The sequence below is a fragment of the Temnothorax nylanderi genome, unplaced genomic scaffold, assembly GCF_030848795.1.
Source record: "Temnothorax nylanderi isolate EJ_2023f unplaced genomic scaffold, tnyl_v1.0 TNYL_tig0277_pilon, whole genome shotgun sequence".
Classification (NCBI taxonomy): domain Eukaryota; kingdom Metazoa; phylum Arthropoda; class Insecta; order Hymenoptera; family Formicidae; genus Temnothorax; species Temnothorax nylanderi.
Genome location: NW_027249339.1, coordinates 26,367 through 170,545, shown reverse-complemented (window position 1 = coordinate 170,545; position 144,179 = coordinate 26,367). Strand labels below are relative to the sequence as shown.

The 144,179-nt window shown below is 42.8% G+C and overlaps 7 protein-coding genes, 4 long non-coding RNA genes and 2 pseudogenes across 15 annotated transcripts; 8 read left to right on the top strand and 5 right to left on the bottom strand.

Moving 5' to 3' along the window:
* Positions 1-1,792: 1,792 nt before the first annotated feature.
* Positions 1,793-3,989, bottom strand: LOC139780418 (uncharacterized; annotated as a pseudogene).
* A 202-nt stretch (positions 3,990-4,191) lies between these two features.
* LOC139780419 (uncharacterized) lies at positions 4,192-7,200 on the top strand. 3 transcript variants are annotated; one of them, XR_011720230.1, is made up of 5 exons: positions 4,192-4,419; positions 4,535-5,566; positions 5,853-6,189; positions 6,279-6,453; positions 6,592-7,200. It is a non-coding gene; the product is annotated as an uncharacterized lncRNA (long non-coding RNA). The 3 variants fall into 3 exon arrangements; XR_011720231.1 differs by having other exon boundaries at positions 4,192-5,303; XR_011720229.1 differs by having other exon boundaries at positions 4,192-5,566.
* Positions 7,201-15,791: 8,591 nt separating this feature from the next.
* LOC139780413 (uncharacterized) lies at positions 15,792-20,277 on the bottom strand. The gene is made up of 2 exons (XM_071719049.1): positions 19,945-20,277; positions 15,792-19,454 (listed from the first exon to the last, which is right to left on the bottom strand). The coding sequence occupies exons 1-2, from the start codon at positions 20,275-20,277 to the stop codon at positions 15,792-15,794; spliced, it is 3,996 nt and encodes a 1,331-aa protein (XP_071575150.1).
* Positions 20,278-60,727: 40,450 nt separating this feature from the next.
* On the bottom strand, positions 60,728-62,032 carry LOC139780423 (ring canal kelch homolog). The gene is given in 6 exon segments (XM_071719052.1): positions 60,728-60,907; positions 61,000-61,230; positions 61,306-61,375; positions 61,377-61,569; positions 61,660-61,997; positions 62,000-62,032. Coding segments are annotated over 6 exon segments (909 nt in total). The 3' UTR covers positions 60,728-60,863.
* Positions 62,033-77,570: 15,538 nt separating this feature from the next.
* LOC139780424 (putative nuclease HARBI1) lies at positions 77,571-79,888 on the top strand. Its single transcript, XM_071719053.1, has 7 exons — positions 77,571-77,834; positions 77,912-78,005; positions 78,101-78,291; positions 78,460-78,595; positions 78,664-78,808; positions 78,975-79,169; positions 79,500-79,888. Exons 1-7 carry the CDS (start codon positions 77,680-77,682, stop codon positions 79,673-79,675), a joined length of 1,092 nt encoding a protein of 363 aa, XP_071575154.1. The 5' UTR covers positions 77,571-77,679; the 3' UTR covers positions 79,676-79,888.
* Positions 79,889-80,189: 301 nt separating this feature from the next.
* LOC139780416 (uncharacterized) lies at positions 80,190-82,854 on the bottom strand. The gene is made up of 9 exons (XM_071719051.1): positions 82,554-82,854; positions 82,277-82,357; positions 81,801-82,163; positions 81,656-81,715; positions 81,460-81,568; positions 81,198-81,328; positions 81,068-81,124; positions 80,867-80,975; positions 80,190-80,741 (listed from the first exon to the last, which is right to left on the bottom strand). The coding sequence occupies exons 1-9, from the start codon at positions 82,659-82,661 to the stop codon at positions 80,497-80,499; spliced, it is 1,263 nt and encodes a 420-aa protein (XP_071575152.1). The 5' UTR covers positions 82,662-82,854; the 3' UTR covers positions 80,190-80,496.
* A 15,351-nt stretch (positions 82,855-98,205) lies between these two features.
* On the top strand, positions 98,206-101,674 carry LOC139780411 (uncharacterized). The gene is made up of 2 exons (XM_071719047.1): positions 98,206-99,567; positions 99,725-101,674. Exons 1-2 carry the CDS (start codon positions 98,206-98,208, stop codon positions 101,672-101,674), a joined length of 3,312 nt encoding a protein of 1,103 aa, XP_071575148.1.
* Positions 101,675-108,137: 6,463 nt separating this feature from the next.
* Positions 108,138-111,798, bottom strand: LOC139780417 (uncharacterized). Of its 3 annotated transcripts, XR_011720226.1 has the most exons (5): positions 111,572-111,798; positions 111,165-111,330; positions 110,513-110,636; positions 110,144-110,419; positions 108,138-110,028 (listed from the first exon to the last, which is right to left on the bottom strand). It is a non-coding gene; the product is annotated as an uncharacterized lncRNA (long non-coding RNA). The 3 variants fall into 3 exon arrangements; XR_011720228.1 differs by lacking the exon at positions 111,165-111,330; XR_011720227.1 differs by lacking the exons at positions 111,165-111,330; positions 111,572-111,798 and adding an exon at positions 110,864-111,148.
* Positions 111,799-115,737: 3,939 nt separating this feature from the next.
* On the top strand, positions 115,738-116,378 carry LOC139780426 (uncharacterized). The gene is made up of 3 exons (XR_011720234.1): positions 115,738-115,911; positions 115,999-116,140; positions 116,212-116,378. It is a non-coding gene; the product is annotated as an uncharacterized lncRNA (long non-coding RNA).
* A 2,321-nt stretch (positions 116,379-118,699) lies between these two features.
* LOC139780410 (uncharacterized) lies at positions 118,700-124,980 on the top strand (annotated as a pseudogene).
* An 11,080-nt stretch (positions 124,981-136,060) lies between these two features.
* Positions 136,061-138,511, top strand: LOC139780409 (uncharacterized). The gene is made up of 5 exons (XM_071719045.1): positions 136,061-136,373; positions 136,502-137,020; positions 137,093-137,330; positions 137,406-137,658; positions 137,732-138,511. Exons 1-2 carry the CDS (start codon positions 136,061-136,063, stop codon positions 136,855-136,857), a joined length of 669 nt encoding a protein of 222 aa, XP_071575146.1. The 3' UTR covers positions 136,858-137,020; positions 137,093-137,330; positions 137,406-137,658; positions 137,732-138,511.
* Positions 138,002-138,526, top strand: LOC139780408 (low-density lipoprotein receptor-related protein 2-like). The gene has a single exon (XM_071719044.1). It carries the CDS (start codon positions 138,002-138,004, stop codon positions 138,524-138,526), a length of 525 nt encoding a protein of 174 aa, XP_071575145.1.
* A 3,983-nt stretch (positions 138,527-142,509) lies between these two features.
* LOC139780420 (uncharacterized) lies at positions 142,510-143,117 on the top strand. The gene is made up of 3 exons (XR_011720232.1): positions 142,510-142,577; positions 142,751-142,927; positions 143,060-143,117. It is a non-coding gene; the product is annotated as an uncharacterized lncRNA (long non-coding RNA).
* Positions 143,118-144,179: the final 1,062 nt, after the last annotated feature.

The window sequence follows — 144,179 nt, the reverse complement described above, 5'->3', positions numbered from 1 at the left end:
TTACGCGAGTATGCTTCAACATGGCGTCCCATGTAAAACCTGGCAAAGTATAGTAGTATGCGGGATCAAGTCCGTAACTCGCGATACAACTGTCGCGGAAATTTTCAAAAACGTCGGCCAATAACAAGACATCGGTCTTTAGATACAGATCGCTGTATTCGCCTAAGTTTCGAACGGAGAACCGTCGCCAGACGTTCGCGGCGTGCTCATAATCGCTCTAGGATACGGTGTCACCGGTCAAGGCCTTCACACACGAATCGACGGAAGACGTAAGACGTAAATCGTAAGGAAATCCACCAATCAGAGTCGACTATTCCCCTCTACATATTTCGACGAAAGACGTAAGCCGTAACGGTGAAAAATTTCGGAAGGATGAAATTCTTACGATTTATGTCTTACATACAACCAATTATATGCCTTCCCGCATTTAAACTCGATACTTGAAATTTTATTAATGCAACGCGGTAGCAGTATACAGATTTTGAGGTTATGTACTCATATATTGCGATTGAAATTATCAAGAGCATTGTGTTTTGTGTTTTAATAAATGAGTGATCATAACAGATACTGCTTATTAAGTAACATGTTTTATTCATTTGAAGAAAGTGCAAGTAAAGGACAATGTGTGATGGACAATGAAGTGATGGACAATGATACGGATAAATCAACCAACGAATTGCTTATTGACTGTGTTAAAGGTTATCCTCACCTGTATAATCATCAAGATAAAAATTTCAAGAATAATTTAATGAAAGAGAATTCGTGGAAAGAAATTGCGTCAGTCATGAAAATGTCAGGTAAGATTAATTGGAATAATCTATGACACGTACATCATTTGATAGTTTTGAAAACATGTAGTTTCAGAGTGTCAAGTACAATGGACTAGACTACGTGACAAATTTGCCAAAGAAAAACGACAAATGGAATTAGAAACAAGGAGTGGTAGTGGAGCTAGTCGTCGGACTACATTTGCCTTGTATGAAACTATGTTGTTTTCAGAAAAACACATTAAAAGGAGGCAGTATGTTTGTCTATGTTATAATATATTATATTAATATATCTAGTTTTATTCTATTTAACGTCAAATGGTTCTTTTCAGGTCGTATACTAATGTGTCGAAGCCATCGAAGTGTCCCAAGTTGGCATTTGATATCGAGAGGAATTCAATCGTTGAATCGGAGTCGCCCATATATGTTTTAAATGAAAATAGCGAGCTACCATCAATACCGACCACTTCATCTAATGCAGGCAACGTTTCTTTTACAACTCCAAATGTAATGACATATGGACCGATTCCTTCACTTTCGCAGCTCCTCGATCGTCTTTACCTGTGCAAATCATGCAAAAGTCTTTTTCTGAATGGGAAGATTCCTGTTCCAATCATTCGATGGCACGATCAACACCTTCTCCAGCACCTCTACAAAGTGGATCACAATCAACACCCTCTCCAGCACCTCTACAAAGTGGATCACGATCAACACCTTCTCCAGCACTTCTACAAAGTGGATCACGATCAACACCCTCTCCAGCATCTCTGCAAAGTGGATCAACACCTACACCACCTTCGCAAGAATGTACGCCAAACAAGAAGAAAACCAAGGATTTGAGCAAGATGGAAGAATCTTTTTTTAATTTGACTCAGGTTATGCAGCAACGTTACATGGTTCCACGTAATTCAGGACCTGCAAGCACTGCTGATAATTCATTTGCTTCATTAATAGTTGCAGAGTTGGAAGCCTTACCAGAATCTGAAAAAAGAAGTAGAAAGCAAAAAGAATCTTACAAATTTTATATGAGCCTTACAATGCCTGTTTATAAGAAAAAAATATATTTTAAAACAACAAATACAGTATTTTACACGAATTACTTATAATTCCTAGCCTATTGTTATAAAATTTATAATTTTATGAGAAAAGTCACGTTAATCTTTTGAATTCAGGTTAATATCTTAAATTAATTTTCAGAAGGATCTTCTCCATTAAAACCTCTGCGCACGTATGCGTACTGCCATGTCACTTCACCTTCGGAGTCAAACAATAGTCTTTTAATATATCTCTTTGACTGTATGCTTCGGTTCTTGCTCGATGCGCGCTTGATGGTCTAAGATTTTGAATTCCTGTAGCATTCTCCTTTCGCCATTCTCCAAGAATAACATCACCATTGTCCAATTCCGTATCTATGTAATGACTCGGACAGTATGTCCTCTCTCTTGCTTGCAATCGGTTGTTTTCTGTCATAAGGAAGTTATGGAGACACAAACAAGCCATAATAATTTTGTCCGCACTATCAGGGTGCAAAGAGATTGGGTGAGTAAAAATTCTCCAGGGCCCGTATTCTGTTCCGCTAAAATCCGTTTACCGACAGTCGTCGGCGTCGTTAACGGTGTCGGCGCAGCTTTTACACGATATGAAAAACCTGCGCAACGACACTCATCGAACCGACAGTTGTCGGTAGGCAGGAACGGAATACGAGCCCAGCGTGCTGCAAGAATTCCAAAAGTATTCTCAATTGTCCTTCTGGGCCGCGAGAATCGGTAGTTGAAAATTGCTTTGTCCTCGGGTAAATTTCGACCAGAATATGGTCTCATCATGTTCTTTGTCAACTGGAATGCTTCATCACAGACAAAAAAACAATGTGTCTCTGAATTACTTCCAGGTAATCTTGTTGTACCTTCTGGCAAGTCGAGTTCTCCATCAAGCAGAGCTTGTCCAAAATTGGATCGGGAAAAAACACCAGCGTCGTTGTTGCTTCCGTAAGCTCTAACGTCTACAAGTGCAAACTTGTATTTATAGTCGCAGACTGCCATCAGCACAATGCTGAAAGTTTTCTTGTAATTATAATACAAGCTTCCAGAATTGGGCGGTGCGTCAATTTGCACATGCTTGCCATCTACGGCCCCTACACAATTTGGGAAGTTCCAGTTACTCTAAAAGCCACTGCAAATTTTTGTCCACTCTTCTCTGGTTAGGGTCCGCAAATATAAAGGTGCCAATACGTTTATTAACATATCGCAAGTTTCTTTCACCACCTTATAAACCGTTGATTCACCAACACGGTAGGCTAACGCAATAGACAGTGGCAAATCTCCAGTTGCAAGACATCTGTACGGTAGTAATATTGAAAAGTTGGATTATTCAATGAACACAACAATCAAACGGGCACAGTAGAAACTGTGCCACAATCAACAACATAGAAGTACGTCAACTATTTCGTGTTAAAGTATTCAGTGAAAAACAGTTGACGTAGCCCTACGTACATAGTATTTCATTTACTTATAAATAAAATGTTGCGTACCTGAGAGTAATAGCGAGTCTCTGCTCCGGTTCCAAAGCTCTCCAATTTCTTTTCATCAAATGTGCTCTCATCTTTTCGAGCAAATTGTTAAAGAGTGGTAATGTCATTCGGGTGTAACGAAAAAACATCACCAAATCTAATTTCATTTCTTGCAACAAATTCATATAATCTCCTTGATTATTACGTTGACAGTTGATGGGACGGACCCACCACCTTCTGTTAGCCAACTTTTTTTATTTCTCTTGGCGACGCAGCAATATGAGACCAGCACCCAGAACCAAAAGTTCCAGCAACATTTCCTCTCCATCATCCATAATTCAGGAAAGGTGTTCTACAAAAATATTTTCTTTGTTGATTATCCTGCATAAAATTTGCATTAAATTTTCTCATTCAAAGCAGCTTTTACATTCAAAAAAATTGAATTAAAAAATAAATAAACTAGTATATAAACTCAAAAATAATAAATTTAGGTTTTGAGGTTATAAATGACATTCATTGCTTTAACGATTTTGTAGTAATAAGATATAAATATATACTAGTTTACTTTGCGAATTATGAAATATCAAAACATATGATATTATAAATATATTATTATCAACATATACTTACTTTTCACAATAAAACGTAAATACAATACAAAAGCGAAGATGCAGCAAACAGCACTTGACACTTTGGAATATATTTTCGCGCAATTGCTTTGATGATGATTGGTCGAAGCTTACAGCTTACGGCAGTCGTGTGTGATGGCGCTCACGTACTACGGTTACGATTTACGTCTTACGTCTTCCGTCGATTCGTGTGTGAAGGCCTTCAAGGAACTGTAAAACGATTCGCGCGGTGGTAAACACGTGTCCTGCAGCTTGTCCACGCAATCCACGTATTCGTACGGAAAGACACCTTTTCGCGTCAAAAGATCAAAATCCTCGATCGATAATTGTGAAAATTGAGAACGTACAATTTTTAACTTATCTCTGCATAGAAAAGATGCTAATTTATCGAGGCTGCTACTCAGAAATTTATACGAATCGATAAACCGTAATTTTATGTCGCTTCGCAAATCTGATTTTTCAGCGGTATCTTTAAGGTGTTTTGTGAACGATATATATTTTTCTTTCGTGATTGGAAGTAAGTCTACATGTCCTTCGAACGCGGTGGCTATTTCTTTTATGATAAAATGCGCGTCATAGCCGGATAAATTGTGAAAAATTGTGGGAATGCAATGCGAATCTTTATAATTTAGATTACAGTTGGAATGTGCGGGACCTCTATAACGACCGATCAGATGACAATAATCGCGTATTCGCACGTCGTCTGGCTCGAACGGTTTTTCGCAAACGTGACAGTGCGTCGCGCTGCGAAATATCTCCCACTCGTCTCGCGTAAAATCTGCCATGGGTACATTAGCGGACAAGATAGTCTTTACGTCGTGTGCTAAACGGCTTAGTTCCTCGGCGAACCACGCGACGCAATCCTTATCGCGACGAAATCGATACGCGGTGTGACGTTGCGGCCCGCCGCATCGTGGCAGCGCCCCGCCGCCGTCACAAGGCGCGGAATTTCGCGCCCAGGGACGAACCAGAGAGGCAACGGCGAGATCTCCAGGGGCCGAATTTAATCGCGTTTCCGCAATCTGATCCTTTTTATTTTTATTTTATGTATTTGTAATACGCGCGGCGCCTCACCCAAACCACGGCGAACCTCTCCGCGGGAGTACCAGTAAAGGAAGGGTCCGGGAGGACCAAGCACCGAGGAGAAGTGGCGAGAGCAGAAACGGCAGGGATCACAGGTCGGCGGGAGCAACGAGGCAGGAAGGCGTGCGGCGCGTAAAGCAGCGACGGACTAGGCCGCCGATATAGCGGGGCCCCAGGCGTCCGGGTAAACCCGGCCTCAGCAATCCGCCTCCACGGAATACCGGCCCACGGGGTCGTCAATATACATGGATGTATTTGGCATTCGACGCTCTTAAATTTTTGCGTTGGAAAAATTGTTATATTTGGCAAAAATAATAGGTAGGGGTGGGGTTAAATTAAAAAATTTGACAAATTTGAAAAATCTGATTACGCCATTGTAAAAAGCACAAAAAGCCATAAACATTTTATATAAATTTTTTATCGTTACGCCTTATATTTTCGAAGATATTCGCTAAAAACTATAAAATCCGTTATTTTCGAGGGGTTGTTTCAACCCCTAAACGTCGAGATAAGCCGCTAAAAAAAATACGTGTTTAATATTTTTTGATGCTCTACAACATATCCAAAGCCCATCCAAATCGGTGAGGGACATTTCCGACCGTTCCTTGTTAGTAAAATGTTTATTAAGAGAAATTTTTTTAAATATATATTGTTTTTACATTGTAATATATCTGAATAAAATAATAATCAACGAATATTGTTTTAATTTTGGAAAAATATATATGCTATGTTATATACATAATTATATCATTGTAGATTAAACAAGAATTGATTATTATACGTAAATAAGAAAGAAATCTCTATAAAACATTAATACATTACAAAAAAGTGTAATATTTGTAGACATTTGTATTTTATATTTTGTAGACATGGAAAGACTGGAAGATGTATGTATTAAAAAAGGAGACAAAGCGAAGAAGTTATCAATCAGGAACGGGGGGAGGATCTCCGATGAAAATAGATATGTCCCCGCTGGAAGAAGAGTTATTAGATTTTTTAACGCCAGAAGCGGCAGGTCTCGAAAATATTCCACAAGGGGGATTAAATTTAGATCAAGACGCAAGTTGTAGTCAGGAAGACATGCTTCCTTATCCAGATAATCTGAATAATCTCGACAATATACTGACACAAGAACTACGATGTTATAAAGATTATTTGCCACCTCATAAAAAGCTACGTACAAGCAATGCAGCTTTAAATAAAGGTTTGTAACAGAAAGTAGTTATACCTAAATATATAAAATAACATATACAAATATTAATACAACTCAATTTTTTTTATTTTACATTTCAGAATCAGAAGTTAAATCAATGTCAGTTGAAATGGTTAATCTTCAAAAAAAAAAAATACAATTAAAAAAAGAAGAACTATATATTCAAAGGCGATGTTTGGAAGTGCAACAATCTGCACTGATTGAGTTACGACAAATGAGACGTGCAATGGATATATTTATATCTTCGCCAACAAAGTAATGAAAACTTCTATATTTTTATTATAATGATATGCATATATTTAAAAGATCAGAAAAAAGTCTACAGTGTATAATTTTATGTTCTTGTTCTTGTTTTTATTTATTACTTAATATAATACTATTTTTATTCTGTAGGGGAGACCGGGGCTAGACCGCTAACGGGGTAAATCCGCCAAATCAAATATCTCGGAACCTGTATATTGTGCGAACTCGCTATTAACATTGTAAACGCTGCTTATGGTACCCATGTGACCAACGGAGTTTCGGCAGGTTACCTGCCGTGTTATGATTTTTACGGAGGCAAACGTGTTTTCGTGGTGAAAAGTGAAATTTTCTGCGCGTGGAAATTTTGTAATATCTGCAATAATATTTGCTCTCCAAATCTCGAGGTACGTGATTATAAATGCATGCTGATTATAAAGAGTAATGCATGCTGAACACGAATCCAGTGTAGATATCTAATATTTCATGGGCGATCAAACCTGAAACTGATTTATCCCGGGGGGGTGGCGGTTCAACCCCGGCATTTTTGAGATTTCAATTTTTGCACCGTTGTCGTTTTTGCTCTATACCGGTTAAACAAAGCGACGTAGATAAAAATTTCCTGTATAAATTTTGTAGCTAAAGGTTCACTCTTTACAGTGGTATACCACATTTAACTACAATTATTTATTTTGTTGTTAAAAATCGGCACCGAAAAAAAACTAACGGCCTAGCCCCGGTCTCCCCTACTTAACAATTATATTTTTTTTGAAAATGATTTGTCCTAATCTAGGACAAAGAGGAAATTCTCCGGATCAACGGTGTCTGACTTTCGCTGGCAAGCAACTGGAATATGAAACTCATTCCGATTACAACATTCAAAAGAAATTCACGCTTTATATGGTTCTGCGTCTTCGAGGAAGAATTCAATTTTTCGTGAAAACAACTTTTGACACCACAGAAAACGTGAAAGCTATAATTCAGGATAGATAAGGAATTCCCCTGGTTCAGCAGCGTTTAATCTTTGTTGGCAAGCAGCTGGAAGACGGCAGAACTCTTTCCGATTACAACATCCAAAAGGAATCCATACTCCACTTAGTTTTGTTTTTACGGAAGCACGTTGGCCGCAGGGGGAAGTGATCCGCGCGGTTCCTTGGGCTTAACGAACCTACGGCATCAACCCGAGTTCCCGACACCGCGGACATACACACACATTTATACGCACGCACAAACATATAATTAGAAGAGAACGAAGAAGACGAAAGCACGTTCTTGTGAGCTGGAAGTCTACAGACAGGCTAGTTGCAAATTGAGTAGCATCGGTAGTATCGAGGTGGCATTGATTACTTTTTTTTAAGGCTCCTGGTCCCTATTGGTATATTACATTAGTATTTACAAGATGCAATTGGTATATGAATCTTACCTGAAAATTCTGGTGAATAATGCAATGCTCTCTCCTTTCTTAGACACCTCCATCGTCCCTTTAACATCCCAATAGCTCGTTCTATACATGACCGAGCTCTTACATGAGCATTAGTGTAACGAGCCGAAGGTGATCCTTCTGGTTGTCTTAGTTTTGGTGTCAATAAGTACGGTAACAAAGGATATCCGGAATCACTTATAATATTAAGATCATGCTATGCATATATCAACGATATAACACTTCTATCTGTTATCAAATTTGAGGAGAATAATCGACTGTGATTGGTCAATTCTTGCGACTCACGACTTTGCGACTCCCATTGTAGACCCCGCATTAGGGCTTAAAACACCTATTGTAGATGGGCACTTACGATTATGACTAAAACTTTGTTAAGCCCCTTATTACACAATGCCAGGCAACAGGCAATAGGAACAGGAAATAACCAAAAAATCGTTAATTACAACCTAAGAAATTCGAATACTATGATTGGTTGGCAACAGGCAATAGGCGCAGAATTTCCAACGTGACGGAAACTCTGTGTCTATTTCCTGTGTCACTGTTTATTCTGCATTTATACATTATTTCTGATTTCTATTCCCCTGGGTAGCGTAACTTTTTCCCTAGAGCGGAAACGTGAAAAGTGAAAAGTTTCATGTAACTATCTCTTTCTATTAGTGTTGAATAGAAAAAGATAAACTTTTCACTTTTCACGTTCCGTCCTAGGGGAAAAGATACATGATCGATCCCCTGTTCCTATTGCCTGTTGCCTGGCATTGTGCAAGGGGCTTTACGTGCAATGGCCTTTATTTTGCCGAAACTCAAAGATGTTGCGACTCTTATTAGATAGAGTCCTATATTAGTAGAGAAACGCAAACTTTACCCCCACTTTGCTGCCGTCGCCATCTTGTGCTCGTATACCCGTACGATATTAATCTACTACGACTAGCCCATACAGCACAAAATGTTTTTTAAATATTTTTAAAATATTTTTTAGGAAGATTAAAATAATTTACAAAAATATTTTTAGAATGTCTGTCCGTCAGATCATGTCAGAAAAATATTTTCAAAAATATTTTTAAAAGATTGCAAATAAATATATTTAATAATATTTGTGAAATCTTTTAGAAATATTGTTTTAAAAAATAAAATATGTTTATAATAATTTTAAAAATGCTTTAAAAATGACATAAATATGAGTCATTTAAAGGTATGTATATGCCGTTATGCTTTTGTGAATTAAGAATTTTAGAAAAACAAAAAAATAAAAAAACACTTATTATGTATATGTCGTGTGTGCATACAGCCGCGCGGTCACCCATCCGAGTCAGTACCGCACCTAACGTCGCTTGACATCAGCCTAGTTTCCACCGAAACCTTCAATCCGATCCTGTTTCAGTGTTCATGAACTTTCAGTTTAATGTACTGTTTCTACTAGTTTCCAAAGCTTATAGATTCGTATGTATTTGACCGGAAATGAATGTCCGGTAAAGAATCTACATATGAAATCGTTTGTATTTCGTATGAAGACTTTTGAAGTGCAATTGAAAAGGTTTGTGAGTCATTCAGTTAATTGTAATTAATTAATCATTTTTTCACCATGCACTTAGCCGGAATAGATAAATTAAACAAAGTTTTTGTATCAAATCGTTTGTATTTCGTATGAAGAGTTATGAAGTGTGATTAAAAAGATTTGTGAGTCATCCAGATAATTTTAATTAATTATTTATAAACTATGTACCTAGCCGAAATATAGATTTTTAGTTATTCATGTTAAAAGAAGAAGGCGCTAGTGTTCCCGAAGGTCCGTCTGCAGTCAGAATTAATATAAACGTTTAACAAATTATTTTATACTAAAACAAATAACATTGTAACATGACATTGATAACGTTAAAATATATCTATGCCTGTTCAAAATTTGCAAATCAAAGCAAGGAGGAACGCATGGTAATAACAATCGGAGAGGTTATACAGATATCCACACATTAATATGACAGGAAATATCTGTGTTTATTGCACTGGGGGGCCCAGATTCTGATTTTGACCGACGTATAGTTGGCAAACAAATTAAAAATTATTGAAAATTATCTTATCCAATCGTTTGGAAATCATTTGGAGATATTTGGAAAAAACTTTTCAGAGTTTGGAAAACCATACAATAATCACAATTAATTAAAATCAATTAAGCGTATAATTAGCAGAAAGTGTCTAAAAAATATTTTTTTTTAATCCAATCGCTCCAGAATCATTTGGATAAAGTGTCGATATAATTTTTATTATTTCGAAAACAACTCTATTCTAATAAAAATTAATTAAAGGCGTCCAACGGCGGGTATGCTTCACGGGCTTGGAAAAATTAGCGGGGAAAGAAGACCCTGTTGAGCTTGACTCTAGTCTGGCACTGTAAGGAGACATGAGAGGTGTAGCATAAGTGGGAGATGGCAACATCGCCGGTGAAATACCACTACTTTCATCGTTTCCTTACTTACTCGGTTAGGAGGAGCGCGTGCCTCGAGGGCTTCGTGCCCCGGCGGTCACGGTGTTCTAGAGCCAAGCGTGTCAGAGTGGCGTGAGGCCTCCCTGTTGCAAAAGACCGATAGAAACTTCTAGACAACGATAAAAAGTCTATCAGATTCCATCTGGTTTATCGGTACAACAAAATTGAGACTTTGACAATTGATGTGGATTTATCGGAACCTATGAGCACGCGGTCACTATGTGGATAATCTGTTACGGAATATATCCGATTCTATTGTTTTCATGTGCATGATGGATTATATTAAGATTTACGAATATGCGATTTATTGGATTCAAACAGCATCGACACACTGATCGACAGCTGTGTATACTTATATGCAATTATCGATGTTATTTGAATATATTTCTATACGTATTTACATATGTTGTAAATTGATAGGTTTTGAACATACTTGACTGTTTGAAAGCAAATGCGCATTAATACGAAAAGTCCACAATGTGTTTCTATCAGATCTTAGTGGCAAAAGCTTATCCATAATGAAAGTACATTTATATCGTCTTATGAGTAAATACAGATCTGTAAGGACTAATTTTTTATAAAAGTGAATCTGGCAATCCAAGGACAAAAACACACAGTTTTCTGATAGAAATTTACTCTTTTAATATGAATCAAGCAGATTTTCCAGATAGGTCTGCAGCAATTGGCATTTACTAGTTAATATTTAATGTGGCATTGCAGACACAATATAAAATATTTATAAAATTCTATCGGGATTTTAAAATTTTTAGATTTTTAAGTATGACGTTGGATATATCGGTCATTTCTGATACGTTTATGATATACCTTTAGGTGTTATTAAAAGCATTTGCTGATACGAATTTTGACTTTAACATATCATTTTGTAACAAATTGTTCTTATTAGATTTTATATGCATTCTCTAAGTATACTATTCATTGTATTCAATAGGATGATCCAATGATTTCTTTTTATTGGAATCTATGAGATAATTCCGATTAAGTGAAAAGATATCTTGTCTTGTGTTTATTGGTTTTTCTCATGATTATCTACTTGATAAGATGCTAAAGAGCAATGTATTTCGAACGGATTCAGCGCTTGTGCTCATAGGCCGGTATTCATAGTCGGATCTTATTTCAAGATCGTCTTAAGTAATGTCTTAAGACGCTAATACGGCTCTGTGATTGGTTCATGACATCTTAAGATTGCACCTAAAACGATCTTAAATATAAGATCCGACTATGAATCCTGCCATAATCTTAATCGATTGCTATTGGTTGCTATATGGCAGTATTCGTATTTGCAAAAGTACTTTCTATCTGCATGTATCGGTGAGTATCCGTCGTTAAACATTCGCTAGTCTGTTTTTATATGCTGTTGCTAAGCAATATTTTATTTATTAGACTGTCGGGTTTTTCGCGTATGCCGTCCGGTGACAAAAAAAAATGTATTCATCAGTTGAAGCGCAGTTTCTCAATTCACTGGTCCTGTGACTCCTGGGCTGCGTTCAGAAAAAATAAAATAAGTGTGTGTGTGAGGTGCGTATTGTGTGTGACTCCACGGTGGGATACCACGGCCGGCGACGTTTGCGGCACTCTGGCGCCGACGGAATCGCGATTCGTCGTCGTCGCTGCGAAACAGTAAGCCGCCCGCCGCGCGCGTCATATCCGGACGACGGCGGGACGAAGGAAAGAATTTAGAAAAAGGTAAGCACATCTTCTTATTGCATCTCATTATTTGCTTTCTCTACTTTCTCTCTCGCGCGCGCGCACGATCTCGCGCTCTGTAGTTTTTCTTGCTATCTCGCTTTCTTGGTCTATCGTCGTCTCACTCTCACGTGTACGTAAACATTATCTTCAATTGCGAATAGATACCGTCAGCCTCCGATACGGACAGATAGAAACAGATAGGTACCGATTGAGAGGTGAAAGAAAATATGTTATGTAAGATAGGATCCTATCTGTATAAAAATCGCATAGATACAGATAGGATCTTATCATATATACCATATTTTCTTTCACTTCTCAATCGGTACCTATCTGTTTCTATCTGTCCGCATCGGATGCTGACGGTATTTATTCGCAATTGCGGATAATGTTTTCGTACACGCAAAGCATTTTCTATGAGAAAACATAAGTTAAGAGAGCAATCTTATATTAGATTTTCCTAATTTTAATGACTCGTAATATGGAAAGATGATATCAGTTTTTCAAATTCTTTAAGTACAAATTTGAACAGAAAATTTATTACTTTCTCATAATGTTTGCGCGCTGAGATCACGCGTACGCGGCGTGAAAGTTTTCCGCGACGCGCGATTCGCGAGTGTTCGGTCGCGCTCGGTGTCATCCGCCGATCTGTGTGCGCGACGTGCCGGTCCGATCCTGCAAAAAGAATAATATGTCAAATTAACATGCCCCCGCGGCGAGGTGCGTGTTCAGCGTGTTTGTTGCTCGGGTCCTTTTGTTATTTAAATATTCTATGGACCGTGCCCTATCAGAATATGCAACATATGATTTTGTTGCTCGCCCCTAACTGCAAATGAACAAATTATTTATCTCCGCGTCGACCGTTATCTGCGACTTCGATGTCTAAAAACTAATAAAGGAATTTGTTGCTCGGGTCTTTTTGTTATTTAAATATTCTATGGACCGTGCCCTACCAGAATATGCAACATATCATTTTGTTCCTCGCCCCTAACTGCAAATAAACAAATTATTTATCTCCGCATCGACCGTTATCTGCGACTTCGATGTTTAAAAACTAATAAAGGAATTTGTTGCTTGGGTCTTTTTGTTATTTAAATATTCTATGGACCGTGCCCTACCAGAATATGCAACATATCATTTTGTTGCTCGCCCCTAACTGCAAATAAACAAATTATTTATCTCCGCATCGACCGTTATCTGCGACTTCGATGTCTAAAAACTAATAAAGGAATTTATTGCTCGGGTCTTTTTGTTATTTAAATATTCTATGGACCGTGCCCTACCAGAATATGCAACACATCTGCGGCACGTCAGCCAAACCCGCTTCCCGACCAAGCCCGACACGCCCCGCTCCTCAGAGCCAATCCTTATTCCGAAGTTACGGATCCAATTTGCCGACTTCCTTTACCTACATTAGTCTATCGACTAGAGGCTCTTTACCTTGGAGACCTGCTGCGGATATGGGTACGAACCGGCGCGACACCTCCACGTGGCCCTCTCCTGGATTTTCAAGGTCCGAGGGGAAGATCCGGACACCGCCGCAACTGCGGTGCTCTTCGCGTTCCAAAACCTATCTCCCTGCTAGAGGTTTCCAGGGAACTCGAACGCTTATACATTTTGTTCCTCGCCTCTAACTGCAAATAAACAAATTATTTATCTCCGCATCGACCGTTATCTGCGACTTCGATGTTTAAAAACTAATAAAGGAATTTGTTGCTCGGGTCTTTTTGTTATTTAAATATTCTATGGACCGTGCCCTATCAGAATAAGCGCAACATATAATTATGTTGCTTGTTCCTGACTACAATAAAACAATTATAGGTAGTTATGTTGTAATTATAATTATATTATGCAAAGACTAACAAGGGAACGGTCGGAAGTGTCCCTACCCGATTTGGATGCGCTTTGGATATGTTGTTGAGCATAAAAAAAAACAGACTCGTATTTTTTTTTGCGGCGTATCTCGACATTTAGGGGTTGAAAAAACCTCTAAAAAATAACGACCGATTTGGATGCGCTTTGGATATGTTGTCGAGCATCAAAAAACATTAGACACGGGTTTTTTTTTGCTGCTTATCTCGACGTTTAGGGGTTGAAACAACCCCTAAAAAATAACGACCGATTTGGATGCGCTTTGGATATGTTGTCGAGCATCAAAAAACATTAGACACGGGTTTTTTTTGCTGGTTATCTCGACGTTTAGGGGTTGAAACAACCCCTAAAAAATAACGACCGATTTGGATGCGCTTTGGATATGTTGTCGAGCATCAAAAAACATTAGACACGGGTTTTTTTTGCTGGTTATCTCGACGTTTAGGGGTTGAAACAACCCCTAAAAAATAACGGATTTTATAGTTTTTAGCGAATATCTTCGAAAATATAAGGTGTATGAAAAAAAGTTTGGTACAAAAGGTTTATGGCTTTTTGTGATCTTTACAATGGCGTAATCAGATTTTTCAAATTTGTCACATTTTTTAATTTAACCCCACTCCCACCTATTATTTTTGCCAAATATAACAATTTTTTCAACGCAAATTTAAGAGCGTCAAATGCCAAATACATCCATGTGTATTTTTATTATGATACCATTATTAGATTTTTGGCAAGACGAGATGATATGTGGTATAGGCGTCGCCCTGTAGGTAGGAGTTGCGTTATTTCTGTTCAATTGCGCCGTACGCTTAAAAATTTCCATTACTATATACTACGACATAATATGCGATGAAAGTCCAAGCAGAGGAAAAGATATCACGTCATCCGAAGTTCAAATGGCGCGTGCGCAAAACAGTGTTATAAATACGCGTCGAAGTAAATTGTTGTGAGCGCACAACGGTATAATTATTCATTAATGTGATCTTACAATTCGGCGGTATTTATAATGTCGGAGTCGACATTCCGTTGCTAGTCTAGGACTCTCGAAATAGCGTTAACCTCTCGCTGTCAGTGCCTTGCTCTGGCCTTTGCATCAGCGCTTTCGGTCATCCCGGAGTTGAAATGGAAATTTTTAAGCGTACGGCGCAATTGAACAGAAATAACGCAACTCCTACCTACAGGGCGACGCCTATACCACATATCATCTCGTCTTGCCAAAAATCTAATAATAGTATTGTTCGCGAAATCGCTGATTAATCCCGGCGATGGTAGCGGGGTGAGAAGGACGCGCGTGGAGGGTGTTAACAAATTATGCCTTTATTTTTTGTGTAACTCAGACCACAGTCTGAGCCGTCTTTAATGAAATATGTACAGTCTGACCTGAGAAACGATGAGCGGTGTATAATGAGAAGTCTTTTGATGCGCGAGGCAATTGTATAAATTGCCTCGCTCGTGGTGACTTGCCCGTGAGCCGTTGAGACACGTGGCGGTCGGCACTCGCGCACGTGTGAGCCTGAGTCGTCGTGTTGATGTACCAGAGCTGGCTGGGGTGAGCGGTCTCTTTACACTTTACAGTCTCTTGGCAGCTTCAATCACTGCGAGCGGCACGGTATGCAGTTCTACGAACAGAACTCACAGAGCACACGTCGTACGTACGATCACAACGCGGACATGTTTCTCTCTGAGGCGAGGGAGAAGCTCGCGATGAGCGCGCCCGTGCTTGCGCAAGCTGCCGCGTCGATCCGGCCTGTCGATACCCGATCGATGCTGCCATCTGACGAGATGGCGCAACGCGAGCGTAATCTCGAACATTCCGCCCGCCATCAGCAACCTTGTTGATGATTCCTTACTCGTGATCCTTTATCCTGATGAAATGGGTAATACGGCAAGCTTGGCAATTGGCCGGGTGAGCATCGTGGTGGCCGTCTTGAGGGTAACCACCCTAGTAAGTCCATCCTTTCCGGGGTGCAAAGCCGTTACTCTTGCGAGTGGCCATTTGCACGGTGGAGAGCGTTCGTCGGTGAGCAGCACGATAGAACCCACCTTGATGTTGTTGTTAGGATGATGCCACTTGGATATCGCCTGCTGGCGTTGCAGAAAATGCGCCGACCATTGCGCCCAAAATTGTTGAACATGCTGCTGGATGAGCTGCCACCGAGATAGTCGCGAGGTTGCCAGGTCGATCAGAGATGGCTCGGGTATGGTAGTGAGTGGACCTCCAATGAGAAAATGACCTGGGGTGAGCGCTGAGACGTCTTCAGGGTCGTCGCTCAACGGTTCCAACGGCCTTGAGTTGAGAATGGCCTCTATTTGCGTAAGCAACGTTGTTAGTTCTTCCGTCGTGAGTAGAGTCTCCCCGATGGTCCGTCTCAAATGAAACTTCACGGACTTTACAACCGCCTCCCACTTGCCCCCCATGTGTGGAGCACCTGGTGGGTTGAACTCCCATCTTATGCCGTCAAGTTGCAACACTTGAGCAATCCGTTGATGTTCTTGAGCGTCTTGGACGAACATTTTCTTGAGCGCGGCGTCTGCTCCAATGAAAGTTGTCCCGCAGTCCGAGTACATGGTCTGAGCAATTCCCCTTCTCGCTGCAAATCTTCGGAAGGCTGCTATGAATCCTTCTGATGAGTAGTCACTGACTACTTCGAGGTGAATTGCGGAGGTGGAAAAGCAGACGAACACACAGATCCATCCCTTGTATGTTTTCGCACCTCGTCCCTTCCATGTCTTGATGGTGAGCGGTCCGGCATAGTCGACTCCTGTATGAGCAAACGGACGTGACGGCGTAACCCGAGAGAGAGGTAGTTGGCCCATCAGTTGATGAGCACGGATCCCCCTCTGCCGAGCACACACGACACACCGTAAGATATGAGACTTCACCGGAGCCCGTCCGCCGATGATCCAATATTGTTGCCTGACATGAGCCAATGTCAGCTGTGTTCCTCCATGTAAAGTACGCAAATGGGCGTGGGCGATGATTAAAGTTGAGAACCGTGAGTGGCGAGGTAAAATCGCCTGATGTTTGTTGTCTTGAGCTAGTGCTGATTGGTTGAGGCGGCCGCCAACTCGGATAACCCCTTGAGCGTCTATGTACGCAGTCAATCGACTGAATGCGTGAGTAGGTGGTAGTCTCGAATTGGCCGTGAGCATCTTGATCTCATGCGTGAAGTATGCCGCTTGAGTAGCCTTGATCCAGAATAGTCTGGCCTTCTCCAAAGCTAAGTGCAAGTTCAGTGACTTGGCTCGGCGCTTTCTCAAGAGAGAGATAAACCTGAAACAGAGAGCTGTTACTTTCAATAATTTATTGAGGGTTGAGTACCTATATATGAGGTCCCAGTGGTATTCCGACTGAGATGCCGCTGCATGTAGCGCAATGCCAGGACGGGCCTCACTGCAGCTCAACTCGTCCGACAGCGCGGGTTGTGATGGCCATGCTTCAGGTGTGAGTATCCACGGTGGTCCCGTCCACCATAATGAGTGGCTTTGAAGTTGAGAAGTAGTCAATCCTCGTGATGCGCAATCGGCTGGATTGGATGTACCAGGTACGTATCTCCAGTGTGCCTTTGCAGTGAGATCTTGAATCTGAGAAACTCGGTTTCTCACAAAATCCTTCCAGCGCGATGCATGAGATTTGATCCACGTGAGTGTCACAACAGAGTCCGTCCACAGGTGAATTGCTGTAACGTTCAACTTCAAGGTGGCTTGAACGTATTGCATGAGCCTTGAGAGCAGCAGTGCTGCGGAGAGTTCAAGTCTCGGGATGGTGAGCCGTTTGAGCGGTGCTACCTTAGTTTTGGAGCACACCAATGAAATCGTGGCGCCGTTTGAGCTGCGGACGGTGATATATACGACTGCAGCCATTGCTAGTTGAGAAGCATCAGAAAAGCCGTGAAATTCCACTGACGAGGTACTCCATGTGTTATACCATCGAGGTATTGAGATTCTGCTTAAGCTGGTGAGTTCTTTTCTGATAGTGAGCCACCGTGATGAGAGCTGGGATGGCAGTGGTTCATCCCATCGGAGCTTATGAAGCCATAGCTCCTGCAAGAGCATCTTCGCCTTGATCACTACTGGTGATGCAAAGCCTAGTGGATCGAATATCTGAGCCACTTCAGACAAAACGAGGCGTTTGGTGAACTGAGTGGTGTGCGATGAGATCCTTGTTGAGAATGTGAATGAATCTTCGTGAGGAAGCCAGTTTAATCCGAGGATTTTGGTTGTGCAATCGTCAAATGCAATTTGCGAGCCCTGTTCCTTTTCTGCTTGAACCGCAGTGAGCACATCTTGATGAGTCGCGTGCCACTTTGATAATGGAAAACCGCCCGCCATGCACAAATTCTTCAGTTGCACTGCAATTTCCTTTACCTGCTGAACTGTGTCGGCGCCTCCAAAGGTGTCGTCAACATATCGACCCTCAGTGAGTGGCGGCACTGCAAGGGGAAACTTATGGCCTTCATCCTTCACCAGTTGCAGCAGTGTTCGCACTGCTAAGAACGGGGCACCTTTGGTACCATACGTGACCGTTGTTAGATAATTTTCCACTTCCTTGAGTTGTTTGTCGATCCAGAGAACCCGTTGTAAATTCCAGTCATCCTTATGTACGTTGATTTGCCTGTACATTTTGGTGATGTCAGTTGCCACTAAATGCCGAAACTGTCGAATCCAGAGCAAAACGTCTGTGACGTCTAAATGCAACTTGGCTCCCGTATACATGATATCATTGAGTGAGCGGCCGGATGTAGATGCACTCGAGCCATTAAACACCACACGTAATTTTGTGGTTGCACTGTCTGGTTTGAGCACGCCGTGATGTGGCAAGTAATATTGCGCGTGCTGGCTGGAAACGGGTGAAGCCTCCGTCATGTGATTGAGCTCTCGATATTCTGTCATGAACTGATGATACAGGCGTCGATAGTTGTCATCTCGTGCGAACCTTCTTAGTAAGCCCTGCAGGCATCGATGCGCAGTGTGATACGAATCCCCAAGAGTATCAGGTGATGATTTTAACGGAAGTCGAACCGTGTAGCGACCTGTTGAGTCCCGCGAAACAGTGCTCTTGTAATATTCTTCACATCTTTGCTCGTCAGGCGTAAGATCATGAGTATTACTTGCAGGCACTTCTTCTTGTGTCCAGAATTTCGCCAGCAACTCGTCGAGAGCATCTTCTCTCTCCTGAATCGAGGCATGGTGCACTGCAGCAGATGCCGATGATGATGTGTCGACAGGTCCGAGAACGAGCCATCCAAAAATTGAGAGCTGCGCAATTGGCATCAATGGATCTTGTTTGATGATGTTGGGCTTGATGATCTGCCCATATGAGTCAGCTCCAATGATGATATCCACTGGCCGTGGTGTGAGAAAGTCTGGATCGGCCAAGATTAACTTGGTGAGATGCGGCCATTCCTGTGGTGCAGCGTTGAATGATGGCAAGATGTTGGTTAACGTCTGCAGAATGTGAGCTTGAACGAGGAATGTTGAGCTGACGAATGAGTGATTCAGAGACGAAGGTGAGTTCTGAACCTGAATCGATGAGAAGCCGTACGCGCTGAGTAGTCACAAATGAATTTATCTGAGCCAGGGCCGTAGCTAATAAGGTTGAGTGTGATGAGCGGGCCAAAGAGGAGTGAGCGACGATTGCACCATCTTCCTATTGAGCTGCCGCAGCTGAGCTGGTGCTCGGCTTCGCTGATAAGTTCGCCTGATGAGCTTCATGCAGCATCGTGTGGTGTCGGTTGGTGCACTTCTTGCACCCCCGTGAGCTCTTACATGAGCGGACGTTGTGGCGGCCGAGGCAATTGAAGCAGAGCCTCCGTGAGATGACAAGTTTCTGTCCTTCGACCGGTGAGAGATCCCTAAATTTTGTGCACGTCACAACGAAATGCGTGCCGTTGCAGCAGTCACACGGGTACACCGTGGAGCCGTCTGATGATTCCGTGCGGGCCGGTTGAACTGCCGCATGGTGAGCTGTCGAACGCCTGGATGTTGAGGCGACCGTGCTCCCTGAGCTGACCGTGGACTCTATCCTCTCGAGTGCTCGAGCTCGAGAGGTGAGAAACTGCTCGAGCTGCTCGAATCGCGGATACTCGCGTTTTGCTCCTAGGGACGTCTCCCACTGCTCCTTCGTCTGGCGATCCAGCTGCCTGGACAGCTGGTACACCAGGATGCTGTCTCCCAGATCCTGTGAGACGCCCAAGGCTTGCAGGCCCTTTATTCCTTCCTTGAAGCTGTTGAGCAACTTGTCCAGTGATGCGGCGTTTCTCTGCACTGGTGTTGAGCTGGCAAAGAGTTGGTCCAGATACGACTGAATGAGCAGGCGTTTGTTTTCGTATCGCTCGACGAGCATCTCCCATGACGGGTTGAGAGAATCTCCGGTGAGAGGCAGTCCGGAGATGAGCTGAGAAGGTGTGCCTTCAAGCGAGAGTCGCAGATAGTGAAGTTTTTTCCACGTCAGTGATTTGTCGGCTATCAAGGATGACGGCCCTGAATAGGTCGCGGTACGTGGGCTAAGTAGCGTAATCGCCCTTGAAGGACGGGATGTTTATGTCCGGCAGTCTCTGTTGAGACTGTGAGGGCTGCACCGTTTCAAGCGCCGCCTTCGGAGCAAGCCTCTCCGCTAATGCGCCCTTGAGCTTCGCCAGAGAGCGACGAGCCGCCATGCACTCCTGCGCCTCCACCGCGAAGGCGTTCTTCGAGAAGTACTCATGAGTGATGAGCGCCGCCGGCCATGAGGCTTCGAAATAGGTGTGTTCCTTAAGAAACGCCTTGTGCACTTCCTCGAGCTGGATCGAGATCTGGAGAATTTCATCCACCGACGTGTCATCTGCGGTAGATGGCAACGTCTGGTTGATGGCCCGCACCGTTGCGATGCGATTCATCTGCGTCTGCACCTTCAGCGTGAGCTCCGCGGACAGCCGCACCGGTGAGGCCTGACGCTCTGAAGTGCGCTTGTCGGTCGGCAGCTCGAGTAATGGAGAGGTCTTCCCTCCCGTCCCGGTTTTGGCGGGATCCGTCATGATGAGCCGCCCCTGAGCTGTTCACGATGAGAAACCTGAGAAACGTCGAGACACGTGTAAGAAAATGCTGCACGAATCGAGAACGTTCGAGGAACGCGAGAGAAAGCGCTATGCGAAGCGAGAGTCATGTATTGAGCACGTGATACTGTTTATGTGACACTCGCGAGGGCGCGTGAACACTCGTGTAACACTCGCGAGCGCGCGTGAGAATGTCTGTCTTTCACTCGCGACAGCGCTATAATGTCTACGTGGCACATCGCGGAGGGCATGCCCCTTTCACGTGATCTGTGTCTGAGTTACACCATAAGTTCCACGCATCCGGCTCGAAGGACCAAATGTTCGCGAAATCGCTGATTAATCCCGGCGATGGTAGCGGGGTGAGAAGGACGCGCGTGGAGGGTGTTAACAAATTATGCCTTTATTTTTTGTGTAACTCAGACCACAGTCTGAGCCGTCTTTAATGAAATATGTACAGTCTGACCTGAGAAACGATGAGCGGTGTATAATGAGAAGTCTTTTGATGCGCGAGGCAATTGTATAAATTGCCTCGCTCGTGGTGATTCGCCCGTGAGCCGTTGAGACACGTGGCGGTCGGCACTCGCGCACGTGTGAGCCTGAGTCGTCGTGTTGATGTACCAGAGCTGGCTGGGGTGAGCGGTCTCTTTACACTTTACAGTCTCTTGGCAGCTTCAATCACTGCGAGCGGCACGGTATGCAGTTCTACGAACAGAACTCACAGAGCACACGTCGTACGTACGATCACAACGCGGACATGTTTCTCTCTGAGGCGAGGGAGAAGCTCGCGATGAGCGCGCCCGTGCTTGCGCAAGCTGCCGCGTCGATCCGGCCTGTCGATACCCGATCGATGCTGCCATCTGATGAGATGGCGCAACGCGAGCGTAATCTCGAACAGGTATCATAATAAAAATACACATGGATGTATTTGGCATTTGACGCTCTTAAATTTGCGTTGAAAAAATTGTTATATTTGGCAAAAATAATAGGTGGGAGTGGGGTTAAATTAAAAAATGTGACAAATTTGAAAAATCTGATTACGCCATTGTAAAGAGCACAAAAAGCCATAAACCTTTTGTACCAAACTTTTTTTCATACACCTTATATTTTCGAAGATATTCGCTAAAAACTATAAAATCCGTTATTTTTTAGGGGTTGTTTCAACCCCTAAACGTCGAGATAACCAGCAAAAAAAACCCGTGTCTAATGTTTTTTGATGCTCGACAACATATCCAAAGCGCATCCAAATCGGTCGTTATTTTTTAGGGGTTGTTTCAACCCCTAAACGTCGAGATAAGCAGCAAAAAAAACCCGTGTCTAATGTTTTTTGATGCTCGACAACATATCCAAAGCGCATCCAAATCGGTCGTTATTTTTTAGGGGTTTTTTCAACCCCTAAACGTCGAGATACGCCGCAAAAAAAAATACGAGTCTGTTTTTTTTTTATGCTCAACAACATATCCAAAGCGCATCCAAATCGGGTAGGGACACTTCCGACCGTTCCCTTGTAAGTACGTGTTTACTAGAATAAAAATTACAGATAATATACGATATTTATAAATACAACATAATTACCTATAATTATTTTATTGTAGTCAGGAACAAGCAACAAAATCATAAGTTGCATATTCTGATACGGCACGGTCCATAGAATATTTTAAGATCAAATAGAGAAGAGCAACAAATTCTTTTACTTAGTTTTTAGTCATCAAAGTCGTAGATAACGGTCGACGCGGAGAAATATAATTTGTTTATTTGCAGTTAGGGGCGAGCAACAAAATCGCAAGTTGCATATTCTGGTAGGGCACGGTCCACAGAATATTTAAATAACAAAAAGACCCGAGCAACAAATTCTTTTACTTAGTTTTTAGTTATCAAAGTCGTAGATAACGGTCGACGCGGAGAAATATAATTTGTTTATTTGCAGTTAGGGGCGAGCAACAAAATCATATGTTGCATATTCTGGTAGGGCACGGTCCATAGAATATTTAAATAACAAAAGGACCCGAGCAACAAATTCCTTTACTTAGTTTTTAGACATCGAAGTCGCAGATAACGGTCGAAGATGCAGTATTTATTAGTGGCATTGTTTACAGAACCTTATATTTTGAAAATTTATTTACGCTATCTTAAAGCAACAAAAAAGCAACAAATTCTGGTGTATTTATTTTTTGGATTTGAGCACTCTATATGTGTTTTTTAGTATATGGTGGGACTAGAACTTGTGTCAAGCTGGCCCCCCCCATGCGAAAAAAATATATATAGAGTGCTCAAATCGAAAAAACGTTTATACCAGAATTTGTTGCTATTTTGTTGCTTTAAGATAGCATAAAAACATTTTGAAAATATAACGTTGTTTAAGATGTAGTCAATATAGTGCTGTCTGTTAAGTATTCGGATATACGTATTTTCTAAAAAAAAAACGTTATATTTCGAAAATGTTTTCACGCTATCTTGGAGCAACAAAAAAGCAACAAATTCTGGTGTATTTGTTTTTTGGATTTGAGCACTCTATATAGGTTTTTTATTATGGGAGGGGCTAGCTTGATGACAAGCTGGCCTCACCCATTTCGATCGCGATTTCCTGCTAAACGGTTTGAGCAACAAATTAGCACATAAATAGCACTAAATTTTTTAATAGGTGCGGATTTTTTTTGTGATGGTGGGGGGGGCTAACTTGATAGAGGTGGTCGACGGCGGGACTGAAGGGGTTAAGAGGAATCCTGTCATACCGACGAAATGTAGCGATATGAGCGGGCATGCTCAACTTTAACAATTAATATGGCCATACGCGCATACTCTGGTGACGTAAAGTGCGCGAAATAAAAGTGTAATAAATATTTTTATATTTATAATTAAAAACATTTTAATAGTATTTTTTTATAATCTTTAATTTTTTAAGATGTGGCAAGTCATTGTAGAGTAGCCAACAACTGTACCTCTATTGTACGTGAGCGAATAATCCGTGCGTCTCGCCCTCGAGTCCTCCGGTACTCCGAAATGTCGTCCTCTTCCTCGACCGCCGCTCTCCCGCAAAATCTTCGGACAAGGGGGGGGAAACTTCCCGTGGACCCTGCACCCCGTAGGGTTCCCCAGGTCCCCGCCCGGCATTCGCCCTATGGCCCACGGGAAAACCACGGGTCAAAAACCGTGGGCAGGCGGTCCACTTCGGATTGGGAGTTTCGGCTGTTGAACTGTCTCACATAGAGATTCCTACACGTGCCGTCGATTTCCTCTAAAACAAAAAGTCATACAACGCACAGAAACACAGAACAACATAACACTTTAAAGATTAAAAAGAATCAATCACAAAACTTTTTTTAAAATAAACACTTTTATTTATAATCTGTCCAAACAAAATTTACTGCAAAACCGGGCTCCGTTCTAGTCTAACCTTCCCCCTACTAACTTCCTTTCAGAATATAAAGCTAGCCTGTCCGAATGGACAACCTTTCTTTTATGTTTGGGAGACTTTTGGATGCAATATACCACGTCACTCAATTTCTTCACTATGCAAAAGGGCCCCTCCCAGTTGCTTTGCAATTTTGGGGCTTTTCCCTTAGTTCTGCGAGGATTGTTGTTCAGACACGGCGAGGTAATCCTCCGGATGAATAAATGGAGCACACTTTGACTGATGGAGAACACGTTGACTTTATTTCAGCTGATGATTGCGTACACTTTTGGACTTCGAGTCAAATGCTGGAGTCTTCGGATCGCTAATGAGAACAGTCGGGATTATAATCTATCCGCGACGAGGCACGAGGCAGTTCTGCCGAATTTCGTATGAACAGATAGTATCTTACATGGAGGGGGAATCAAGTTCACGAGTGCCCGGCAGGTGCTGTCACCGCGGACTTACTCAGAATTATCGTACCGTGTCGACGCGCGGTGGATCAGAATTAATGCAACTGTATCTCTAACAATTGTAGAACCAAACTTTCTGCCCTTCTTCAAAAAGAATTCGCCTAGCTCCACGATCAAACCAGGCCTTCACCCGGAAAGATTTAACATCCATACGCTCTCTCACTATAGAATGGATTTCTTCAAATTTTGACTTCAAATTTCTAACGAAGCTTCCCATTGACTGCGCCTCCTCCTCATAAAGCCTTGGAGGACCTCCCTGTAACAAATCTAAGGGTAACTTCAAATCTCGAGCAAAACATAATTCCGCAGGAGTAAAGCCAGTTGTCTCATGTTTTGAAGACCTATAGGCTAACAAAAACATGGGAACCCACCGATCCCAATCCTTTTGACTATCAGAAACAAACTTTGCCAGATAGTTAGTAATAGTCTGGTGTTGTCGCTCTACTTGTCCATCCGATTGAGGATGTAAGGCAGTAGTTCTCGTTTTTTTAATCCCAAGAAGATCCATTAACTCTGCGAACAACTTCGACTCAAAGTTCTTTCCTTGATCGGTATGCACTTCCAAGGGAACTCCATATCTAGAGACAAATTGATTTACGAAGATCTCCGCCACAGTTTTAGCTCTTATATTTTTCAGAGGAAATGCTTCCACCCATTTGGTGAAACAATCTACAATGACAAGGAGATATCTGTTTCCGAAATTGGTTGTAGGGAGGGGGCCAAGAACATCCATTTGAATTCTCGCAAATGGTGCCCCAACATTGTAGATTTGTAAAGGGGATTTCCCTTTCCCAGAGGGACCTCTTTTAGAGACGCAGACTTCACATGACCTGCACCAATCTTCAACATCCTGCTTACAAGTTGCCCAATAAAAGCGCTTCCGAACTTTTTCCAAGGTTTTATTAATTCCAAAATGCCCACCTGAAGAAGAATCGTGGGCTTCTTCGAGAATTTCTTTGACCCGACTTCGAGGAGCAACAAGCTGAAGAAAGCTTGTTTTCAGACTTGGAGCCTCCCACCTTTTATAAAGAATTCCTTCTGTTAGAATTAGCGCATCCCAATGCGACCAATAAATTTGAGCAGAAACATTCCTATCAGGGATCTCATAACGCGGAGGACGGATTCCAGCTTGCTTACCCCGAAGGATAAAAGCTATTCCCTCGTCCTCCCCTTGTTCCTTACGCCAAGTTTCCAAATTCTCTCCCTGTAAAATTAATCGGGCAATCGTTTTATCCAATTCTTCCGTTGACTTCTTCTCAATTTTGGCACAATAATTACAATCGGACTTCTCACATTGTCGTCTGGACAATCCATCAGCATTTTTATGTGATAGCCCCTTCCGATGCACAATCTCAAATTCATACTCTTGGAGTCTTTCCAGCCAGCGTGCCAGCTGTCCCTCTAAATCTCTGAAGGACATAAGCCACTTCAAAGAAACGTGATCTGTACGAATTAAAAATTTCCGTCCTAAAAGATAGTGGCGGAAAAATTTTATTGAGTCTACTACTGCTAAGAGTTCTCGCCGAGTAACGCAATAGTTTCTCTCAGCTTTATTGAGGACCCGACTAAAAAAAGCTATGACTCTCTCTTCTCCCTCCTGTTTCTGCGATAACACCGCGCCAATACCGATATTCGAAGCATCGGTATCCAAAACAAATCCTCCCTCCCCTTTAGGAAAAGAAAGTACCGGAGGGGAAGATAAAACCCGTTTTAATTCTTCAAACGTTTTTTGACATTCCTCCCCCCAAATGAATTTAGACTGATTCCCCGTAAGAGAGTACAGGGGTTTTGCTAAAGAAGAAAATCCCTTAACAAATTTGCGATAGTATGAGCAAAATCCTAAGAAACTTCGTAGTTGTGTCTTGGTATGCGGAACCGACCAATCAGTTACCGCGGATATTTTTCCGGGATCCGTGGCTATGCCCTCCGCCGAAACTACATGCCCCAAATATTTAACACTCTTTCTAAAAAAAGTACATTTCTTTGGATTAACTTTCAAATTCACTTTTCTTAATCGTAATAGTACCGTCTTTAAATTTTCCATCATTTCAGAAAAACTTTTTCCAAAAATTATTACATCGTCGAGATAAACCAAGCAAATTTTTGACAATAAATCTCTTAAAACTTTCTCCATCAAACGTTGAAATGTAGCAGGGGCATTGCAGAGGCCAAAGGGCATGACGACAAATTGCCACAAGCCATTTCCAATAGAAAACGCAGTTTTCTCTTTATCCTCGGAACGAATCTTTATTTGCCAATATCCGCTCTTAAGATCTAAAGTACAGAACCAAACGTTACCTGATAACTGGTCGAATATGTCATCGATTCTGGGTATAGGATGAGAATCTTTCTTAGTTAAATAATTCAGCTTCCGATAATCCACACAGAATCTAATTGTACCGTCTTTTTTTCTAACCAAAACTACAGGCGAAATCCAGGGGCTTTGTGACTCCTCAATTACCCCTTCTTTCCACATATCCTCAATTATTTTATTTACTTCCTTCCTCATGTGGACAGGAATACGACGAGGAACCTGTTTAATAGGGGAAGAATCTCTCACATTTATCACATGTTCAATAATATCGCAATTTCCTGCAACAATAGTTTCGGAAAACACATCCCGGAAATCTTTCAGGAAATCGGCAAACATTTCCTTCTGAGCCTCATTTAGACTCTCAGAATTATTTTCGAAAAGTTCTTTTAAGATAGAAGAGTCTCCCTCGACAGAAGTTTCAACACGAGAACAATCAAAAAATTTTTTTCTCATTCAATTCGGGATTAAAGAAAGGTTCAAAAATATTTTCCAAATTCACTTTCTCAAGAAAATCCTTTCCTAATAAACATTGATCACTGATTTCTGCAACAAACATAAAGACCTCTACGGAAAATCTACCAATTTGAACTTTCATTAAGACTTTAGATTCTACAGAAACTCTTTCTCCAGTCGGGTATCTTAAATTACAATTTCCTATTTTAATTCTCTCTACTTCTTTTCCAATAAAAATTTCATTAACAATCGAGACATCGGAGCCCGTATCTATCTTGAAAGAACAACATTTTTCGTTTAATAAACCTTTATAATAAAAATCTTTCTTATTCTTAATTTCTAAATGTTTAAAACGAACAATACCGACTTTCGGGGAATTTTTCACAAAAGTTGAGCCCACCCCGCCAAGCTCAACTAAATCGCGTTTCCCTCATTAGGGCATTCTGACCGGAAATGCCCAGTTTTACCGCACGTCCAACACTCCCCCCGGCCGGCGCCAAATTTGCTGCCTCGCCAATTCCCTTTCGGGCCCTTTCCCTCCTTATCCTTTCCCTCAGCCTTCCCTCCGTCGTCACGTTCCTCATTCTTTACCAAATTTCTATCTCCCTTTTTCACGAAATTTTTATTTAAATTCTCCCTATATCTCTCCGAATTATCCCCCTGGATAATTTTGAGCGCTTTAGCCCTTTCAACGGCCAGATTCAGGGAGGTTATTCCCTCCATCTGAAGCGCTCGCCGAATGAAATTATCGGAAACGGCCGTGATGAATTGCGCGCAAGCGATTTTGTCACGAAGCTCATATGGGCACTCGGGGTACGCCAGGCGCGAAAGTTTATCGATTTCGGAGCCGAGTGCGGCCAATTCCTCTCCGAATTTTTGTTTACGATTTGTAAACGCGACGTAACAATTTTGGGATTGGCGTCCCTCTCCGAAACGCAACTCAAGCTTTGCTTTAAGTTCCGCGAAATCTAACCGCTCGACGTCTTGTACCGTCTCTAAAACCGAGCGCGCTTTCCCTCTCAGACTCGACGCCAACGCGATTGTTTTCGTAGCATCATCCCAGTGATTCGCACGCGCGATCAAATTCAATTGCGAGAAATATTCGTGTAACGAAACCGTCCCGTCGTACGTATCAGGCTTGAGCTTGTAACCAAGCCTGTCACTCGCGTCCGCGGCACTTTCACTCGCGTACACGACACTCCCCCCTGCGCCGCACGCGACTTGCGTCCCCGCGCCGCGGCCGCCCGCGACTCGCGCTACCGCGCCATCCGCGACCGCGGCTCCCTCGCAGACGTCCCGCGCCCTCGCGCCGTTCGCGATTCGCATCTCCGCGCCGCGGCCGCCCGTGACTCGCGCCTCCGCGCCGTTCGCGACCGCACCCCCCTCGCGAGCGTCCCGCGCCCTCGCATCGCTCACGGCCCGCGTTTCCGCGTCCCCGGACGCTCTAATATAGAGAGGACTTAGCTGCGGGATGTCGCTGGAGTTCGTCCCACGAAGACGACGTAGCTCCTCCTCCTGGCGGCGGAACGTCTCCGCGTATTCGCGCTCCCTTCGCGCCTGTTCCTCTCGTAAGAGACGGACGTCCTGGATGACGGCCTGGAGCGTCTCAGTGAGCGTCGTGATCGCTGGCGCTTCGGCGGCATCCCGGTGAGGCGTCTCCAGCCGGAGCCTCTTCCTCGTGGCCATGATGATATTCCTGGCCGTCGCTCGTCGTAACGTCGCTCGTCGTTCGTCCTTCGATCCCGGACGAGCCCCCAAAATGTTGCGCTCGTCCGCGCGTTCGCTGCACTCACACACTCTCACTCGCGAACGCGGCGCGCGATCCCGTTGCCGGGAATAAAGACTCTCTCAAATAGAAAGGAACTCGTTTAATGGGTATTAGCGAATACAACGAAGGGCTCGTGAACACGTCTGTTCGACACGAAGGCCCAGCGAAGAATCTGACAGACGGCATATATAAACAAACAACGCAACAGCTCGTCGTCAAGGCTCGACGTCACGCAGCGCTTCGCGACTGCTTTTCGGGCCTCTACCGGGCGTCTCGGCACGGGCGCAACAATATTTACAGAAACGTTAGAGGATTTGCAACGTAGAATAGAAAAAGAGAGGCCAAAAGTTCTGCCATCGTCACTTCTATTCTCTGCATCCGAAATAACCGACGAGGACGAAAAAATTAAAAAACAACAGAAGGTTATCGACAAAACCCAGTTGTTGAAGGAAAAGTTAGCTGCTATGAAAGCTTGTACAGAAACGAAGGTAAGTACATGCACACAAATACGTGTATAAATTTCTTTTTGATTATACACCCAGATAGCCAAATGCAAAATTAGCTCCCTCTAATAATATTATATTTTTATAGAATTCTTTTATATTTGAAATTTTGTAATATTTTTTTTTAACTATACAGAATGTAATTAAACTGGCGATAAATATTTTAATGATAAATGCTGTGTAACATTTTAAGACGAAAATTTTAATACGAAAATGCCGAGGCTATAATAGTTTTCAAATGAAAAAAGTTTAAAGTGGTTAGAATTTTGTGCGCTCATTCACTATTACAGTTTTCCATCAAACGGCTAGGGTACAAAATCTGGAACTTCATATTTTCGCGGTACAAATTATCATGAATCAATTCTGCAAGTAGTGATTGATTCTGCTGATAAGAAAGAGTACTTTACTCTTGAGACTGTTAGGGATCGGGGGTAGTTTTACATCAAACGGCTGGGGTAGAAAATCTGAAACTTCATATTTTTGCGGTACAAATTATCCTGAATCGAGTCTACAAGTAGTGATTGATTCTGCTGATAAGAAAGAGTACTTCACTCTTGAGACTGTTAGGGATCGGGGGTAGTTTTCTATCAAACGGCTGGGGCACAAAATCTGAAACTTTATATTTTCGCGGTACAAATTATCCTGAATCGATTCTACGAGTAGTGATTGATTCTGCTGATTAGAAAGAGTACTTTACTCTTGAGACTGTTAGGGATCGGGGGTAGTTTCCGAAGAATCCGCGGGTGTACAAAATCTGAAATGGAATCAGGGGTTTAATAAGGTCCTTAGCAGGTTATCCCTAATGCAAAGTCAGGTCCTGTTAGGGAATCCTGATAGGGGCCATATTAGGAAATGTAACGCAATTTCCTGTTAGAAACCTGATAGGGTTGAAAAGTCAGGTCCCTATCATTTTGTTGTTGACGTAGATGAGGAGAGTTTAAAGACGTTATTAGATAAGATTGGAGAAATACGAATCAAAATAATCACATATGTAACTTAATAATAATAATAATAACAATAATAATAATAACAATAATAATAATAATAATAATAACTTAATAATCACATATGTCATCACATATGTAACTTTTTTATATGATTATTACATTTATATCAAGAGACACGGTAGTGTCTCGCGCCAAGTGCACGCGCAGCGCGAGACCGCCCCGTGTATATTTACGCGAGTCGACCAGTTGCGAGTATCCGAGATTATCAGATCTCAATAACGGCTGAATATGATTATACAATAGACATACACTACCCTTCATAAGTTTGGAAACGCTTGTAATTTTCTCGTCTCTCACGAAGAGTTAAGTATAAAAGTTAAGTTTAAAAAATTTTGAAATAATTTATGCGAATCAAGCATATTCTAATAAACATTTTAATTGCTTTTTTTTTAATTAATACGATGATTTTTCGCAATAATATCGAATTTCTTGTGTCAAAACTCATGTTTATATAATGTTTTTTAACTTCGAAACTAAACAATTTACAAAAAAAACATAAAGGCAAAAAATGTTTATTAGAATGTGCTTGATTCGTGTAAATTTTTTCAAAAATTTTTAAACTTAACTTTTATACTTAACTCTTCGTGAGAGACGACAAAAATTACAAGCAAAAAAAAATTACAAAGAAACAATGCGAAAATTATCCTTTTAATTATTTTTTATTTCTTTTTGTATATACGTACAAAAATTATAAACAAGAAAAAACATATAAACATAGTTTATATATAGATAATTATATATATCTTGTTATATATGTTGTGACGTTGCAGTTTCGCTGCATTGTGGCAGCGCCCCGCCACCGTCACAAGGCGCGGGTTTTCGATAATTATTCGTTTCGCGCCCGAGGACGGTTCACAGAGTCAGAGCGAGAGATCTCCAGGGGCATAATTATAATTGCGTTTCCGTATTTTGATCCTTTTTTTTGTTATTTTGAATTGATACGTGGCGCCTCACCGAGCTGAGACTGGAGTTCCTGAGGAGATGCAGCGGACCGTAAAATGCGGATTGAGTCGACCGAGAGGAATCGAGCCAGGATATCGATCGACGCGAGCGGACCGCGGCGAGACTCGCAGGCCGGCGGGCGCAAGGGAGCGCGGAAGGACACGCGCGTGGGGCATGATACGGCGAAGGACGGACCCGTAGAGGCAGGGCCCCGGGACGCCGGGGCGGAATGAACTTCGCCTGCCCTCCTCACCTGCAAAAAGGACTCCGGGGTGGCTGGCCAGCACTCCCGGACCGAAACCAAAAACACGGGGACGTTAGCGTCGCGTCCGCTACCGGGAAGGATTCCGGCGAAATCGTCATACGCGCGAGGAAATCTTAAGCGCCCTGCGGGAGCCGGAATTGTCGGCCCTGCGCAAGGATACGTCGCGAGCTTGCGGGCTCGCCCCTAATTGGTCCGCGCGTTAACGTCGAGCGGCTGCGTACGCCCGGGATGGGGCGCGCAATCGATTCCGCCATCGAGCGAAATTTCGGGAGCACTCCTGGATCGTCCTCGACAGCCGAAACACGCGTGAAATAGTCAGTCGCGAAATACAGTTGATTTTCTTGGCGAATATCGGGACGATTCTCTTGGCGATTCTCCCGACCCTTGGGCGACGGCGAGAAGCTTTCGAGGGAGAGCCGAAGAACGGTGAGGTTGCCTCGGTAATATTCAGCATGTAAAGCCACGACACCGCTCCCCGGGTCGCGTTCTCGCTCGGAAATATTCGCGATAATGAGCGTATTCGCCGACAAGGCGTATGTAGCGATCGATAGCGAGAGCGAGGGGCACCGGAATGGTCTCGTGGCCGTGGGATCGCGATCGGAATCTACGAACTCCTGGAGATCGCGGTAGGCGCGTCAATGACGACGTTCGATATCGCGAGTACGCCATTTCTCGCGCCCTTCGCGTTCACGACCGCGTGTCTCGTTGTGCGTAGTATTTCGCCCGGTCGAATCTTAGATTCCGCACGCGATATTAATCTCATTAGACGGTTATTCGTCTAAGTCGTCTACAGACGATTCCGAGTCTCGACATCGAACTCGCGAAACTCATGTTCGACCGTTAGACGCCGTGCCGTCGTAAGCGGTGAGATCCCGACGACGGGCAGAGGCGCCGTACGGCAAACCGGGCTCGTGCGACGACCGGACCGCGAGGACCGGCCGCCTAGTAGTGTGTCACATTGTTTTGAGCCTTTCGACTCACGAGACTCCTAGAGATATCATTCTCTAGGTTGGTTTGATGGCGCACTTGCGATTCGCGTTCGGACACTGAGAATATCCTCGCGATATCGGCTGCGTTGAGATATTATTCGCGTTAGGATGTTGCTTGTCTTAAGATACCATTCGCGTCAACCTAATCTGGCGTCTCGTTATTACTCGCGATAATTCCGTAATTTTCTCGCGTTAATTCGAGTATTTCGCGTGATGCCGAGTGTCTCGGAGCATCATTTTTCGCGTTGGACGATCACTGACGATCGCGGGTGTTGCGTTCGATCAGAATCACTTGCGTTAACCTCAGTTTCCTGCGTTAGGGTAAATCGGTAATTTCGCGTTAGTTATAGTATTGCTTGCGGTAATTCCGCATAATTCCTCGCGTTAGAATCGTGTTTCGCGTTACGTCGAGCGCCTCGGCGCCTTATTCTTCGCGTTAGGATATCCTCGGCGATATCACACCTTGCGTTCGTTCCCTCTTGCGTTGGGACGTTACTCGCGTCACGTTCGTTCTCTGCGTTAATTTAAGATTATGCCCTGCGTTAGTTTAAGATTATTCCCTGCGTTAGATTAAGATTATTACTTGCGTTAGATTAAGATTGTTTGGTGACAGAATCCCTGCACGGGTTTGGACCTTGCGTTCACGCACTCCGAGCGTGGCGCACTATCATTTCGCGGCATTTCACGCTATTGTTTCGCGTTCATCCCAGTTATGTCGTATTCGGTCGTAACTTTCGCCGATGTCCTACATTATTCGTCAGTTTAATACTCTTATTATTACCGGCGTAGTTTATACGACTTTGACGATCTTGTGAGTTTGAATTTCTCCTGATATTATTTTGCTGAATAACGACGCCTTCCGCGCGTTTACAAACTTTTCTTCCTTCTCCGTGTTTTCTGGCGTCTGCGTTACTATCGTTTTGTTATTTGAAAATTGACGCCCGCGTTATCAACCGCGCCAGCATTTTCCTTATTAGTGAACGCCATCATGGCCCTTGTTCTATTACATAATAAACGTTGCTCTTTATTTGTTACTGACTGAGTTAATAATTCACACGTCACCCCGCCAAGTACCGCGCTGCCCTCCATCAACCCCGCCCTGCTATTAGGTCGAGCTAGCCATTCCCTCGCACACCGACTTATTTCGTTTTGCGTCTCGTTTTTGGTTTCTCGCGATTTCGTGGACGCGAATTTACGCGTCTGGCGCCCAACATTAAAATCGTTTCGCGGAGTGTCGGAGGTGCGAGAGAATCACCGGAGAGGCCTATCATCCCGCTCTCCTTTCCCCTTTTGATCCGGCACACGCCCCGGACCGCTCCGGGAGTGAAAAGGTCGTGACATAATTTGGCGCCCAACGTGGGGCAGCCGAAGAACGTCGAAAGACAAGATACGTTTCCGCAGCTTATTGATAACAGTCTGAGAATGCTGCTGCAATTGCTAACCAGTTGGAAGAACGCCCTGACGAGTCCCAGTATAAGATCTAAGGAACAAGCAGTAGATAATACGCGGGTCAATATACGAGTGGACGTTGGCATCAAGAAATGCGAAACGGGCCAGAAAGTAAAACCTGTATCGAACATATTTTATCTAGTGGAAGGATTCGCCTTGGTTATGCTCTGCAATTGTCGTCTTTATCCTCGACGATTGGCTGTTCATATTCTTCGGGAAATTAAGCTTTTACTGAAGACTTTGGGAGGACCCGAAGATGATCAACCAGTTATTAATGTGATCGATGCTTGCTGTCCCGCCGTCTTGGAAAAATGTTATCCTATGCGGGCGTTAGCGCTACGTGCGGGTGACGAAGATATCGGCGGGATACATGGCTATTGTGTTGAAATAAAGAGAACCTATTCTCCTATTATTTTCCTGTTTTTTTTTTGTGTTATTGCGATATTATTTGTGTTATGCCATCTTGTGTCCTTGTATAATTTGTTTAACCACTTTCTTTCAGTTTGTATAAAATTTTATTTTGGAACATTATTTGAATAAATACGTTCGGGTGGGTAAATCGGAAAACGTGCGATATTACTTGGGACTGCGTAGCGCGGTGGAATTTGGAGAAAGCGCGATCGCGATACCATCGGAATTCTGTTTACGTCGGCGGAAGGCCGCTTCGGAAAAACTATTACTATCGAGTTACCTTTACATTCCTTTCGCGTGTATTGTCCGCGTGTTATGCTATTCGACTTAAGAATGGAAAATCTTGATGAATGAATTTTCGCGAGTTTAGTGAATGATTCGGTCGGACGGTTAGCGATATTTTTTCGTTTTGGGGAGCACAGTAGGATTCCGTCGGTTTCTCGCGAGAGGTAGATTTAGCGTTTAAGAAAATTTTGCGATTTTTCGAAATGGATCCAATTGAGCTGAGCGACGAGTGGATTCTCCACGCTACTCGTGAACAGCGAATTGCCGAACTGAATCGCCGTGGATTGTCTATCGACGGATCTGACACCGAGTTAGCGCTCCGTCTATTACGTTTACTGACGGCCGCGCGCCGCGGTGGAGGCTCCGAAAGGGCGTCCGATTCGAACCGCGTGGCCGACGCCGAATCGCATCGCATGGCGGACGCCGACTCGAACCACCCGGCTGACACCGCGTACATCGAGATTCCGGTGAGCGACATCCGCCCGGATAGCCCGTCCGCGGGAATAGGTGCACGCTCGGGTCACAGCCCTTCAAGCGTCCCCGGGGATAACGCGCATAGGGCCTCTCGGGATTCGAACGGCAATTCCGCGACAACCGTTTATAACATCATGCGGAAATGGAACCTGAAGTTTTCGGGCGCTCGCGGGGAGGACGCGGAGACGTTCCTGTTGCGCGTCGAGGAGGGCCGCGAGTTGATTCCTGTTACGAACGAGGACGTTCTCCGGTGCCTCCCATTCTTCCTATCAGGTATCGCGCTTCACTGGTTTCGCGGTAGAAGGGGGCGCTGGACGACGTGGCGTACCGCGTTTAGATCGGCGTGGCGTACCCGTTTCGGGGACCCCGATTACCAGTTCGCCCTCCGCGATGAAATAATGCGGCGGACTCAGGGAGAGCAGGAGTCGGTAACCGACTTTCTAACATGCTTGAACGCCCTGTTCGACCGGTTGTCGCCGCCGTGGCGCGAGGAAGAAAAGATAGGGTACGCCCACCGACATATGATACCCCGGCTGCAAACGTTAATACCTCGGGATTCGGTCGACGACATGGACGCGCTTGAGCGATGTGCCGCGCGTGCGGAGGCTAGTAGCCGCGCCGCGCAAAGCTATTGCGCTCCGCCTCTGCCGGAACATTCCTTGTTTCCGGATCTCGCGTACCGAACGCCAAAGAGCGCGAACTGCCAGGCGGGAGGGAGGAACCGCGACACCGTGGCCGCGCTTGGAGTGCCTACCGCGACTTCGAGCGGAACGGGGGCTGGCGCGAACGGGGGTGGGAAGGCTAAGGCCCGCGGGCCGAAGGCGAATGCCCCGGCCGTGACTACCGCGTCCGCGACGGACGCGTCGGTCAGCCCTCCGGCTACCGTGAGCCCGGCGCGTACCTCGGCCTGCTGGAATTGCGACCAGACGGGACATTTCGCGCGCGATTGTAAGGCTCCGCCGCGGAAACATTGTTATCGGTGCGGGAAGGTCGAGTTCACCACCCGTACCTGCCCGACGTGTTCGGGAAACGAATAGAGGAGTCGCGAAAAAGGGGCAACCCGACTCCTACCCCCTCAGCCCCCGAAAATTTATCAATGGGAACTCGGGATGCCGCGTATAGCGCGTTTAGCGATCGAGGAGGCTCGGCCTCTCTCAAGTTCCTCCGCGTGCAAATCGCGGGCTACGAAATAAGCGCTTTAGTAGATTCGGGTTCAAGTCGTACGTTTGCAGGTCCGGAAGTTACTGCGTTAATTAGGCAACTCGGTTTTTCGTTCACTTCGACTGGCGGAAAACGCGTGACGACCGCGACTAATCAAACCGCGAGAGTGAGGGGGGAGGTAAAGGTTCCCGTTAGCATACACGGTAAAACTCTGAATCTGAGGATTCACTCGCTACCGACTTTAGCGTTACCGTGTATATTGGGAGTAGATTTTTTGAAAAATTTCGGGATAAAGGTGAATTTTGCGAGCGATATGTGGAGTTTCGTGGACGATCCTTTGCGGCAATATTATTTCGAGAAAGGTTCGTCGAGTTCTCTCGCGAATGTTCGGGTGATCTTGTCCGAGAATGAAAGCGTAAATCTCGAGCCAGGTCAATCGGGTGAAGGGGAGAAGACGCGAAAGCCGGAGGCGTCACCTCTCGTTTGTTGCGGGCTAAGTGAATTAACGCCAGATCAGGAGAAATGTTTACGGGAATTTTTAGGAAAGGAAATTACGAGCAATCCGGAAAAGCTCGGGGCCACGACGTTCACCGAACACCATATCGAGGTCAGGGTTCACCCTCCTATTCGACAGCGGTGTTACCCCGTTTCGCCAAAAATCAAGGAGGCTATCTACGACGAGGTAGACCGCCTGTTAAAAGCCGGTATAATCGAGCCGTCGCAAAGCGAGTGGTCAACGCCGATCGTCATGATTAAGAAGCCCAACGGGACGTACCGTTTTTGTTTAGACTTTCGATTAGTAAATAACGTTTCGAAAAAGGACGCGTACCCGTTACCGTATATGAACGCGATTTTAGATAAGCTACGAAAAGCTCGGTATATTTCAACTATCGACCTGAGCCAGGCCTATTTTCAAATTCCGCTTGCTAAGAAAAGTCGAAAGATAACTGCTTTCGCGGTATCGGGAAAGGGCCTTTTTCACTTTAAACGAATGCCGTTTGGCTTGACGGGCGCTCCCGCGACCTTTCAGAGGTTATTAGATCGATTGATCGGACCAGAGATAGATCCGTACGCGTTCGCGTATCTTGATGACATAGTCGTGGCTACCGAAACTTTCGAAGAACATCTCGAGTGGTTGGGGCGAGTTTTCAAACGGATTCGCGAAGCGGGCTTGACAATAAACCCCGAGAAGAGCAAATTCTGCCGCTCTCAGGTGAAGTACCTAGGATTTTTGGTCTAACGGGAAGGGTTGAAGGTCGACCCCGATAAGACCGTCGCGATTAGGGAATACCCCGGGCCGCGTAACCTTCGGCAATTACGCCGATTCATCGGTATGGCATCTTGGTACCGTCGGTTTATCCCGCAGTGTGCCACCTGTTTGGAGCCATTGACACGGCTACTCAAAAAGAATCAAGCGTGGGAATGGGGCGAAGACCAGATAACCGCGTTCGAAGCAATCAAGACGTGTCTCACTTCTCCGCCTACCCTGTCGTGTCCAGATTTCAGCGTACCCTTCGTGTTGCAAACGGATGCGAGCTCCGTCGGTTTAGGCGCGGTGTTAACGCAGCAAATCGATGGTAATGAACACGTGGTGGCTTTCGCGAGTCGAGCCTTATCCGACGCCGAAAAGAAATATTCGACAACCGAACAAGAGTGCCTCGCCGTCGTGTGGGCGATCAAAAAGTTTAGGCCCTATCTTGAGGGTTATCGCTTTAAAGTTATTACGGACCATAGCAGCCTACGTTGGCTACATAACTTAAAGAATCCGACCGGACGTTTAGCGAGGTGGGCTCTCGAACTACTAGAGTACGATTACAGTATCGAGCATAGGAAAGGTGCGATGCACCACGTGCCGGATGCACTCTCGCGAATTCACGAACAGGACGCCGAGTTGTGCGCGGTCGCCGCGGTTGAGGACGATTGGTACGTGAAAAGATTAAACGATGTTACCGAACACCCGCGTCGATTTCCGGGGTGGAAAGTAGACGAAGACAAATTATATTTTCGCAGATCTCATCCCGTCATAAACGAAACCGTAGTTGATTTAGACCAATAGAAGCTTGTCGTGCCGACGGAGTCGCGCGAGGAGATAATACGCGAGAGTCACGATCCGCCTCAGGCCGGACACTTGGGCGTGAAAAAAACATACCGCCATATCGCGATAAGATATTATTGACCGCAGATGTTTAAGGATATCGCCCGGTACGTGCGCCGGTGCGATACCTGCCAACGGACAAAAGTGGAACAAGACGTTCCCGCGGGATTAATGGGTCAGCGAGTAATCGAGGCTCCGTGGACGGTTATCGCCGCGGATATTATGGGACCGCTCCCGCCCAGTAAATCGGGGCACGCGTATCTTCTCGTGGTTCAGGATTTATTCACGAAGTAGATTGAGTGCTGCCCCCTCCGTAAGGCGACCGGCAAAAGGATTCGGGAAGCGATCGAGGATCTCGTCATTTTTCGTTGGGGCGCGCCGCGCGTACTACTGACCGATAATGGTACCGAGTTCCTAAATCGCGAGATACAATCGTTGGCTGAGCAATATGGGTTTCACCATTCGACGATACCGCCGTACCACCCTCAGGCGAACCCCGTCGAGAGGGTTAACAGGGTTCTCAAAACAATGATTACTGCCTTTTTGGGACGAGACCACCGTGAATGGGACCAACATATTCATGAATTTCGTTTCGCGTATAATTCCGCGTATCACACGTCGCTACAAGCGACACCGGCGTTTTTAAATTTTGGGAGGGAATCACAGCCGGTCAATGTATTTCACGGTCGAGACGAAGCGGCCGAAGTGGAACTCACGGATCCGGAAGAGTGGGGCGAAAGGATGGCGCGAGTCCGACTATTGCGGGAATGGATCGTGGAGAACTTGGAGGCCGCTAGACAAAAGCAAACGCGATATTATAATTTGCGTAGGCGGAATCGGCAGTTTGCGGTGGGCGAACAGGTGTTAAAAAGACAGCACGTCTTATCGTCCGCCGCGCAACACGTTTCTGCGAAGTTGGCCACGAAATTCCATGGCCCTTTTACCGTTTACAGGATTCTGTCGCCAGTCGTGTATGAACTTGCCGATTTGTTAGGCAACTCGGTAGGAAAAATCCACGTTAAGGATTTAAAACCTTATCACGGTTAAGTTTCGCGCCCCATTGGCTCTTTCTTTTGGTTATTTTGAAACTCACGCCTTTTGAGTATGCTTCCCTAGGCTATCGCACGCGCCTCGCTATTGCGAGTATGGAGGACAACCTCGACCAACGGGTAAAAGTTTGGATTCGCCGGATGCTTAGGGAGGAGCAGGATCACCCGGGTTTCTGGCGGGCGCTGGGCGACCAGATGTTCCGGCACTCCCGGCGACATACGGGCGGCGCGGAGAGGCGAGATTGGTCCCGAAGAGCGGTGGCCGCCCAGGCCACCGTAGCGACCAAAGATGCGGTCGCACAAGCCGTCCCAATAGTCAGGGAGGTCGGTGTACAGGCGAGCTCGGGACGAAGAGCTTCCACGTCCACCTCATCGGAGGGATCCCGTGAAGGAGAGATGCTGTGGTGGTTGCAGCAGTCGCCCGACTGGAAAAGGGCCCGTTCAACGTCGGTCTCGGGACTCCGGTTCTACGAGGCCGTCGAGTGGCCGACCGTCCCGCGGGACCCAAGCCCGGAAGCCCTACTGGCGAAAGGAGGCGAGAGGGACGTTAACCCAGTGGCGAGGGAGACCTGCTGGAACTGCGGCTCTCCCTCCCACTTTGCCTATGAATACCCTCAGCCGAGGCGAACAGGCCACTGCTTCCGGTGCGGCAGAGAGGGGTACACCGTCCGCACGTGCCCGGAATGCGGCGAGGCTTGGCGTAAGGAGGGCCCGTTTAAGGAGGGCAAAGGCCACGATAGGGGCCAGGAAGCTCCACGAAAGCGAGGACCTCCACCAGGGACACCCCGCTACTAGAGTGCGAAGCGGCACTACCCTCGGGCCCCGGCGGGCCTGAGAGGGGAAGAGAGGACCTCGACAGCGCACCTTCTTTCCCCCCTTTTTTTTCTCGTTCGGGTTACCACGAAAATTCCGTTTGTTTTTTTTAACTCGGTCGAATTGATTTCGCGTTTGCCCCGGATACCGCGGGGTCGATTATCTTTTTGGAATTGGTTTTCTAGTGCGCGCCTTTTTCTTTTTTTTCTTTCTCGTTTCCCTTCTCTCTTCTCTTCATACCGCCGCCTAAATAAGTCACTCGTAGGTTAAGCCCTTAACATTTTTCTTAGTCCGAAGAATTCTTTTGTTTGTTCGTGTGTGATATTGACTTTAATCGGACGTTACCTAAGAGCGAACTGTGTAAGTCCCTAACGAGAGCAATGGGCTGTGAAATAAAATATTTGGTAAGTTTGAGTAAGATGAAGAGTCTTGAACCCTTGAACCCACCTCCGAGACCTCCATCCCGTCGTTAGTTTCCGAATTGCGAACAACGCCGTTAGAGTAATCGTCGTATCCGATATTAAGCGCTGCCGCGTAAGCCCGATAATACGTAGTAGAGCCACGATAGAAATAAAGTTGCGCTCCCGTTCTGGGGTCGACGCGTCATTTCGCGTTGGTGTTGGTGTGCTCGCCGAAAGCGGCGTAGCGAACTTAGCCACGGTACAAGCCGGCGTACCGGGCTACTAAGGGGTGCATCCCTGTTGTCGTCGGCGCATCCTAGAAATAGAAGGGCGGTCGACTCTGACAAAGAATCGTCGACGCGTCCTAGGAATAGAAGGGCGGTCGACACTTAGCGTGGTTAAATCGTCGACGCGTCCTAGAAATAGAAGGGCGGTCGACTCTGACGAAAAATCGTCGACGCGTCCTAGGAATAGAAGGGCGGTCGACACTTAGCGTGGTTAAATCGTCGACGCGTCCTAGGGATAGAAGGGCGGTCGACATTTAACGTGGTTTTTAGGCGGTCGGCACCAAGCGCGAGGCAACTAATCGTCGTAGGCCACCGTAAAAGTCCGACTTGCGTCGTGTCGGTACACGAAGAGAAACGGTCGAAACTTGCGTTCCGAACTACGATTCCGAGGTTCTTGCGACGCGTGGGAAGGGGACTAGAATAAGGATTATTATTTTTGTGTGCTATTTTTTTTGTGTTTTGTATCGTCACCTCTTGTGCTGGTCTGGAGCCCTTCGCTGGAGATCTCAATCGCACGAGCGCTCTTACGATAACCCCGGGGGGGCAAGCGGCTGAGTAGAGGCAACCGAGCCCGGTATGCTCTCTCTTGGGGTGGGGTGTTGTGACGTTGCAGTTTCGCTGCATCGTGGCAGCGCCCCGCCGCCGTCACAAGGCGCGGGTTTTCGATAATTATTCGTTTCGCGCCCGAGGACGGTTCACAGAGTCAGAGCGAGAGATCTCCAGGGGCATAATTATAATTGCGTTTCCGTATTTTGATCCTTTTTTTTTGTTATTTTGTATTGATACGTGGCGCCTCACCGAGCTGAGACTGGAGTTTCTGAGGAGATGCAGCGGACCGTAAAATGCGGATTGAGTCGACCGAGAGGAATCGAGCCAGGATATCGATCGACGCGAGCGGACCGCGGCGAGACTCGCAGGCCGGCGGGCGCAAGGGAGCGCGGAAGGACACGCGCGTGGGGCATGATACGGCGAAGGACGAACCCGTAGAGGCAGGGCCCCGGGACGCCGGGGCGGAATGAACTTCGCCTGCCCTCCTCACCTGCAAAAAGGACTCCGGGGTGGCTGGCCAGCACTCCCGGACCGAAACCAAAAACACGGGGACGTTAGCGTCGCGTCCGCTACCGGGAAGGATTCCGGCGAAATCGTCATACGCGCGAGGAAATTTTAAGCGCCCTGCGGAAGCCGGAATTGTCGGCCCTGCGCAAGGATACGTCGCGAGCTAGCGGGCTCGCCCCTAATTGGTTCGCGCGTTAACGTCGAGCGGCTGCGTACGCCCGGGGTGGGGCGCGCAATCGATTCCGCCATCGAGCGAAATTTCGAGAGCACTCCTGGATCGTCCTCGACAGCCGAAACACGCGTGAAATAGTCAGTCGCGAAATACAGTTGATTTTCTTGGCGAATATCGGGACGATTCTCTTGGCGATTCTCCCGACCCTTGGGCGACGGCGAGAAGCTTTCGAGGGAGAGCCGAAGAACGGTGAGGTTGCCTCGGTAATATTCAGCATGTAAAGCCACGACACCGCTCCCCGGGTCGCGCTCTCGCTCGGGAATATTCGCGATAATGAGCGTATTCGCCGACAAGGCGTATGTAGCGATCGATAGCGAGAGCGAGGGGCACCGGAATGGTCTCGTGGCCGTGGGATCGCGATCGGAATCTACGAACTCCTGGAGATCGCGGTAGGCGCGTCAATGACGACGTTCGATATCGCGAGTACGCCATTTCTCGCGCCCTTCGCGTTCACGACCGCGTGTCTTGTTGTGCGTAGTATTTCGCCCGGTCGAATCTTAGATTCCGCACGCGATATTAATCGCATTAGACGGTTATTCGCGTTGGTTTGATGGCGCACTTGCGATTCGCGTCCGGACACTGAGATTATCCTCGCGATATCGGCTGCGTTGAGATATTATTCGCGTTAGGATGTTGCTTGTCTTAAGATACCATTCGCGTCGACCTAATCTGGCGTCTCGTTATTACTCGCGATAATTCCGTAATTTTCTCGCGTTAATTCGAGTATTTCGCGTGATGCCGAGTGTCTCGGTGCATCATTTTTCGCGTTGGACGATCACTGACAATCGCGGGTGTTGCGTTCGATCAGAATCACTTGCGTTAACCTCAGTTTCCTGCGTTAGGGTAAATCGGTAATTTCGCGTTAGTTATAGTATTGCTTGCGGTAATTCCGCATAATTCCTCGCGTTAGAATCGTGTTTCGCGTTACGTCAAACGCCTCGACGCCTTATTCTTCGCGTTAGGATATCCTCGGCGATATCACACCTTGCGTTCGTTCTCTCTTGCGTTGGGACGTTACTCGCGTCACGTTCGTTCTCTGCGTTAGTTTAAGATTATGCCCCGCGTTAGTTTAAGATTATTCCCTGCGTTAGATTAAGATTATTACTTGCGTTAGATTAAGATTGTTTGGTGACAGAATCCCTGCACGGGTTTGGACCTTGCGTTCACGCACTCCGAGCGTGGCGCACTATCATTTCGCGGCATTTCACGCTATTGTTTCGCGTTCATCCCAGTTATGTCGTATTCGGTCGTAACTTTCGCCGATGTCCTACATTATTCGTCAGTTTAATACTCTTATTATTACCGGCGTAGTTTATACGACTTTGACGATTTTGTGAGTTTGAATTTCTCCTGATATTATTTTGCTGAATAACGACGCCTTCCGCGCGTTTACAAACTTTTCTTCTTTCTCCGTGTTTTCTGGCGTCTGCGTTACTATCGTTTTGTTATTTGAAAATTGACGCCCGCGTTATCAACCGCGCCAGCATTTTCCTTATTAGTGAACGCCATCATGGCCCTTGTTCTATTACATAATAAACGTTGCTCTTTATTTGTTACTGACTGAGTTAATAATTCACACGTCACCCCGCCAAGTACCGCGCTGCCCTCCATCAACCCCGCCCTGCTATTAGGTCGAGCTAGCCATTCTCTCGCACACCGACTTATTTCGTTTTGCGTCTCGTTTTTGGTTTCTCGCGATTTCGTGGACGCGAATTTACGCGTCTGGCGCCCAACATTAAAATCGTTTCGCGGAGTGTCGGAGGTGCAAGAGAATCACCGGAGAGGCCTATCATCCCGCTCTCCTTTCCCCTTTTGATCCGGCACACGCCCCGGACCGCTCCGGGAGTGAAAAGGTCGTGACAATATATATATATATATTTATACGTTATTCTTACATAAAAAATTTATCGGGCAGGCATTAATAAGGGTCATATTATGTAATCTTTACAGGAAGATATCAGATAATCCTTATCAGGTGCACTCTATTACTGTTGTTCAGGTCCTGATTAGGATGAAATCAGGCAATTTTTATCAGGGGCGCCTTATTAGTACCTATTCAGATCCAGATAAGGATGTTAAGATTACGAAGAGGATTACGAATTGGAAATTAGAATTCGATTATTCAGATAACTTTAATCTCAGTCTGATATGCCGGACTTTGTCCTGATTGGTCCTGATGGATTTCTAATTAAAAACTCCACTGTAAAAATTTGAAAGAGATACGTTTTTTTTTACACTTTACATTTCGGAAATTTTTTTTATGGGACAATGAGTAATAGAATTTATTGTGCGATTGAAAAATTGATGAAATTAATAAGTATTTTTTTCTCAAAACTACATTTTTCAAGATGGTGCTTCTGATAAAAATTTTTAAACCGAATAGTTTAACTTGGATACGCGCATATTTTTAGATATGTTTTTCATCTGATCGATTAACGGTTTTTTGAAAGTTTTTACTAGCAAGATAATAATCATCTTTTAAAAATTTTACATGTTTTCTTATGTAGATAGTTATGAATATAAAAAATAAGGAAAAACTTGACTTTTTAAAGAACAGATTGCTTGAAGTATTACGGCTACCATTTAATCTGAATTTTTTAATCAACATTTTCATAACTTGTATTGACTTATATTGACAATCATAAAGATTGTCAATATATATTTAATATTAATAGATATTAAAGCACAAATATTAATTTAACATGAATAGCAATAATAATTAATAATATAACAGTAATAATTGTTTCTCGGATAATTAACAGCCATGATACGTGAACATTTAAATAGGAATTTCACGCTTTGAATATGCTCCGAAATGCGCGCAAATTCACTTATTAAACCACGAATGTTGATCAGGGAAAAGAATGAAAGAAATCGCATTAATTCAATATACGATAATTTCAATATTAATGTTAAATTTTTCTTCATTCATAGTTTTAGACTAAATTCAGTTCTTTTCTTCTATTAATATTTGTTAAATTTTTAGATTAAACATCACTGAATCTTGCAAATTGAAAAATGGGCCAATCTTACAATTTTCTTATTTGAAAATTAGGAAAATTGTAAGATTGGCCCATTTTTCAATTTGCAAGATAATTTCAATATTAATGTTAAATTTTTCTTCATTCATAGTTTTAGACTAAATTCAGTTCTTTTCTTCTATTAATATTTGTTAAATTCTTAGATTAAACATCACTGAATCTTGCAAATTAAAAAATGGGCCAATTTTACAATTTTCTTATTTGAAAATTAGGAAAATTGTAAGATTGGCCCATTTTTCAATTTGCAAGATTCAGTGATGTTTAATCTAAGAATTTAACAAATATTAATAGAAGAAAAGAACTGAATTTAGTCTAAAACTATAAATAAAGAAAAATTTAACATTAATATTGAAATTATCGTATATTGAATTAATGCGATTTCTTTCATTCTTTTCCCTGATCAACATTCGTGGTTTAATACGTGAATTTGCGCGTATTTCGGAGCATATTCAAAGCGTGAAATTCCTATTTAAATGTTCACGTATCATGGCTGTTAATTATCCAAGAAACAATTATTACTGTTATATTATTAATTATTATTGCTATTGTAACAGGAAATTCTGCGCCCAACGTCCCGCAGTCTAAATTCTCGCGTTAGAATAAGGCAACTTAGCGCTAGGTCTAACATTACTGCCGAACGGACCTCGACGGCTGTGCCGGTAACTACACATCGTCCGACGGCCAATGAACGTCGGCCTTACCTGTGGCGACTTCCCCTTGCTCTCCCGGACCGCAAGGGGTTGCCGGCGAAAAGCGGGACCGATCACTCTTGGTCTGAACGTCTCGTGAATAAGTCGAATATTAATACTGTATAGATAATGTCGGCGAAGTAATTTGAAAGTACATATTTATATCGATCCGTAACGTTCTTCTTATTCCGTACTTCTGAGTTCCTGTTCCATATGCGAAGACGATACTATACCCAGGAATAATCTTATTTCAAGGAGCAAGCAAAAAGAATTAACCGATCTAATTTGTTCATTTGAGAACGTAAGTAAACCAGTTGTTTAGATTAAATAATGGGTCCTTCCAACTTCCCACCCCTGAGTTCCATTCAATCATAATTACATTTAACGTTACTAATTTACGTGAAATTAGTTGGCGCCCATCTTTGATATCGAATAATCCATAAAATGTTAATACTGCAATTAAAATTTAAATCTTGTGAGCCCTAACAGTCATGGACCCGACCGCGTTAGGTGTGGGCTCTATTCATGTAAATTAACAAAAGTTATTAAAAGAATAGGTCCTGTCTCATTTGGCGCCCAACGTGGGGCCCGTTGGAAATTTTTGTAAATAAAATAGAATTTGTGTTAATAAATGTAAAGAAAATTAATCGAATATAAAGCGAAATTTCGTGGGCTGTAATCAAGCCCTCAGGAATGTACTCGAACGCGTAGAGCAATAGAAGTGTGTTTACGCCGGGTCTGTTTTTGTACGTTTTCTTATATGTGGCTTATCTCTTATTAAGTCGCTGTTATTAAATTCCTTTCTATTTCCTTCCAGTTGATATTCGAATGGATTATTATTGTATACACTTAAATATATCCTGAAATATTATTACGAAATATATGTGACAAAACTGGTTGATAAGTTATAATGAAATAATTAAAATAGATATGTCTTTGGCCAAATTTATTATATGTTATTGAATGCGTCCATGTATTTATTTAATTAACAAAGATAATAAGATTTAGAAAGGGAGGAGGGAGGAAGAGGAAATTTGACTGGAGATGGAAAGGAAAGAAGTTGGAGGAGGTCAAAGAATTCAAATACCTAGGGTACACACTGAAAGAAAACGGAGGACAAGAGGCGCACATCAAAGAAAGAAGAAGGAAGGCTGCAAGAGTAATGAGGGAGGTGTGGGGGATAGGAAAGAGAATGTGGAAAAAAGATTGGAAAAGAAGGATCTGGCTATACGATACCCTGATATGGACGGTGATGGGATACGGGGCAGAAATATGGGGTTGGAGGGAAAGGAGGGAGGTAGAAGGAATACATGAGAGATATCTCAGATGGATTTTTGGACTGAATTGGAGAACACCAGGATATATGGTTAGAGACGAGATAGAAAGGGAGAAAATGAGAGCCAGAGCAAGCAAGAGAGCATGGAGATTGGAAAGGAAACTTGAAGAGGGCAAAGGCGGAGAAATTGCGAGGAAGTGTTTGGAAGAGATGAAAGAGAGATGGAGGAAGGGAAGGATAATAGGTAAGTGGGAACGGGAGAGAAAGAATTATCTGGAAGAGATCGGCGTGGAGACTGGAAAGGAGGAGGAACTGACGGAGGAGGCAATAGAACAAAAGGAGAAATCGAAGCAAAGACAAGAAGGAATGGAAAAAATTAGGGAATCAAGATACAACAGGTGGTATAAGCTCATAAGGAAGGATGGAATTCCGGATTATTTAAAGAAGGGTTGGGAGGAGGCAAGATGGAGCAGAGTTGCAAGGTTTAGACTAGGTAACGAGGTCAGGGAGGGACTATATTGGGGAGAGGAGGAGGACAGAAAGTGCAGGATATGTGAATCGAAGGAGGAGACGTGGGAACACGTCTGGGAAGAGTGTACTAGATGGGAGGTTTGGAAGGGAGAAAGTTGGCAAGAGGTGGTAGGGAGGATAATGGGTGAAGGGGGAGAGGGGGAGGAATGGATGAAAGCGGTTGAGGAGATGAGGCAAGGTGAAGGGAGGGGGAATGAAAATGAGGTTATGTAGTAGAAGGTTAAGTTAAGTTCTTCTTTACAGATAAGGTCAGAGAGAAGAAAAGCACAAGGCAAGGGAAGGCATGGAGTTTAGAGCGAAGGTGACTATGGAGAAGGAGACGATGGAGAAATTGATAAAGGACCAAGCAAGGGAAATACTGAGAGGGATGAAGGAGGAAATAAGGGATCAGAGAGAGGAGATCGAGAGGCTGAGAGGTCTGAAGGAGGAAATAAGAGAGCAGAGAGAGGAGATGGAGAGCCTGAGAAAAAAAGTACGAAGACTTGAGCAGGGAGCGGGGAAAAGGAAAAGGGACGCTAGCACAGAGAGCAGATGCAGTATAGAGGAAAGGAAATGGTGGCCGCATGACGAGGAGAAGGATGAAGACGAAAGAAGGAGGAAGAATATCATAATAAGGATAGAGAAGAGCAGATGGCTAGGTAAAGGAACGAACTGGGAGAAGGTGAGGCGTCTGCTCTCGGAGGACCTGGAGATAAAAGTAGAAGTAAGGGAAGTAAGCGTGTAATAGGTCTGAGAGGAGAATGGATGACGATGCTGGTGAGGTTGGGAAGTGAGGAAGAAAAATGGAGGGCACTAGACGCGAGGAGGAGGGCAGGTAGCAGACTGAAGGTCAAGATGGACGAGGACAAAACGCTTGAAAGGAGGATCAGAGAGGGGGAGGAGATGAAAAAGAGAAAAGAAAAGGAAAGGAGAGAAGAAGATGGCGAGAGACCAAAAGACTCGGAGGAGGAGGAGATATCAAGCAGGCTTGAGGAGAGTCTCCTCATGGATACAGAGGAGAGCCCATTGATCAAAACAAAGGAGAAAGAAGAAGTAAAGGCCAATTAAGAACAGAATATCACACCAGGAGGAGGAGGCCAAGGGGAGGAGGGCTGGATCGGTGGACGACAGCAGGAACAGTTAGCCCGCGGGGCGGATGAGATGCGGCCCACCACTGAGCGACGACCCGAAGGAGCTGCCGGGCTGCCCGATCACGCGAGAAACCAGGAGCCTGCCGGCGTGGAGGGACGAGGGTCAACTGCGGGAGATGGGAGCCACCTCGGCCCCGGCGGGGGGGGCTCTGATTACGCTCCCCTGGCTGATGATAGGCCTCCCCTCCTTGTCGAAAGGACAGTTAAAAAAGTTAACTGGTTAGTCGGCGAGTGACTCTGAGCAAGGATGGGAAAAGGCCCTCCTACAATTATGAGGCTACCTTGAAGTTTGCTATTTTCTTTTGGTTATTCGTTTTGTTGCTCTAAAAAATTATAATTTTGGCATGATAGAGATATGATTTTGTTGGAGGAAGCTGATGAGGACTTGGATGATTTGTAAAGGGTTGGGTACGTCCCTACAAAACGCTGTTTCTTTTTGTTATTATTATTAATTTGGTTATGATATTGGGATGAGGCTATCTTGGAGGAAGCCGATGAGGATTTGGAGGATATTGTAAAGGGTTGGGTACGTCCCTACAAAACGCCCTTTTGGACCCCTTGGGGTAATAAAGTATCTTTCTATCTATCTATTTATTTAATTATTTATTTATTTATTTCTTTATTTCTTTATTTATTATGATTACGTAAATTAAATTTAATTATTAATTATGTGTTTATTAATTTCGTCTGAATGAAGGTCTTGCCCTGATTCATGACAATTTATTATGATTATGTAAATTAAAATTATTTATTAATTATGTGCTTATTAATTTTGTCTGAATGAAGGTCTTGCCCTGATTCATGACAATTTATTAAATTATCTTGAAGTTTTGCGGCTTATTCAAATTTATTGGTTAATTTTTGTGGAACTAAGGTCTTGCCCTGGTTCGTGTTGGTCATCGTTATTGATACCGATATTAATTAATTCATGGATTCCATGAACATTATTCATTATTCATAATAATATTTACTGATTATTGATGAATAAATTTTTTAGATAACGCGAATCTTGCCTCCGTGGTTGATTAATTATCAGGGTTGGCATGTTTTAAACAATTTGTTTTAAACAGTAGTTTAAAACTGATTTAAAACAGTGGACACTGTTTTAAACATTTTTGTTTTAAACAGTTTTAAACTACTGTTTAAAACTGTTTAAAACACTGCAATTAAAACTATGTGATTATTTAGAAAAAATTGCAAAAAAAAACAAAAACTAAACATTTATTTAGTTTTTTATCTATATTATTTATGTAGCATATAAATATAAAGATATATATACTAAAATAAAAATTAAAAATGATAAGATGGGTATTATTCTATTATTTTAGCAGAATATTTATTTTTAGATATTAAATAACAGTCATCACAATAAAGAATAAAGACTACTTAACTTAGTAGATATTGAATGACTTTACATTTATTACATTTTAGCAGTTTAAAATAATAGTACATAGCAGGTACATTTTAGCATTTTAAAGTAATAGTGTATAGCAGGTAGCAGGTATCAGTAGTTCGTAGTTGTACTAGTTGTAGTTAATGATATTTAATATATAATAGGTACTTTGTACTTTGGTATCTTTCCTATTCTTATTAAATTAAGTAATCTCATAATTAAGAATTAACTCTCAACAAATTTTAAATTAAAAAAATTAAAAACCTTAATTCTTTCCTTTTTATTAATTTTATCTAAAAACTACAAAGTACAAACTATAAAAAAATAAATAAAAAGACCCGTTTCGCTTCCACGAAAGGTATAACGTATAACGCTGCATTTACATTTGTCAAGCAATCTTAAGATACCGTAAATGTTAAAGAAATGTTCCGGATATTAATTTTATTTTTATTGCTATCGTAATTAATTTAATTTTTATCGTTGCCAATTCAATCTCGCTCCGGTAATTATGCGAGCAAGTTGCAAAAGCCACCACGTCTCTCGTGGGAAAGAAACGGAAAAATCTGACGTTTGTGACGATACGCGTATTCGTCACTAGCGGTACGGCCCTGACGGCCAGCTAACACGCGCTCGGCGTCACGGCACACGTGTTCCTGTGCCCGAGCGGTGGGGCAGCCCCCACCGCTCGCTAACTCGGGGTATAAATAGGGGACTCGAGCCGACACCGAGACCAGTCCTGTCCAGCTCCTGTTCCCGACACGACCACTCTCCGAGACCGCTTAACCAGGTTGGGTGCCCCCAACCTCGTCCTCCGTGCAGAGAACGGGTGCCCCCGTTCTCACCTGGGTGCCCCCAGAGTACGGGCCTCCCAGCCGGGTGCCCCCGGTTGATTTACCTGCCCTCTCCTGCCGCTGGGTCGGGCGCCCCCGACCCTTTCCGCCGTACGGAAGACGGGTGCCCCCGTCTTCAAGCCGGGTGCCCCCGGTGTACGGGCCGCTCGCTCGGGTGCCCCCGAGTGAGCTCCTGACCACCTGACCGTCCGCATAAGGCAACCGTGCCTCCGCGAATCCGCCCGCGTAGTCATAAGTCTAGCGATAAGTACTCAAGGCAACCGCGCCTCCGTCTCTTGTCCGCGAATTCACCCCGCACACGTACACAGTGGCTCAGCGGAGCCACACACACACCCAAGCACATACACTCACACCCTCCATCAATTTGTATTATCAAATAGAGAATAAGGAATAAAGTTTTGTGAAACCAACCAGTGTCTCCACGTTTTCTCATCCTGGCCCGGCGAGCTAATTCCGAGCGGGGAAAACGCGATTGTTACATGGCGCCCGAACAGGGACCTGATCCGTGAGACACTGGTTCGTTCCCACCTGATTCATGAAGAGCTGGATTTATCAATTGTCGAAGGCCGATCTGGCGGCCGAGCTAGAAAGACTAGAGATCGATTCCAGCGGCACAATCGATACCCTGCGACACAGACTCCGAGATTTTGTGGACGCTAATCCGAAGTACGAGTACTCCGCGCAAAAGGACGAGTTTGAGTTCCAAGATACGATGGACGAGGGCCACCAGAACGCCGGACCCGTTGCGCCCGATCCGGCCAAGGTCATGGATCAGATCCGGAAGTGGGGATGCCACTTCGACGGTAAGGACCCACTCGCGTTCCTAGAACGAGTGGAGGAGTTGCGCCAAGGATACGGGTACTCCGGAGACCAGCTTCTATTGGGACTACCAGAGCTGCTGCGAGGGGACACTCTCTTCTGGTACCGAAATAATCAGGCATCGTGGGACTCTTGGGAGGATTTTCAACGAGACTTTCGCAACCAATTCTTACCCCGGCGGTACCGCGCGCAGCTGTCGCGAGAGATCCAGGGACGGTTTTAAAAACCTGACGAGCCTTTCCACAAATACGCGACGGCTCTCCTTACGAGCATGCGACGAGCCGGAGGATTTTCAGCGGATGACCAACTCGAACGGCTCTACGACAATATGAGCCCCGAGTATAAATATTACATCCGACTGGATGACGTTACCAGTCTGGGGGACCTGCACGCACGCGCCGCGGAATACGAAGCTATCGAAAAGCAAAACCGCGAGCGAAAGGCAGAACGAAAGGCTCCGGCCGCTACTCCGTCAGTTGCCAGTACCACTTACAACCGGGAGGAGTGCTGCTGGCGATGTAAACAGCGCGGGCACACCCGGTTAGACTGCAAACGGCCGGCCAAGAAGTTCTGCTCCCGATGCGGCAAGGACGGCGTCCTCACCCGCGATTGCCACCCGACGCCGGGAAACGCCGCACGGGCCGGGGGCGAAGCCGCCGCCACCCGGACCCCGCCGCCGTCCGAGTAACCTACCAACCGCGGCCGCACATCTCCGTCCGCATACGACACCGCGCTATGCGAGCGTTGATCGATACCGGCTCCGAGGTGTCCTTTATTAATACGGATACCGCCCGCTACGCGGAGAGCCTCGGATTCCCGATCCGACAGGGCACAAGCTCCGTCCACCTGGCAGACGGAGGTTCAACCACGATACCCGGGACCATGACGCTCCCGGTGAAGATTGGCCGGAAGGTGCTCGAGCACGACTTCCTAATCATGCCATCGCTACAGGGCGCCGTACTCATCGGCGTGGACCTGTGGGCCCGGACGGGGATCGTGCTGCGGGCCACCGCACCACGCAAGACCGCGCAGACCGAATGCGGAGCCGTAGCCCAGGGACTGGCCTCCCGAACCCCCGACGAGGAACGTCGCCTCCAGGAGTTCCTAGCTAGGGAACTCGCCCTATTCGAGGGCATCCGCGGTTCGACCGATCGAATATCACACCGTATCCGGGTCAAGACCGACCGACCCATCAAGCAACGGTACCGACCACGGAACCCGGCCATGCAGGCAGTTATCGACCGGGAGGTAGAGAAGATGGAACGAGAAGGCGTGATTGAGCCTTCCCACGGAGCTTGGAGTTCGCCCATTGTGCTGGTCCGAAAGAAGGACGGGACGTACCGATTCTGCATCGACTTTCGACAAGTGAACGAAGTCACAGAAAAGGACGCGTACCCCCTGCCACAAGTCATGGCCACCTTGGATAAACTCCGGGGAGCCCGTTATCTGTCCACACTGGACCTAAAGAACGGATACTGGCAGATACCACTAACGCCCGAAAGTCGGCCAGTCACCGCTTTTACCGTACCGGGAAAAGGCCTTATGCAGTTCCGGGTAATGCCGTTTGGCCTCCATTCTGCACCAGCCACCTTCCAGAGGCTACTCGACGAGATACTGGGACCGGACCTCGCACCATACGTCCTCGTATACTTGGACGACATTATTGTGGTCAGCCGCACCTTTGAAGAGCACCTCCGACTATTGGCCGAGGTGTTCCGCCGCCTCAGGGAAGCTAAGCTCCGCCTAAATCCGGAAAAGTGCCATTTTTGCCGAGACCAACTCCGATACTTGGGCCACATCGTGGATCGCTACGGCCTCCAAACCGACCCGGACAAGGTGAGCGCCGTGGCCCGATGGCCGGCACCGACCACCGTACGCAAGGTACGCCAATTCTTGGGCATGGCCTCCTGGTACCGGCGATTCGTCGCGAACTTCTCGACGGTGGCTGCCCCGCTCACCCGCCTGACAAAGAAGGGAGTAAAATGGACTTGGGGTCCGGACGAAGAAAGCGCTTTCGAGCGCCTGAAGAAGGCGTTGACCTCCGCCCCAGTACTGGCCTGCCCAGATTTTGATCGCCGTTTCATCCTCCAAACGGACGCTAGTTCTCACGGGCTCGGAGCCGTGCTGACCCAGCACCAGGACGACGGGGAACGGGTCGTGGCGTATGCCAGCCGAACACTGAACGGCGCAGAGAGAAACTACAGCGCCACGGAACTCGAATGCCTCGCGATCGTATGGGGCATCCGGAAGATGCGAGGGTATCTCGAAGGATACTCCTTCACGGTGGTGACCGACCATCAGTCCCTCCGGTGGTTGCAACGCTTGGAAGAACCCACCGGCCGGCTGGGTCGGTGGCTGTTCGAACTACAGCAGCACGACTTCGACGTACGATACCGCAAAGGCAGCCTCAACAAGGTCGCCGATGCCCTCTCACGCCAGCCAGAGGTGTGCGGCGCCCAGGCCGCTCCGAGGTGCTAATGGTACCGGCGGATCCTGACCGGAGCAAGACAACGCCCTACCGAGTTTCCAGACTACCGCATCCAAAACGGCCAGCTGTTTCGTCACATCCTGCACGATGTGGATTTCCGGGAGGTCGACCCGGCGGACCAGTGGAAACGGTGCATTCCGAAAGAGGAACGGGCCCGGACCATGCAAAGGCACCACGAAGACCCCACAGCGGGCCACTTCGGGGTCGCCAAGACCATCGCTCGCATGGCCAGACTGTTCTATTGGCCGGGGATGTTCCAAGACATCACCCGGTATGTCCGCCAGTGCCCAACCTGCCTGGCGCACAAGGCACCCACTACCAAGCCAGCCGGAAACCTCCATACGGCACCCGTCACCGAGCCCTGGCAGCAAGTGACCCTAGACCTCGTCGGCCCCTTGCCACGGTCCACCCAGGGCCATGCTTGGCTGTTAGTTATGCAGGACCGGTTCACGAAGTGGGTCGAACTCAAACCCCTGCGCAGGGCCACCGCTCCGGCCGTAACTAAGGCGATCCTCGACCGAGTCATCTACCAGCACGGATGCCCCGACCAGATCATTTCCGACAACGGAACCCAGTTAAAATCGGTTCAGCTCGAGGGGGTCCTACGAGCATTCCAGATCGAGCACCGAACTACCCCCGTGAGAGCGCCTCACTGCAACCCGGTCGAGCGCACCAACCGGACACTGAAAACCATGGTAGCCCAGTATGTCGGGAAAAACCATCGGCACTGGGACGAGCACCTGTCCCCGTTGCAGTTCGCCTATAATACCGCTCGACACGAGGCCACCGGGTACACACCGGCGTATCTCAACCACGGCCGGGAGCTTGCCCTCCCGCACCCGGAAGACCGTCGCCATGCGGCGAACCCGGCACCCCACCAGACCCGACGTCGGCTCGAAGAAGCCTACGAGGTAGTGCGGGTCAACATGGCCCGAGCGTTCCAACGACAGGAAGCCCACTATAACCTGCGACGACGGGATTGGAAACCCCGCGTCGGGGACCTCGTCTGGAAGAGGGAGTACCCGCTATCGAAGAAAGCCACGGGCTTCAACGCCAAGTTAGCCCCCCACTATACCGGCCCTCTGGAGGTAAGGAAAATTATCTCACCCGTCATAGTCGACTTGCGCGACACCCGGGGGCGTTGGCACAGACACGTACACATACAAGACCTCAAAAGCGCGCCGGAGCCCCGAGCCCCGTGTCAACAAACATAGGTAAACAACGCCCGGACCATTTTCGGGGAAAATGACGTCCGCATTCCTGAGTCGGAAAAACACGCGAAAGGGAAAAAGGGACATATACGTCCGTTACCGGTATATAAGCTCGCGACGCGGAAGACTTTTTAGTTGTTTCAGAATAGCTAACCAGTATGGATCGACGTGCGAAGTTAGAAGAGCTTTTCGGCAACATCGATGATCTCGACGACCTGTGGGAGGAGCCGATCGATCCTGGGCCGACCACCAGCCCAGGGGACGCTCCCCGCGGCCAGGCCCCCAGTGTGGGGACTCGAATCCAGCGGGGTGACGCCGAGAATCGTCGCCGCGCCGCCATCTTCATCGAGGCGGTACCGGTACGCCCGGCCAGGCGTCCGCCAGCCACCCGAGTACGGGCGAACCTGCGGCCAGCAGAACGCCCGCAGAATGCCGACCGACCACCAGCCAGGTTACCCTCCGACGCGTCCAGCCGCCGAACTACCCCACGCCCGGGGGAACGCCGCCAGGCCTCCGACCGACTCTCCGGCCAGCCAGCCGCGGCCCCACCCGGCCGCCAGGCCGCCCGACCGACCGCAACCACGGCCGCACGGGGAACCACGGGGAAATCGGCGCCAAGACGGCCACCGAACATCGCCGAAGCCCGAGGACCGACGGCCCGAAACCCCGCCACCCCACCAGTGTGCGCCGCCACCACACCGGCCCTTGCCTCCCCAACAACGACCCGACCCCCTAACCGACCAGGCCCCTGCCCACCCCCGACCACCACGATGGCCCGAACCCCAGGAGCCTCCCCCCTCGACGACCTGCTCTGGTTCCCGCTACCGACCGGCGAGAGAGTAGCCGTGCCCCGATCCGCCGTCGTCCGTAACCGGAAGTACCGAGCCCGCGCCAGCGGATCCCTGTGGGTCCTGCGATTCGACCCACGGGGCAATCTCCGGTCGTGCCAGCGGCGCTAACCATTGTATAGATGCAATAAATAAGTAGGCTAAAAAGGCAAAAATATCTCCGTATATTTCCTTCCTAACACGGGGGGGTGATGTGACGATACGCGTATTCGTCACTAGCGGTACGGCCCTGACGGCCAGCTAACACGCGCTCGGCGTCACGGCACACGTGTTCCTGTGCCCGTGCGGTGGGGCAGCCCCCACCGCTCGCTAACTCGGGGTATAAATAGGGGACTCGAGCCGACACCGAGACCAGTCCTGTCCAGCTCCTGTTCCCGACACGACCACTCTCCGAGACCGCTTAACCAGGTTGGGTGCCCCCAACCTCGTCCTCCGTGCAGAGAACGGGTGCCCCCGTTTTCACCTGGGTGCCCCCAGAGTACGGGACTCCCAGCCGGGTGCCCCCGGTTGATTTACCTGCCCTCTCCTGCCGCTGGGTCGGGCGCCCCCGACCTTTTCCGCCGTACGGAAGACGGGTGCCCCCGTCTTCAAGCCGGGTGCCCCCGGTGTACGGGCCGCTCGCTCGGGTGCCCCCGAGTGAGTTCCTGACCACCTGACCGTCCGCATAAGGCAACCGTGCCTCCGCGAATCCGCCCGCGTAGTCATAAGTCTAGCGATAAGTACTCAAGGCAACCGCGCCTCCGTCTCTTGTCCGCGAATTCACCCCGCACACGTACATAGTGGCTCAGCGGAGCCACGCACACACCCAAGCACATACACTCACACCCTCCATCAATTTGTATTATCAAATAGAGAATAAGGAATAAAGTTTTGTGAAACCAACCAGTGTCTCCACGTTTTCTCATCCTGGCCCGGCGAGCTAATTCCGAGCGGGAAAAACGCGATTGTTACACGTTTATTGTTTCGCGCTTTTGAAAGGATCAAATCGCTCGCGCGAGCCTCCAAATCAGATTGGGGAATGAGGCGAGTAAAACCTAAATCTTGCGGAAGTCGAACAAAGAGAGCGAGAAAGAAGTGTCGATAATTAACAAGAATTAAGGGACGAAACGTGTTCCATGCGCGGATAATCGGGACCGCAGCGAGTAGGTGGTCGTTAATTTTGACGTAATAACCGTAACATAATAACACATTGCATTTTAGCACCTATTGCAAATAATAAATAAAATAACGTCAATCCGTTAACTAAAAAAAGAAGTAAACATTTAAGTACAAAAAATTAATGGTAACGCTTACATATTGCAATTGCATTGCAGTCATTGCATATAATGCATATCAAGTATATTTTTTATCTACTTTTAAATTTAATAACTTAAAATAATAAAATATAAAAATATATTATAAAATGAAGAATATAGTTATATATTATATTAATAAAGAATAGAATAGTAGTTTTTTCTATTACTCAACTAAAAAATACTTTTTTAAAAGATCAGATTATAATGATTAATTATACAGACTCAGTCTCAATCTCATGTTCAGTTTGATCAACTTTTTTGTTGAGTGCCTTCAAAATTGTTACTAATTTTGAAGCTTTTTCTACGCCTAATCTGTTTCTCAGTTTTGTGTGCATTAAACCAAAAGCTGAGAACAGCCTTTCTATGCCAGCAGAAGAAGCAATTGCTGTATGGAGTTGTGTTACCAAGTCAAACGTTACAATATTGACATTATTTTTTAACGCAAGCCACCATGTTATCGGCTTAACATTATTAATAGAATCCTCAGAATCCTCAGAAAAAAGATAATTTTTGAACGGAGAAGTTTTTGCTCGATAAGACATTACGTCAGGCATTACGTCAGCTGCAGGGTGGTACGAATTGACATATTCCATTGCTTCATCTATTTGTTCTTGGCTTAACTGAAGTCCTCTAAATCGATGATCTAGCAAATTTGCTAAATAATGTGCAGGCGTCATTGCCATTTCGAAACGCTGCAGAACACAATCAAGATCAGACTCCAAAAAATTGTTCTGTTTAAAATGGTTTACTATTTCTATCCAAATTTCTGTGGCCTCACCAATTGTACAGCAATCTCGTTGAATTTTGTCTAAAGCAACTGAAATTACTTTTAGTTTTTCCAAATAATCCGTTGCTTTTATTTTTAAATTTATATCGTTAATTTTGGATGAAATATCCGAGCTAATTGCTACTCGATTATCAGTGCAAACTTTAGACAAAATATGCCAGTTATTAATGTATGACTCCAGACAATCGGCCAAGGTATTCCATCGAACATCTTGTGGCATCACTAAAGCTTTTCCACCTGCTTCTTTATACTTAGCAGCGGCAAAATGCGTGTTTCGAAAGTATTTCATAACTTTTTTTATGTGTCTTTTGATTCCTGGAATCTCAATGTCGTGTGCAAGAAGATTAAAAATATGTGCCGAGCATCCATAAGTAATAATATCAGGCATGCCAAGTTCTTCACACGTTGCCAATTGTTCTCTCATTTTACGCATATTTGCTGCATTGTCAGTCACAAAGCTTCTCACTTTGCAACCATGTTTTTGACAACTTTTGATTGAAAGTACTGCCAAATTTAGCAAGTACCTACTCCGCGGTATGGCTATTACCTTCGGTATCAATAGTATCGCACAAATGCACAGTTTCCTCAATGATATCTGTCGCTGATATACACACTATAGAATCATTGTGAATGTTGCTCCATCCATCCTGAGCCATACATACACTCTTTCCATTTAAACAGTCTTTTATTTTTGCCAACTCTGAATCAAATACTTCATTTAATAGTTCGTTTGCGATTTGACGTCTTAAAGGCGGTTTATAGCCAGGATGCAACAAGTTTATTAATTTTATGAACTCTGGGTGTTCCACATGTCTGAAGGCCGAGTTTGTAGCGTAAATAAATTTAGCTATTTGTATGTCAAATTTTTTCTTGTTTGCAATTGATGTTTTAACAATAAATGGTTCCATATCTCTATCTCTTGACCTCAATTTAGACTTTGTTAGCGTGGATATTGTAGATCTTGATGTTGATGGTAAAGCATGTGTGACTGTATCTGACGTATCTGTCGCTGTAAACAAAATATTCAAAACTGTCAGTCAAAAGTTATGCGAAAATTACTGTATAGGTAGTCAATGTATAATGCTTTCAGCTTTAAGGCTCAGTCACAATGAGAAAAATAAGGAATAAGATAAAGGAATAAGGAATAAGGCATGTTGCATCTCACTTTAACCTTTAGAGGCCGGGGGTGGTCGAAATATCGACCACCTAAAAAACACAAGCTATTTGATGTTTTCGGGCAAAATTTGTGTGTTGAATAAGGGAAAAATAGTAAAAAAAAAAAAAAAACTCTTCAAGTCCTTTTCCCGGCCTCTAAAGGTTAATGTACATGTACTGAAGTGAGATGCGACATTCCCTTATTCCTTAATCTTATTCCTTAATCTTATTCCTTATTTTTCTCATTGTGACTGAGCCCTTAATGATACCAAACCAAATAAAACAGAAAATAGAATATGCCATATAATATGTATACTATGTTATGTACTAACTTATATGAGACGGGGACCGGGAACGGATGCTGCTGCTATCAAAAGCGCTATCTTCATGTTCTTCATCAACGACATCAAGATTAACTAATGTGGAGTTACACTTCTTCACATGTGCCCTCATTCTAGCGACCAATCCTACCATATTTAAATCGCATTTTCTACATCTTGCTTTGCTAGGTTTGTTGTGTTCTTTAATTTCATGGAAACGACACCATATTGGATCTTTCTTCCTTCCCGTCATTTTGTATCAGCGTATACGCGTCCGGCGAGAACACAAAGTCCTATAATTCAATTCAACACATATAGTCGTGCATACTTTACAGGAAGAAAAGAGAACAATTCGCCAAGTCGCAAATTGATCAGCGCTATTTACCGGCTCTGCAACGTCGCGTTGGTAGCTCAGAAACTTGATACCACTTTTCCTCTTTAAAGGCAAAGCACTCGACGCTCCTGATCGCCTTTGGTACTTGGCCACCGATAACAAGTAATACTTTGGGTAGTCCTCTCGGTTGTCTCGGTTTGGTACGCGGCGTTTTGAATAGTGACTTTTGCTCACCTTTCAGTAAGTGATACTTCTTTAAAGCTTCGATCAAGAAATCCTTGCCTGCGGAAATTAAGGAATATGCATATCTTCTCTTAGCGTATACATACAGCGTATACATCGTAATAGCAAACTTACATTGCAAATTTGCCTTGAGGAGCGGTTCCTCTTCCACACGTTGTACCAAATACTCTTGACTACTCTTGAGAGAGCAAAGGCAAGCGCACGTGCTCCATTAACAGAGCCAAATCGTTTTGTCTCTTTTCGAGATTGTGGTGTACCCATGAGATAACGCATTCGAATACTTTCTCCTCGGAAGGTACCATTAAGCGGTCGCTGCAGATAAGTTTAGCCACTTGTTCGGGTGTCAGAGTTAAGAATTCTTCCGCATCGACCACTTCCCTACAATCGATGTTAAAAAATGCAATTAATACAATTAATACCGCATAATACAATCTGACTGAATGGATCGGGACTCGAGATGCGACTTACGAAAAATGCTGCTCGATGTAACTGTCCACGTGCGTCAACAACTCGAGACATCCATGCAAATAGGCAAACGCCCTAATACCGAGACAATTAGACGGATGCAATTGAGCTTGTAGGAAATCGCAACAGGCGTCTCGTACGTCCGTCAGTTGTAACAAATTTGCAGCAGGTAGGAGCACCTGCACGTTATCCTCGGTGACGTGAACCTCGGCGGAGTAAACGTAATCTACCAATAACTTTAACGCCGAATAATCCACGCCTTGCAACGTTATCCTTTGTTGATCGCGCGCCTCGAAACTCGTGAACATGGCATGATAAAAGTAAGGACTGCACGCACTCACGCAGCGAGGACCATTTTGTGAGCCGGCACTTCCATGATGTAGTGTATGTACTATATTTTTTAAATAGTCTGGTAAATCAGATAAAGAGAATAGATAATTAATATCGTAAGTAACTACTCATATAAATAACATAAACAAAAGTAATTACTTACTTCTGTATTGCTCTGTCACTGTCCGGTGTTGTTTTCTTCTTTTTAAATTAGTTCGTGCATCTATATTTTGTGCAATACTCGCGAAAACATGATTAATTGCAATCGCCCGCGCACTAATTACCAAATACGATACGCGCGGTATTTTGTACGGCACTCACGGCATTAAACGTATGTCGTCTAGCACGTGCAGGATACAGCCTCTCCTAGTCGCACTGCTGGGCGATACTCGTCGCTAGGCGTAAAGCCCGGTCTACATAGACCGCAGTTCGGAAAACGCAAGACACACGCACAGTCCACATGTCAATCTAACCTCTATACACAGAGAGGTTAGATTGACATGTAGACTGTGCGTGTGTTTTGCGTTTTGCGAACTGCGGCCTATGTAGACCGGGCTTAACGGCGTGCCTTATTTTTCACAGCCTCCGCCGTTAGAGTTTTTAATTTTTTAAATTTTGGCAACGTTATTTATATATTTACAGTTTAATGCTACGCTAGCGCAAAATTTAAATGACTGATAGCGTTTTTCTTTGGCAGAACTGGTGCGCACTCAGTGCACACTGCACTGCACATTAAAGCCGTCGTACACAAATCAACGTAAAGTGTATGTTTAATATAAACGGGTTAAGTCACGAACGCCTCTATACTTTATTGTACTATTTGGTAAAATGTAAAATACTAAAATATGTATTGGGTATTTTATCAATCAAAATATTTGCATTTTATTTTAAATATTTAATATTATTAATATTAAAGAATAAAGATTAAAGATTAAATTAGTGTACAACGGCTTTAATGTGCACTGAGTGCGCACTAGTTCTGCCAATGAAAAACGCTATGACATTATTACTTATGGATGCTCCGCACATATTTTACTTTAAATCTTCTTGCATAGATTAAAGCTATCAAGTGTTTTTTTTTTGCTTGTTTAAAACATGTTTTTTTTGTTTAAAACATGTTTTTTTATACCTTAGTTTAAAACACAAATAAAACATACAACATTGTTTTAAACAAAAAAAACAATGTTTTTTGTTTAAAATAAAAAAAACATGTTTTTTGCCAACCCTGTTAATTATTATTCGTGGATTGTACCGCGAAGTGTACATCTAGTACTATAAATTTTGTCAAATAAAGCCTTATCAGATTAAGGCATTGGCTCAGTAGAGGATGACTTCAATGTTTTTCTCGCCGCCCAAGAGGAAGCCTAATAGAAATCAAAATCGGCAAACGGAAAATACTGCCTCGTCATTGGACACTTTAAATCAAACTGTATTGTTAGATCAGGCAAATGAAGCTATGGCGAATAGTAATCTTCCGATGGAAAGCGAAATAATTGTAGAAGCCGACAATCCGAGTACGGACGCGAGCGTTTCAGTTAGGACAAATACCGTAAATACTATAAATACTGTAAATATTCCTCCGTCTGTCGGGAGGGGTAGGGGTCACAGAACACCTACCCCTCCTACAGGAGCAATACCACGCATTTCACCGGTCGCCAACATGTTAGGAACTGTCTGTTCCCGTTTAGACGCCATGGACGGTCGATTAACCGCAATTTAGTCTATAAAGGAAACGGTTGATCTTATGATGGAGAGATTCAACCACTTATTGAGAACTCAAAACGTCAGTAACGCTAATATAGATTTGGGTAAGCAAAATACCTTCAACGAAACATTTCCGCGGGTTAATCTTGCGTCTGAAGGGGGAGCTAACAGACAGAATCCTATATCAGAATACTTAGGCGATGACGAAGCTGACGAAATAAATACCGATAACTTACAGCCAGTTAGGCGTCGCGAAATTTCCCTATTTCAAAGAGAACCATCTAATCCCTCAGGAGCATTCGTTCCATATAAAGATCTTAATGCACATAAAATTACTCAAGTTATTTCAAATAACGAAGCAAACTCACGACAGAATGCTCCATCCGGTGAAAGAGGTTCAATCGAAAGGGAAATACGCCGAGTACATTTTCGAGCCAACGATTATCAATCAATGTTGCGAAGCTCGGCTGCGGCCGAGCCCCCGTGCGCTCGGCGAAGTCTACTGCAATGCGATGCGTGTGATCGGCATGGTTGTTTTCCCGGCACGTCATATGAGCGAGGGGATCGTTCCGCCTTGGGTCAGCCTGGAGATGACCGAGGGTTAGCTTTCTCGAGAAGGGATGCCTTGTCCTGGAGATCTAGCGACTCTAGCGACGAGGACGAATTTAATCGCGCACGTAATATTCAAGATCCATATACGCAGAGAAGTACTGTGCCACCGAATTATCGTTGCGGCAGAGATAGCTCCCTATCCGCGAATGTCGATAATCATGAAAATTCTATCGCGTTCAAAATTGGTCGAATTGTAAGTACATGGAAAATTACCTTCCCTAAAACCGAAAAGGATCCCGATCAGTTTTTGCTAATATTAAAAGACTACTTGAGTATCAGCGGAGTACACAAGGACTTATCCGTGCCTTGTCTATCGAAAATATTCGAGGGCCCATACCGATCGTGGTACCTTGTTAACAAAAAATCGTGGCGAACATGGAAAGACTTCTCGAGGGCTTTTCGTTACCAGTGGGGAGTTAAAAAGGCGGACGGCGATCTTTTTGTTGAGGTGCGAGATTTGAAACTCGAAAAAAGGGAAAGTTTGGCCGAGTTTGCCTGTAGAGCGCGACTTCTTTTTGAGCAAATGCAACGACCTCCCAAATTCAGAGAACAATTAAAACAAATTTTGGCCAAATTTAACCCACGTCTTACATTCGAGATTCTAAACTTGCCGTTAAGAAATTATGACGAATTCTTCCATTATATTAACGAGCGTAACTATTTATATAAAAGAGCTGTTGAATCGCAAAATTCGCGTCCAAGTCAAGACGAACTGAGCTAGGTTGTGTTCAGTCCAACCCCGGCGGAGGAGACGAAGACGACCAATTGACCAGCGACGACGACGGGAATGATTATAATGGCGAACAACTCACCCATTTAAAAGCCGTTGAACAGAAGATTTCAAGAAAATCAAAGAAACATCAGGAACCTCAGGGCTCTAAAACTCTGGTTCGACACAGGCTTGAGCAGAACTTAGAGCGTTTCGATAAGACCGACAAACAAACTAATCCTGCGACCTCACGGACGGAACAGCCAACAAGCAGTTATTCAAGAGGATCTTACGATCAGAGTAAAATGTTCTGTTATAACTGTGGGCAAAAGGGGCATGCCACACGCTTCTGTACTGCTGGCCGGCAGGTGGTGTGTCTTGGTTGCCGAGACATCGGTCATGATAGTCTAAATTGCCCGAAATCTCAGGGAAACGGACCGAGCCCGCAATAACCACACCTCAGGTTGTTAGCACCAAGGGCCCACACGAGGTATTAGGAGAAACAAGATCGACAACTAAAGTTACACCTAACAAGGAAACGATTAACATAGAACAGGTTAAAAATCTGGACAAGTCAAGTAATACAACTTGTTTAGAGACCAATAAGATCAAAGTAGGAACCACGTCGTCCATTGAGTTAAATATCTTGGATGAATCTGAAGACGAATCAGAGATGTCCGATGAAGAAATCGAACTGATTAATCAAAATAAACTAGAAATATCTTCTGACAAATCTCTTTATTTGTCATCAATTACAGACGAACCCACCGACACTACTGACCTCACTGTTATTACTCAAGTTCCGGGTCGCAATACATTGAGAAACTGGAGGCCTTCTTGTCTGCCGCCACATGCTGTTCATCGCTTAACTCAAAGACGAATCTATTGTGATGTTAAAGTTAAAGAACCAACAAAAGTTGTAAAAATACCCGTCGAAATTTCCATCTTTGGAGAAAAAATTAGCGGGATTATAGATAGCGGCAGCGAAAGATCCTTCTTGAGTGAATCGGCTTATCATCGTGTCAAAAATTTTCAGATTCAGGAAATAACGCCCGACACTTCGTCGAGGATGGGTGTACGACTTGGCGATCAGTCTGTGGTTAGAACTCTGGGTGGTACCAGTTTTGTAATCGATATTGGCGATGTTTACGGTCCTCAGTGGTTCAGCGTACTACCAGGGCTGTCAGGTGATCTAATCCTCGGCATGGACTTCTGGCTGACGTTTAAAGTAATCGTCGACCCATTTTCCCGGACATGGAATTTGGCCGGTAGTAATTACACTTTTTCATTGTCTCGTCGTTTTGTTTTTCCTACGGAGCTACAGACTCTTACCGTAAATCAGACTCAGAGGCTAAAAGAATTCTTAGACGCCGAATTCGCAAAATTTGATGAGAAGTCCACCGGCGAAACTGACCTCATCAAACATGTAATTGAATTAAATGACCCCACGTCGCATCGTCAGAAACCGTACCGACGAAGTGAAGTCATCCGTAAATTCATCAACAAAGAGACGGATAGATTATTGAAGAAAGGCTATATCACCTGGAGTAATAGCGAGTGGGCTTGCTCGCCTGTTGTTGCTCCAAAAGCTAATGGCGGACTCAGGCTCTGTATAAATTATCAGCCTGTTAATCGTCAAACCAAGAAACCTGCTTATCCCTTGCACAACATGAGATCAATTTTGTCGCAATTACATCAAGCAAAACTCATTTCGACCTTGGATATGAGTGAGGCTTTTCACCAGATTCCCATGGACGAAAATAGTCGAAAATATACTGCGTTTGTTGTTGAGGGTAAAGGACTGTTGGAGTGGCTTAGGATGCCGTATGGTCTTACAGGCGCGCCGTCAACTTTTCAACGGTTGATGGATACCTTAAAAAGACGTCTTAAAGAATTAATTGCAGAACGAAAACTACCAAATAAATGGGCTGATCAGGTGTTTACCTACCTTGATGATTGGATAGTTCTTAGCCAAGACCTCGACGAACATATGGCCTTGTTGTCGTTGGTCTTTGAGGTACTCGGCGAGGCAAAGCTAGTAATTAATAAAGAAAAGAGCAGCTTTGCTTGCAAAGAAGTTAAGTTCCTAGGCTATATTATTGATGAATTTGGCATGAAGCCGAACCCAGAGAAAATTCAACCAATTCTCGACTTTCCCGTTCCGAAGGATAGGACTCAGTTACGTCAGTTTAACGGCCTCGTAAATTGGTATCATAGGCATCTGAGAAACGTTGCGAGGATACAGGGACCTTTAAATAAACTGACTAGTCCAAAAGTCCCTTGGAAATGGACTGAGGTGGAACAGGAAGCTTTCAACAAAGTCAAAAGGGCTCTAGCTAACGCGCCGCGATTGTATGTTCCAATACCGGGACAACCATTTATCTTATATACGGATGCTAGCGACTTCGGCTTAGGAGCAATACTTGTACAACTAGATCCCGATACCCGTAAGGAAAGCCTCATAGAAGTTTTGAGTCGTCCGTTAAGGGGCCCAGAACTGCATTACACTACAACCGAAAAGGAGTGCTTAGCTGTCGTCTGGTCTGTCGAAAAACTGCGGTGTTATCTGGAAGGCATGCCATTTAAGGTCGTCACGGATCACCAAGCGTTACAGTGGCTGCACGGACTGAAGAATCCTGTGGGTCGACTTGCCAGATGGGCGATCTACTTTTATTAGCATGATATGACGGTCGAGCATAGACGCGGCACGATGAACGAAGCGCCTGATGCATTATCACGGATGTTTGACGTTGATCCCCTTGGCTGGGAGGAAGTGATTGAGGAGACGATCCGAAATAGACTTCAATTAAACTCAATTTGTGACCAAGACTGGTACCAGACAAAATTCAAACTGGTACGTGCACAACCAGACAGATTTACTGAATGGAAAATAGAAAACGGTAAGCTATTGTACTATCGACCCGACTATGAAAAGGCTGTCATAGATGATGAATATCCTTGGAAAAAGGTGGTAAAACCGGATGACGTACTAATGATCCTACGCGAAAACCATGACACACCGCAAGCTGGGCATTTAGGGAGAGACAAAACGTTAGATAGAATTAGACAAAATTACTATTGGCCCGGTATATCGCAGGACGTTAAAACTTACGTCGAAAAGTGCGAGACTTGCCTTAAAGTTAAATATAACCAGAATCCTATAAAGGGCCCGTTGATGACAAGGCCATTACAAAGCCCGTGGGCTCAGTTGTCTATTGACACCGTTGTCTCGCAAACGCGAACAAAAAGAGGTAATTCTAATGTTATGGTAGTTCAGGATTTGTATACTAAATATGTCGAGTTATTTCCTTTGCGGCATAGAACAGGTAAACTTATTGTTAAGTCCTTGGACACTCTTTTTGATCGCTGGGGCGCTCCAAAATCTATTGTTATTGATAACGGAACCGAATATATTAATAAAGATGTCAAAGTCTTTCTAGAAGCCCGAGGGATAGAGCATATTACTACACCGTTAAATCACCCTCAAGCAAATCCTGTCGAACGGGTCAATCGAACAATAAAACCTATGATAGCCGCGTTCATAAATGAGAAACATAACGAGTGGGATGAACAATTGTCGAAAATTCAGTTTGCATACAACACCGTGCCCCATGCGGGTGGTAGAGTTTCACCATTCTATTTAAACCACGGTCGCGAAGCGGTATTTAAGAACATAAACGAAACCGTCGCAAAAAGCTCTCAACAACCGATGGACGATTCCGTGGATTATTGGGTCAAAAGATTGAGTAGAATCGACGAATTTCGCCATAAAATCGAAAGTCAATTAAAATCGTATGCAAAACGACACCTTGCCAAGTCTAACAATGACAAATCAGTTAACGTAAAAATAGGGACAGAAGTTTACTATCCCAACAAAAAGCTGAGTAACAAAGCTGAAGGTTATTCCGCGAAATTCGCACACCGATATATGGGGCCTGCGTTTGTTAAAAGAATTTTAGGGCCGATGGTCGTTGAATTGGCGGATAAAACTGATAAAGTTATTGGCAAGTATTACTTAACAGACTTAAAAATTCCACGTCGTAGTTTACGCGGTAACTGAGAGTGCGTAAACAAGTTGATAAAAGAATAAACAAGGATAGCTGTTTCGAACTTCGAGGGACAACTGTCAACCTGAGCGATACCAACGAACAATGCGCCAACCGTCCCGACCCTGGGGAGACCGCCAAGTGCCTTCATGCATTGTTGGCAGAAAATTTGGAAATCAAGGCAAGAAATCGAGCCCTAATTAGGAAAATCGAGTCCACGCGAAGCAGAACTTCATCAGTCATCGAGGCACCAACAACAGACGTTCCAAAAGCCCCAACGACTGTTGCGTAATCTTCCACCAAGTTCAAGAAGACGCCACAAATTGTCCTGCTTAGACGTTGAGGTCTGAAGGGGGAGGATGTAACAGGAAATTCTGCGCCCAACGTCCCGCAGTCTAAATTCTCGCGTTAGAATAAGGCAACTTAGCGCTAGGTCTAACATTACTGCCGAACGGACCTCGACGGCTGTGCCGGTAACTACACATCGTCCGACGGCCAATGAACGTCGGCCTTACCTGTGGCGACTTCCCCTTGCTCTCCCGGACCGCAAGGGGTTGCCGGCGAAAAGCGGGACCGATCACTCTTGGTCTGAACGTCTCGTGAATAAGTCGAATATTAATACTGTATAGATAATGTCGGCGAAGTAATTTGAAAGTACATATTTATATCGATCCGTAACGTTCTTCTTATTCCGTACTTCTGAGTTCCTGTTCCATATGCGAAGACGATACTATACCCAGGAATAATCTTATTTCAAGGAGCAAGCAAAAAGAATTAACCGATCTAATTTGTTCATTTGAGAACGTAAGTAAACCAGTTGTTTAGATTAAATAATGGATCCTTCCAACTTCCCACCCCTGAGTTCCATTCAATCATAATTACATTTAACGTTACTAATTTACGTGAAATTAGTTGGCGCCCATCTTTGATATCGAATAATCCATAAAATGTTAATACTGCAATTAAAATTTAAATCTTGTGAGCCCTAACAGTCATGGACCCGACCGCGTTAGGTGTGGGCTCTATTCATGTAAATTAACAAAAGTTATTAAAAGAATAGGTCCTGTCTCACTATTCATCAAATATTGATACGTCGAACCGCGAAATATCATCTCTAGCTGTGTCATTGGTTGTTTAGCAACTGCAAATAATTTCTGCTTAATATGATTTTTCTGGTTTAATTTTAATATGGTTTTTTTGGTTAATAACGGTGATAGAACTTGTCAACATTTTTTAATTTTAATCTCCTTCTTTCCCAGATCAACGCCCACTAAATCGAAGTAAATCCCTCATGTGCCCGATATATTTGTTCAGGCGTCTTCCGTTCGGGATATGTCCGCCCCCTACCCCGCTCAGAGCCTGGCTTATGACTGGCGTCTGTGCGTATACAATATTTTTTAGAAATAATGCCACCGATAAAAAAATTTGCGAAGATTGTCTACTCGGTAAATACCAACCGGTTAGACAGGGATTCGAAGGCGTACTGTGGCATTTCGTGCAGTACGGACCGCGAACAGATTTCCAAACGTGTGCGGACTGTAATAAAACCCTAGTCGATTATCGCCCGGCAAGCGAGTGCTCTGAATGTACGATCATCGAAGATGTTTTCGAAAGATACATCCTAAATGAACAAGCAGAATACCATAATTCTGACCGCCCCATAAGAATCCTAATTGACCAGACCCTCTGGTGATCGAGATCCGAGCCGCGAATAACCCCGGTACGAAGTTGTAATTACATTTATGTACATCAGCTTAGTCTACAAAAAATAAGATATATATTTGCAAGTGTATAATTACATAAAAATATATTTTTTATTTTTAAAAATGTGAAAAAATTTTTTTAATTAATATGTTGTGTCACGCTTGGCTATCTGGGCACATATTACTACTATTGATCGGTTCCGGAAAGATCAGATAATTTCAAATTAATTAAGGCTGGTTTATACAGGCCGTAAACCGTTATGCCGGAACCGATAAATTTAACACTGCGATTTCAATGCTTTCGTTCATTTGCCGTATTTCCTTAGAGTTTGATACAAAACATCTATTAATGTCACTTTGTTCTTATAGAAAATATCGTTTCGATAAGTAAAAATTATTAGTTGAATGTATTTTCGCGATGGATCCGACAAAAAAGAAGAAAGTTTATAAGCTTATTCTCTCACCATCATATGAGTCTACACAAGTTTGCAAGAGAACACGTGATAGATGGCGTAATAAAGCCAAAAAGGCAAAAAAAGAAAGTAAGTGGGTAATCCATTCAAGAATATTCAGTCCCCACGAGCTAGTCAGATCGCAACTAAATTTAATAAATCGAATGGTTAAGGCTCCTGGCTACTCGCCACAGTCATGTTGAATTTGTGATATCAGAAGAAATGACACATTAAAATTTCTTGCGTGCCAATTTTAAGTAAAAAGATATTTAAACAGAAAACACTCGATAGTTTTAGCACTCGATAGTTTTAGCACAATTTAGCAAAATAAAAAAATAAATAAATTACTCGTAAAACTATCCTTTTATTTTGACAGTTAATTAATAAACAGCCATAAATGATTATGACTGTTACATATCTCATTTATTTTATGGAAAAAAGGAGAAAAGGAGCATTTTACAAGTGTCCTAAAACAATCTAAAGTGTATTTTTGTTAAAATATTATTTTATTTAAAAATGGCACGCAAGAACTTTAAGTGTGAATTTCTCGCCTTTGACGTCACGATTTCCAATATGATGAACCCATGAGTCCTATTAAGGACTGGCCGTATAGTCATGTAAAAATGCAAATGTTTATAGTACACTACTTTTTGAATTAAAAAGTAATTTTAATTGTCAAAAGTATCACAAATATTTCTCACAATGTCGTGTTGAATGCGTCAGGTAATGAAGAAAGTAATGTACCCCATGAGAATGTTTCAAGCTGTCAACCGGGAACGTCAAATTCTGCAGATAATTTCGTTTTTCCTGCTGTGTCGGAGAATGAAGTACCAACCATTGGTTTTCTGAACGAGGAACATGATTTCCTTCTCGATACATTGTCGAATGCTTCTATTAAACCTACTGACAATCGTAATTATATGTTAAAACAACCTAGCTTCCGAAGCGCGGATCTAGCTCGCGGCTGGTCAGAGTTCGGAGTAGGCGCGGAGGAAGACACAAGACTCGGTTGAAAGGAACAGTGACAAGTTTATTCTATCGAACGTAACGAGATATACAGTAAAAGCGCGGGCGCAGCGGGACTATGTACAGAGCGCGCGGGTGCGTCGGCGGTATGTACGGAGATCGCGGGAGTCGACGGTATATACAGAGATCGCGGGAGATCGTGGAGATCGCGGAGGCGGAACTAGATATACAGTAAAAGCGCGGGCGTAGCGGAACCATGTACAGAGCGCGCGGGTGCGTCGGCGGTATGTACGGAGATCGCGGGAGTCGACGGTATATACAGAGATCGCGGGAGTCGACGGTATATACGGAGATCGCGGGAGTCGACGGTATATACAGAGATCGCGGAAATGCAAGCTTGGCCAGCGGTGGCGGTAGGCGCACGCGGCGCAGGACCGCGCGGGATCGAGCGGCTAAGATTCTTAGCAGATGTAGAGATGACTCTCTATATCCGGGCGTCTCGGAATATGCGGGCGGGGAGCGGTACCGGGTGGCCAAGATCCTTGGCGAGTAAGAGAAGAGCTCTCTTACCCTGGTTCACTCCGGTATCACAGGTTTTCGGAAGGAAGATCGAGTCAACCGCCTAGATTCGTCACTTGGCAGAGCCAGAGATGCCTCTCTAACTCCTGGTTGTTCGAGTTTTGGGATTGCGGGATCCGTGAGCAGCGGAACAGGTCGGATCGGTTTGCTGGCTCACGGCGGAATCTAAAGTTGTTAAAACTTCGTCGGTTTATATACCCGCGGCGGTGTGTGTCGGTGTGGCGGGGTATACGCGACGGCAATCGCGAGTGCCGGGATGGAGCGGCGGGGCGTTCGGGAAGTGCGGCGTCCCGACGCCGCGATTGCGTTCGGCGGCTTTCGGCCGTTTTCGGCACCGCTCGGCGCTCCGAGGCGGTTGCCGCGGTGAGTCCGTTCGCGGACTTATACGCGAGATAATACATTTAAAAAGGGCACGCTGTGACTTGTCTCGCCCGGCGGGTGTTCGGCCGGGCGGCATCCGGCTGATGCTCGCCGGGAACGATGTGTTTCGGGGCGCATCGTTACATCACCCCCCCCCCCTCTCTAGAGCGCGAACTTGGCGCTTCACGGACGGGCCCTTGGTTTGGCCGGTAGTTTTCGGATCTTCCGGACCGTACCCTCGTGATTGAAGCGTACATGCCACTTGTAGCCTCTTTCGGTTGTCTTCCATTCCCGGGTGACGTGGGCGGCGTTGTGAGGCACCAGAATTACGTGGCCTGGCTCTACCTCTAACGGTATCTTCGGGGGTAGCCGGGAGCCTACGGGCCTGAGTGCCGGTACCTCCGCGGCTGGCGGTGCGGCAGGCGGTACGGCCGGTGGGGCGGCAAGGGCCGGTGGTGCGGCTGGCGGAATAGCCGGTGGTGCGGCTGGCGGTGGAGTCGGCTTGGCGGCGGCCTTTCTTCGGGCCAGGTATTCCGCTGGCGTGACCCGGCGGCGCGGCATTGGCGGTGGCGGGGTTGTTAACCACTCCATTTTCTGCCTCCGTTGCTGGTCCGACCTCTGGATCACGCATCCGACCGTCGGCACGTTTTTGCGTGTCGGCGGAGCGGCTGCGGATCTCGAGGCCTCGGCGGTGGCGGTGATGGAGGCGGCGGACCCCGTGGCGAACAGCCTCGTCCACGTGGCTCCGAAATCCGGGCAGGCCGGGTCGTAGGCGACGGGCTCGGCGAGGATCGCGTCGATTTCGGCGAGGATATCGTTCTCGGTTGTCGTTGTCTCCATTTCGAGAGCTTTAACTCGAGTGTCTCATTTTGTTCGTGGAGCTCGTTTATTTTCCTCGTCGCTATTGTTTACCGGGTGGTGGGGGCCTGGGGCAATGTTTTTAAACTCCGTCGTCGTCCTCGGTGTCGTCGTCGGGGTCGGCGTTGTTATTGGCGTCGGTTTCGTCGTTGCTTTCGCTGTCGGTTTCGGCGGCGGTTTCTCCCTCGGTTTCGTCGCCTGGAGGGGTGGGGGGGGGGGGTTCTGGCGCGGCTTTGAGATCCTGAACGTGGATATGTCGGATCCACTTTCCGCTCTTATCGCGCAGGTCCACGATTACGGGGGACACGATACGTCGCACCTCGAGGGAACCTTTAAATTTCGGCGCAAGTTTCGCGTTGAACGCTGCGGCTTTATTGTAGAGTGGGTACTCGCGCTTCCATATCCAGTCTCCAATTTTCGGTTTCCACGCTCGTCGCCGTAGGTCATAGTATTTCTGCTGCCGCTGGAACGCGTGTGCGAGATGTATTCTCGCGAGCTCAAAAGCCTCCTCGAGGTGTCGGCGCGTTTCGTCGGGCGGCGGTGCGGCGGTATTTGGTGCGGCGTCCCGGTTGAGGGGTGATACTGGCTCGCGGCCGTAGACCAGGTATGCTGGTGTGTATCCGGTTGCCTCGTGCCGCGCCGTATTGTACGCGAACTGCAGTTCTGGTATTCGTTCGTCCCAATTTCGATGGTTTCTGTCTACGTATTGGGACACCATGGTCTTTATTACGCGGTTTGTTCGTTCTACCGGGTTACAATGTGGCGCGTGTACGGGCGTGTATGCATGCCGCACGTTATGTGCGGCTAGCATTTTCTCGAGTTTCGTGGACCGGAGCTGCGTCCCGTTGTCTGACAGGATTACTTCGGGGCATCCGTGCCGGAAAAGTATCGCTTCGGCGATATTCGTTGTGACGGCGGGTGCGGTGGCGCGGCGTAAGGGACGCATCTCCAGCCACTTTGAAAAACGGTCCTGCATGGTCAGGAGCCAGGTATGCCCTCCCTTCGAGCGTGGTAATGGTCCTATCAGGTCTAACGTGACTTGTTGCCAGGGGCGGACGACGGAAGTGGCGTGTAGCGTACCGGGCGGTCGCGTCTGCGCGACTTTATGCTGTAAGCATTTCGGGCAGTTTCGGACGTATCGCGCTATTTCCCGGAACATGCCGGGCCAATAGTAGTATTGCGCGACGCGAGCTATCGTTTTCGCGATCCCGAGATGTCCGGCTGTAGGGGCGTCGTGATTTTGGTATAGTATTTCGGAGCGGCGGTCTTTGGCCACGCACTCTTTCTATTGCTCGTCGGCGGGCGTTTCTTTGAAGTCGAGATTGTGGAGTACGTGAGTAGTTTTCCCTCCTTTATTTCGTAGTCCGGGTATTCGCGTGGGGCGTTTTGTACGGCGCGCACCGTTCGGCGATACCAGGGGCAACGGGACGGGGGAGTAACGGCGGCTGTGGTGGGCTGGCGAGATAGCGCGTCTGCTACTCGGTTAAGGGCTCCCTTCCTGTAGCGGATTTCCAGGTCGTACTGCTGGAGCTCGAATGCCCACCGGCCCAGCCTCCCGGTGGGTGCGTCGATTTTCTGCAGCCACCGGAGCGACTGGTGGTCTGTGAGAACGGTGAACGGGTACCCTTCGAGATAGTCTCGCATGCGGCGGATCCCCCATATTACGGCTAGGCATTCGAGCTCGGTCGCGCTGTAATTCCGTTCGGCCTGATTGAGAGTTCGGCTCGCGTACGCGATGACCCGTTCGCCCTCCGGGAAATTTTGCGTCAGTACGGCCCCTACTCTGGTGGTGCTGGCGTCGGTTTGCAAGATAAAACGGCGCGTAAAATCCGAACAAGCGAGAACCGGCGCGGTAGTCAGGGTCGTTTTTAGTTGTTCGAACGCGTTCTCTTCCTCGGGACCCCACGCCCACCGGGCGTGCTTGCGGGTTAACGCGGTGAGGGGTGCGGCGACGGTCGCGAAGTCTTGTATAAAGCGTCGGTACCAGGAGGCGACGCCTAAAAACTGTCGGATCTGTTTTACGGTTTGCGGCCGGGGTCACTGGGCGACGGCTTTGACTTTCTCGGGGTCGGTGCGTATTCCTTCGCGGTCGACGATGTGCCCTAGGTACTGTAGGCGGTCCACGCAAAACCGACATTTGGCAGGATTGAGTTTTAAATTTGCGGCTCGGAGCCGTCGGAAAACTTCCCGTAGGATTCGGAGATGTTCCTCGAATGTCTCGCTAATTACACAGGACCACAAAAAATTTTTTTTGAAAAGCAACTGGGATCAGAGTAGGTGTTTCTTATAGATTTTGGGTCACTGAATCCGAATTCGTAAACCGTTTTGCTCCATCACGTCTAGATTTTTAGATAATCGAGAAAAATAGCGAAAAATCTGTGAAAATTGAAATAAACATTTAAAGAAAGAGCAAAAGTATAACATCAAAGAAAGAGAAAAAGTATAACATCAAAGAAAGAGAAAAAGTATAACATCAAAATGCGGTCGCAGAACTGATTTAAATATATTTTGGTAAGTTAAATAAGGTGTAAAAAAGGAGGATGTTAAAAAAGGGACGAATTTCGCACAAAAAGGTGTAAGTAAAAGAAATAGTGTTTTTTGTAGATCTTGATCTCCTGAATACGATAAAGCTAATAAAAAGTTCGTGGTGCTTGGGGAACACCTTGAAAATTGAGCATAAACGTGGTGTATTTACAGAAATTCGGATGAGATATATGCTATATCATAAAATGTACTGGTGAAAGATTTGTTGGGGAGAGGGAAAAGGGGGAAGAAAGAGTGTTTTGTGTGCGTGTGTGTGTGCATGTGTGCGTGCGCGAGTGCGGGTGCGTGTGCGGGTACGGGTGTGTGCGAGTGTGCGCGTGTGTGTGCGCGTGTGTGCGGGTGTGTGCACACTCGCACACACGCGCACGCGCACACACACCCGTACCCGCACACGCACCCTCACCCGCACCCGCACCCGCACCCGCACCCGCACCCGCGCACGCACCCGCACCCGCGCACGCACACACGCACACACACACGCACGCACGCACACACACACGCACCCGCGCACACACACGCGCACACATACACCCGCACCCGCGCACACACGCGCACACCCGCACCCGCGCCCGCGCACATACACACACACACACGCACACGCACCCGCACCCGCGCACGCACACACGCACACACACGCGCACACATACACCCGCACCCGCGCACACACGCGACACCCGCACTCGCACCCGCGCACATACACACACACACACACACTTACACGCACCCGCACCCGCGCACGCACACACGCACACACACACACGCACGCACCCGCGCACATACACACACACACACGCACCCGCGCACACACGCGCACATCCGCACCCGCGTGCGCGCGCACGCACGCGCACACACAACACTCTTTCTTCCCCCTTTTCTCTCCCCAACAAATCTTTCACCAGGGCATCGATTCTCTAACTCAAATATAGTGAAAATACTAAAAGTGAACAGCTCGCGCGATTCAGTAACTTTTACTATGATGAAAATGCGTGCCATCTCACGGGAGTTTGTTCGGCAAGAAATTTCTTGTCGAATGATGAAATCCGAGAGAGAGAAGCTGAAAAATAGAGCGAGAGACGCGTGGAGACCACAGATTTGACAGATTCTATGTTTAAGGAAGGTTAAGTGTCGCACAAATAATAAAGCCCGAAAAAGTAAGAAAAATGGAAATATTCATGGTGGCTGCTTTAATACTTGAGGAAGAGAATGACGAAGAGGCTTTTGAACGCAATCAGATTATGAGGGTTACACGAATGTTACTCAGAGATGCATTAGATCCTTTTTCAGTGTCTGATAGCCAGTTTCGTAAACTGTACAGGTAAATTTTCATATTTAAAGTCTTTTAGTAGTGACAAAGTTTTATATTGCAGCGCGTGATTACATTTTATGTTTTAGACTGACGAAAGATGCAAGTCGTATGCTCATTACACTATTGGTGCCATTTATGCCACAAATATCACGGAAAACTGCAATATCTCATGAATTACAGGTACAATATATTTTGAATTTTCTATTTGTGTAAAGTTATTAAATTCCTAATGATTTTTTTAACTTTCTTGATTCAATTCTTGTTATTTTATGTAGATACTAGCATCATTAAACTTCTTCGCATCAGGATCCTATCAGAGAAGAACAGGCCAAGATTTCTTTACGTGTATGTCTCAAACGTCATTGAGCCGTTCCCTTCATGCGACTGTCAATGCATTGAATTGTATTATTGACGATTGGATTTGTTTTCCAGTAACCGCTGATAGAATTCAAAGAATCAAACAAGGGTAATAATTAATAATTATATGATTTATGTATGTACGTAGAATGCAGATCGAATAAATCTAAATTTCTAGTCAGTTTTTATATTATATTTTATTTTATTTTATATAATATTCAATATAAGTTAGATTTTTAAAGATAAAAATATTTTGTTAATCTAATATTTTTTTCAGATTTTTCAGAAACGGCGGTTTTCCAGGAGTTATCGGAGCAATAGATGGAACACACGTTGCCATTTTTCCACCAGAAATTGAAAGGGAATATCTATTTATCAATCAAAAGTTATACCATTCGTTAAATGTATTAGTTGTAAGTATATAAATATAATTTGTAATGCTGGAATATATGTATGTACTAAATAATGAATGTGATTTCAGATTTGTGATTCCAACTGCGAAATTCTAGCCGTAAATAGTGCTCATGGTGGCCGAACACACGATGCCCGAGTGCTCCGATCATCAAGAGTATTTGCTCATTTAGAGCAAAGGCACAGAGAAGGTGAAACAAATTCCTGGCTTCTAGGTAAATAATTATATTGTCCAGTAATAATATCAATAAAAAGAATTATATTTAATTATGTTCATGCTTTACTGAACTTCTTTAATAGTACTTATAATTTTCTTTAATTATGCATCTATCAAACAAAAATCTTAGCTTTGGTTAAAGACTAACATTGTATGTATTTTAGGTGATTCTGCATACCCTCTTCTACCTTTTTTACTGACGCCAAAATTGAATCAAGTAGAAGGAACTCCAGGCGCAAGGTATACAGATCATCATGTCCGGACTCGTGTGACTATAGAGCGATGTTTCGGCATTCTAAAAGGTCGCTGGCGTTGCTTAAGAAAGGAACGAGCTTTACATTATTCTCCACAATTTGCTGGTAATTTCACTTTTTAATTTATTTTATAATTTTCTTTATAACTTTCTTTTAGTATTTTTAGCTGCTTTCGCAACAGAATCAAAATGATCTAGATTAAAATAATCCGTAGTTATGATTGGTCAAATGTGAAATTTCATTTTGAACAATTATAGCGCACGAATCATTTTAATCTGAATCATTTTGATCTGTCACGAAAGTAGCCATGATTAAGTTTATGATTAAGTTTTATTTTGCTTTTACATTATTTTATATGTTAGTTTAAGGTCACTAATTTATAATTTTACTATTTTTTGCAATCTGTATATATTGATAAAATATTTTGTTATATAGCTCTCATTGTAAATGCTTGCTGCATTCTACACAACATGGCAATTAGATGGAGAATTCCAAACGATGAAAGATATCTGGATGAAATAGATATTGAACCACCGATACCATGTAATATTGCCGAAGAAACTGGAGAACAAACCCAAACTCGAGTGATTCAATGGTATTTTACTAATTAATTAATCTTAATTCGATGTTATATTACTAGTATTTTTATAGATTTATTGTATTCATCAGTAATTTAAAGGTGCTTTAAAAAAATTTTTGTAACAAACATATCATTGAATTGTCCGACAAATCTGTACAATATTTTACGTAAATTCGGATGTATATCGAACGTATATTATTTTAATAGTGAATGAGTAGGGAATGAGAAAGTATATTATTTTATTTGTAAACAACTGTATGATAAATATGTAATATATTTATGTTTATTTACATAAAAAATACAGTGTACTTTATTTGTAAATTTTAATATCTAAACAGGTCACACATTAATCAAGATTTTGGAAATTAAATTTGCAAAAATGAAATAATTAATTTTATAATAACTAATTTTGTAATTATAAGTAATTTTATATAATTAATAGTAAAATAATTTTCTAAATCATCTATATAATGGAGAGTGACAAAGCAATTACTAATAATATCACAAAAAAATAATATAATTATACAACTTAAAATGACAATTAATTAACAAAAAAATTGCACCAATTCTCTTAATACTTATGAAAAACAAAACTCCCATAGAAAATCTATTTTGAACTGCAAAATAGCTAATTGTAAAATAAAAACTAATTAACAAAATAATTGCACCAATTCTCTTGGTACTTATGAAAAATAAAACTCTCCCATAGAAAATCTATTTTGAACTGCAAAATAATTAATTGTAAAATAAAAACTAATTAAAACAATAATTGTACCAATTCTCTTAATATTTATGAAAGACATGAAACTCTCCCATGCAAAGCTCTCATCAGTATACTTCGTTCTCCTTATTTTATTCCAAATATTGTGGAGCAATGGATCGAATTGCATTTGTTAATTCATCTACCTTTTCAATCAACGATGTTAGGAGTTTGTTGCGTTCTTGGTAAGTTTGTTTTTTTAATTCTAACTCTTCTTTTGCTACAGTCAATTTTTCCTCTTTTAATTGTAACGTTCGGTTCTGAATACTGCAGTAATCCGCGGTGTGCTGTTCAAATAATTGTTTAACATTCTGCTTCGTTTTCTTGTTACCGGTATCTACAAATTAAATATAATTAATATAAATTTTTCTCAATAATAGACATCGAAAGATAAAATAAAATAAAATAGTGTTAATATATCATACAAGAGATGAATCGTCAATAGTAATTAATTTTCATTACCTCTGTCATCAGAATATCTCTTGTTTTTTGATATTGTACTGGAGCTCTGGCAATGTACTTGTTTTGGAATCTGTACATTTTCTGTAGAAGCAAGTACATTGGAGGATATCTGAAACAGAATAAAATATTTTTATATACTACTTTGCAAGAAATAGATACATCGTGAAGAAAAGAAACATCATATATTATCATTGCACTTACATTTATTGAAAGATTATCTGTATCATCATTCATTATGTCATTGTCAAAGAGATTTTCCTGAAATTTATAAGATAACACAATATTAAAACTCTCTGTTAATAATAATTAAACTATTGTAAAACAATATTACTTCAGCATCGGGTTGCAAGAAGGAAGTCGTATCTTGAGGTCTTTGGAAGCATGAAGTTTTTTGGATCTGCGAACTCTGCGAGGTTTCTTTGGTGGTTTGCCAGTTCTGTTTTATTTTCTTGTTACCGATATCTAAAACATTCAATATTATGATTAATATTAGTTTTCTTCAATAATATATGTCAAAAGATTAAATAAAATAAAATAGTGTTGATATATCACATAAGAAAGGAATGGTCATTATAGTAATTAATTTTCATTACCTCTGTCATCAGAATATCTCTTGTTTTTTGATATTGTACTGGAGCTCTGGCAATGTACTTTTTTTGGAATCTGTATATTTCCTATAGAAGCGAGTACATTAGAAGATATCTGAAACAGAATAAAATATTTTTATATACTACTTTGCAAGAAATAGATACATCGTGAAGAAAAGAAACATATTATCATCGCACTTACATTTATTGGAAGATTCTCTGTATCATCAACATTTATTACGTCACTATCGAAGAGATTTTCCTAAAATTTGTAAGATAAAATTAATATTAAAACTCTATAGTATATAATAATGATTTTAAAACTCTACAGTAAAACAATATATTACTTCAGCATTGAGATGCAAGGAGGAAGTCATATCTTGAGATCTTTGGAAGCATGAAGTTTTCTTGATCTGCGAACTCTGCGAGGTTAAGAACTCTTTGGTTTGGCAGATAGGAGAATCCTGCAGATTCTGTGACGTCAAAGTTTTTCGAGCGGTCGAGTAAGTAGAAGTGACGTTATTATCACCAATAGCTCCTCCTTCAGGAATATCAGACATTCCACTGGCTTCAGGTGTTAAAAACTCTAATAAATCGTCTTCGGAGGGGCTAGTATCTAAAGTCTTTGGTGGTCCTCCTCCAGTGCCTGCTGAGTAACTTTTATATGTGGCTACTCTTTTTAACAAATTTGATTTCCAATCACGCCATGTCTGTAACAAAAAAAGAATAATCTTGCTATTAGTGTTATGTAAAATAAGATAGTATTATATAAAATAGTAACTAACAAGTTAAATTGGTATTTATTTAACGTATATATATTTACCTTTGCCCATTCTTTTGGCAGCTTTTGAGGACCACAGCCTGCACAATTGAGAGCTGATGTTACTTCCTCCCATAATTCATCCTATAAAAAAATATGCACATATTTACTTATAATTTTTATTTACAATTTATTATTTCTATTATTTTACGTTTTTAAAAATAATATTTATGTCATAATAAAATAATTTATATTATTATAGAATATAAATATTCTTACTATTAGTAAGAATATTTACTAATCTAACCTTAAAAATCTAACCTTAAAAATTTAACCTTACTATTCTTTTTTTATTTTCGCGGTTATATCGTAATCTACCTCTTCCAAAATCGGGATGAGACCGCATAAAATTAATTAGTATTTGTTTCTGTTTCTCCGTTACATTCATTTTCGTTAAAAAAAAATTATTGCAATAATGGCGTGATACTTTTTATTTTAGATACGCGGTCTGTTTTCTCTCACATTATCACAGTATCACATTAGAAAATCTAGTGAGTTCGTATTTTCACTTTGACATTACAGAATCGCACGAACAAACTCACGTGAGATGAAAGTGCGAAAAGTGAACGATCTCACTTAAATTACAGAATCGACCCCCAGTACATTTTATGATATAGCATATATCATCCGAATTTCTGTAAATACACCACGTTTATGCTCAATTTTCAAGGTGTTCCCCAAGCACCACGAACTTTTTATTAGCTTTATCGTATTCAGGAGATCAAGATCTACAAAAAACACTATTTCTTTTACTTACACCTTTTTGGGCGAAATTCGTCCCTTTTTTAACATCCTCCTTTTTTGCACTTTATTTAACTTACCAAAATATATTTAAATCAGTTCTGCGACCGCATATTGATGTTATACTTTTTCTCTTTCTTTGATGTTATACTTTTGCTTTTTCTTTAAATGTTTATTTCAATTTTCACAGATTTTCCGCTATTTTTCTCGATTATCTAAAAATCTAGACGTGATGGAGCAAAACGGTTTACGAATTCGGATTCAGTGACCCAAAATCTATAAGAAACACCTACTCTGATCCCAGTTGCTTTTCAAAAAAAAATTTTTGTGGTCCTGTGTTATTATAATGTCGTCTAGGTATACGAATACGTGAGGTTCCAATTCGGGTCCAAGTACGGTGTCTAGGAGCCTTTGGAACGTGGCGGGGGCGGAGTGCAGGCCGAACGGCATTACTTTGAAGTGAAAGAGCCCTTTCCCGGGTACGGTGAACGCGGTGATTGGTCGGCTAGACGGGGTGAGCGGAACTTGCCAGTAGCCGCTTTTCAGATCGAGTGTCGTAAGATATTTCGCGCCGCGTAGTTTATCGAGGGTGGCGGTAATCTGGGGGAGCGGGTATGCATCCGGCTCGGTCGCGTCGTTGACCCTCCGGAAGTCTATACAAAATCGGTGGCTGCCGTCTTTCTTTCGAACCACAACTACGGGGGAGCTTCAGGCGCTGTGAGAGCGTTCTATTACTCCGTCTCGCTCCATTTTCTCGACTTCGCTATCGATAACGGCCTGCATGGCCGGGTTACGGGGTCGGTATCTCTGTTTAATCGGGCTAGCGTTCGGTTTTAGGCGGATGTCGTGCGCCGTTCGGTCGGTGGGCCCGCGGAGGGTTTCGAAGAGCGGTAGTTCCTGCTCGAGGAATTCCCGCAACCGTATTTCCTCGGCCGGCGTGCGCGGTGCAATCCCCTCGGTAGCGGCCGTCCCGGGGATTGTCTGCGGGGTTGTCGGGTCGGGTGGTGCGGGTACGGCGAGTCCGATTTTCGCCCAGAAGTCCACTCCGAGGAGCAATGCGTTCGCCAGGTTCGGCATGATCGAGAAATCGTGCCAAATCGTGCGTTTCGTGGTCTGGATCGGTATACGGACGCGGCCGGGGAGGGCGATGCGGTGGCCGTTGGCCAGTTGCACCTCCTCTTCGTCGGGCACGATCGCGAAGCCTAGGTTTTGTGCAAGTCGTGCGGTTTTTTCGTTTACAAACGATATTTCGGACCCGGTGTCGAGCAGCGCTAACAGTGATTTGTCGTTTACCCGGATGTCTAGGTGCGGCCGGGGAAAAAATTTCACATCGAGGACCGGGGGGCGGCCGGAGTTTCCGCGGTCCCGGCGGCGTTTCCCGGCGGGGGGTGGCAGTCCTTTGTGAGGACTCCATCCTTGCCGCATTGCGAGCAGAATTTCTGTGCGGGGCGACGGCAATCGAATCGGGTGTGTCCCCGCTGTTTGCACCTCCAGCAACATTCCCGTCGGTTGTACGCGGCGGCGATGATCGGTGTTTCGGCGGTACTAGTTTTCGCGGGGGCGCGCTTCTTCCGATTTTGCTGTAGCCTTTCGTACTCGCCGGCGCGTTGCTGGAGGTCGCGAGGGCTATCGACGTCGCCTCGCCAGATGCGGTTCTGGTAATCCGGGTGTAGATTTTCGTATAGTTGCTCGACTTGTTCTTCGGAGGAGTATCCCCCCGCCCGTCGCATGAGCGTGAGTAGGTAGGTCGCGTATTTTACGTAGGCCTCCCCGTCCTTCTGCGTACGATCGCGGATTTCATTGACGAGCTGTAATCGGTACCGGCGGGGTAAGAACGTTTCTTTAAAGTCTGCGATAAAGTCGTGCCAATCGAGCCATCCGTCGCGGTTGTTGCGGTACCAGAGGAGCGCGTCTCCTCTCAGGAGTTCGGGTAGTCCGCGTAGCCAGTGGTCGTCCGAGAACTCGTACGCGGCGCGGAGTTCGTCGATGCGCTCGAGAAATGCCCATGGGTCCTTGCCCTCGAAATGCAGCCCCCACTTCCGCATTTGGTTCATGATCTGCGTGGTGGGGGGTGCGGGGTACGTCGGGCGGTCGGCCGGAATTATGGTTACAGGTGACGTCGCAGCGGGTATGGTCAGTGTCAGGGCCGGCGGGGGATCGTTTTCTCTCGCGGGTTTCTGGAACATCTCGGGGTGGGTGTCGATAAATTGGTTTAATCGGCCGCGGAGGTCTTCGATCGTGCCTTCGGTGTCGAGGCCGAGAGTCTGGAGTTCGGTTATTAAATCGGCTTTGTTGATCGGTAATAGTGCGCCTTTATTTTTTCCGCGTCTTGTGCCTGAGCCTTTCGGTCGGTCCTTTGTTCGGGCGCCATAAAACAACCTAGCTTCCGAAGCGCGGATCTAGCTCGCGGCTGGTCAGGGTTCGGAGTAGGCGCGGAGGAAGACACAAGACTCGGTTGAAAGGAACAGTGACAAGTTTATTCTATCGAACGTAACGAGATATACAGTAAAAGCGCGGGCGCAGCGGGACTATGTACAGAGCGCGCGGGTGCGTCGGCGGTATGTACGGAGATCGCGGGAGTCGACGGTATATACAGAGATCGCGGGAGATTGTGGAGATCGCGGAGGCGGAACTAGATATACAGTAAAAGCGCGGGCGTAGCGGAACCATGTACAGAGCGCGCGGGTGCGTCGGCGGTATGTACGGAGATCGCGGGAGTCGACGGTATATACAGAGATCGCGGGAGTCGACGGTATATACGGAGATCGCGGGAGTCGACGGTATATACAGAGATCGCGGAAATGCAAGCTTGGCCAGCGGTGGCGGTAGGCGCACGCGGCGCAGGACCGCGCGGGATCGAGCGGCTAAGATTCTTAGCAGATGTAGAGATGACTCTCTATATCCGGGCGTCTCGGAATATGCGGGCGGGGAGCGGTACCGGGTGGCCAAGATCCTTGGCGAGTAAGAGAAGAGCTCTCTTACCCTGGTTCACTCCGGTATCACAGGTTTTCGGAAGGAAGATCGAGTCAACCGCCTAGATTCGTCACTTGGCAAAGCCAGAGATGCCTCTCTAACTCCTGGTTGTTCGAGTTTTGGGATTGCGGGATCCGTGAGCAGCGGAACAGGTCGGATCGGTTTGCTGGCTCACGGCGGAATCTAAAGTTGTTAAAACTTCGTCGGTTTATATACCCGCGGCGGTGTGTGTCGGTGTGGCGGGGGTATACGCGACGGCAATTGCGAGTGCCGGGATGGAGCGGCGGGGCGTTCGGGAAGTGCGGCGTCCCGACGCCGCGATTGCGTTCGGCGGCTTTCGGCCGTTTTCGGCACCGCTCGGCGCTCCGAGGCGGTTGCCGCGGTGAGTCCGTTCGCGGACTTATACGCGAGATAATACATTTAAAAAGGGCACGCTGTGCCTTGTCTCGCCCGGCGGGTGTTCGGCCGGGCGGCATTCGGCTGATGCTCGCCGGGAACGATGTGTTTCGGGGCGCATCGTTACAATGTTACTGAACGAGAATCCAAACGAAGATTCCATTGAACAAATAGCCGATGACCTATCTTCGAGCGAAAGCCAATCCGAAAATAATAAAAGTGAATCGACTTCAGCACATGAAGACGATTCCCAAGACGAGTCCCCGGACGAATCCCAGTACGAATCCCAAGACGAATCCAATCTGCATTTCAATACTGATAAGATGCATGGTACCACCGTGATGTTTCCCGAATCTCATCTTACGGTATCGGATGTATTGCTAATGATAGAAACATATGCAGTGACAAAAAATCTCACGCGCCAAAATCAAGATGACTTGATAGATCTTGTTAAGATTGTAGCTGGTCCTGATTTTGAATGCTGGAATGCAACTCATTATGCAAGAGGAAAAGTTTTTAATCCACCTCGCGATAAAATGACATTACATTTCTATTGTGAAACTAAAAATTGCTACCAACTGATAGCCTCGAAAAGTTTGGCAGAAAAAATGTGCCATGTGCGAACTGAATGTGTATCTTGTAAGAAGCAGTATACACTTTCGTCAGAAAGTTTGAATCAGTTTTTGTCTATTGATATAAAATATCAACTGAAGATAATGCTGAGTGATGCAAGCATGCAATCAGATTTATTGGAGACCATTGAATCAATAAAACAAACACCAAATGATGGATTAATACGCGACATATATGACAGTCGTCTGTACCAGAAAGTCCAACAACTCTTACCGGGAGCTTTAACTTATAATGTAAACACAGATGGCGCTCCAATGTTTAAGAGTTCAAGTCGTAGCTTCTGGCCAATCCAACTTCACATTAATAAATTGAGTCCTCGCGTTCGATTTCGTAACGTCATACTTGGTGGACTATTTGTGACTTCTAAAGAGCCGAAGCCTGAATTCATGAAAATGTATTTATCAATTTTCATCGATCAGGCTGAAGATCTAATGAATAATGGAGTAAATTTTACACATCGATTGACCGGAGAGAAGATTAACTATAAATTTTACTGTCTTCTACTATGCATGGACTCAGTAGCTCGTCCAGTTGTACAGTTTCGCGTACAATTCAACGGACATTACGGATGTAGTTGGTGCTATGCGTATGGATTTTATGATGGTAGTGCAATGCGATATCCAATGTGTAGCATCGATCCAAAATTAAGATCACACGAAAATCACTTACAAGACGTTGACAAGGTTGAAAGGATTCATCGCGCCGGCTTAACGATAAACTGCGTAAAAGGTCGATCGGAACTGCTGCGGATGAATCATTTTAATTGCGTTTGGGGTCTCCCCATAGATTACATGCACGGTGTATTACTAGGTGTGGCCAAACAATTATGGAGCATATGGACTACAGCCTCAAGGAATTGTTATTTAAAGCCAAGTGATAGAGAGGAAATAAATAACCGTCGATCACAAATTAAGCGACCGCATGAAATTCAGAGACTGGTAAGGCCGATAAAAGATGCACCAAAGTGGAAAGCATCGGAATGGGAATCTTGGCTGTTATTTGACAGTGTACCATGCCTACAAGGGATACTCAACGACGAATGTTTTGAATCTTATATTTTGTTTGTTCGGAGCGTTAACACCTTGCTGAAAAGCGAGATCAGCGAAGCAGAGCTTCGAAAATGCGAATGTGATCTGCTTCAATTTGTGGGAGAGTGTGAAATTCTGTACGGGGAGGAAGTTATGACATTCAATCTGCATTCAGTGGGCCGCTATGGGCAAGTTCAACATTTCCTTTTGAAAATGGAATTTTTTATTTCAAACGCAACATCAATGCGCCTCACGGTGTAAGCCATCAAATTGCAAATTCAGTATTAAAAAAGAAATTTATTAAATCAAATATCAACGATGCTTCAACGGTGTCTGCTTGTCGTAATTACTGTCATAATTTATTTATACCAACCCGTCTGGTAAACTGCGTGAAAAGTGATAATGGTGTGACACTGATCGGTACAGGCCGACACGACGAAAAGATTCAAACAGTGATGATGAATCACCTAGATGGAGTACAGATACCGGTTAAAGTATTTAATCGATGTATTTAGGAAATCGTGTTGCGCAGTACCTCATACAGGCGTCCACAAAAAACAGATGATACTGTAGTACAAATAAAATCAAAGAAAATAATTAAAATTCACAGCTTTGTACTTGTCAACAATACATGTTACCTATACGGTCGTGAAATGTTAATAACTCCATGGATGTTTAAGGGAAGAGTACAATTGGACTATCTGTTTGAAGTACAAGACACAGAAGGGGATGTACTAGTTGTTAACGCCGAAAATGTTCAATGCAAAGTAATACACTTTTCTACCGGAATCAAAGACTACATCGCCTTCTTTCCCAAAAATTTGGGAATGTAGAAGATCAATGACAATTCCTGTACATTAAAGCGCTTCGTAAAAATAATTTTTGAAGGATTTTTTTATGGACCTTGAAGTCGTGCTGAATAAAACAAGGTCCGTTATTTTTAACAATACAATAATGGATTTAATTTTGCATACACACAAAAACGATCTTTGGCAGGAAACAATGGAAAATGAAAACAAAAAAGACGGAAGTAAAGAAAAGGAAGGTTTCTGTTTTGAAAGAGACACAGAAGAGAAACGAGAGCAAACATACAGTCACAAAAAAACATCACAACAGCAAGGTGATTTGCTAAAAAAGAGAAAGAGGCATAGAGAAGAAGAAAATGAAGGAGAAAAAGGAAATAAGGTCAGTTACATTAATAATTTTTAATAATTGTACAGCGTTTAAGGGGGGAACCTGGTTTAGGAGGCTTAAAAATGCATGACTTTTAGAAATTTTTTTCTCAGCTATAATAAAACCAATCACTTCCAAATTTTAAGGATGTTTTTATTACTTATTTCAACTGAATAAAATAATTTTTTTATTAAAAAATATTGACGTCTTTGTTTTAAAAATGGAGTCATGTTGGTAGTGCCAAGCCGTGCAGTTGTTCCACTGTGTACACTCTAGCGATTGTAATTTTTGTTTGAAACCAAAAAACCAATTTTTTTCTTTAACTTTATGTAATTACCTTCTAGTTAAACCAAAAAAATTAAAAGAAAAGCGAAAATTGAATAATTTATACGACTTTGAAAAAAAGATACGATTTTCACAAAAAAATTTCGACGTTTTCTTCCATAAAAAATTAGTCTAATTTAACTTTTTTCAAAAACATTTTGGTTTAAATAATAGAGGTACTAATCTATAAAATAAGCCTAGAAACAGTTCAATCGATTTATTAGATTTTTCTCTATCGTGTACACAAACTAAAAAAAAACTGTTTTGAGAAAATCGCGTTTAAGGGGATCCTGGACAGGGGACAATTACCGACAAAAACAGTCAGAGCTCGTTCTTTGAAACGGCTTTATAGATCGCAAAATCCTTTTACAGGAGTAAAGTATAGGTACTAATGAAGAGTGGGAATGTAAAAAAATAGTGATAATTGAAAAAAAAATGTAAAAATGCTGTCACCTCGTAACCATATTTTCTAATATAAACAGTTGTATAGGTTATATGTACGAAATGAAATGTTCCCACTCTTCAGAATACGTGCACAAACAATAATGTACCGTTGAAATTGAGATTGCGAAAGTCTGTAAAAAAAATTTGGGCTTCGAAGAAATCGTGTATATTTTCCACAAAAATATACACGCAGGCTAGTAAGCAGAGATGGCGCAGCAATCGAACAAAGATGTCATTTTGTTAGACAAAAAGATATAGGAAAAACAAAATTAGAAATTAGCACAGGAGTTTTGTTCGACCAAACTGGCAATTTTATTATTAAAAAGACGCTACGTTTCAACCGCAAAATTCGGTCCTTTTCAAGCGTGTATGACTCGCAAATATTAATTAGTTGGACATAGTTTCCAAAATACGCCGAATCTAAAAACTAAATATCAGATTTTGTAGAACGTAGCAGATAGAATAAGTCTAGGAGCATTATATAAATCAAAAACTTACATATTAGAGTGTTATTTCAAGAAATAGAAAACGGTTTCACTACATTTCCGTTGTCCGTAATTATATCAGAGGGACGAGTCCCTGTCGTGCGATGGTGAAATTGCGACTAACAAGAAAGGACGAAACAATAAACAATGACTTCGAAATGTGGCTGAAGTAAAGAGAGGGAAGCAGATGAGAAGGGGATATTACGTTTCCTTTATGATATGTTCGTAGAGAGCATTAAGACTCTCTGTGTCCTTTTGCATATTAATGGTATTATCCGATTTTTTGATGAAGAACATCTCCGCTAATTCCCTCTTTCTCATCAGCCTCTCCCTATGCATTATCTCTGGATTCCCCCAATCAAAGTCATGTCCACGGGATATTCGATGTTCACTAACTACAGAGTGTTTGCCGGCTGGTTTTTTGATATCCTTCTGGTGTTCTTTCAGACGCGTGCAAAGATGCCTTTTTGTTTGCCCTATATATATAGCATTACAATCCTTACAAGTGATCTTATATACGATTTCGGTTTGTTTCAGATCATCGATTTTATCTTTACCACGTTTAATTAGGCAATCCAATTTTTTGGGAATTGTGAACAGAGGCGTAATGTGGCACTTACTTAGCGTATAATTAATATTTTCGCTTAAACCCTTTATGTAAGGCAACGGCATGCACTTCCTTAAATCAAAATCTGTTTTGCCGTCCGTGGAGATGTTGTGTGGGGCATCGCGTGTTTTTAAGAGATGTAACCTTTTTAAAATGTGTTTCTTAATAATTTGTTTTGGAAAGTTATTGTTATTTAAGATGTCTTTGACTGTTTTAATATTGTTGCTATGGAATCTTTTATCAGAAAGCAGTATCGCACGATCAACAAGACTTGTAATGGTATTCAACTTGTATTTTAAGGGGTGGTTCGAATAAAAATTAGTGTACCTCCCTGAGAACGTTTGTTTTCGATACCAATTCGTTAGCAAAGTATTGCCATTTCTTATGACAGTTGTGTCGAGAAAATTGAGAGACCCGTTATTTTCAATTTCATATGTGAATTTAAGTCTAGGGTGATAGTCATTGAAAACTTTAAGTATCAAGTCCACATGTTTCCTCGGGACAACCGCGAAAATATCGTCCACATATCTGAAAAATACTGAGATGTTGAGATTTAAAAGATTCAAGCAATGTGTCTCTAGGTCGTCCATCACCTACAAAATTAGAAATGTTGACATTATCGACATCGAGGAAGTTCGGCCGTCACTCCAGCATCCCCTTAAAGTTTGCGGAACAGATGTATATTTGCTCCACGCATGACTTTCTCGAGGCTGTAACTCGAAAAGTACTTTGAATTTCGGGCTAAAATTTTAAAAGGATATTCTCAGATAGTGCTACTATCGATTAAGACAACTTCTGGAAATTCGATTTTTTGGACCCTATAAACCAAGTTTCCCCCTTAAGATATCAACCTGAAATTGAGCACATAACGTATATTCCAGAAAGGTGATAAAAAAATAAGAGTGTTAAAAGAAAGTAAAATTAAGAAAAAGTTGAAGGAGGGCATAGCGCAACTGAATCAATTGGAGGTACGTTAGAACTGTAACAAATTGTAAAAACTTCATTAGACGAGAATTTATACTATCGCTGCAAATATTCTCTTCATTTACAACTTTATGTTAACTTTGCAGATATCTTCATCAGATTACATCTCAAAAGATTCTAAAGTGAGTAGCAAATTGTAATTGTTATCAACTTATTGTTAGTTCAAACAGGACCTCCTTTCATCACATCATGTTTTCTGTAGATTTCGGACAGTGTTGCGACACCCCATACAGCGTCTCCGGTAAAGAGCGTTGAACTGTCGTCAAGTAATTCGTTTGCGACAGATGAATACCCGGAAGATTTTCAAGTTCCAAAGTCCCCTTTGGTTGAGGTTTCCCTGAATTGTTCACTAATGCTACCTCCCAACAGTGAATCTCGGTCAACAAAAGATGCGACTCCGCCGAATGAGGCATCAAATTTTGATGAATTGGTCCCTTCTCCGTCGGAGCCGGAATTTTCTGCCGAGCCTTCAAGCGTGACTCACTCAGGTTCATCGCATAATTCAAATAATAATAACAAAGTGTGAAGGCAGAATTACTATCTATTTTTATCTACTATGAAGTTATTGAGTCACAATTTGCAATGTCCTGTTTAAAAAAATTTATTATATCCTCAGCATGCAAAACATTCTAAAAAGAAGAAGTCGCATCTTACAAAGAAGCACGACCGTAAAACAAGCGTAAGTGAATACAACTGAGAAGAAACCCTTGAAATTGTAGAAACTTGCTACTGTTTTATCATAATATATTTTCCATCATCATAAAACTTCTTAATAAAGCGTGTCAGTCTCTTGGCTTCCTCATAAAAATTTTGTGACGACGGGAAAGTTATGAGGAAGCAATATGCACATATCTGAGTTGGTGCAGGGGTTTCTTTCTTCATTTGTGTCTTATTCTGAATACTGTTAGATGAGGATAAAAATGTATATATCAAAAATAAAGAAATATCGTATTTATAGGATAAATCGCGCTCAAAGAAGATAGAAAAAGTGAATATTGCTGATTGCCTGCAAAAGCTAAATAAAAAAGTTGAAAAACTAAGGAACAAATTTGAAGAATCGGAACAGTCACGTAAAAAATTTGAAGCATTAGTATTGCAATCCCTCAGCACGATAGAGAGCAACTGGAAGCAGCTACAGAGTAAGTACTTTTTGTTACACAATAATGGTGAATATTCCAGTCTCCATCCATGCTATTAAAAAAAAATATATAACTAAAAATATATGGATAACAATGGCTTTGAGAGTCTCGAACACGGTTGTTAATGCGTGTTAATAAAAATATTTTAATTTTGTGATGATGTCATTAAAAGTGTCATTAAAAAAGTATTTCTAATTGAGAAAGAACTTTCAGTCATAATATTTTTGTCGTTAAAGGTATTAAACATCCTGATTTATCTGGTCAATAAAAGTAGTTTACTTCCAAAATTGTGAAACAAAATTCTTTGTACATGACTCCGTGTTATTACATAATAAATATGTATAAAAGTAATTTAAAAAATTACAGGTGCTAGTACAGAAGCAGGCGACAATGACGAAAACGTACATCTCGAAGACATCAATAAACCTCCGCTCCCGGGGTTTATCCGTAAAGATGGCAATGAAGAAAAGGTAAGCCAAAGTATATTGAATTAACACTTTGGTTGGATAATGTAGTTAGGCTGCAAATGTCATTTTCGCATTAACATGTGGTCTACATTCGCTTCTCTTCAAAATGCCAACGCACCTTTGCAAAAAAAGAATATTCTGAAACTGCTATCTTTCGCATGCTCTTAACTTCCGGCTGCTTCATGTCAGCCTATAAAAAGAAGTTTATTACATGGTGTTTTAAAGAATTTATTTTGAAAATAACAGATACACTGTGGCCAGAATATTTGGATAGGTAAAATGACCTATGACAATGCCGTGTTTAATGCACGTTCAGACGGGATGTTTGTAAAGAACATGGCTTTCGCTATTTTTGGGGATAAGGAACTGAAAGGATCGAGCGTAACAGGTGCACCATCCAATCGCACCAAGAGTGATTCGAAGCCCTCGCTGAATCCCACAAAGGCGCTTGCTGTTCGCGGTAAGTATCCATTTTTATATTGCATTAATAATCAACTTAAATTAATCGTTCATCTCTACGTGACATCGGCTTTGGGGAGCACTTTTCATTGACTTGTAGTCTTAAAAATTAATGATGCCACCAAACTATTGTGGAAGCAATAAAAGAAAAGTAGCCAAATGTTCGGAAACAAACTACTTTTTTAATTAATATATTTACACGGGGTTTTTATATATTTATATTAGCTGGTTACCCGGGCTTCGCCCCGGAGGACATATGTAATAAAACACGCAAATAATCTCTCTCTCTCTCTCTCTCTCTCTCTCTCTCTCTCTCTCTCTCTCTCTCTCTCTCTCTCTCTCTCTCTCTCTCTCTCTCTCTCTCTCTCTCTCTCTCTCTCTCTCTCTCTCTCTCTCTCTCTCTCTCCTCTCTCTCTCTCCTCTCTCTCTCCTCTCCTCTCTCTCTCTCTCTCTCTCTCTCATCTCTCTCTCTCTCTCTCTCTCCTCTCTCTCTCCCTCCTCTCTCTCCCTCTCCCTTCTCCCTCTCCCTTCTCCCTCTCCCTCTCCCTCTCCCTCTCCCTCTCCCTCTCCCTCTCCCTCTCCCTCTCCCTCTCCCTCTCCCTCTCCCTCTCCCTCTCCCTCTCTCTCCCTCCCTCTCCCTCTCCCTCTCTCTCCCTCCCTCTCCCTCTCCCTCTCCTCTCCTCTCCCTCTCCCTCTCCCTCTCCCTCTCCCTCTCCCTCTCCCTCTCCCTCTCCCTCTCCCTCTCCCTCTCTCTCCCGCTTTCCCGCTCTCCCTCTCTCCCTCTCCCTCTCCCTCTTTATACCACTCCCCGGAAAATTCTACCCCTGTTTGATCTATAATTCTTTAAGATTCGGTCAATTATTTCCCGAAAAATTAGAAAAATTAGAGAAATTAGAAAAACCGGTTTCCAGAAAATCGGTAACAAAAAACTATACACATAGTGGCACTCCCCGGAAAATTCTACCCCTATTTCATATACTTTTGGTAAAAATTCGGTTCAGGGATTTGGGCTGGGCGTTGATGAGTCAGTCAGTCAGTCAGTCAGTCAGTCAGTCAGGACATCTTCCTTTATATATATAGATATTTACACGGACGTTTAATATTGGATTACTATGTATTCAAATAACAGGTAGAAAAGTCATTTTTTTAAACACCACCGAACAACCACTCTCGTGTGATTTCCATATCGCCATTTTTGTGTCGTACTCACGCGATCACTTATTTTTTAGCCTTTTCTTAGGGTGATGTGAAATTTGCATGTAGGTCACACCCTAAATCGTTAATCCAATGTTTTAAAAGGCATATATTTTTCTTGAAAAATTTTAAACATGATTGATGCACTTCGTAAAATTTAGCGTTTACCCCAAGGTATACACCCTCCAAAAAATAATTTAATTATACTTTTTGTTACTGTCAGTTGGTGTTCCATATAACCTTCATAGAAGTAAATATATGTTACAGATATATTCAGGTACTTTTTGGAGTCATATCGTCGCTATGATAAGGACAAAATTGAAGAGTTGGTAGGGGATTACCAAACGTTTATACGACAAAAAATCTCTGACATGAACAGAGTCACAAAACGCGTCGTGAAGACGACAAGTAAGTTAATAGATTTATAATTTTTTGTAGACAAGAATAGGACGAGCTAACCACGACTTACTCCCAAGTCATGATTTAAGCCTATTCTACAATTGCATAAACGTAGGGTTGTAGGATTAGGAGTAGTAGTAGTCGTAGATGTTGTACAACGGATCAATCTACAATAGAGTAAAGATACGTTATAAACTTGATTACAGCAACCTGCAAACAGAGTGCAGTTTTTTGTTCCAAACTTGGAGCAGTACTTTCTTCGATAAAAACGATAAAAACAAAAAACACTACAATAAAAAAAATAATTTCCAACTTGAGATCTTGAGAGTTGTTTTCACGTGTATTTCGATAAAAAGAATGATGGCGACGTGGTCACGTGAATAACAGCACTCTGGTTAGTTGGCTCATACGTTTACATCTGGCGTAGTCATGAAAGATGAAGTTTAACCATTTTCCACAACACGCTCTACAACCGGAAGTACCGCTTTACAACCACGCCTTACAACACTCTTACGACTACTTACGACCACGTTTATGCAATTGTAGAATAGCCTTTACTCTCAGTAAAAATTTAGTTTGATAAAAATTTTAAATTTTGAAAACAATATAAAAAGTAAGTTAAAGGCTTATATGTGTTGTAGACAAAAAAAACCAAAAAATAAGAGCGCACCTCCACGTAACTCTGACAAAAATCGTAGCAACAGCAACAGCAACAACAACAGCAGCAGCAGCAGCAGCAGTAGCAGTTCCAGCAGTAGTGACAACAGCAATGACAACAGCGATGACAACAGTGACTGATTTGTGATTTTCCCCTTTTTCCCTCTTTTTCCCCTTTTTCTATTTCCTATCCTTTTTTCTATAGAATATATATATTCTACCTATATAAAAATTTAATCGCGGTTATATATACGATATATCGTATATATAACCGCGCATAATCCGCGAAAAACCGTACACATAAACGCATTATTTGTCACAGTATAACCAGTATGGGTTGGGTGGGACCAATCAGAGGATTTTTGTATGCGTGGTAGTGCAACGTCGGTGTGACGCCACCGGACTCTAAATGATTTTCGTATATTTGAAGTGAAATATTGGAAAACTTTGTGACATTAGTGTGACATTAGTGTAAAATTAGACAAATAAATTTCTGTCTGCGAATTTAAGGCTCCTGGGTACTCGCGGCCATGTTGGAATGTGAGAAAGAGCCGGGGGCGGCAAAGGCAGCTTCCGGGAAACCAAAGCTTTTGGGTTCCGGGGGAAGTATGGTTGCAAAGCTGAAACTTAAAGGAATTGACGGAAGGGCACCACCAGGAGTGGAGCCTGCGGCTTAATTTGACTCAACACGGGAAACCTCACCAGGCCCAGACACCGGAAGGATTGACAGATTGATAGCTCTTTCTTGATTCGGTGGTCGGCGAAACGGAGAAAGAAGACGCCAGAATAAGCATATTATTAAGCGGAGGAAAAGAAACTAACTAGGATTTCCTTAGTAGCGGCGAGCGAACAGGAAAGAGCCCAGCACCGAATCCCGCGGTTCCGCCGCAGGGAAATGTGGTGTTTGGGAGGGTCCGCTTATCCCGAGGTGTCGCGCCGCGTCCAAGTCCATCTTGAATGGGGCCACTTACCCGCAGAGGGTGCCAGGCCCGTAGCGACCGGTGCGCGTCTCGGGAGGATCTCTCCTTAAAGTCCCTGTTGACTCTAGCCTGCTAAATAGGCGTACCTTATGGTATCTCGAAGGCCCCCGGCCGGCCGAATATGTTAAGGCAGGTCGTCGCATTTGACGCGTATGCGTATACCAAGATGGCGCGATGTGTGCCGAGCGCGGCACTTCGGGTGAGCGGGCTCCCTGAGCCTCCGAGCGCGGCCATAACGGTCAGTCGCACATTAACTGCTCAGCAGTGAACACGCTGTAATAAACGCTATTGAAAATCAACCAAGACTCTTTTACGTAGAATACACCGCTCCCTCTCCTATCATACTGCGGGTGCCTCAACAGGTTATGGGCCCAGGTATTGCAGCCGGTGCAAGGTGATCAGAAAGGAGAGGTGCGGAGATACTATCGCGAAAGAGACGATACGCGGTACGGTGTGCGAGCAAGGCACGCGGTACGCGGTATTACGGTGTGCGAGCAAGGCACGCAGTACGAAGCACAGAGTGGACACGTGCTCAGACGGTTCGAGAACATTGCGGACATCGTGTGTGAAACGAGTTCGTCAGACGGTTCGAGAACATTGCGGACATCGTGTGTGAAACGAGTTCGTGAGACGGTTCGAGAACATTGCGGACATCGTGTGTGAAACGAGTTCGTGAGACGGTTCGAGAACATCGCGGACATCGTGTGAAGCGAGTTCGTGAGAACCTTCGAGAACATTGCAGACATCGTGTGAAACGAGTTCGCGAAACGTGTCTGATCAAATTCTCGTGTCGCGTCGTGTATCGGCGGGGTTCCGGTTGTCGCGCGGACAGAGTGATCGGAATCAAGAATGCCGGACGACGGGCTAGTGCGGTCAGTAAAGAGGTTCGATGGGAAGAACTACCAATCGTGGAAGTTCCAAATCACAGCCGTGTTAATGGCGAATGAAATATTCGATGTGGTCGACGGCACGAGACGAAGGCCGCCCAACGGGGAAGGACCGAACGCCGCGAATATGAAATCGTGGATCAAAGATAATGCAAGAGCCACAGCAATTATCTCATCGGCGATGGAGGACGATCAGGTGATGAGTGTTCTAGTGTGCGGGTCCGCGAAAGAAATGTGGGACAAATTAGTTACGATACACGAACAGAAATCTGCGGCGAACGTCGGTACGCTAACGCAGCGGTTCTATTCGTATAAAATGAGTCCGTCCGATTCCGTCATACAACATGTGAGCACGGTACAGAACATGGCGCGTCAGTTAAAAGATCTCGGCGAAACGATGTCAGATGCGGCAGTGATCGCGAAGATTCTCTCGAGTTTGACGACGAGATTCAGTGTGTTCAAGACGGCGTGGGACAGTGTGGACCCGACACGGCAAACGGTTGAAAACCTGTTAGAACGGCTCATTCGCGAAGATCAGAATCTTGGCGAGGATGGAAATTCGGCAAGCGCGTTAGCAGTAACAAAGCAAGGTGCTTTGAAGGACGGCGCGAAGTCAAAGGACAAAGACAGGAAGAAGAGAAAGCCGAGGAAAAACATTGAGTGCTACCGATGTCAGGAAAAGGGGCATTACGCCAGCCAGTGTGACAAGCGGAAGAACCAGAACGACAACAACAACAACACGAAAGGTCAGGCCGGCAGCAGCTGCGCATTTGTGGTCGATTCGCACGAGAGAGGCGGAGAAGCGTCGCGACAGCTGTTACCATCGGTCGGGCAGATTCGGCAGCTAAGCGAAGCAGACAAAAGAGAGGTGTGGATTACCGACAGCGGGGCGTCGGAACACATAACGTCGCGTCGCGACTGGTTCGAAGAGCTGCGGTCGGTAACTGGAGAGACAGTCTTGCTGGGAGACGATGGTGAATGCGAGGTAACAGGCATCGGAAAAATTCGCATCGAGAAGTATGCCAATGGCGAATGGAACAGCGGAGTGATCGAGAACGTATTGCTCGTTCCACGTGTTACTCGAAACTTGTTTTCAGTAGGAGTATGCACGAAGAAAGGATTTCGAGTCGGCTTCGAAAACGGAGTCGTCGAAGTGTCACGAGGAGGCGTGATCGAAGCGACCGGAGCGAGGCAGGAGAACGGGCTGTACCGTATGTTCTTCCGAAGACCGAAACCGAAACGAGAAGTCAACGTGACGTCGCTGGATTTCAAAATCTGGCACGAGAGGCTGGGCCACATTCATAAGCGGGCGCTCACCGAGCTGGTGAGTCGAGGGCCTGCAGACGGAGTAAACGTGAAAAATTCGGGCGAATTTTTCTGTGAGGCGTGCCAGTTCGGCAAGCTTCACAAGTTACCGTTCAGGAGCAACAGCGGCAAAGCATCAAGGAATCCAGGAGAATACTTCCACAGTGATTTCCAAGCACGTGGTGTTCAACGAGCGAGCGCACCGAGGGGATCCAAAGACGTCAGAATCCGAGATCGAACTCACCCTGCCGTCGTCGAGCGATGATGATGGTGAGGAGGATGAGCAGAACGCGGGTCACGGTAACGGAGCCGCCGTCGGCAACGCCGGTGCTGACGATGTGGCCGCCGGTAACTCAGGCAGTTCCAGAGAAGCTCAGGCAGTTCGAGAAGGCGGGATCGAGAACGTCGAGGTCCAGCAGCAGCAGCAGCAGCAGCAGCAGCAGGAAGCGCTGACACCCCGGTCGCTGCGCAATCGAGATGCGTTGCGCCCTCCGGCCAGATACGCGTTGTACTGTGCAGAGTACAACGTGCCAACTACGTACCAGGAGGCTATAACCAGCCCAGAGGCAAGTCAATGGGCGGAAGCGATCGAGGACGAGCTCGACGCACATAGAACGAACGGGACGTGGATAATTGTCCCGCGCGTTCCAGGAGAGAAGACTATCGACTCCAGGTGGGTCTTCAAAATATTGCGAGACACAGATGGAAACGTGAAGAAATACAAGGCGCGCTTGTGCGCCCGAGGGTTCAAACAGCGAGAAGGTGTGGACTATTTTGAGACGTTTTCGCCAGTCGTAAGGTACGACTCACTCAGAGTGCTTCTTGCTGTCATCACGCAGGCCGACCTTGAGGTCATGCAATTCGACGTGCGAACAGCTTTCCTGCACGGCGAGCTTGACGAGGACATCCGGATGGAGCTACCGACGGGTCTTGTGGTCAACGAGGAAGCCGGGGATCGAAGGAAAGTAGTGTGTTTGCTCAAGAAGTCACTCTACGGGCTTAAACAAGCACCGCGTTGTTGGAACATTAAATTCACGGAGTTCTTAAAACGTTTTAATTTAAAAGAGATTGATGCCGACAGTTGCGTATTTTACGGTATTTTCGATGGGTACGAGGTATATCTTGCGGCTTTTGTCGATGATGGTATAATCGCCGCGAAGTCATTGAAGGTGATCTATAGTATAATCGGGAGTTTAAACGAAGCTTTTGAGTTGACTCTCGGTGATTGTAGTAGCTTCGTCGGAATACAAATCGAGCGAGATCGGGCGTCAAAATCAATGTTCGTGCATCAGTCGGCTTATGCGAGAAAAATTATCGAGAAGTTTGGCATGAGCAAAGCAAAGGAGGTTTCCGTGCCGGCGGATCCTCACACAATACTGTATCCGGTAGAGTCAGGTGAAAGTGAGAGGCATAACGTGCCGTATCGCGAAGCCGTGGGATCGCTTATGTTCCTGGCCGTAGTAACGCGTCCGGATCTAGCGTATGCGGTAAACGCGACGAGTAAATTCCTCAACAATCATAACGAGAGTCACTGGCAAGCAGTGAAGCGGATCATAGCATATTTGATCGGAACGATAGACGTAGGGATTGAGTATCGAGCAAGCGAGTCAGGAATCGAGCTAACGGGATACTCAGACGCGGACTTCGCAAGCGACGTCGAGACTCGAAGGTCAACGACGGGGTACGCGTTCTGCGTCGCGAATGGTATCGTCACGTGGTCGTCTCAGCGACAGAGGCTCGTGTCCATGAGCACAACAGAATCCGAATATATAGCTGCGGCGACTGCGGCAAAAGAAGCTGTGTGGCTTCGCACGCTCTTAAGTGGAATAGGCTATAACTGTGATAAGCCAACAAAATTGTACGTAGACAATCAGAGCGCGATTCGTCTAGTTCGGAACCCGGAGTTCCATAAACGGACGAAACACATAGATATAAAATACCATTATATTCGCGAGAAGGTAGAGAATCGCGAGATCGATGTTGTTTTCGTGCCTACCGAGGCTCAATTAGCGGATATGTTTACGAAAGCGCTCTCAAGAAATAGATTCATCGAACTATGTACAAATCTCGGGATCTCTGTCAAACGCTCGGACGGCGGAAGTGTTAAGGCAGGTCGTCGCATTTGACGCGTATGCGTATACCGAGATGGCGCGATGTGTGCCGAGCGCGGCACTTCGGGTGAGCGGGCTCCCTGAGCCTCCGAGCGCGGCCATAACGGTCAGTCGCACATTAACTGCTCAGCAGTGAACACGCTGTAATAAACGCTATTGAAAATCAACCAAGACTCTTTTACGTAGAATACACCGCTCCCTCTCCTATCATACTGCGGGTGCCTCAACAGAAATGACACGTTGAAAATTTTTGCGTCGTATTTCTAAATAAAAAGATATTTGCTTAAAATAACACTACAGATCACTTCAGGACACTTCGAAAATACTTCGAGTTGAAGTTAAATCTACCCCTTTCCCTTGACAGTTATTAATAAACAGCCGTAAAACTAATGTGATGCGATGCAGGCTTGTGCGCAGGCGCATGACTAGATTTTGTATCACATTCATTTTATGGCTGTTTATTAACTGTCAAGGGAAAGGGGTAGATTTAACTTCAACTCGAAGTATTTTCGAAGTGTGCTGAAGTGATCTGTAGTGTTATTTTAAGTAAATATCTTTTTATTTGGAAATACTACGCAAGAATTCTCAACGTGTCAATTCTCAACATTTCTCGCTTATTCTCCATTGGAGAGAGTTCTTATTTCTACCGCGACGGTACGTCGCCACCGTCGACGCGGAGTTCTTGGCTCAGGGATCAGGAGCCTTATTTATTACGCCACGTATATTGATGAGCTTCTAAGTTGGTCCGTGTGTCAGCAAACTTTTATAAATAAAATCCATCCCAGCAAACACAATGCAACATGTAACGTACAGGTTAGTTGTAATTTCCTACTCAACAATATAAATGCAATATAACACGTGTGTGGGATATGTATGCGTGGTAGTGCAACGTCGGTGTGACGCCACCGAACCCTAAGTGATTTTCGTATATTTGAAGTGAAATATCGGAAAACTTTGTGAAATTAGTCTGACATTAGTGTGACATTAGTGTAAAATTAGACAAATAAATTTCTGTCTGCGAATTTAATTATTACACCACGTATGATTGATGAGCTCCTAAGTTGATCCGTGTGTCAGCAAATTTTTATAAATAAGATCCATATGTATATATGCATAGATGGGAATATTATAATGTAATAGTAAAACGAAGGTGCCAAACTAAACGATGTTACTATAATTTTCGTGTTATAAACTATGGATTCGTGGTGTAATTCATAGCTTGCCTTCTTTTCCCTCAAATGGCTTTAAAAATTATATTTCTAAAAATATGTAATAAATGCTGTTTTCAAATTTCGTTTTTGAAAAATTATTTTCTAATCTTTAACTTTATTTTCTGCTTCAATAGTAATATGGCCTTTAATTGACGTAATTATATTGTTGTTTTAAAAATTCAATCTTTGTACGTCACGTAAAAATTCTCAGATTTTAATACATGTCAGATATTAATATATATATATATATATATATATATATATGGGACATTCCATGTCAACCGGAACAGTGCCACGCCCAAAATTTGAGAGGGTTTAAAATTTTTTTTCAGGGTGCAAAATTTATGTAAACATATTAGCTTTCGAATACCGAGTGCGCATTTGAAAAAATTCAAAATGGCGGACTCAGTATGGCGCCTAGAATAAAGAGAGTCACACAATAAAAAGTTATAACTTGAAAAAAAAATTATAAAACCACAGAGTAAAACTTTGTTTTGCATTCTAAATTGTGTGTTTATTCGTGTACTTTACGTTAGGTATATTGGATTTAAAAAAATTTAAAATGGCGGATTCAATATGGCGGACGAAAAATTGAAACTTAAAATTTGTAATTGAAAAAAATATGGTCATATTCTGCGTCAAATTTGAAGTATAAGTGCCCTCTTGCGATTTTTCGATATAACGCATCCTTTTCGAGATAAAAATTCATTAATATCGAAGTGCTGATTAAACTTGGAAGACACGTAACTTGTGCACGTGATAGTAGGTTTTGGGGTCACTGAAAACAAATCTGATATGATGAATAATATGAAAATTCAAAACGGCGGAGTCAGAATATGTGTGTGTGTGTGTGTGTGTGTGTGTGTGTGTGTGTGTGTGTGTGTGTGTGTGTGTGTGTGTGTGTGTGTGTGTGCGTGCGTGCGTGCGCGTGCGTGTGTGTGCACGTGCATGCATGCGTGCAAGTAATTGGCCACGTATAAGAACCGAGAAAAATACTAAAAGGCGGTCTATTACGGGAGATACTAATACTGCACAGTAGTCATCGGTTCTGTTGCTGTTGAGTACCTAAAAATTAATAATTGCTTACTTTCATTCACTACACAAGCGTGTGAATTTTGAATTTTCGGTACAGGGGGAGCATTGGCAAACCTGTTTGACAGAGACTTCTTAACTTTGTTATATTCTCCCTTACAGTAGTAAAAAAACGATATACTGTGAAATTTGCCTTTTGCCCAATGGAAGAGATCATGTGGTGTTAAAATAGCTTCTGTGGACTTTGCTTGAAGACTTGCACGCGTAGCTTCCCTTTTTAAAATAGCTCCTACACCATCACATGCTCCTTTTCCATGCGCAGTTGCATGAAAATGCCATTCTGCCTCAATGTCAAAATCGTCTTTATGATGTGCGAGATTACACATTTGATAACGATTTTTATAGTGTTGTTTTGCACCATCCGTTACATAGATTATTTTATGGGCATTGGGACATAATTTTTTAATCTCTTGTATTAATTGCTTTTGCATTGTGTACACAGCAGTAGTGTCGTGTGTCGTGCACTCCGAAAGAAACACAAAACTGTGGTGCGCGATGTTGTTACCTTCTTTATAATAAATGACAACTGGGTGAACCGTACATTGATCATTATTATAATGAAAGGCTTGCGCTGCATCCTGTGCCACGTATGCGTAATTTTCGGAAAAATCAGAGTGCACCAACACTTCTCCTTCTTGTAAATTACTTTTTCGTTCCGAGATATACTTCGATTGAATCTTGGAAACGAAATGATGAGGTTTAAATTTATCTAACTGTTTACATAGTTGTGCGACAAAATCCTCTGTAGGAAGACATTCCTTTTTTAATACGCATTTGTCTGTCGATTGCCAGGTACTAAATATTATCTGCGCGATACCTCTATCTTCAAGAGTTTCCTTGAGATATGTGGACAAACGTTCAGTTCCTGGGCAGGACGTACACTCGTTCAAGTAACAAACAGGCTGTGGATTTTGACACATTACAAATTTTAAGCAGTCTTGAGGAGCATCTATTGGGGTCTCTGAATCTCTGGTAAATTTATCCAAATTTGCAGAATCAATCATTAATTTCATATTCTGATGCGTAACACAAACACCAAGGTTGGGTAGTGTCTAGTTAAAAAGATAAAAGTTAAGTTAAAAAGTTAAAAAGTTAAATATTTTTAACTTAACTTAGTTACATTTTAGACTTTTAACTTTTAACTTAATTTAGTTACATTTTATCGGTAACTATTAACTTTTAATTTAACTTTCTTGAAGTAAACCATGCCATAAATAAAGGCGTCGCGAGATGCCTGCCTACAACTCTACATTTATAGTATAGGACCTTGATTCTCGAACTCAACTGTGAATTTGTTTACATACGAAACGGCCCAATACTGCGCCAGTACTGGTTGTTGCAGTTCGGGTACTGGCGTAGTACTGGCAACACTACTGGCGCGGTACTGGCGCCAGTACCGGATGATAACTTGGGCCCAATACTGGCAGACAGTACTGGCCCAGCCGTTGTCTACTGGTACTGCCCCAGTACAGGATTTATGATCGGTTTAGTACTGCGCCAATACTGGTTGCCAGGTGCCAGATTTCTGATACAATGCTACGTGCCAGTATCGAGCCAGTATCGAGCCGACACTGATTTCCGATATTCACCCGACATAAAAAAAATTATTTATTTTGAAATTGTATTACTATTTTTTAACTAAATTTGTTTCTTAAGATGCAGTCTATGATTATAAATATTTTCTCGTATTTGAAAAACACACTTACCTTGGTGGAATTCGAACTCGGGACCTCGGGACCTCTGGATCGTGAGCCAACTGCCTTACATGGTAGACTACTTCTTAATTTGATGTAAGTGTTATATACAATCTACATATGTCATAACCAGCGCAAATATATAATTTTTCAAAAATTATCTTAAGAAACAAATTCAGTTTAAAAAGAGTAATAAAATTTTGAATTGGATATATGATATAATATTTCTTAATGTCGGGTGAATGTCAGAAACCAGTGCCGGCTTATTACGAAATTTTGTGTTCGTAAATATATTTATAAAGTTAAAACATCCTTATCAAATCCTTACAAGGGCCTCATTACACAAAAATAAGAAAAACCTTTCTTATGGCATCCTTAATAAATAATGATCGGGACCTCATCTGGTTAGCCCTAATAAATAAGTAGTTATGAAGTTAAAATATCCTTATTAAATCTTTACAAGGGTCTTACTAGACAAAAATAAGGAAACCTTTCTTATGGCATCCCTAATAACTAATAATCGGCGCCTTATGTTATGTAAGGCCATCCCTAACAAATTTTTACACGGGTGGCTGATAGAACCTTGGCCGGCAATTGACTGCCGTAGCATCGGCCAAGCGTTGGTCTTCATTGTAATGCCAGATTATTCTATATAGGTAGGCAGTCAGTTATTTGCCAGTGATGGCCCAGTACTGTCTGACAGAATGTTGGGCGACGTACGGCTGCCAACCATCGGCCAAGTGTTGGTCTTTGTTGTAATCCCGGATTATTCTATATAGGTAGGCAGTCAGTTATTTGCCAGTGATGGCCCAGTACTGTCTGACAGAATGTTGGGCGACGTACGGCTGCCAACCATCGGCCAAGTGTTGGTCTTCGTTGTAATGCCGGATTATTCTATATAGGTAGGCAGCCAGTTATTTGCCAGTGATGGCCCAGTACTGTCTGACAGAATGTTGGGCGACGTACGGCTGCCAACCATCGGCCAAGTGTTGGTCTTCGTTGTAATGCCGGATTATTCTATATAGGTAGGCAGCCAGTTATTTGCCAGTGATGGCCCAGCACTGGCTGATAGAACCTTGGCCGACAATTGACTGCCGTAGTATTGGCCAAGCGTTGGTTTCATTGTAACATCTGGCAACTCCTATATGGGGGGCCATATTCCGTGTAGTGTGATTGGTTGTATGCTTCTAGAAGAATTGACCAATCACAAAGCTCAGAATGCCCCATTTCGTATACGCTAGTCGCAGCACTATTACTTATCTCCGTGAACGCACTAAACGCAGTATAGTCGATCTGGCCACTGGCTTCCACCTCTTTACAACAAACGCTATATTTAATAACACGCTGGACCAGAACCGAAACGAAAACGTGATTATAATTGATCATATCATTCAACATATCGACTGATACATTTGCGACGGAAAAAGATTTCCCTCAGGCACTCAAACGTGCTTTTATACAATATAATACCTCGATACCATCTTCAGCTCATGTTGAACGGTTGTTCAGTGCAGGAGGACTCGTTTCCTAAATTTTATCATATATAGGGGAGACCGGGGCTAAAAGGTCAATTTTTTTCGGTGCCGATTTTTAACAAAATAAATAATTTTAGTTAAATGTGGTATACCACTGTAAAGAGTGAACCTTTAGCTACAAAATTTATATAGGAAATTTTTGTCTACGTCGCTTTGTTTAACCGGTATAGAGCAAAAACGACAATGGTGGAAAAATTGAAATCTCAAAAATGCCGGGGTTTAAACGTCACACTGCATTTTCAATACATATACGTACATCTAATCCTGAAAAATGATAGAATACATTTTAATAATTGTTTTTTAAGAGAAAAATATAAAAATTTATTTAAAATTTTTATGCGAAACATTATTAAAAAATAGTTACGAGGGTTCCTCTTTTCGCAGAAGTCACTCGCCCGACTTGTTTCACTCCTCGACGTCCGATGACTCTATTCGGTGTCTGAACGGTTGTAATTTCCGTCTCATCCATATTCCATATGCAATGAGCCTGGAAATGCCCGGAAATGCCTTGGAAATGCATCTGGACTGCTTACTGACCGATTAGCCCCAAACACAAGTTTCAGGTTTGATCGCCCACGAAATATTAGACATCAACGATAATGAAAAAACTACACTGGATTCGTGTTCAGCATGCATTACTCTTTATAATCACGTACCTCGAGATTTGAAGATCAAATATTATTGCAGATATTATAAAATTTCCACGCGCAGAAAATGTAACTTTCACCTTCTGAAAACACGTTTGCCCTCGTAAAAATCATAATACGGCAGGTAACCTGCCGAAACTCCGTTGGTCACATGGGTACCATAAGCAGCGTTTACAATGTTAATAGCGAGTTCACACAATATACAGGTTCCGAGATATTTGATTTGACGCTTCAACCCCGTTGACTTTTTAGCCCCGGTCTCCCCTACATAATAAATTCCAAATAGAAAACTCGATATGTAAAATGCAATTTTAATCTTGTATTCTGATTTGTTCCTGCAGTTTATATTAAAATTAATTACTTTTACGCAATTAAATTGAATATCTCTTTAATGCAGAGAAGACAAAGGCATTTCCATTGCACATTTTGTCATTTTTATAGCACCCTGCTATTTCACTGGATAACGGAAAATCAATTTATCCAAAAAGGCTTTGGGGGGAGGAAAATATGTTTATACATATACATATCCAAATAATAATAAGCTACTAAAATCTAAGCTCGTACAAATATGTGCAGATAACAATTGTTTGTAAATACGGATAAATCTTCATAGGAACGCAGATCACTTTTAGAACTGAGAATGCATTCAACAACTGATTGAAAACATTCTCGCCCTAAAGTGGCTGCATCGGAAAAATCAAATGTAAACTGATACTTATTTAACCCGTATTTACTGATACAAACTAGAGTAAAGTTTTAACAAAACACAAATGCATACCGATAAGTGCAGATAAAAAATTGTTTGCAAATACGGATAAATCGTCGAATAACTAATTTTCGACCCGAGAATCCATATAGCGACCGATTGAAGGCAGTCTCATCTAGAAAAGTGACTACATTTGAAAAATCCAATGTAAACTAATACTTATTTAACCCGTATTTACTGATAAGAACCGAAGCCTTGTATCGAGGTCGAACTTTTCACAATACGAATATGTGCATATAAAAAGTACTTTGCAGATACGGATTCACGCTCTTTGAACCAAAGATACTTTTTGAATTTGACAGTCTATATACAGAATAATTGCTGCCGAAATCTGATTAAAACATATACGTCCCTCTATAATAAGTCCTGATAAAATTCTAGCTTGTAAGTGCAAGTTTATTCCGATTGAGGCCAATAAAAAATTCAAATTTTAAGGTATATGCAATTGCTGATTAAAGACGATCGAATCATTAAAATTATTTGCAATTGCAGATAAAAAACGACCGAAGTTTGGAGAATATCTGCAATCTCAGATTAACCTGCGCCGAGTCTCTTTGGAGTTCTATCTGTTTGCATAAGTTGTGATAGATACGTATAAAATCTGATTGAATCAAAAAATTCCAAAAATCATCAATTCTATCAGAAGTTATAAGAGATTCCAAGGACAAAAACACATTATTTTCAGATAGAATATATTTTTTTTATCAGTTTCTATCGGTTCTTTGCAACAGGGCTCGCGGCCGATCGCCGTTAATACTCCCGCGTGATCCGATTCGAGGGACGCCAGGGTTTCGTTTTAATGTCTGCACTATAGTGTAGACATTATGTGTAGCCATGTATGCCATGGCTCGGTGTTTGGATAACTTTATGAGACCAGTATAACATGCAGCGTCAATGAAACTAGAAGTTGTATTGTTAGATAATAAAGATATGGAAGGTGTTGAAGATGTTGTTGATTGATAATTTGTTGCATTGAAAGAACCACTTTTGTAGCAGTATCTTTAAGAATGCTCTGTAAATTAGGTATGAATAAAATTTAATTTATTATTATTAGATAACTGATTAAAATTAGTTAAAATATTGATAAATATATATTATTTATTTTAGAAATATCAGTATCCGTTATTCAAACCCGATTTTCTATTCCCTCTGTCCTTTATATAAAAGAAATCTAATTACGACAAACAGATATCACCTCTTTTTTCTAGTAAAAATTTTTTTTTGTTTTTCGTGGGAAGAGGGAAAATGCCTCGCGCATTCAACCTGGGGCCGGCCATTCACCAAATTTTTGATATTTCCAACCATAAACACACACACACACACACACACACACACACACACACACACACACACACACACGGTTCAAAACTGCTTTAAGCGCATCTATTTCTGGCAGAAACGGTAGTCTGCTGAAATGTATCCACCTAAAACGCCACATTGTTTGTCATTAAAATGCGTAAATATAAAATTTTATATTTACATAGCACTTGTCAAAATTCTTACGAATCTTCGTGAATACAATTTCGAAGATATACCTACTTTTTATCTAACGCAGAATTTCTTGATACTCGATTCCAATAAAAATTGGGATGCGGACTCGAAATAGCTACGAATTTGTAAACGATGTCTCTGTGCAGAGTGACCATGTACCACTCCAGAAAGCCTCCTAGGTCATGGCCGATTATATTACACGTCTTCACGCCGAGAATCAAAATGAATTGTTTCAACTCGTCTATTAAAATTTCGATCTTGTAAGATCGCCTGTTGAGCGGCTTGTCGCAGTCGCCGAATCCCTTTAAATCTATAGCCACAACTCTAGAACAGCATTGAAAACATGAGTCATAATCAATACACTAAAAAAACGTGCGCTATGTGAAATATTTTATGAATAAAAATTATCGAACGTACCTGTAGTGTTCCGCGAGACATGGGATTTGTTCCTCCAAGTTAATCAACAGGCCGGGAATCCATGCAATAATAACACGAGCGGTTTACTCTTGTCTCCCGCTTCTACATAGTGGAATTTAACACCCTGCGTAAAGAAAAATGAATGTATAAAAAAACGGAATTTTTTTTCTAATGTCTGAATTATATCAATTTGTTCACACATTTTAAATTTAAAATAGAAAGTGAGCTTTATGTAAGAATTCCCCTTCACGATATTTCGCTTTGCGGCTTAGTGCGAATACAATAGAAATATGGCGCAATTATGATAGCATAATAATACAGCGTGCGTATCGAGAAATGAAATTAAATTACATCAGACTCTTGTGTATACATAAACGGCAGCTCTCCTTTATGGATTTGTAATTTCCCCATTGATGACAGAGGGAATTCTCCGTCTGTTTTCCAGACTAAACAATTTGATATCGTCGTAATTTTTCAAATCTCCCAATAAAAAGAGACAGGCAATGAACTTGCAGCCGGCGCCGGCGATCCCGCAGCACTACTTAATTGAATATTACATTTGTTGTTCAGCAGACACTAATTTTCTGCGAAAAAGTTCAAAGCACGCGACAATCAGCGAAAGAGTTTGTTTAAAGATGTATTGGAATCTCACCGCGGATTATCGTACTTATCGTCTCTCGTCGGCGTCGCGTCCTTTCACGAGCGACGGGCCGTCGCACGCACGAGACACCCGCGGTTCACGATCACGATCTCCCACGGACGGGCGCGGTCTTAAAATGTACATCGTCGCGATCGTGGCACGATGGCACTAGCGGAAGCTGCGGAAGCGGAAAGAGACTTAGGGCCGGTCTACAATCAGTCGTATGTCGGAGGATATTTTCCGTTTCACGCACGATGCGCATAATGCATTATTTATCCTTGTTTAACACTCGATGAACAACAAGGATAAATAATGCATTATGCGCATCGTGCGTGAAACGGAAAGTACCTCTATATTATATATGATGTGCACAACGTGTTCTAACCTATAATAGCTAATTCTAACGTACATATACATACCTTCAAGTTATCTCTCGTACGAGGGCGAATCAAAGCCACGTCCTCGACCGTCTCTCGCGGGCGTCGCGTCCTTTCACGAGCGACGGGCCGTTGCGCGCACAAGACACCCGCGAATGCGGTAAACGCGGTTCACGATATCCCACGGACGGGCGCGGATAATGTATGTCGCGATCGTGGCACGATGGCACTAGGGGTGCGTTCAGAAAGTCACCCAACTTACCAAACTCACCCAAACCCCCGTTCAGAAAGTCTCGGACGAGCCTCGGGTGGCTTAGCGGAAGCCTTGCGATTGGACAGTCGAAGAGACGTAGTATAAGGTGGGGAAAAGTAGGCGGACGCCAAATTGACGAAAGAGCCCGACATTACACGGAAAGTGACGAAACTCTTAAAATGCTTCAATTTTGTCGGTAGTGGGGGTCACCCAGCTCCTCGATGATTTTCGATGGATGAGCTGGGTGACCCCCTCTCTTCCATCAAACTAAAACCCGCGGATTTTAAATTGAACAGACATACAATGGCCTTTAGAAGAACTTCCATTAAATAATTAAATTATCGAAAAAGTAGGGTAGTTAATAATATAGAATTTTTTAACATCTGCAGAGTCAGAATTATCTCTTTATGAATTCAAAAAGATCTGAATCTGATCTTTATGAATTCATAAAGATCAGCTGTGCTATCTGGGTGGCGATCTGTACATTTTGTAATAAATAATGTGTAACGAGTTTGGTTTGAATTTATATTTATTTCGTCGAGCACTTTCGTCTCTTGTCTGTTTGTCATGCTAGCCGCGTGATTCTATTCAGCTTGCCACGTTCGCGAAAAGACGTATAGTTAGCAAACAAATTAAAAATTATTAAAAATTATCTTATCCAATCGTTTGGAAATCATTTGGAGATATTTGGAAAAAACTTTTTAGAGAGTTTGGAAAACCATACAATAATCACAATTAATTAAAATCAATTAAGCTTATAGTTAGCAGAAAGTGTCTAAAAAAATTTGTTTTTAATCCAATCGCTCCGGAATCATTTGGATAAAGTGTCGATATAATTTTTATTATTTGGAAAACAACTCTATTCTAATAAAAATTAATTAATAGAAAAAATAAACTAATTAACAGCAATTCAATTTATTTCTCGATTAACTGGCGCGATATATACAAGAATGCACAACGTTTTGGCTCTATATTTTAAACTAATTAAATTAAATTAATTGTCGGTAATTCTATAAAATGTTAAAGTTGCGTATCATATGACGGTAAAAATCCTGAGAAGAGCGGATCAAGTCGCTAGTTTAGGTAATAATCATCCGAGGGACCTAGCATCCAAAGCGCCAGTCAACTCAAGTCAGCCAGGATTCACGTCAAGGCTCGAGCCTCGAGGAAGGTTTTGGAAGATAGTGGATTCTTGCTGGCGATTTTGATTCACAGTCCCGTTCTCAATGAATTCAGATTAACGTAAGTAATTACTTGATATAACAAGTACACATTCTCATCCCGATATCTCGTTATTCATACTCGTGTTTATACTTTTTCTGCTCGATTTCCGAGCTACTCTCACAACTATGAATATTAATCATTATTTTCTAATTTTCCCATTGTTTTTATTTGTTGTAATGTCCTTTTAAATGCATTAATGCAGCACGCAATTATTTCTGAGTGAAATGATTGATCGACAAGTTTGACACGTACAAAAATGAAAAATGATGTAAGTTTAAAGATACTGTGTGTATTGTGTATGTTTCTTTATTGCAAAGGAAATCAAATTTGCATAATAAAAAGGAAATAAATATGTGATACATTAATAACACAGGACCACAAAAAATTTTTTTTGAAAAGCAACTGGGATCACAGTAGGTGTTTCTTATAGATTTTGGGTCACTGAATCCGAATTCGTAAACCGTTTTGCTCCATCACGTCTAGATTTTTAGATAATCGAGAAAAATAGCGGAAAATCTGTGAAAATTGAAATAAACATTTAAAGAAAGAGCAAAAGTATAACATCAAAGAAAGAGAAAAAGTATAACATCAAAATGCGGTCGCAGAACTGATTTAAATATATTTTGGTAAGTTAAATAAAGTGCAAAAAAGGAGGATGTTAAAAAAGGGACGAATTTCGCCCAAAAAGGTGTAAGTAAAAGAAATAGTGTTTTTTGTAGATCTTGATCTCCTGAATACGATAAAGCTAATAAAAAGTTCGTGGTGCTTGGGGAACACCTTGAAAATTGAGCATAAACGTGGTGTATTTACAGAAATTCGGATGATATATGCTATATCATAAAATGTACTGGTGAAAGATTTGTTGGGGAGAGAAAAGGGGGAAGAAAGAGTGTTGTGTGTGTGTGTGTGTGTGCGCGTGCGTGCGCGCGCGCGGGCGCGGGTGTGCGCGGGTGCGTGTGCGTGTGTGTGTATGTGCGCGGGTGCTGGTGCGGGTGTGCGCGTGTGTGCGCGGGTGCGGGTGTATGTGTGCGTGTGTGTGTGTGTGTGTATGCGCGCGGGTGCGAGTGCGGGTGTGCGCGTGTGTGCGCGGGTGTGTGTGTGTGTGCGTGTGTGCGTGCGCGGGTGCGGGTGCGGGTGCGGGTGCAGGTGCGGGTGCGGGTGCGGGTGCGGGTGCGGGTGCGGGTGCGGATGCGGGTGCGGGTGCGGGTGAGGGTGCGTGTGCGGGTACGGGTGTGTGCGCGCGTGCGCGTGTGTGCGAGTGTGCACACACCCGCACACACGCGCACACCCGCACACACCCGTACCCGCACACGCACCCGCACTCGCGCACGCACACATGCACACACACACGCACACAAAACACTCTTTCTTCCCCCTTTTTCCTCTCCCCAACAAATCTTTCACCAGTACATTTTATGATAGAGCATATATCTCATCCGAATTTCTGTAAATACACCACGTTTATGCTCAATTTTCAAGGTGTTCCCCAAGCACCACGAACTTTTTATTAGCTTTATCGTATTCAGGAGATCAAGATCTACAAAAAACACTATTTCTTTTACTTACACCTTTTTGGGCGAAATTCGTCCCTTTTTTAACATCCTCCTTTTTTGCACTTTATTTAACTTACCAAAATATATTTAAATCAGTTCTGCGACCGCATATTGATGTTATACTTTTTCTCTTTCTTTGATGTTATACTTTTGCTTTTTCTTTAAATGTTTATTTCAATTTTCACAGATTTTCCGCTATTTTTCTCGATTATCTAAAAATCTAGACGTGATGGAGCAAAACGGTTTACGAATTCGGATTCAGTGACCCAAAATCTATAAGAAACACCTACTCTGATCCCAGTTGCTTTTCAAAAAAAATTTTTTGTGGTCCTGTGTAATTAATGTTACAACAAACAAATATGGACAGATATAAATCTGACAAAACTACAGATGGTTCTAGCTTTTGAATCCAAATTAATTAATGCAGATTTTATATCTGTCCATATCTGTTTGTTAATGATTAATTAATTTGGATTTAAAAGCTAAAACCATTTGTAGTTTTGTCAGATTTATATCTGTCCATATCTGTTTTGGTTCCTTTCTAAAAAAAGGCATGTTACTGTAAATTTCGTATGATATCGTGGTTTACTCGTTTTAATAAATAAAGGAAAATTCTTTCACAATCTAGTTGTTATGCTAATTATGAACTGTCTCTTACAATTTAATATTAACTGGAAGACAGCGGCAGGAGACAAGCTCTTATATGTATACATGATCAATTGCTTTGTAAAGCTCGGACGTTAAGTTGAAATTAAAACGAAAACAACACTACATACGTCGCTTTGTCATGAGAATATAAATAAAGAATGTAAATAGAGAACATATATAGAGAACATAAATAGAGAATATAAATTCAATTGAGAACATAAGCACGACTAAGTATTATTTCGATATGGCATTTAACAGTTACAGAATCTCGTCGGATTAATTTGCTGGGACATTTATAATGTCTTCGGTCCAGCGTGCGTTTGCTCACAAGTTAAGCAAACAGCATGCCGCCGATGTGAGGCGGCAAATTGCCACTTCTACTTTCTATTCTCGTGATTTATCCAAGAGCGGTAGCAGTGTATCAGGATTTTTTTCCACGGTATGCAGTCTTCTTTGGAAAACTGGCATATAAAGAGATTGCCAATAATCTTGGAGTAAATTAATATTTAATTTCTTATATGCAGATGTCCCTGTGCGAGGTATTAGAACCACTTGATTACGAGGAATTTCTTGGGACAGCATCAGTCAGTGCTGGACCGTGATCCTTTAAAACCAATATCAGATTTTCTACCGGGAGACGTCGAATTGAGAGTCGTAAAGAGGAAGATTCGAACAGAGGAGTCAGTAGTACCGCACGAATCAATGTAAGAAAATAGTCGAAACGCTATTAATTACAATACAGTTATTTAAAACTTGCCATCCATTCTTCATTTTGATCATTTGGCTTTCAGTGATACCGTGTCGCCTTATGTGAAAAGATGCATTGAGAGTTTTACTTCAGACTGGGTCGTAATACATCGTAAATACAAAGGTAGAATCTCACCTATCGCCAGAGACAGATTGCTTCAGGATACACCTAGACAAGATTTCGAGGTATCTAGTGCTGGAGATAAAATTAATTTATTTGTGATAAGCAGGAAGTGAAAGCGATTTATCTTAATTAGGTAGATCAAGAAGATGCAAATGGCTGTGTATCACCGAACGAGGAGGATGATTTGTCCAATTCCGGAGATACTCCGAGAGGATCTTGGGCAAGTTTGGATTTGCGGCATTCGCAACATGACCCTCTTCTGCCGAGTTTGTTAGATCGTGTTTGCCTCGAAACGATCGATCAGATAAACGAGCAGAAAAGATTGGAGGATCGACAGGTACAGGATTTAAAGCGGCAAGTTTGTCCGTTTTATTTTGATTAAATATTCTTAATATTTGTTATTCAATATTTTATTAAATATTGAATATTTATTAAATATTTGTTATTAAATATTTTATTAAATATTGTTCCAGATTCAGCGTTGCTGATACATTCTATTCCGCGATACCTGCGCCGCTTCCGAACTCGAAGGTTTTGCGTGCTGTGCGACGATCCGGCGAATTTAGTTCCTGTATGACGGGCCTGCGATAAAGACCGATCGGTCATGGGATTGCTCGCGCCGTATATTGTGCCGCCGTTCTCCTGCGTTAATACTAGGATGTGCACAGTGCCGCTCTGGTAGCGGAATATCTTCATCTACTCGAACCTGGTGGCGGCGGTCGGCCCGTAGGAGCCGTTGCTTTGAACGCCGTAACACCGAACGCTTTAGAGGAGAGCGCCGTCGGCGATGACGTACTGGCCAGAAGGGAAGAAGGGCTTTGCTTAGGCCCTGATTTTTCAGAAAGTAAATTGGCGGGTTTATTGGAGCACGCGGCTAGCTCTTTTCACGCAGCTGGAATGTACGAAGCTATTCCTGACGTCTATAGGGTGTTGCTACCTATAGCAGAAGCTGCACATGACTACAAGGAATTAGCTAACACGGATAAGAAAATTTAAATTGTTTAGTATGATATGGAGGGCACATCTTTTTCAAATTTACTGCATAAGATATTATTTCGGAACTTTCTTTTAGTAAACTTCACGAGGCATATACGCGTGTGGAACAATTGGCTGGAAAGCGTGTCCTTCGGGACGTACTTCAGAGTTGGTTTCTATAGCGCCAGATTCGGCGATCTCGCCGGCGAAGAGTTCGTTTACAAAGAGCCAACTTTAACAAAACTCCCGGAAATATTCTCGAGACTCGATAACTTTTATGCCGAGAGATTCGGCGCGGAGAATATAGTTATAATAAAGGATTCGAATCCTGTGGATCCTAGCAAGCTGGAACCGGACAAAGCTTACGTACAGATCACTTACGTGGAGCCGTACTTCGAAGCACACGAGCTTAGACACAGACCTACAGTTTTCCATCGGAATTTCAACATAAGTGAGTATTGATTTAGACAAAATATTATTTTGTGATAACAGTAATTAATTATACAGTAATTAACAATTTGTTTCGATAATGGCTTTTGTTTTTAGAACGATTTGTTTATGCCACACCTTTTACTCCTGGTGGCAAAGCTCACGGTGAATTACGTGAACAGCGTAAACGGAAGACTATATTTTAACGGTAGCGACACATTTCCCATATCTGAAAACCAGAATTCGAGTTGTGGCTCGAAAACAGATAGTCCTGAGTTGCATCGAAGTGGCAATTGAAGACATACAGAAGAAGACTGCCGAGGTATTGATCGATTTCTCACATCTTATTATTTCTACATAATAGAAATTCAAGAATTAAAATTATGTACATAATAGAAATTCAAGAATTAAAATTATGTACATAATAGAAATTCAAGAATTAAAATTATGTACATAAAATTTCTAGAATTAAAATTATGTACATAATACAAAATCGGCAATTACAATTATGTGCATAATTTTAATTCCCGAAAAAATTTTATGTCATAACATAAAATAAATTCAGAATTAATATTTTGTCTAGACATAATTTTAATTCTGCATTTTTAATTATGTAATAGCTTAATAATAATTCGATAAATTATAAATATGTCTAGACATAAAATAATTTCTTTTCTTTGAGTATCAATTTAATTTCGTAGAATTTGTATGATAGTATTAAATAGCAAAACGGCGTGCCATACACACGTGTAGTAATACGTATATTAACATAAAAAATACAAGTTAATATTTTGTTATTAATTTTATAGTTTTTAATTAATTAATAAACAAAAAGTTAGCGTTTTGACTTGACTTCCGCAAATTTTACGATGACGCATTTCCTCCTTTGAAATATATTTTTAGTCTGCTCTCCGTGTCATACTCTCCGCGTTATTTGTTATCCGGTCTTCCATCACAAACATAAATACACAGTCAAAGTGTACTGCCACGTAAGTTGAAATACAGTATCATTAATTGTTTGTATAATTACTACTTCATCATAGAACACGCGAAAGTCCTTGTCATTACTGTACCCGATTTTTTTTCTTATTACTCACAGTGCTATTGACGCATGTACATTTTCACAATAAAATATTCAAGTTTCTTTTTGGTTAATGTTCTATTCTGGCATGTACTATATTTTTTTAGTTACCATAAGAAATCAACGTGGTACAAATATGGATATAGGAGACAGAGAATTAGTTATTGCATCTTCTGTAGTGGCTTTGGCATATCAGATGAGAAAAGTTATTGACGAGGTATTTTGTGAAAATAACGATGACGACGACGAAAGCGATGATGAGGTTGAGATAATGCTTGCAACGGTGATGCACGAAGAAAAAGAAGTGGGTCCGAAGCCAGCACGATGATAAAATTTTGTTGAACTCGTCGTGCCAAGATTTACCTTCAAACAGTTCCAAGAGAATTTTCGTATGTCTGCGCCAGCATTCGAAATATTGTTAACTGTCATTGCTCCTCTCTTGGAAAATCGTACAGGAACTGGTAGACCGACAACAAAAATCGAAAAGCAGCTATTAGCTGTTGTGTGGTTGCTCGCAACGCCCGATTGTTTTAGGTAAGCAGAAAAGTTGAAGAATTACATAATTTCTTAGCCTTGTCTCCTATATTGTCATTTTGTCTCCGATCCTGTCGTATATATTGTTAATATTATACCTCACGCTTAACCTCACAACAGGCTGAAAGTTATAATGCACATATTTCTTTTGTAGATCTATCGGAATAAAGTTTGATATGTCAAAATCAACCCTTCATTCCTGCTTTCGAAGAGTTATAGTTGCCCTTGTTTCTATATCTCATAGACTTATTGCTTGGCCTATAGGCGAAAAGTTAGAAAGGACTGTTCAGAAGTTCAGCGATCTTGCTGGTATGACGGGAGTGATTGGTGCAATAGACGGTTGTTACGTTCCCATTGATGCACCTCAAGTAAATTTAACTTGTATTTTTACAACAAAAACTTACACTTTTAAAGAAATTTACAACAGAAAAAGTAACAATTAAGAAATAAATGTAATGTATTTTAATTTGCTACTTACAGAGTATTACAAGTTAAAAAAATACCATGTTGTAAAATTTTTAAAATTTGTTAGGTTGATGCACAATATTATCGAACTAGAAAATGTGAGTACGCAATAACCCTTCAAGCGGTATGTGATCCTGAGTTGCGATTCACCGATGTATTTGCTGGCTATCCTGGGTCTGTGGGAGATCTACGAGTATTTCGGAATTCTCCATTATACAGAGACACTGAGGCAAACATGCAAAATTTTTTCCCCAATGGTGAATATATAATTGGAGATAAGGCCTATAATCCTCCATTGCCTTGGTGTATTTCACCATATAACAATATAGGACACCTAACTGCTGTAAGTTAATATTTTTTTACTTTGCACGTAACACTTTAAAAATTCTTCGCCTTACAATGATAACACATATTAATTTTAGATACAAATCTCTTTAATACCATTCTGAGTAAAACGAGACAAACAATTGAAAGAACTTTCGGATTACTGAAAGGACGCTTTCGACGATTAAGACATCTCTCCATGGTCTGCTACGAAGAAATCCCAGACACCATACTGGCAGGCTGTGTTCTACATAATATATGTCTACAGCAGGAGGATGATTTCCTCGAGCTGTATATTGAGGAAGGATTGCCTTTTGTTTATGGGAACGAAGGCGACGAAATGGGGCAGTATGAACCTGCAGGAGAAACAGGCGGCGCGAAACGTGATCGTCTGGCTGCTGCATTAGCAAACCATTGATGTATGTTTTTTAAGATTCATTTATAATATACATTCTCTGTCTACTAAGTAAGGTTTCAATTTTGGAAATTACTTTTTGGTATCATCTATTTAGTATTATTTATTAGATTGTTTTACTATATTTTCTTCTATTAACGACATCAACTTTCATGACATGAATCTATGAATATTTGTATATATAATCTAATCGATTATTTAAACATGTTTTTTAACTATTTACTTTGAAAGCATTTAAGGCTCCTGGTCCCTGAGCCGAGAACTCCGCGTTGACGGTACCGTCGCGATAGAAATAAGAACTCTCCAATGGAGAATTCTATTTTCTGTGACATGTTGACAACCTATTTTGTCCTGCATGGTATTTTGTTATTATTCGCTCTGTACTTGTGCTATAACATTTAATGTATTCGTGAAACTCGTAAAATTGACCGAAGAGTAAGATTTGCAAGGAATACATATGCGGAGGATCATTTTCCACTTCTTTCGATAGTCGTCAAACGGCTTGTTTTCCCGTATGTTTAGGCTTCGTTTTATGACTGTTTGTTTATTGTCGAGGGAAAAGAATAGTCCCCGGTCAATTTTAGAAGTGTTCTGAAATGATCTAAAGTGACTTTTTCTTGAAATGTCTTTTTATTTGAGAATGCCACGCAAAACAAAATAGGGTAATTTCTCGCCTCGATAGCAAGAAATTCAATATGGCCGCGGTGACTATCCAGGAGCCTTAAAGATACCTTTCCGAATTAAATATATATGTCATAGATTCCAGGACATCAACAGCCACCCCAGCAAGCGCAACAACAATCGCAAATTCCAGGTCTAGATCTCAACGGAGAAGTGTGGGTAGAGACGAAAGCGGCTGATGGAAAGTCGTATTATTACAATATTCGTACGAGAGATACCACATGGACTAAACAGAGGGAAAGAGGGATCAAATGTAAAGGTCGTGGTACAAGATCAGGTAAGTAATTTCCTATTGAATTCCGATTCTCACCGATGTAATCGATTAAATGCTTTTCTTTTATTATTATTTGCAAGTAATCTAAATTCTTTGCTTACCCTGGTCATGATTATATATCTAAGCCGATATAATCGATTAAATGCTTTTTTTATTATTAATTTCAAGTAATATTAAATTCTTTACTTACTCTGGTCATGATTACACATCTAAGCCGTATATCTTCTCGACATCAAAATTATATTTATTTTTTTTGTTATTATCAGTTTTATGACATATTTTTACGCGTAAAATATAGGGACAAGAACGAAGTATAAATGAAGCGTATATCAAAAAATAGACAATTACCAATGTCGTAACAAAGATCGGTAAATTTATTCGATAGTCAATCGCAAGTTTATTTTGTTTTTTTGTATAAGATTTGATATGATTAATTTAGAACAATTCTAGATAAAATATCTCACGGTTTTGTAGTTAGAACAGTTAGTACATGGTGCGTCAAAGCAAGCGACAACGCGTTCTACCACACCTACTCCGTCAAGTAGTACGGCGACCAAGATGAGTGAAAACAGAATCTCTCTAGACGGCGAGCAATCATCCTCTAACAACACAGATGCCATTAATCAATTAAGTACGGTGCCTCCTGGCACTGGACCACCTCCTACATTGAATGACACCCCAGATGTCAACAATCAAGCGTCCAAGACAAATCAGTCAAACGGTATTTTGAACGGTATTAATACTATTTAATTTTGAAAACGTTTCTCGAGCTTTGTGTGTATATCTTAGCAATCAAATTCTTTAAATTTACCAAAGTATCATCAGTAAAAGATAAAAATTTAAAATGTCAGGTACAGCACCCACGACAATTACCAATACGCCACCGATAAATACACCGGCAGTGAATACGAACATAATGCAATCGCCGCCAAATATGATCCCTATGCAGCACAAAATGCCAAATCAGTTTGGCAATCCGATCGCAACGCAATTCGGAGCAGGTCGCAGAGGGAAGTGATCCGCGCAGTTCCTTGGGCTTAACGAACCTACGGCATCAACCCGAGTTCCCGACACCGCGGACATACACACACATTTATACGCACGCACACAACGGAGCGCCCTTTGGGATGCCACCGCCTGGTTTCCAACTTTTTGGCGGTTATGGGCCACCACAAACAAATTGGGGTAATATAAAATATGCAATTGAAAAAGATATCTGACGAATACGACGAAAAAAGAAATATTTTAATAATTTTTATAGATTAATTTACAGTGTGCCTACTTTCTTTTTTTAGGTATGCCACAAATGCCTCATGTAATAACACCTCAAGCACCTCCTGAAGATCCTGTCATACTTGCACAGCTTGATTCTTAATTAATAGCGGCTGCTATGGTCTGAACCGAGCATCGTGCACCAGATGGCAGATTCTATTATTACAATAGTAAAGCAAGAGAATCAGTGTGGGAAAAGCTACGAGCTTTGAAAGATCTGGAGAGTACGTAATATGTAATTCGCAGCATTTATCTTTGTAAAGCAAAGTAACGAAGATCTTAGAATCTTTAAACATAATAATGTCATGTAAGTTTTAAATGACATATTCTGATATTTTGTTTTGTTAGATGCGAAATTAACATTACGGCAGAAAAACGAGGAAGCAAATGTTGTCCCTACCACTACCGCTGTTACAACCACTGCCGTTACCAACAACACTACCACCATTGTTGAACCTAGCAAGCAAGAAAAGCCGCAAGAGAACGCACATGAAACCAAAGATAGTACAAAAAATGGCGCTAAAACGAAGAAGAAGGAAAATATTGCAAAGGAACCTGCAAAGCCTCAAGAAAAGTCTAGACCAATTTCTAGTACGCCAGTGCCTGGAACTCCATGGTATATTTAGCGATACTTGTTTTTCATATTGTGATTCATTGTTTTTTGCTATATACTCATAATGTGTATATTTACATGAGCTAGCGAATATATTTGTATGTGAAGGTGTGTTGTTTGGACTGGAGACGGACGGGTATTTTTTTACAATCGTTCTTCGAGGATATCAGTTTGGGAAAGGCCGGATGATCTTGTTGGCCGTCAAGATGTGGACAAAATGATATCAACGCCTTCGGACACGATTGGTGCTACAAAACCAGCATGTCAGTCGGATTTCAGCGAAAGCAGCGATGAAGATCAACCCACACCAGCCAAAAAGCCGAAAAACGAGGGACCCAAAAGTAATTGCTACTCTGAAATGATGTATACAAAAGTGGATTAATACAGGATTTATATATAAAATCTATATTATCATTCAGGCACAACACTCATCAAGGAAAAAGAGGAGAAGGAAGGGAAGAAGACCATCGACATCGGCAAGGAAGCTGCAATAGAGGCCGAAGTGAGAGCAGCGAGGGAGAGGGCGATAGTTCCATTGGAAACGAGGATCAAATTGTTCAGGGATATGCTTGCAGAGAAAGATGTAAATCATTACATTATTATCATTTGTACAGACCGTTATGTTACTTTATTGTACCGAGAGTAACCGAATTATTACGTTTTCAGGTATCTGCATTCAGTATACCTGGGAAAAAGAACTTTATAAGATAGTATTTGATCCACGCTATTTACTTCTAACGTCGAAGGAAAGGAAACAGGTCTTCGAGAAATACGTGAAGGAGAGGGCGGAAGAAGAAAGGCGAAAAAAGAGGAATAAAATGAAAGAACGAAAAGAGCAATTCCAGAAGCTTTTAGAAGAGGCAGGACTTCATAAAAAGTACGCGTACAAAGAGAGCATTTTTTTATTCGGTTTGTTTCTGTGTTTCTGCAGAAAATGTTAATTTATGTTTTCTGTTCTTTTGTAGATCATCATTTAGTGATTTTGCTCAAAAACATGGAAGGGATGAACGATTTAAGAATGTAGAAAAGATGCGCGAACGAGAAAGCCTTTTCAACGAATATCTTCTGGAAGTGCGAAAGAGGGAGAAAGAGGAGAAAACAACGAAACGAGAACAGGTATTTTTATTTTATTAGTGACAGTGATTTTTTATTGAAATGTCTTTATTTGAGAATGCCACGCAGGACAAAATAGGGTAATTTCTCGCCTCGATAGCAAGAAATTCAATATGACCGCGGTGACTACCCAGGAGCCTTAAGTTATTATTACGTCGCGTAAAAGAGTCACGGTACGGTCTCGCTTCGCGTGTACTTGGCGCGAGACACTACCGTGTCTCTTGATTATTAAAAAACTAATTATTATTTATTACAAGTGTTTTTTTTTTTTAACACTTAGATTGAAACAGTTATATATTTTGAAGGTAAACAAATATTTGTTCTATTTTGCCTTCTCGCGTTTGTTATAATAATACATTAATCAGATATATTAAGCTTTTTCAAATAACTTAATTGTCTTCTGAGTTAATAATTTTACAATTAAAATGTGCAGTTTTATTTCTTCTTTTGTAACAACATCTTTGAGACTATACCCTTTTTACCCAAACAAATGGCGCCATCTCTCGTTTTTTACTAAACACTATTGTTTGATACTTCTGATTCTATCTTCACCATTGTTTTAACAAAACACAATTGGTATTAAACAAAAATTGTATCAGCGTGCATTTGTGACGCATACAAAAATGTCTACGACCCGTCCCGTTTTTGATAAAAACCGACATGTGTTTCTTACAGACGAGGCAAGAAACAAGCTGCAGAGCGTTAATGGCTATTACGTCGCTATAGATCTACAAGGTACATATAAATATTAAGAAATATATCATTATTCAACTATGGCTGTTTATGACATTATTCTTCAATAGAAATATCATCACTCTTGTCATTAGGCTTGTATTTTTTTATTACTTTTATTTTATCACAAAAGATTAGGTGTGCCAAAAATTATTAATTGGATTAAGACAAAATTTTTAATACGAAATAATACATATAAATTCGATAATTAAATGAGAAATTTGGAATAAAGTAGATAGTTATATATAGCTTTACATTGTTTCTGTACGTTATATCAGTACAAAATTACCTTTTTCAAAAAAGGTAAAAAAAAGTGCCAAGTACACGCAATGTATTTTGTAAATTCAATCGAAAAATTATCTCACAAAATTGTCTCACAAAAATTGTCTCACAAAATTGTCTCACAAAAATTGTCTCACAAAATTATTAAATTACAAAATTGTTATTTTATTCAATCCAAGTGATATCTACCTCGAAAAAACCTAAATAACAAGTGGTATCTATTAAAAAAAAAATACGTGAAATCATTTAATACTGCGCCAATTACAAAGAGAGAATATATATATATATATACCTTAACAAAATTATTATTATATCACGAAATTGCGTTACCAAACTCAATCCAAGTGATATATACCTTAACAAAATTATATCACAAAATTGTTTTACCTAACTCAACCTAAGTGATATGTTATTTCAAAAAAATATATGAAATCTTTAAATTACGCCAACTACAAAGAGAATATATACAGGGTGTCAAAAATAAAAGTATCCAGCCGAATGGCTGGGGTAGATTGGGTCAAACTGAAAAGAAAAGTCTTGTACCATTTTGCAAAATTCGCAATAGTTAACGAGTTATTAATTGAAACGTCTGAGCGAATGAGCGCGCAAGGAGCGATAGAGGCGGGTCTCGGCGTCTCGGCTGGCACGGTGCCCGGCGCGCGGTGAGCGGTGAGGGGCGCGCGGCCCGTGACGAACGGTGAGGGGCGCGCGGCGCATGGCGAGCGGCGAGCGACAGATGACATACACTGCGGCGAAAAAGTATTAACCAGCACACGTATTGCACAGGCATTGCCGTAGCGTCTTACGCCTTAGATAATATTAATTAGTTTAGCTTGAATTATGTGTAATAGAAATATTTATTTAATTTTAGTGAATTTAATTATTTTGTATGTCAAAGTTTACGATTATTTAAAGCTTTACTTTAACTTTTGTTTATGTTAGAATAACTTTAATGGTGCGTGTCCACCTGCGAGTAAAACTCTCGAGAGTAGCTCTTGAGATTGATTCTAGCAAATGGACATACTCCTGAGAGTACCTAACGGAGAATGAATTCGCAACTCTCGGCGAGCAAACTTGTCAAGACCTACTCGCAAATCGACACGACGCTTATTTTACTCTCGGAGATCAGCTCGCCAAGCTCGAACGCTGTTCGTATTTTGAGAGCTACATGTTGAGAGTAAAAACCGAGATGGCAAAAGTTTGTTCCTTTGATGACACAAAGGAACTTATTGAATAAGTTCGCTCGCCGAGAGCTGCGATTCATTCTCCGTTAGGTACTCTCCAGGAATATGTCCATTTGCGAGAATCAATCTCGAGAGCTACTCTCGAGAGTTTTACTCGCAGGTGGACACGCACCATAAGACGTTTTATTTTTTAAAAAATAATTGTATTAAAAGAACTCAAAATAATATTTAATTTCTACATGACATACGCATAAAATGTTAAGTTCTCACGTTGACATAAATGTAACATATGACAATGTTAAGAAAATAATAACATAGTTGTTGTATGTGTATTTTACATTAAAGTAATAATTAAATTTTGGTAACACAAGGATATTTTAACGTATAAACACGATTTTTTGCTGCGTACGTGCCGCGTAACGCAACATTCTCGTACGTAATTTCTGTACGTAAGGCGTAAGATACTACGGCAATGTACGTGCGCTGGCTCTTAGCCTCTCGCCTTTTCGATGGCAGGAAAATGATACGCTATCATTTCCACACCACCTTGCGGTAGATAGCTTGGTGCGTTTTTTTATAGTGGTTTCCCCGGTAGGCCTAATCCACTCTCATTATTTAATGCAAAAATTGTTCGAAGTGCCGTCCTCTCTCTCGTATGCAGAGTTCGGCCCTTCGTACAATATTGCGCGTCGCACGGTGCGCCATGTCCGGCGTAATAGTATCGAAGGCCGCAACAATAGCTTCACGTACCTCGTTTTCTCCACCATTACGCCGCTGCTCGATTAGACTTTTTATATGACCCCATACAAAAAAGTCTAATACATTTAAATCTGGCGACCGTGCCGGCCAGGCGATTGGGCCACCACGACCCATCCACCTATCCGGAAAACGCGCGTCTAATATTTCGCGCACTTGACGACTAAAATGAGCCGGAGCTCCGTCGTGCTGAAAAATTAGCTGCGCCCGTACGCGAAGGGGCACATCCGCGAGAAGAACTGGCAATTCATTCTCAATAAAATTGGCATAAATATTGCCAGTTAAACGCGGTGGGAGGAAATATGGACCGATCTGGAAATAATGAATAAAAATGTTTCTTCACTTAAACAACAAGAGAAAATTACTTTCTTTCTACTTTTACTTACCACTTGATTCCCGATTACTCCCGCCCATACGTTTATGGACCAGCGATATTGAAAATTACCCTCACGGACGACGTGCGGGTTTTCATCCGACCAATAAACGAAATTCCGGGAATTGAATACGCCGTTTGGTGTAAACGTCGCTTCGTCGGTCCACAGAATGTTATCCGGGAAAGATAAATTCCGTCGGCATTGCGCGAGGAACCCTACGTATGTTTTTTTCCACAGTTTCTAATTATTGTACACTCAAATTACCGCGAATATAAAAAGTTGATAATGACAATACCTTCACAAAAGTATATCCGTGGTTCTAGATCTCGCGCTAAAAGCTGTTGCACCCGCTGGTAGTGGTACGGATGCAAATCATTCTCTCGTAAAGTGCGATGCACCTCGTACCGAGAGAGATGAAACTCGCATGCTGCACGACGCACGCTGTTGTTCGGATTTTCATAAAATGCGTCGAGTATTCTCTCTTCGTCTCGAACACGACGACGCACTGGTATGTCTCTTCTATTATGCACAAGACAACCTGTCTCACGCAATTTTTGCACAACACGATAAATAGTACGATGTGTTGGATGCACACGCCCGGGAAATCGTTCCGCATATATCCGAGCTGCAGCACGCGTATTTTCACCTGCTAGCCCGTAGGCCACTATCATATTGGTATATTCCTCCGAAGTAAATCGCATTGTTGCTGTCTATTACTATGCGAAGGTTTACGCGACTGCACAAGAAGTTGTGTAGGCGAATCTAGCCAGAAACAATTGACTTTCGGCGACTGTAGACAAAAGAAAAACATACGCGGGAATCTCGGGATCAGTCGATAAGTGTTCGCGCGGTATTTGATAGCGACAATAAGATTTACTTCTCAAGAATATAAAAATTTGATAGTTGCTTGCTAACTAGCGCAGAAAAATGTGTGTGCCGCGACTCGGAACGATTTCCCGGGCGTGTGCATCCAACACATCGTACTATTTATCGTGTTGTGCAAAAATTGCGTGAGACAGGTTGTCTTGTGCATAATAGAAGAGACATACCAGTGCGTCGTCGTGTTCGAGACGAAGAGAGAATACTCGACGCATTTTATGAAAATCCGAACAACAGCGTGCGTCGTGCAGCATGCGAGTTTCATCTCTCTCGGTACGAGGTGCATCGCACTTTACGAGAGAATGATTTGCATCCGTACCACTACCAGCGGGTGCAACAGCTTTTAGCGCGAGATCTAGAACCACGGATATACTTTTGTGAAGGTATTGTCATTATCAACTTTTTATATTCGCGGTAATTTGAGTGTACAATAATTAGAAACTGTGGAAAAAAACATACGTAGGGTTCCTCGCGCAATGCCGACGGAATTTATCTTTCCCGGATAACATTCTGTGGACCGACGAAGCGACGTTTACACCAAACGGCGTATTCAATTCCCGGAATTTCGTTTATTGGTCGGATGAAAACCCGCACGTCGTCCGTGAGGGTAATTTTCAATATCGCTGGTCCATAAACGTATGGGCGGGAGTAATCGGGAATCAAGTGGTAAGTAAAAGTAGAAAGAAAGTAATTTTCTCTTGTTGTTTAAGTGAAGAAACATTTTTATTCATTATTTCCAGATCGGTCCATATTTCCTCCCACCGCGTTTAACTGGCAATATTTATGCCAATTTTATTGAGAATGAATTGCCAGTTCTTCTCGCGGATGTGCCCCTTCGCGTACGGGCGCAGCTAATTTTTCAGCACGACGGAGCTCCGGCTCATTTTAGTCGTCAAGTGCGCGAAATATTAGACGCGCGTTTTCCGGATAGGTGGATGGGTCGTGGTGGCCCAATCGCCTGGCCGGCACGGTCGCCAGATTTAAATGTATTAGACTTTTTTGTATGGGGTCATATAAAAAGTCTAATCGAGCAGCGGCGTAATGGTGGAGAAAACGAGGTACGTGAAGCTATTGTTGCGGCCTTCGATACTATTACGCCGGACATGGCGCACCGTGCGACGCGCAATATTGTACGAAGGGCCGAACTCTGCATACGAGAGAGAGGACGGCACTTCGAACAATTTTTGCATTAAATAATGAGAGTGGATTAGGCCTACCGGGGAAACCACTATAAAAAAAACGCACCAAGCTATCTACCGCAAGGTGGTGTGGAAATGATAGCGTATCATTTTCCTGCCATCGAAAAGGCGAGAGGCTAAGAGCCAGCGCACGTACATTGCCGTAGTATCTTACGCCTTACGTACAGAAATTACGTACGAGAATGTTGCGTTACGCGGCACGTACGCAGCAAAAAATCGTGTTTATACGTTAAAATATCCTTGTGTTACCAAAATTTAATTATTACTTTAATGTAAAATACACATACAACAACTATGTTATTATTTTCTTAACATTGTCATATGTTACATTTATGTCAACGTGAGAACTTAACATTTTATGCGTATGTCATGTAGAAATTAAATATTATTTTGAGTTCTTTTAATACAATTATTTTTTAAAAAATAAAACGTCTTATGGTGCGTGTCCACCTGCGAGTAAAACTCTCGAGAGTAGCTCTCGAGATTGATTCTCGCAAATGGACATATTCCTGGAGAGTACCTAACGGAGAATGAATCGCAGCTCTCGGCGAGCGAACTTATTCAATAAGTTCCTTTGTGTCATCAAAGGAACAAACTTTTGCCATCTCGGTTTTTACTCTCAACATGTAGCTCTCAAAATACGAACAGCGTTCGAGCTTGGCGAGCTGATCTCCGAGAGTAAAATAAGCGTCGTGTCGATTTGCGAGTAGGTCTTGACAAGTTTGCTCGCCGAGAGTTGCGAATTCATTCTCCGTTAGGTACTCTCAGGAGTATGTCCATTTGCTAGAATCAATCTCAAGAGCTACTCTCGAGAGTTTTACTCGCAGGTGGACACGCACCATTAAAGTTATTCTAACATAAACAAAAGTTAAAGTAAAGCTTTAAATAATCGTAAACTTTGACATACAAAATAATTAAATTCACTAAAATTAAATAAATATTTCTATTACACATAATTCAAGCTAAACTAATTAATATTATCTAAGGCGTAAGACGCTACGGCAATGCCTGTGCAATACGTGTGCTGGTTAATACTTTTTCGCCGCAGTGTATGTCATCTGTCGCTCGCCGCTCGCCATGCGCCGCGCGCCCCTCACCGTTCGTCACGGGCCGCGCGCCCCTCACCGCTCACCGCGCGCCGGGCACCGTGCCAGCCGAGACGCCGAGACCCGCCTCTATCGCTCCTTGCGCGCTCATTCGCTCAGACGTTTCAATTAATAACTCGTTAACTATTGCGAATTTTGCAAAATGGTACAAGACTTTTCTTTTCAGTTTGACCCAATCTACCCCAGCCATTCGGCTGGATACTTTTATTTTTGACACCCTGTATATATTCTCTTTGTAGTTGGCGTAATTTAAAGATTTCATATATTTTTTTGAAATAACATATCACTTAGGTTGAGTTAGGTAAAACAATTTTGTGATATAATTTTGTTAAGGTATATATCACTTGGATTGAGTTTGGTAACGCAATTTCGTGATATAATAATAATTTTGTTAAGGTATATATATATATATATATTCTCTCTTTGTAATTGGCGCAGTATTAAATGATTTCACGTATTTTTTTTTTAATAGATACCACTTGTTATTTAGGTTTTTTCGAGGTAGATATCACTTGGATTGAATAAAATAACAATTTTGTAATTTAATAATTTTGTGAGACAATTTTTGTGAGACAATTTTGTGAGACAATTTTTGTGAGACAATTTTGTGAGATAATTTTTCGATTGAATTTACAAAATACATTGCGTGTACTTGGCACTTTTTTTTACCTTTTTTGAAAAAGGTAATTTTGTACTGATATCACCTATTTTGTAGTGTTAAGCAAGGATCTGCAAAACATTTTTATTTTTTATTTTTTAATTATTCACAAAATTAGCAATAACAACAAATACATAAAAATTAATAATATTTAAGTAAAAGTAAATTATACATTTCTCACAAAAATTGAAGGAACACTAAATTTATCTTAAAAAATAGGCAAAACTCGAGCAGCGGTAACTTTGTTAAAAATGAATAAAATTTAAATTTCAATCTTAAAACCTCTACTTTCGAAAGGTTACTATTATTCGTCCAATTTTTATTATGTCTAGACATAATTTTAATTCAGCGGATTTTTATTATGTCATGACATAATTTTAATTCTGCCGCTAAGGAATTTTTAAGTCGATTTTTATGAATCAAGCTTGAATTTGATGTCTAGGTGTCCCAAGTTGCCGATAACGAGGTCCACATAGTGCGCTCCATAGTTTTCGGTGTCCAGGTGTATTAATACCTTGAATTCGATGTCCACGTGTTTCAGGTTGCCGATGACGGGTTCCAGATAGTGCGCTCTATAGTTTTCGGTGTCCATGTGTAATAATACGTTGAATTCGATGTCTAGGTGCCCCACGTTGCCGATGACGAGGTCCACATAGTGCGCTCCGTAGTTTTCGGTGTCTACGTGTATTAATACCTTGAATTCGATATCTACGTGTCCTACATTCAGATTTAAAGTTATTAATACACCTAGACACCAAAAACTACAAAGCGCACTATGTGAACCTCGTCATCGGCAACCTGAGACACGTAGACATCGAATTCGAGGTATTATTACACCTAGACACCGAAAACTACGGAGCGCGCTATCTGGACCTCGTCATCAGCAACCTGGGACACCTAGACATCAATTTCAAGGTATTAATACACGTAGACACCGAAAACTACGGAGCGCACTATGTGGACCTCGTCATCGGCAACCTGGGACACCTAGACATCGAATTCAAGGTATTAATACACGTAGACCCCGAAAACTACGGAGCGCACTATCTGGATCCCGTCATCGGCAACCTGGGACACGTGGACATCGAATTCAAGGTATTAATACACGTAGACACCGAAAACTACGGAGCGCACTATGTGGACCTCATCATCGGCAACCTGGAACACCTAGACATCGCATTCAACGTATTATTACACCTGGACACCGAAAACTACGAAGCGCACTATGTGGACCTCGTCATCGGCAACCTGGGATACCTAGACATCGAATTCAACGTACGATTACACCTGGACACCGAAAACTATGAAGCGCACTATCTGGATCCCGTCATCGGCAACCTGGGACACGTGGACATCGAATTCAAGGTATTAATACACGTAGACACCGAAAACTACGGAGCGCATTATGTGGACCTCGTCATCGGCAACCTGGAACACCTAGACATCGAATTCAACGTACGATTACACCTGGACACCGAAAACTATGAAACGCACTATCTGGATCCCGCAATCGGCAACCTGGGACACGTGGACATCAAATTCAAAGTATTAATACACGTAAACACCGAATACTACGGAGCGCACTATGTGGACCTCGTCATCGGCAACCTGGGACACGTAGACATCGAATTCAACGTATTATTACACCTGGACACCGAAAACTATGAAGCGCACTATCTGGACCTCGTCATCGGCAACCTGGGATACCTAGACATCGAATTCAACGTACGATTACACCTGGACACCGAAAACTATGAAGCGCACTATCTGGATCCCGTCATCGGCAACCTGGGACACGTGGATATCGAATTCAAGGTATTAATACACGTAGACACCGAAAACTACGGATCGCACTATGTGGACCTCGTCATCGGCAACCTGGAACACCTAGACATCGAATTCAACGTACGATTACACCTGGACACCGAAAACTATGAAACGCACTATCTGGATCCCGCAATCGGCAACCTGGGACACGTGGACATCAAATTCAAAGTATTAATACACGTAAACACCGAATACTACGGAGCGCACTATGTGGACCTCGTCATCGGCAACCTGGGACACGTAGACATCGAATTCAACGTATTATTACACCTGGACACCGAAAACTATGAAGCGCACTATCTGGACCTCGTCATCGGCAACCTAGGATACCTAGACATCGAATTCAAGCTTGATTCATAAGAATCGACTTAAAAATTCCCTAGCGGCACTTTCTGCCAAGCGTAGGGTTCCTTCTTTTCCGGCAGCGGTGGTAATACTATGTAAGGATACGAAATCTCTCCAGATAAACATGAAGCAATTGACTAAATATGTATTATATATATACCTAATTTACCTAAATAGAAATCTTCCTCCTGACCGATAAGTCTATCGACCTAATTTAATTTACCTACTAGATCGATCGAAATACGCGCGCGATATCGAAACTGGCGATACCTGCGCCGCCAGCGTCGAAAAAGTGAAAGTGACGCGACTCCAGCCAATGAAATGATGGCATGGCATGATGAGAAACGGTCGACGTATCTGAACGACGTATCTTAAAAATAAATTTTCACATTTGGACTTTGCGTCGCAATATCTCCGCTCGTAGGGCACGTAGCGGAATATTATGAGAGAAACCCCCCCCCTTTTCGACCCCAAACTATCGATCAAGCCTACTTAGAACTTGATCCGTTCACTCGTTATCGAGATCTCAACATCTCGGGTACTCGCAACCCGTCGCGTCGCGTAAAAGAGTCACGGTCGGTCTCGCTCCGCGTGTACTTGGCACGAGACACTACCGTGTCTCTTGATTATATGCTAATAATTTTTTATCTTCTTCTTTTGTCTTTTAAATGTCACAATTTTTAGAGTGTTTACTTAATACAATGTTTTGTTACATTAGATCAAAGTGTGATCGAGGTCTGCCTGCCTGATACAGAAAGTACAACTGACTGTGAGCACAGTCCTCCTTTTCTCAACAACTCAAAAGAAAATGAGGATATTAGCATTCAAGCTGCTACTTTGACTTCATCTACTGTTCTTCCGAGTTCTTCTGAAGGCAATTCACAATTACAGAAAACCACGAGAAAAGTGTCAGGTGCACAAGGCACTGCCGTCAACAAACCGTCGGGAAGCCAAACTGCTTCAAATGGTGAAAACAGTTTATTGCTATCATTATTACTAGCTATATTATATCAATTAAAACATATATTTTGTCATGTTGCATTTACTGATAACATTTTTGTTTTGCAGTTGCAATCTGGACAGATCACTTGGTTGTAAGAAGCCTCATACACTTCTGGTCTGCGAATCAAGAATTGTTCGCAAGCACTACAATGAAAAACGATGAAGTGTGGAAAATAGTTGCCGAGGAACTAAATACACTTAAAAAGACACAGTATTCTTTAGATCAGTGTAAAAATAAAATGAAAGAGTTAAAGCGAAAATACACTGAAACCAAAGACCACAATATGCAGTCCGGTGCAGAGGCCAAGACATGCCCATTTTATGAAGAATTAGATGAAATTTTAGGCAAAAAGCCATGCGTCAAGCCCGTTGCACTGGCCTCCAACAGGCGTCCCGTTCTGGATAAAATGTGCACGGATGTAGACTGTAAAGAAGAGCCTGAGAAAAAGAAGAAGAAAAGTAAATCTGACATTCTCGATGAAATTAGAGAGTGGAGGGCGGAGTCGATGGAATATCGAAGAACTACTGATGCCGAGAAGCAGAGACAGCGCGAGGAGCAGCTTAAGATTGCACGGAAGAGTATCGAGTCTATGGATGCTCGCATGGGTCAGTTAATTGATGTCTTGAAGAAAAATTAAAGGTATCCCAAATAGCACAACACAACTAACTATACAATTTAAATAGTTAATTTGCAGTATTAGCTGAGATTATTCACTATAAATTTTTGTCGCTGAATATATAAATTGTAAATTCTTTTTAAACGCTGTATAAATAACTTAAATAATGGCTACTCTTTTGCAGTTATAATAATTGTATTTGTAATAATTGTAAACAAAGTTATGAAGGCTTAATCGTGAATCGTGGTTTACATTCCAGGCGTATATCGGTAAGATGGGCATGGACGGTAGCAACTTCACTCGAATTCTGACGTGGGAGGACGACATCGCCTGGCCGAACGCCCTGACGATCGATTACTTCACCGATCGCATCTTCTGGGCCGACGCTCATCTGGATTACGTCGCCTTCGCCGACCTCGATGGCCACAATCGACGGATCGTCCTGTCCGGCGCCTCGGTGCCGCACGTGTTCGCCATCACTGTGTTCGATGACTTCATTTACTGGACCGATTGGAATCTAAAGGCAATCAGTAGAGCGTAGAAGTTCTCCGGCGCGCGTCTGCAGGTGCTGCGCAACACCACCCATCGGCCCTACGACATCCACGCCTATTATCTCCTTCGGCAGTTGCCCTACAACAATCCCTGCGCGGAGAACAACGGCGGTTGCTCGCATCTCTGCCTCATTGCGCCGCCTGCCAGCTCGTACTTGCTTGAAGGATATGGTCAGCCTGGGGTCACCTCCTACAAGTGCAAGTGCCCGAATCATGCATCCCTTGGTATTGGAGGTGAGACATGTTTAGATTACTACTGTATTTTCTTTTTAATAAATAATTGATGGAGGAATTATGACGAAAATTATACGCAGATGCGACGGAGAGAAGGATTGCAAGGACGGTTCTGACGAGTCGTTGAGTTGCCCGACGAGGATTTGTCGGCCAAGCATGTTCCAATGCGCGAACAAAAATTGTACGCCGAGCGTGACGATTTGCGACGGGATTGACGATTGCGGTGACAAGAGTGACGAAGCTAAGTGCGCGCTCGAATGCGGGGAGTTCGAGTTTAAATGTAAGTCTAACGGCCGCTGCGTGCACGACTCCTGGAAATGCGATGGAGATGCTGATTGTAAAGACGGCAGCGACGAAGATCCTGCCATTTGTCGTAAGTATCACGCTACATGTCAGATATTTTTTTTACTATTATTAGTACACAACTTTTCTACAGTTTCGATAAATCAAATATATTCTTGCTTTTTATCTGTTTTAATTCGTGAATTCATATTTTTTTAGACAACCGCGCTTGTGATCTGAGCACCGAGTTCAGCTGCAAGAACGGCAAGTGTATTCTTAAGTTGTGGATGTGCGACTCTGACAACGACTGCGGCGACGATAGCGACGAGCCGGCGTACATGTGTCGGCAAAAGAACTGCACGACCGGGTGGCAGCGATGTCCAGGACACGCGAACTACCGGTGTATCCCGAAGTGGCTGTTCTGCGACGACAAGGACGATTGCCGCGACGGTTCCGACGAGCGTCCAGAGAACTGTCCCAAGTGCGACCCCAAGATGGACTTTAGGTGCGCCAACAACCGGTGCGTGCCGAAGCAGTGGATGTGTGACTTCGCCGACGATTGGCGGGGATGGTAGCGACGAGGCAGACGCGATGTGCAAAGACAAGTACCGCCAATGCTCCGAGTCCGAATTCAAGTACACGAACGGTAAGTGCATTGCGTCTAGATGGAGATGCGACAGCGAGGACGACTGCGGGGACAATAGCGACGAGGAGCAGTGCCATCAGTGGGTGTGCAAGGTACGTATAATAGTCTAGTTTTGTTGTAACATTACGATCTCGTATTTTATGCAATTCCTCTACTTATCGCAGAACGACAGCTTCCAATGCGCGGGCGGTCATTGTATCGCGTCGTATCTTCGTTGCGACGGAGCGCGAGATTGTCGCGACATGAGCGACGAGATCAACTGCCCACCGAGATACCCTGGCGGAAGGTACTGCCCGCAATCGCGATTTCAATGCAACAACAACCTCTGCGTCTCGCTGAACGACATCTGCGACGGCACCGATGACTGCGGTGACAATTCCGACGAGAGTCCTACCATGTGCGGTGAGTTCAGTTGCTGATACTCGGACTCCTTTGTAATAAGAGTGGGAAGATAAACGTTGCTGTTTCTTTGCGTAGCGAACTTCCAGTGTGACACGCACAGACGGTTCCAGTGCGCCAACCACAAGTGCATCGCCAGGTATCAGTTGTGTGATGGAATCGACAACTGCGGCGACGGTTCCGACGAGAACAATATGACGATGTGTGAAGCAGACTCGTCCGTGCGATCCGATAACCGAGTACACCTGTGCGAACAAGAAGTGCATCGACCATCTGAAACTCTGCGATCTCGGGGATGATTGCGGGGATCTGTCGGACGAGTTGGGATGCCGTGAGTTTCATTCCCATCTTCTCCGCTCCGTCACGTTCGACGTCTATGTCAGACAACTATGTTGCGTTTTCAGATCACAGTCACCATTGCACGGACAATGACCGTGGCGGTTGCGCACACGAGTGCCACAATCTCGTTGACGGCGGCTACATCTGCATCTTCTATCCCGGTTACATAATCTCACCGGACAACCGGAAGCACTGCGTGGACGTCGACGAGTGCCAAACTGGTGCTCACCAATGCTCTCACATCTGCACATCTCTCAATCTGCATCGGGGCTAGACGCAAATCACTCGTGACCGAACGAATAGCCAGTCCTTCGTCGCTCACTATCGACTACGCTATGGAGCACACGCTTTACTGGTCCGACAGCAAGTCTGATACCATTGAGGCGATCAGTTTGGCCGGTAACAACAGGAGAATTGTTTTGAAAGGCAGACCGCTCAAGAGTCCAATAGCGCTGGATGTTTTCGAGAACAATCTTTATTGGACCACCAAGCAAACGGGTGAACTTATTCGACAGGATAAATTTGGCCGAGGAGTTCCGCAGACCATCGTCAAGAATCTCCCTAGTCCCGGAGGCGTCAAGGTCTATCATCAACTGAGATACAATACCAGCCTGAGAAATCCATGCCATGACGATCAGTGCACTCATCTGTGCGTAACGATTCCCGGCGGGCACCGTTGTCTATGCTCGGACAGCGTCGGCCTCTTCCAGCGTCTGATGAAGAACGACGAGAGGCATTGCGACGCCACAAACGAAAGGCCCCTCCCAGATCCCCTGATATGTCGCTGCCAGAACGGCGGGCGGTGTCAAGAGTTGGACGACAAGCTGGCGTGTAACTCGCGTGTAACTAACTATATATAACAAGTTCAAGTCCGTGGTATCGTACGTGATTGATGATCTACCGTTGTTCGATAAGAATGCGGTGGTTACTGCACCGAAGCTGTCGGTGTATGATTCACTTGACGAGGAAGTAATACAGAGCTATCTGGAATTCTCGCTCGCCTCGCTGTTGTTTTATTCTACAAGGATTTAGGTGACATTTTAAGAGAAAGCGAGGCAGGAGCATCGAAATCGAGCGATGATGAGGATTCGCGTTACGATCGTTTTCGCAATTCAGACAAGAAGCAGCCCGGAAAAGAAAAAGAAAACGAGAAGAGTGAAATCCTCGAAGATAAGAGCGGTAATAATAAAATTAAAGATGTTAAAAATTAAGCTCGAACAGACGAATGTGTTGTATCGTCCAGAATCATCTTCTGCTGTACATCTTCAATTTATTTGACCCTTTGTTTAATTAAACAAAAATAATTTTTATACGTAGTATACTGCACGTGCAAAATATTTGTTTATTATTACGTGTTTCATCCGTATTGTATTTTCTTCTTCGTTTGAAAATATGTGTTAATTACAATGTATTTAAGTCTCACAATTTTCAATTCATGTAATTTTAACATATAAGTATTGTATTGTTGATATAATCATATGTTGCCGAGGTATCAGTGACATTGTCCAAACGTAATTATATATATACATGAAGTAATTAAATATGCAAATTTCAATTTTAAGTTGTTAGCGTGGAGAAAAGCGTGTGCACCTGATCAATCTCATGTACATGCATCTCATGTAAGCACAATTTAACTATAGGTTTTATTGATCGTAATAAATTCCGTACTCTCTAAGATCAATTATATTATAATTCTTTCGACCAATCCCTAAATCACTTCGTAATTTTGCGACCATTTATTATCAATTATTTTAATAAAGATTTTGCTGAAGAATTTTTAGAGTAGGTATGTAATGCTAGTATTCTCTACGGTTTACGATATCGTAAATATCAATTTTTCGTTTACCAAATGCAATCAAGTCTCTTATTTCTTTTTGTCTGCAGTTAATACAACTAATAGTTCTACTTTATTTTGCGAATAAATGGAAGGTCAGAGACTGTCATGAAATCTGTTTATCATGTATTTTTGTCGGCGCAATTAGCCTTTAAGAAGGCAAAAATAGTATCTATAATTATAATGTAGTTTTTGTATATAATTATGTATAACATTTTTTGCATAAAATACTAGGCCTGTTCGTTTTCGCTGCACTTTTGAACTGATGCAATAAGTTAGAATGAAACAAATATATTTCTTTCATTCTAATGCGGGGTCTACAATGCGAGTCGTAAGTCGTAAGTTATAAGAAACTGACTAATCGCAGTCGATTAATCTCCTCAAATTTGACTGAATTGGACCTATTAGAAGTTAGCCCCCCACTTTTAGAATTAACATATTTTCACGGTTGTGCTGAATTGTGCTAGGTTTGTGCTATATTGTGCTCGAATATTATAACCATAATATGAAAAATACGAAAGAAAATTTTAAAAAACAAATTTTTAGGTCAGCCCTCCACTTTTCGTTTTTTTCAATTTTTTCGATTGTGCTGAGTTGTGCTAAGTTGTGCTAACATTGTGCTAAAATATTATTTTTAAAAAATAATAACAGAAAGAGCTACGATAAAAAAATAAATTATATCCAAAAATGATTTTTTTATTGTAACTTTTTTTGTTATTATTTTTTTTAAATAATATTTTAGCACAATGTTAGCACAACTTAGCACAACTCAGCACAATCGAAAAAATTGAAAAAAACGAAAAGTGGGGGGCTAACTTAAAAATAATTTTTAGGTCAGCCCCCCACTTTTCGTTTTTTTCAATTTTTTCGATTGTGCTAAGTTGTGCTAAGTTGTGCTAACATTGTGCTAAAATATTATTTAAAAAAAATAACAACAAAAAAAGTTACGATATTTTTTTATCGTAACTTTTTTTGTTATAATTTTTTTTAAATAATATTTTAGCACAATGTTAGCACAACTTAGCACAACTCAGCACAATCGAAAAAACTGAAAAAAAAACGAAAAGTAGGGGGTTGACCTAAAAATTATTTTTTTTTTTCGTATTTTTCATATTATGGTTATAATATTCGAGCACAATATAGCACAAACCTAGCATAATTCAGCACAACTTCCGGTTTTCTAGGAACAACAATGTAAAGAGCACTTTACTCTTGAACGCTCAAATTTTATAATTCAGATTTGTAATAATCTAGTGGTGAGTGTAATATTAATTACCTAAGACCTCTCTTTGTCATGCACTTATTGCATGCATATAAGCCGTTCCACCGCTTATTATTATAACAAAAAAAGTTACGATAAAAAAATATCGTAACTTTTTTTGTTGTTATTTTTTTTAAATAATATTTTAGCACAATGTTAGCACAACTTAGCACAACTCAGCACAATCGAAAAAATTGAAAAAAACGAAAAGTGGGGGGCTGACCTAAAAATTCGTTTTTTTTAATTTTCTTTCGTATTTTTCATATTATGGTTATAATATTCGAGCACAATATAGCACAAACCTAGCACAATTCAGCACAACCGTGAAAATATATTAATTCTAAAAGTGGGGGGCTAACTTCTAATAGGTCTGAATTGGTCAATTTCTTACGATTTATGACTTACGACTCGCATTGTAGACCCCGTATAACTCATTGCACTAGTTCAGAAGTGCATCGAAAACGAACAGACCTACTATGAGAATCACTATTTATTATTATTCTAGCATATTTTTATATAAATATTTGATGCAAATATCAATAGAAATAATATCAATTCAAATTACGCGCTCAGTTGTCTATTTGACACGCCCGGACACGCCCATCTCCCACTACTTCGGGTGAGTTGTGTGTACCCCGGGTGACTTTCTGAACGCACCCCAGCGGAAGCGGAAAGAGACCGCGAACTTGCGCGCGCCGCTATGGCGCATGCTATCGAGGTTATATAATTCCGGCGGTAATTGAAATTATGTTATATAACATTTATATAATATCAACGCAACCGTGTTGTATAACACGCATATATTGCAGTTGTATTAATGTGCATTTATTATAACATATAAATAACGGAGCAACATAATAGTTTTATAACCTAGTTATATTATAATAATAAAGTAAAGTTATATAACTGTTATGCTACTACAGTATAACACCTGTTATATTATCTGTTACTCCTACGTTATATATCAGTTATAATTGGTGTTTGCTGGGACGCGTATAGTAGCTGAGACGATTTGATTGGCTGACGCAAGTTACGCATACGCATCTTACGCCCCATGTGAAACCAGCCTGACGGCAGGCATTAAGACCCAATCTACAATGGGTGTTGTAAGTCGTAAGTCGTAATAATTGACCAATTACAGTCCATTATTCTCCTTGCGGTCGAAGAATAATGAACTGTGATTGGTCAATTCTTACACTTACGACTTACGACTTAAAACATCCATTGTAGATCGGGTCTAAAGGATCCTTATGGTTATACCACAGTATATACAGTAGCGCAACTCTCCCGATTTCAGCGTGGATGAAAATGAACTGCACATGCGCGTGTGAGGTATGTAACCAATCAGAGCACTGATATTCTGTCTCACTTCTGCTCACTTCCTCTCTGTATTTTCGCTCTCTGTCAGCACCGTTGAGATGCTCCATGTAGGACATTTAAATGGCCGTTCAGTAGAAAGTGGCGGCAACGGACATCTGATGTGATCTGATGCGAGAAATAATAAAGTGGTGAAGTGATAAGTCCTCAGTGAATAGTGTACAGGTGTTTAGTAAACGGTGCAAGAAAACCGAGAACAAATTATTTTCTTTACGGAGAATAGTTAATCTGTACAAAAATTGTACAGATTCTCGATTCTCTTATAAAGGAAAAGCACTTTGGTCTTAGCTTTGTTGCAGGTATTTGTGAAGAAATCTTGAGGGAAAATCTGGAAGAAAAAGATGGCCCATCAATCAAGCGCGTAGTGTGTTGTTCGGGAATGCAATAAAAATATTGTAGAAAAACGACATTTTTTTCGGTTTCCAAAGGAACATGAAAGGTATAATGATTTTACTTCATTTATTAATTATTATTTTTTAAAACAAGTATAAATTTACATATTATAAAATACTATTTTGATATTTCTAAATGTATGTATATTATTATGTGCATGCATATGTATATATTATTACAATATTTCTTTACATTTACAAATTTGAATAATATTTACAGATGGTTGCAATGGATACGTGCTTGTGAAAGATTAGATTTGGAAGCAATGGGTGCAGAATATGGCCATCGCAATTACCGATTGTGCCACTTACATTTTGAAGAAAAGTGGTACAAGATAAGTAAGAGTAGAGCTCATCTTCAACCAGATGCTGTACCAACAATATTTTTTGGAAGAAAGTAAGCACATACACATCTTATAATGTATAATCTTTTCTTTTTATATTCAATAGTATATTGTATATTAAACAATATCAAACAATATTTTTGATAATATACACATTAATTAATAATATTGCATATAATTTATAGCAATGCATGTATTACAACATCAGCAAATGAAAAGATGGATGAAGAGCTACCTGAAGAAGGAAATATTTATATTTTACAACAAGAGGAAACAAATAGGTACTTAAATATCTGAAAATGTATTTATCTTTCTATTATAGATAGTATTTTGTTCTTATAATTAACTTTTTTTATACATTTTGTTCTTATAATTAACTTTTTTAGACATTTTTTATTTAGCAATGAAAAGTAATATTACACTAAAATGATATGTTTCAGTGAGTTACAGTCGAAATCATTCCCGCCTACAGAGCAGATGCCAAAATGTGATAAAGATGTCCATATTGCTAAGCCGTACGTATTTGTATTGTTACGTACGGAAATTTGACGACGCACGTTAGAAGTTTTGAACGCTTAAACGACGCACGCTAGGCTCGGAATTCCGAGCGAACGCTCAGTTTCCTGTAAATGTTTATCTTATCGGACGACCCTTGGAGGGCTGGGGGCCAGATGGGGCCCAAAACTACGCTTCTAGAAGATTCTAGAAGCTTCCAGAAAACCTCCCCCCTTAATTGCTCAGCCATTCCTTCGGCTCTAGCATTCAATTGCTCAGCCATTCCTTCGGCTCTAGCATTCAATTGCTCAGCCATTCCTTCGGCTCTAGCATTCAATTGCTCAGCCACATAGTCTTAGATCTAAATCATTTTCCTAAATCTCACTCAATTCCTTAAACTCAATCTTGGGACTTAGTCCCTGTACTTTTATATTTTAAGACTGCGCCTCACGCATAACTTGTACTAAATTTTAAAAATAAAGGTAAGATAAGTTTGAAAAGGAAAAGCTCGAAATCTGGAATCTCATCTCGTGTTAAAATTCTTAATCGATCACTTCTAAGATTCGACTCGCAGTTGTCGCTGACAAAGTGCGTGGCAATTGGTTCTGAGCGCTGACGAAGAGTGTGGCGAGCAGATACCCTTGCTGCCGAAAGCGTGGCGATTACGGGGTTGATCCTTGGAAATCATAATTAAGTCCCGAAAGTGAATTTGGCCTTTACGCTGCCGATCTGAGCGCTGACGAAGAGTGTGGCGAGCAGAGTGTGGCGGATTGGCTTTTGAGCGCTGACGAAGAGTGTGGCGAGCTATAA

Coding starts and splice junctions, on each gene's coding strand:
- LOC139780411 (XM_071719047.1), top strand. CDS start 98,206: ATGCCGGACGACGGGCTAGTGCGGTCAGTAAAGAGGTTCGATGGGAAG. Junction 99,568..99,724: donor AGCGGGCGCTCACCGAGCTG/GTGAGTCGAGGG, acceptor GTGATTTCCAAG/CACGTGGTGTTCAACGAGCG.
- LOC139780413 (XM_071719049.1), bottom strand. CDS start 20,277: ATGCTCGTCGAGCGATACGAAAACAAACGCCTGCTCATTCAGTCGTAT. Junction 19,455..19,944: donor TCGAGAGGATAGAGTCCACG/GTCAGCTCAGGG, acceptor TCATCGATTCAG/GTTCAGAACTCACCTTCGTC.
- LOC139780416 (XM_071719051.1), bottom strand. CDS start 82,661: ATGAATGTAACGGAGAAACAGAAACAAATACTAATTAATTTTATGCGG. Junction 82,164..82,276: donor TGCCAAAAGAATGGGCAAAG/GTAAATATATAT, acceptor TTTTTGTTACAG/ACATGGCGTGATTGGAAATC. Junction 80,976..81,067: donor CAGATAATCTTTCAATAAAT/GTAAGTGCAATG, acceptor ATTCTGTTTCAG/ATATCCTCCAATGTACTTGC.
- LOC139780424 (XM_071719053.1), top strand. CDS start 77,680: ATGGAAATATTCATGGTGGCTGCTTTAATACTTGAGGAAGAGAATGAC. Junction 78,292..78,459: donor ATTCAAAGAATCAAACAAGG/GTAATAATTAAT, acceptor TATTTTTTTCAG/ATTTTTCAGAAACGGCGGTT. Junction 78,596..78,663: donor ATTCGTTAAATGTATTAGTT/GTAAGTATATAA, acceptor ATGTGATTTCAG/ATTTGTGATTCCAACTGCGA.
- LOC139780409 (XM_071719045.1), top strand. CDS start 136,061: ATGACGAAAATTATACGCAGATGCGACGGAGAGAAGGATTGCAAGGAC. Junction 136,374..136,501: donor CGAAGATCCTGCCATTTGTC/GTAAGTATCACG, acceptor ATATTTTTTTAG/ACAACCGCGCTTGTGATCTG.
- LOC139780408 (XM_071719044.1), top strand. CDS start 138,002: ATGGAGCACACGCTTTACTGGTCCGACAGCAAGTCTGATACCATTGAG.